The sequence below is a fragment of the Sphaerodactylus townsendi genome, linkage group LG11 (assembly GCF_021028975.2).
Source record: "Sphaerodactylus townsendi isolate TG3544 linkage group LG11, MPM_Stown_v2.3, whole genome shotgun sequence".
Classification (NCBI taxonomy): domain Eukaryota; kingdom Metazoa; phylum Chordata; class Lepidosauria; order Squamata; family Sphaerodactylidae; genus Sphaerodactylus; species Sphaerodactylus townsendi.
Genome location: NC_059435.1, coordinates 5,404,028 through 5,529,172, shown reverse-complemented (window position 1 = coordinate 5,529,172; position 125,145 = coordinate 5,404,028). Strand labels below are relative to the sequence as shown.

The window sequence follows — 125,145 nt, the reverse complement described above, 5'->3', positions numbered from 1 at the left end:
CATGTGGCTCCCAGAACCATTGAATATCACTGCTTTAAATGATCTACACGTCTTATCCTCTTTTTTGCCATCAAGGCACAGCTTACTTACGGTGACCTGTAGTATTTTCAAGGCAAGAGATGTTCAGAGGTACAATAAACTGGCCACAACTTGAAGGATTTTACACGCAGAGAATCTACTTTGAACACTATATTTTGGAAAAGCAAAGAACACTTCGGATTATGGTTGAGAGTGTGTTACATGATTTATTGCACATGTTCACCTGTACAAATCCTGCAAAGTAGAAAACTGGATATTAAGGAGACAATTGTAGCTCGGCCTTCTCATAAGCATGCTAGTTTTCCAAATGAAGACTTTTTTTAAAATGAGGAAAACATGTGTCCATTTCATGCACAAGCAGAGCCAGGCAGCGGAGTGGAGGGAGGGATGTCATCCAACCACTTTTTGAAAACATCTTTCCTCCCAATCACTTCTTTTGGATAGAACCAGATGCAAAATACTCATCTGGCTTTCCAATTTGGGTTTTCAAGTCAATAAGAGGACACTTCTTTCTTAATTCTGACCATGATTTACAATGTGGTCTCCAGTTTTTACCAGTGGAGAAGTTTCCAACTCTTTTTGTCCAGCTGCTGGTATGATTTAGGAGGGAACAGATAAACTGTAAAACTATATTCCTTTTTATCTCTCATAGCCTCAACTTTCCTGGCCCAGCTGTCTTAACTTAACCTTCAGTGTTAGGATAACATCAAACAATGAAAACTTAGTATCTATATATTATTCATTTGAGACTCACTTACCAGTGGTGGCGAACCTATGGCACGGCCAGAGGTGGCACTCAGAGCCCTGTCTGTGGGCACGTGCAAACAGAGTGCCCCCCCCCCCCACACAATTAGGCTGGCCTGGGCCGCTGGGCTTGATTATTAGCATTAAACCTAAGACCTAGGCCCCTTCCGCACATGCAAAATAATGCGTTTTCAAACCACTCTCACAACTGTTTGCAAGTGGTTTTTGTCATTCTGCACAGCTTCAAAGAGCACTGAAAGCAGTTTGAAAGTGCATTATTCTGCATGTGCGGAAAGAGCCCTAGTTTTTGGGAAGCAGTGTAGGTAACCCTGTTAAGCGCTGTTAAACCCCCACTGATTTTCATGCCAAGAACTAAAGCGCGATCCTTTACCTGGGAGTAAGCTCGGTTGCTGGCAATGGGGCTTGCTTCTGAGTAAACCTTCCTAGGGTCGCGATTCACCCGTTGGAAGAGTTGTGCGGTTGCTTCAAAGCCAAGCCGCCGACTACCACCAAGCTTACTCCCGAGTAACGCACGCCTCGAAGCCAACCGCTTTTTCTAAACTAAAACATCAGTATTCAGGTTAAATTGCCCTGTTGGCACTTTGCGATAAATAAGCGGGTTTTGGGTTGCAATTTGGGCACTCGGTCTCAAAAAGGTTTGCCATCACTGTACTAGACAGTTAAGGATGACTTTTCTAGTAGGTGCAGCTTGGGAGAATCGATTCCCTAGGTTTAAAGTACCAAAAGAGCACAACTTTTTTTATTCAGCATGTATAACTTTTCGACTAACAGGGCCACATATGAAATGCAATTTTTTTTCAGAAAGCAATAAAGATCGACTAACCTTTTGAGCAATAGATTCAAGGACCCGACAGGGTTCAGTGATGCTTACAGTTAGTATCTTTTCATAAGTACAAGTGTACATCAGGGCCAACCAAGATAGAATCAGCTGTTCCTTCCCAGGCCTGAGTGATATTTTTCTCTTGAGCAATCTTGTATACGTGACCATAGGCTTCTGGGGAGTGCAGTAACAGTATCTATATATTATTCATTTTAATGAAAACATAAATGCCAGCAGTTATTTAACTGGAGATGCTGGGGACCAGCCCAGGGCCTAAATTCCTGGATATATGAGGGCAGAGCCAGGAGAGGGTAGGGTTTGGGGAAGGACTTCAGCCAGGTATATTGCGAGATGTCTTGTTGGGAAGCCACCAGAGTTCTAAACAGTCACGCAAGGGGGCGAGAACTTGGGGCAAGGGTCTTCAAACTATGCCCCTCCAGCTGTTCATAGACTACAATTCCCATGAGCCCTACCACTTGGCCATGCTGGTAGGGGCTGATGGGAATTGTAGTCCATGAACATCTGGAGGGCCACAGTTTGAAGACCCCTGACTTGGGGAATGGGGATGTGCCCAAGGCCCTGTAAATTGTGCAGCCTTGAGAACACACCTGCTAGATCTTAAATGACGTACAACAAGGACGGAGCCTCACAGTGCCTCTACAAGCAGTAGTAGCCAGTAACCATCATTAGCAATGTGTTTTTATTCTTATGTTCTTGTTACCATCAGGGTAACGTGTTTAATAAAATTAGCTAATAAGCTTGAGCCAACAAGGAATAGAATTAAATAAATAATTTTTATTCCAACCCAACAAGAGGGTCTATTTAGAATCAGAGGAGTCGCGCTGATTATACAAATGTCACAGTTCTTATAGGATAAAAACAGCTGATGCACCATAAATGTTGCAAAGCCAAATCCTGTCAGTTCATGACGTTTCAATATTTTCATCATTGTTAATCATGGTGATACACTGTTAAATAGCATTCTTAAGAATATGGTTTCTCACACGGCTTTGCTTTAATTCTGCTGACCAGTTCTTTACACACACTTTTTTTTAGCTAGTTGCTAAGTGAAAGTATCTTTTCTTTGGAATGTGGGAAGAAACAATAAGGGCTGTTTAGAAAGTAAAGTGCCTTTGCTATATTTTTAAGCAAGAATTTTTACTACTAAAAATGTTTTCAAAAAGACTTGCTTAAATTACATATAAGTATACTTTAGCTGAATGTTTAAACGCTTTATTTCTATTTTCCAATTTCTGGGTCTGTGCTTACATTCTGATTTTTATTCTTTTGTTCTTATTTTTTGCAGACTCATTTACTGTCAATAAAAACTGCACACGTGGATCACTGCATATGTGAACCTGTTCAAATTTTATATAAAACGTCTGAAACGAAATGCAATGACAAAAATGTGCGTTTAATATCTGGTCATGTCTCAATGCTCTCGAACATCTGAAGTTTTATTCCATGTGGCTCTTTTTAGGCTCCTTCTGCACATGCAGAATAATGCACTTCCAAACTGCTTTCAGTGCTCTTTGAAGCTGTGCGGAATGGCACAATCCACTTGCAAACAGTTGTGGAAGCGGTTTGGAAACGCATCATTTTGCGTGTGCGGAAGGGGCCTAATAAGTTTAAGCAAGTTTGGCCACCCGTGGACTAAACTGAAGGGGGAAAAAAGCGGTCGGGTAGGAACAGCCCGGCTGCCGCAGGAGGGAAGACGGAAACCACCCCAGAGCGCGCCGGTTGGCCGGCGGCCTCTCAGCATCCTGAGGTAACCAAGCAACCCGGGAGGCACGCCGGGCGGCTGGGGACTACGTTTCCCGGCACGCCCCGCGCGCGGCCTTCCCCACTCGAGGCCTGCCTCGGCCGGCTGAGGGAGGCGAAGCGGGCATGGCCGAGAGCGGGGCCGGCGGCGGGGGCTCCCCTGCGGGGCCGGGGCCGCTGCCGCTGCCTCGCCTGGAGAAGCCGCTGCGGCAGGCCTTCTACAACACCGGGGCGCTGGTGCTGGCGGGCCTGTGCTGCGGGGCGGCCGTGCTGGTCTACTTCATCCTGGAGGCCTTCCTGCGGCCGCTGCTGTGGGCCGTGCTGTGCGGCACCTTCCTGCACCCCTTCAAGAGCTCGCTCACCGCGCTGGGCCGCCGCTGGCTCCGCCGCCTGCGCCGCTCCGGCGCGCCCGTCCTGCCCGCCGCCCTCCTGCTGCCCTTCTGCTTCGCCAACGCCGCCGCCGAGGCCCTGGGCCGCCAGCTCCTCCGCCGGCGCCGCCTCCTCCTGCTCCTCGGCGCCGGCGCCCCCGCCGCCTACGGCCTCTTCGCCCTCGCCGCCTCCCTCGGCGCCCGGGCCGCCCTCGCCCAGGCCGCCCGCCTCATCTGCCGCGGCCTCGACTGCTTCAGCGGCCTCTGGGTGAGCCTCTGCGCGCGTGCAGAGCGCCCCGGAGGGTAGGCGGCGGCGGCGGCGGCGGGGAGGGGCTCTGCTGGGGCGGGGGCAGAGGCCGCCCGGGGAGGGCAGGTGCCCCTGTAGAGACGAGCAGTCACGACTGCATCAGTGGCTCAAGACTCAGGTGTCATGTAGTGCCAGGTGTTGTTCCTAACTGATAAATATTTTGCCAGGTAACTGTCTCTGCCTGTTAGGTAACCATTCCTTTAAAAAAATCAACAGCTTTGCTCAAGACTTAGTTATAATATATTATTATTATGGGGTGCTGTGGGGTTTCCGGGGCTGTCTGGCCGTGTTCTAGCAGCATTCTCTCCTGACGTTTCGCCTGCATCTGTGGCCGGCAGCTTCAGAGGATCCTCTGAAGATGCCAGCCACAGATGCAGGCGAAACATCTGATGATCCTCTGAAGATGCCAATGCACGGATGCGGCAAATGAGACATCTGATCCTCTGACAGAGATGTAGCCACGGATGCAAAGGCCGAGCATCCCCAGTGATCATCTGAAGATGGTAAATACAGATGCGAAGTGAGAACATCTGATGATCCTCTGAAGATGGCCTGCCACAGATGCCGGAAGTGAGAGCATCTGATGATCACTCTGAAGATTATACCAGCCACGGAATTAGGGCGAAACATCTGATGATCCTCTGAAGATGCCAGCCACAGATGCAGGCGAAACATCTGATGATCCTCTGAAGATGCCAGCCACAGATGCAGGCGAAACATCTGATGATCCTCTGAAGATGCCAGCCACAGATGCAGGCGAAACGTCAGGAGAGAATGCTGCTAGAACACGGCCAGACAGCCCGGAAACCACACAGCACCCCAGTGATTCCGGCCGTGAAAGCCTTCGACAATATATTATTATTATATTGTAATAATATGTTATTCCTAGTTGATAAATATTTTGCCGGTCTGCGTATCATTTAACCTTTAGTTTTTTAAAAGGAATGGTTAAATGACACGAAGAGGCTGCTGTCTGGCAAAGTATTAAGAATATTACGTGGTGTTGGTTTTTTAAGTGAATTGTTGAATGATACGCAGTACCAATTCCCCAAATTAAACAGGTAGTAAATCAACATGCGTGACAGAGTGAATCTTTCTCTGATATGTTAGTTTAGTGTGGTGTAGTGGTTAGAATTGGTATCTGAGAGACCCAAATTGGAATCCCCAATCTACCATGGATGCTTGCTGGGTGTATCTTACAGTATTGTGGGTGTAAAAAGGAAACAATATAAGCAGCTTTGAACCCCCCCTTGGGCAGACCTATCATAACTAATACGATAGGTCAGGAGCATTCCAAGTAGAGGAGCAATTCAAAAGTGCTTCTTTGGCTCTCTGAACTAGACGAGTGCAGCGTTCTGCCGTCTCAGCCTGTGTGGAGCACATCTTAGTGCTATGGCTGCTTAAGTGTGTGATGATCAAACTGGCCTGTTATCCCCTTAATTCTGCCTTACAATCAAAGTTGTGTGAACTCTGTTTGGACGGCATGCCTGTTGGCTGTGCCCATTCCAGTCTCCCTACTTCTCATTGGATAGTATTGTATTGTCAGCTACGAATGCCAACGGTTTGTTTACTGCAGTAACGTTCCCTCAAGTCTTGTGATTAAAGATGCTTTTGAAGATGTAAGGTCATGGGACATGTGATGCAGACATTGAAGCCTCTACTTCAAAGAGAAAAATCCCTTTTTCGTATTTATAGCTGGCAGTATTCTTGCCTGGAAGGACATTTGGAGGGCCTCATTGGCATTCCTGGCGACAGTTCCCCCAGGGACGGGTGGGCTGAATCAAACAGCTGTACCTCACGCTTGGCTCTCTTAACAAGCTTTTGGTGTTGCGGTTTTCCAGGGATGTGTTGTACTCTTGTCTTTCTCCTTGCTAATCAAGATGCACATTTGCAATTGTTACATGAGCTATTGTGGGACTTCCTGGACCTGCCAGCATATTGACTGCACTTTATTATGTGTCTCCACTTGTATTTGCCTTGAAAATGAGGGGTTGTGACTTTAAACCACACACCAGCGATATCTTCAGAAAATAGCCATGTAGAGAAAAAGAGAGGAGTAGAAATAGTAGTAGTAAAGCCTTTATTGGCATTGTAAATTACAGTAAAACATTTATCAATTTTAAAAACTAGAATGCATCAAATATATACACATACAAGTTGTTCCCATGAGTTATGTTTGTAATTCCAGCTCTTATCAATATAAAGTCCAAACGTGATCACCAAAAGCTACAGTCCACAAGTGCTTACTTTTTTACAGTTCATATAAAAAGTGACACCTGATAATGAGACTGCAACATCTTTTTAGAAGTCCTCCGCACTTGCTTGGGTTTGGTTATCAGGAGTCTTAGGTTGGTTTCTAAAAGAACTGTTTCCCGACATATTAAGAAGTGGGCTGATTGTAAAGTGTTATAGATTTCCAAATCTAGCGTGGGATAAATGATACTACCAGTTAGGAAAAAATACACAGTGAGCTGAAAGGAATAGAGCGTCCTCTGAATTCAAACTACACATGCATTATTAATATTGTTAGGTAAATGTAATTCCCTATGCAAGCCCTGAGTCATTAATGGCCCATGGGGTGGTTTGCCGTTGCCTTCCCCCGTCATCGAGGCTTTCCCTCCAGCAACTGGATGCTCATTTTGCCAACCTTGGAAGGACGGAAGGCTTAGTCAGCCTTCAACTGGCTACCGGAAACCGACTTCTGTCAGGATCAAACTCAGGTCATGAGCAGAGCTTTTTGACTGGGGTGCTGCCGTGATGCTACTCTGTGCCATGGAGCTCTTATGAATATTGGTACACTTTTTTTTTGCTACTCCTGCTATATGAGGAGTATCCGTATAGGGAAGGATGCTAGCACAAAAATGACATTTAGCTTTAAGGCCATCATTGTGAGTACAAGCTTTTGAACACCGCCATGCTACCACATGCTGAATAAAAAAAAAAAATCTTCTGTTTGTATTGTCCACCAAATTTTTGCCAAACCTTTGATCATCAGTGCGGTATGGTAGAATTATTTGATCTGCATTCAGCTTGTGGGTTGCCAATTGATCAAATTGACTTCTGTTGACTTGGTTCTGCCAGGAATGAGTATTGTGTGTGTTTTGTTTCCTTTCTCCCAAGATATGGACCCTGGTTGTGGGCTACCTGTTGACTGTATTATTCAAGTGGAATACAGACACCAAATATTACTTGAGAACAATATCTGTTCCTGTCTGGATTTTATTGCTCTTCCATTTGGGTGAGTTGATGCATCACGGTATCTACACGTATAGAATATTTCCACAGGGTGTTGAAAGAAATAGTATATTGGTTAAATACGTGTTTCTGCTTATTCAAGTAAACCAGTGCCTGAGGAACCCTGGTAAGGCTGCCTCTGAGCAAGTACACAGGACAGAGCTTCCAATTACCTTAGTGAAGTGCACAGATACAGGGTGACACCTGACTTGACAATATTACATATGAACAGGATCTGGGAGTCAAACTAAACATGAGTCAGCAGTGTGATGCAGCAGCCAAGAACGCCAATGCGATTTTGGGCTGTATCAATAGGAATATAGTGTCAAGATCGAGGGATGTAATTGTACCTCTCTATTCTGCATTGGTTAGGCCTCACCTGGAATATTGTGTGCAGTTCTGGGCACCGCAGTTCAAGAAGGATATTGACAAGCTGGAACGGGTCCAGAAGGGCAACCAAAATGGTAAAAGATCTGGAATCCATGCCCTACCATGAGAGACTTAGGGAGCTGGGGATGTTTAGTCTGGTGAAGAGAAGGTTAAGAGGTGACATGATAGCCATGTTTAGATATTTGAAGGGATGTCATGTTGGTGAAGGAGCAAGCTTGTTTTCTGCCGCTCCAGAGACTAGGACAGTGATGGCAAACCTTTTCGAGACCGAGTGCCCAAACTGCAACCCAAAACCCACTTATTTATCGCAAAGTGCCAACACGGCAATTTAACCTGAATACTGAGGTTTTAGTTGAGGAAAAACAGTTGGATCTGAGGCACGCGTTACTCGGGAGTAAGCTTGGTAGTATTCGGTGGCTTTGCTTTGAAGCAACCGTGCAATGCTTCGAATGGGTGAATCACGACCCTAGGAGGGTTTACTCAGAAGCAAGCCCCCACACGTGACAAACTCTGTGCGCGTGTGCCCACAGAGAGGGCTCTGAGTGCCACCTCTGGCACCCGTGCCATAGGTTCGCCACCACTGGACTAGGACCATGAGTAATGGGTTCAAAGTGCAGGAAAAGAGATTCCACCTAAACATCAGGAAAAACTTCCTGTCCGTCAAGGCTGTTCGACAGTGGTATGCACGACCTTGGAGTGTGGTGGAGTCTCCTGCTTGGAGGTTTTTAAACAGAGGCTGGGTGGCCATTTGTCAGGAGTGCTTTGATTGTGTCTTCCTGCATTGCAGGGGGTTGGACTTGATGGCCCTTGGAGTCTCTTCTAACTCTAGGGCTCATTCCGCACATGCAGAATAATGCACTTTCAAACTGCTTTCAGCGCTCTTTGAAGCTGTGCGGAATGGCACAATCCACTTGCAAACAGTTGTGAAAGTGGTTTGAAAACGCATTATTTTGCGTGTGCGGAAGGGGCCTATGATTCTGGCCCCCATGTGAGTGCATGCTTTAGCATGTGATAGTAGTCTTAGCATGTGGATGGGATTTCAGGCACAGTCCCCTTTCTTAACCAGGAAAGGAGGTTCATTGCTACAGATTAAACTAGAGTACATATATGGACATAACCATCATAGTATTCAGATCTAGATTAAGAGCTACGGAAATAAAAAGGAAAACCAAAATTTGTTAGTTGCCATCTGATGGAACAAGCACGTTTCCTGTTCAACCAAGTTCCTGTTTTTCATGACTTCCCCACCTAGGAAATAATTAGTTATTTTATCTTGTTATTTTTAATGTCTAATTGAAGAGTTCTTCTTGAAGGTTAGTCAGATTATTTGTGAGACCTTTAGGTCCCTGTTTTTCTTTTTCAATTATAATTATCTTGGCTGTTTTGACCTTAAAGCAGCAGGCAATATCTACCATACTGAACCTATCTTATAGATGTTTTGGTGCTGCTCACAGCCCCCCTCCCCCCCTCAGGTCTAGAGTATTTGATTAGGGTTGAACAACAGTGAAGGGGCAATGAGAAGAGAATAGGTGGGGTGTAATCATCCTGGTTAGCATGACACAGGTCTGTATACTCAGTGACTAGTATGTATGTGGTTGTAATATGATGAATTTGACATTTAATTCAGAGGTGTGAAACTATCTGTACATTGTTGTGGTAATACAAAGTGAAAACATTTATTTCCCATGCCAGACTTTTACATCCTTGCAATCTTCAGATTTCCTGAAAAGCTTTAATGCATCTAAACCTGCATTAAAAGAGCATTCAGTGAAAATAGATGATATCTTTTTGTACTGTGAAATATCATACTCTTCAGCTCCATATGAAAGACATTTGCAGAACAAGAGAAATCCAGCAGTTCAGCATGCAGTGTCTGAGAAGTGCTTTAGAAATGCAAATAAACATTTGAATGTTCCAGATATAGTGATCGTTTCTGTTACATCCCTATGCATTTTCCTTTACGGAATATGGATTATGTTAATAGGAAAACACTATTTCCTTCCAGCTTCTGCAGCCGGCTCTTGGAGGATTCCAGTATTTCTGATTATAGTTGTCTTGATGACAGTAGGCATGGTTCATGAACAGCCACGTGGGAAAGGTGCTTCAGGTAAGAAACAAACTCCTTTTGTAATTCCATTCAAGATGTTTTGTTGAGAATCATGCATTAGTTATGTTCTGTGCTTTGGTGTGAATTGTTTAGGTGTGTAGACACCCTTGGCTTCCGTCTGAAGTGGCTTCAGAGTTCCAAAGCGCTGGGGGATAATTAAAGGAATGATAGGTGATGAGAAGCTACTGGGGTAGTTCCAGTTGCTCTTCTTCCATAAACTTTACAGTGCAATTCTATCCAGGGTTACTTCAGTCTAAGCCCATTGAAATTAATGGTCTTAGACTGGAGTAACTCTTCTTAGGAGTGCACTTTTAGCCTTAGGTTGCTTTCACATGTGCAGAATAATGCACTTTCAATTCACTTCTAGCACATTTTGCATCTGGAATTTTCTGTGAAATGGCAAAATCTATTCACAATCACTCAAGTGGATTGAAAGTGCATTATTCACAAAAATGAAGAGACAATAAAATACCAACAAAAGAGGACTGGATTTGGAAAGTGACAAAATATGCAGGAATGGCAAAACTGATATCTCTAATAAGGGACTATAAGAAAACTAGAAACCTTTTATTGAATATCTTTTGAAAATCTATTTAAACAGAAAAACAATAGCAGGATTTGAAACCTAAAAGAAAACAGCAGAAATGTATTAGAATATTAGAAAAGCAAAAAAACACTCTACTTTAAAAAAAAATTGTATGGATGAATCTAGTTAACTTTCAAAATGAGACAGCTAGAAGTCATTGTAGGATGTGTTGTACTTTGTCATGTATTATAACCTGAGCCCTTCGGGGATAGGGCGGTATATCAAATCAAATAATAAATAAATAAAATAATAGAAACCTGTTTTTTTCCTTTTTGTTGCTGATGTTGTTGGTGTCTGTGTATTGTGTGTGCATGTTATTTATGTGAGAAAAAATAAAGAATTATCGATGTGGAGAAATAGCTTCTCTCCCCCCCCCCCCCGTTTTTTTCCTTTTTTCCTCCCCTCCTCCCATCAAGTATCATAGATTTGGAGGACTTAAACAATGCCAGAGGGACATCAGCAAGATCTACCTGACCTAGGGGGAAAGATATCTTGACCCAGCCTGACTAGGTCAAAAGAGGGTGGGATCTAGGATCTGAAAAATTGCTGAGATGAGAGGGGTGAGATCTCTCTTTCTCAGGCTTTTCTGCTGGGACACTATGTTATGCATGTAATTGCACAGTCCTGTTCTGTCGCAGTTGAATTGGTGTAGAGTGTCATAAGGAAAACAAGCAACGCAAATCAGCTATTAAAATGTGACTGAACTTCTCCCAGGCTTTTTATTTACAATAGATTGTCACTTTTTTTTTAAGGGCCAGAACTTCCAGGCCAGATGCTTTCCATTGCCGCGACGACGATCGCCATGGCGATATCAGTTACAGGCTATGACTCAAGTAATGAAGATACTTCCTCGCAGCCCTCAGGTGACTGAACCCTCTGTAAGAAGACGAGACGTTTTCCCAGGCTGGTTTGCATGCTTTTGTTTGCTCTTGGAATTCACCCTGGTGGATTATTGGTGGGCGCTGGGTCATTCTTGGCTCTTGAACTAGTTCCTGGCTGCTCTTTTTGCAGTCTGGTTGTGCTGAGACTTTTCCCCTTCGTTGGATTCATTTAAGCTGTTTTTCTTTCTAATGAGAGAGAGGTTCTAATGAGAGAGAGGTTCAAGAATGGGTAAAGGCAGAATGGAGTAAATGGGGCCAGTGATAAATTTCAAAGAGATAGAACCTCTGCTGTACATGGAAAGGTCCTAGGTTCAGTCCCCAGCATCTCCACTTAGAAAGGAGCAGGCAGTGAGGAGTGGGAAAGACCTCTGCCTGAGACCCCAGAGGGCCTTTGCCAGGCTGAGTAGACCATAGGTGTCAAATTCGTGGCCCTCCAGATGTTATGGACTATAGTTCCCATCATCCCCTGCCAGCATCATGCTGCCAGGGATGATGGGAACTGTAGTCCATAACATCTGGAGGGCCGCGAGCTTGACACCTGTGGAGTAGACAGTACTGATCTCGACAGGCCAACAGCCTGAGTCAGTATAAGGCAGTTTGAGGTGAACTTTGTGACATTTCAGGAGTGAACACATTTATTATCACAGGAGCTTTGGTGAGCCAGAGCCTCCATCCGAGGAGCTTGATGCCCAGAGCTAGAAACACACCGTGGGTGGGAATCATTACAGAAAGGAGCCAGAAGGCCCATTTTTATAGAACAGGGAGCAAAAGCTTTTATAGGACAACAGATTGCAGAGCGCAGAGAAAACCAAGACCCAGCCAAGAGAGTTAAACGAATACTGAAAGTGGGCAAGGGCTACTTCCAGCTCGGGGTGAATTGACTGGATCTCATTTTCAGCTGTGCTCTGCCGTATGTTGTAAAATACCTTGTCCTGGGAACTGGGGCTTCTGGACTGTGTGAAACAGCTCCCCTCCTTTCCCATCCCTCTGGGTTTTATAGCTTTGGGTGTAAACCTCTCTGCTCACAAAAGCTTGTGCCATAATGGATGTGTGAGGATGCCCCAAGACTCTTTTCTTATTGTATCAATTATAATGTCTGTAAGTCCCATTCTAAGCTGCCATGCCAAGTGAGAAATCAGTTTAGGTGGTAATGGAGCATGATGAAAAAATATGTTCCAAGTCAGTTCAGCCTCACTTAAAATGACTGACTGCCAGATTGAAAGAATAACATTTTAGTTACATTTCTGTTCATCATCTAGATGGGTAATTATTCACTGAAACTGGGGAGCTAGGAGAGCTTCCATACCAGTACTCCTTCAAGTGTGTTGGTAAGCTGCCGTGTTTCCCCGAATATAAGACAGTGTCTTATATTAAATTTTGCTCCCAAAGATGTGCTGTCTTATTTTCAGGGGATGTCTTATTTTTCTGTGTTCTGTTCGTCGGGCATACTTCCAAACAAAAACTTTGCTATGTCTTACTTTTGGGGGATGCCTTATATTTTGCACTTCAGCAAAACCTCTACTATGTCTTATTTTTTGGGGATGTCTTATATTTGGGGAAACAGGGTATTTTGAATTCTGAGACGGGTGGTATTGTTCCTTATTTCAAGGTGCTGGATTCTGTCGGTTACCTCTGTTTAATGCAGCCTTTTGCAGTTAATAAAGGGTATTGTGTATTATTCTCACTGTTTCCTAGAATGCCATTGAATCCGTGAAATCTCAGAAACATTTTTCTTTCTGAGTTGCCCAATTTAAAAAAAACATAATTTTTCATGGTGGAACTTTGTGGTATACTTTATAAATTATTACCAGGAGGAGTAACAGTGGCTTTGTATTATAACTAAAATATGATTCAGACATCACACAAAGTCCTGATTTGCATGAACCACAGTTAAATCCTGCTCCATTGCTTGAGCTTCCAAATCTACTTTAATGTAAAGATTATTGTCTGTCTTAATTTTCTGTCTTCATACTGTAGTCTGGGGTCCCCAACATTGTGCCTATAGGTGCTGTGGTGCCCACCACCACTTTTCTAGATGTCCACCAAGTGTTTTTAAAAAGTGTCTGACTGGGTATGGCTCTCTGACACTGGTGTTGTGCAACGCCAGGTGCATCAATAATAGAACCACAAATCTAAAGGAGGTGATAGTTTGACCACTCCTACCATCTTTGGATCCTGTAGATCCACCCAACTACCGCCCAGTTTCGAATCTGCCATTTCTGAGTAAGGTGGTTGAGAGTTCAGTGGCAGAGCAGCTGCAGACGTTGGCTCTGGACCCATTCCACGTCTGACTTCCACCCTGCCTCCGGGAGAGAGACTGTGCTGGTTGCCATCACGGGCAGGCTCCGCTGCCGGCTAGACCATGGTAGATCAGCACAGCTGTTGCTTTCAGATCTCACTTCAGCGTTTGACATGGTCCATTGCGACCTTTTGACCCACTGCCTTGCGGTCACTGGGATGTGGGGAACAACTTTGGATTGGCTGGTCTCATTTCTCAGGGAATGGGGACAGTGGGCACCATTAGGGGAGGGACTTGGTGGTGCCCCCCTGTTTGTAGGGTACTGCAGGGGGCAGTCCTATCCCCGATATTATTTAACATCTGCACGTGACCCCAGGTGCAGTTGGTGCAGAGCTTTGGGCTGGGTTGCCATCAATATGCAGATGACACCCAGCTTCTTCTGTTGATGGAGGGCCAGCTGGCCACCGCCTGGATGTTCTGGTTCAGTGTTTGGAGGCTGTGGCGGGATGGTAAGAACATAAGAACAAGCCAGCTGGATCAGACCAGAGTCCATCTAGTCCAGCTCTCTGCTACTCGCAGTGGCCCACCAGGTGCCTTTGGGAGCTCACATGCAGGAGGTGAAAGCAATGGCCTTCTTCTGCTGCTGCTGCTCCTGAGCACCTGGTCTGCTAAGGCATTTGCAATCTGAGATCAAGGAGGATCAAGATTGGTAGCCATAGATCGACTTCTCCTCCATAAATCTGTCCAAGCCCTTTTTAAAGCTATCCGGGTTAGTGGCCATCACCACCTCCTGTGGCAGCATATTCCAAACACCAATCACATGTTGCGTGAAGAAGTGTTTCCATTTATTAGTCCTAATTCTTCCCCCCAGCATTTTCAATGAATGCCCCCTGGTTCTAGTATTGTGAGAAAGAGAGAAAAACTTCTCTCTGTCAACATTTTCTACCCCATGCATAATTTTATAGACTTCAATCATATCCCCCCTCAGACGTCTCCTCTCCAAACTAAAGAGTCCCATGACAGAGTATGCTGAAACTGAATCCAATGAAGACGGAGGTCCCGTAGCCGGGGTGAGGCGTGCCAGAGCAGGGGCTCAAACTGCCACACTCGGATGGTCAGGCTTTAACACCTGCCTCATCTGCCAAATGCCTGGGTGTCATCCTGGGGTCCTCCTTCCCTATGGAGGCTCAAGTACCACATACAGCCAGACTGGCTTTTTTCCATCTTCGCCAGGCCAGGATGTTGGCCCCCTGCCTCTTCCGTACTGACCTTGCCACAGTGATCCATGTGATGGTCACCTCCAGGCTAGATGACTGTAACTTGCTCTATGCTGGCCTGCCCTTGAGACTGCTCTGGAAACGACAATTGGTCCAGAATGCGGCGGCAAGAATGCTCACCGGGATGCTGGTGCGGGAACGTATAACACGAATCCTCCCCCTCTTGCTCTTGTTACCAGTTGAATTCTGAATTGTCAGTTCAATTCAGTTTAACCTTTACTGGCATATAAAATTGCAAATATATGTAGAAGAAGAAGAAGAGTTTGGATTTATATCCCCCCTTTCTCTCCTGCAGGAGACTCAAAGGGGTTTACAATCTCCTTGCCCTTCCCCCCTCACAACAAACACCCTGTGAGGTGGGTGGGGCTGAGAGAGCTCCGAGAAGCTGTGACTAGCCCAAGGTCACCCAGCTGGCGTGTGTGGGAGTGTACAGGCTAATCTGAATTCCCCAGATAAGCCTCCACAGCTCAGGCGGCAGAGCGGGGAATCAAACCCGGTTCCTCCAGATTAGATACATGAGCTCTTAACCTCCTATGCCACTGCTGCTCTTAAATGTACAATTTAAAACATTTAAATGTTGGTATTTAAAATGTTTTCCAAGAACTTAGCCACTGCCAAGGTACTCGATGGACTACAATCGCTTAACAAAAAGCGAGTGGTCTGGAATTTAGAATGATTAAGCCTTGGAAGCAACAAAGGGTGGATTAAAATCATGCGCAGGTTACTATGAAGATGACATTCCAGGAGGATATGAGATATGGTTTCAGGAGATCCACATCCGCAACATCGAATTGTTGTCAAGGTTTTGATACTGACCTTTAAGGCTGAGTGGTCTAGCACTGTCGTACCTTTGAGACCACATCCCCCCTCATTGCTTACGGAGGACTTTGGGGTCCTCTGATAGCAATCTCCTAGTGTTCCCTGGTCCCAAGGACATATGACTGGTGTCCACTAGAGCCAGAGCTTTCTCTGCTCTGGCTTCTACATGGTGGAACATGTTACTGGTTAACATCATTAAAAGTACTGCGTAGTTAAATGTTTAATCTTGTTGGATTTTTAGACCAAAAGTGTAATTCCTATTTTATGAAATGCAGGCATGCCCCTATGACAGTGGTGGCGAATCTATGGCACGGGTGCCAGAGGTGGCACTCAGAGCCCTCTTTGTGGGCACGCGCAAACAGATCCCCCCCCCCCCCCCCGGCTGGCCTGGGCCGCTGGGCTCGATTATTAGCATTAAACCTAAGACCTAGGTTTGGGGAAGCTGTGCAGGTAACCCTGTTAAACCCCACTGGTTTTCATGCAAAGAACTAAAGTGTGATTCTTTACCTGGGAGTAAGCTCGGTTGCTGGCAGTGGGGCTTGCTTCTGAGTAAACCCTCCTAAGGTTGTGATTCAGCCATTCGAAGCTTTGCATGGTTGCTTCACCAAGCTCACTCCCGAGTAACGCACGCCTCAGAGCCAACCGTTTTTTCTAAACTAAAACCTCCGTATTCAGGTTCAATTGCCGTGTTGGCACTTTGCGATAAATAAGTGGGTTTGGGGTTGCAATTTGGGCACTCGGTCTCGAAAAGGTTCGCCATCACTGCCCTATGAAGTCTCATGGTAGAAAATCATACACAGTTTTAACTTTGGCTCCCTTAGGTTTGGACCTCAGATCTGCTGAATAGGTAACCGTTTGCATGAGTGGTACATGAAGGAGGTGGAAGAGGCAGGTGTGGCTTCTATGACTACCTGAGATGCAGGTCTGATGGTTGATGCTCTTCTCAGGACCAGAGTTTATCAGCTCTGATCAGTCCTTCAGGATATATTTCTTGCAGAACATATAAGAGAGAAGACGTTCTTTTCCTAGGAACCACAGACACCAGTGATCCCGCTTCATCGGCTTCATCCCCTTCTCCGTCCACCGTCGGCGGCAGACAGAGGCCTGAGATTGGATCCCTTCTTAAAAGGAAGAAGACCAGTGACATCTATTTCGTGCTGCTGATGTGGGCTGTTGTGATTGTCCAGATATGGTCGAATCTCTGGATAATTCAGTTGCTGCCAATTCCTATTGCAGGTTAGTCGTTATTTTCTACCTTTCTTATTTTCTCACGCAGGGTGGGAGACAGCGGCCTTTTGTGTCTGTGTTTTTACTGAATTATTTTATGATTTTGAATGTTTTTAGTTATTCAAATATTGTATGTTTTTGTGGGAGCCGTCTCAAGGACCCAAATTGGGTGGAAAGGCGGCATAAAAATAAAATAAATGAATAAAATAGATAACAAAGTTGCTGAAGATAACAAGATTTTTTCCCCAGTCATGTTAGGAGAGAGAAGTAACTCTTTGACTATATGGGGGAGGAGAGCCAGAACTGCTCAGAGTGCGCTTGGCTTATCGTTTGGGAATTGAAATTTACTGCTTCAAAATTCGTTTGTCAACTGTGAGGCCAGAACTCATGTCCGGCCTACGCAGCTGTTTTGAGAAAAGATAGGTTAGAAACAAACTCCCCCCAAAAGCAAAAGACATCTGACATCAGAAACAAACAGACAGTTTTTAATGAACAGAATATAGAAAAGAACATAAGATCTCTGACAGAAGGTAACCCCTTCTGGGTGCTCTCAACAGAGAGACACGCCCACCATAGGAAAGACCTTAGTCTTTATAGATACAAAGAATACATACGTCACAGTTCATCTCCTTACTCACGTACATAATCCATACCCCTTTCACGTGCTATAAGCATGAACCTTAAAATCCCATTGGATAGTTTCTGTCTCCTTGTCACATTAAGACAGCCTCTATCCTACGTGTCACAAATGCTGCATGCTCTTAGCTCATGTCCCTCTACCCATATGCAAACGGCTGCAATAAAACTAGCTTGTTTTGCTTTTCTAGTTTCCAAGAATAACCTGTTTTCTAAGTTTGCTCCTGAAGAGAGATACCTCTTCAGGGTATGCAGATTGATCTACCTACATTCTTTAGGATCATAAAACTTCCCTTTTCCCAGTTTGAAATGATTTTACTTTTAACAGATTATACAAACATTGATTCTAACAATTATACCTTCGATTCTAATACAATAGAATTATAGTAAAATACCAGTAAATGTGAATCTCTCATTATCATTTCTGTGTTCATTTAACATATATAAAAAACCACTTTTTCCATTTAACTAATCACATTCATTTCTAACCTCTGATCTCTTTTATTTCCCTTAGGCATCCCATATAGTTGGTTCTAACCAAAAACAAAGTTATAAAGTATATGGCTTCTGTCACGTTGGCCCTTTAGTGACAAGATCTTAAAGATGTTTATCTTTGCTTGCCTGCATAATCACTGACAAGCTTCTAACATGCACTTTTGACCTACTGCTAACATGCAGTCCTGCTAGTCACTTATACAGAAACCCCATTTTGATTCTTAGAAATCTTTGGTTCATACAACTTAATATTTCTTGATCAAATACAATTTATAGACATTCTACTCCGTTCCCACACTTCCACTTTGCATTCTTCTAATGAAGACTCAGTTCATCTGGTACCTGTCTTGCTTGTCCTTTTGATGGGCTGATGGTAGATTTTCTGTAGAGGTGCATTTAGCACATGTTGATTGTTCCTTGTGTGCTTCATGAGAGACTCTTTAAAAAATATGTATTTTCTACATTGAGTTTAATTCTGTCTCAGTGATCACTCTTCTTGTTTTGCAAAGCGTTCTGAAGGATTTTCTGAATTGCCTGGCATGCCCTGTCCGTTACAGCCACACAATCTGGTGTTCTTCAGTATTATTCTGAATCAGACCATCAGTCCATCAAACTCAGTATTTTCTGCTCAGGCTCCGAATCTCAGTCAAGAGTCTTTTATATAAACTAACAGGAGATGCTGGGGATTGAACCAGGGACCTTTTGCGTGACAAGCAGATTCTTAGCCAGTGAGCCATAAGCATAAGCATAAGCATTTTATTGTCATTGTGCGTGCACAACGAAATTTACAGCAGCATTCCATTCCTCGATACGCACAATTCCAGACTCATACCCCATCCTCACTTTCCCCTTCCTCCACCCATCCCTACACAGCCCCAAACACATCAACACGAAGCCGCGGAGTTCAGCATAGCCACAGCTCTAGAGTAGAAGCTGTCTCTAAGCCTCTTTGTCCTAGTTTTGAGAGACCTGTATCATCTGCCGGATGGTGACAGTTCAAAAAGAGAGTGTGCTGGATGAGACGGGTCTCTTAGAATATTTTGGGGTTTTCTTTAGGCTTTGGGAATTATAGAGTTCTTCCCAGGAGGGGAGAGGGCAGCCGATAATCCTCTGTGCAGTAGTGATCACCCTTTGGAGCACCTTCCTATCTGCCACTGTGCAACTGGAGAACCATACACAGATGCAGTAGGTTAAGACACTCTCCATAGCACAGCGGTAAAAGGACACCAGGAGTTTTCCATTCAGTTGTTGTTTCCTTAAAAGTCTCAGATAGTACAGTCTTTGCCTGGCCTTCTTAACCACCGCAGCAGTCTGTACGCCCCAGGTCAGGTCCTCTTTAATCATGACGCCCAGAAATTTGAAACTAGCCGCCCACTCTACTTGATCTCCATTTATAGTCAAGGGCTGAATTTCTGAGCTGTTCCTTCTATAGCCTGTCCCCTTGACTTGTGAGGAAAGGACCCTGTTCAGTTATACCAGGGGTCTTCAAACTATGGCCCTCCAGATGTTCATAGACTACAATTCCCATGAGCCCTACCACTTGGCCATGCTGGCAGGGGCTGATGGGAATTGTAGTCCATGAACATCTGGAGGGCCATAGTTTGAAGACCCCTGAGTTATACTTTAGAACCCAAGCATGGTTCATTACCTTAAATATATTTGACTCCTGAGGCTAAACAAACTATTTACCAAACCATATATGTCTGAAATATTTGGAATTCATATGCCCTCCCCCCCCTTTATTTTCTGTACAGATGGCTGTAATAGTTTTTTTTAAAACAAAGTTTCAGTCGTCCCATGCCAGTGCTAACTTTCTAATTAATTGTCTCGATTCTGCGTGGGAAGCCTTGACTAGTGAACATTCAGGCTTTTGAAAGGTCCTGGATGCTTAGAAGACAAGAGGTGGTTTATGGCAGTTGGGAAGGGTCGGAGAAGAGGGAAGGAGACTATGAGCCCTGAGCAAGCTCTAAAAAGCTAAAAGGATGCCTTGTCCACCACCATGCTGTGGCCGGTGGAGTGTGCAACCCAGATCTGCAGCCTTGAATGTGTGGTATTTGATGTTACCGTGTTTCCCCGAAAATAAGACAGTGTCTTATATTAATTTTTGCTATGTCTTCTTTTCAGGGGATGTCTTATTTTTCTGTGTTCTGTTCGTTGGGCATGCTTCCAAACAAAATTTTTGCTATGTCTGACTTTCAGGGGATGCCTTATATTTTGCACTTCAGCAAAACCTCTACTACGTCTCATTTTCAGGGGATGTCTTATATTCGGGGAAACAGGGTATATGCAGAGCAAGAAAAAAGCCATAGAAGGCAGTGGAGTGTGGAAATTTGTGGAAAGAAAGAGTAACAGACCAAAGAGCTTAGAAATGCCAGAAGAACCAACTTGGAGAGAAGGCACATCAGCACCAGTGAACTCCATTATCTCCCTCAGGGTGGGTGGGTATAGGTTTTTAAGTACTTGATTAGTCAGGATCCCCCCTCTTCCACATGAGTGGTGGACTCTTTTATCTGGTGAACTGGATTTGTTTCTCTGCTCCTCCACATGAAGCCTGCTTGGGGACCTTGGGCCAGTTACAGTTCTCTCAGAAGTTTCTCAGCCTCACCTACCTCACAAGATTATTTCTCTTGTTGAATAACTCTGGCTCATTCCGCACATGCAGAATAATGCACTTTCAAACTGCATTCAGTGCTCTTTGAAGCTGTGCGGAATGGCAAAATCCACTTGCAAACAGTTGTGAAAGTGGTTTGAGAACACATTATTTTGCGTGTGCGGAAGGGGCCTCTGATTCTGTTTTTTTGTGAAGAGGTTGCAAGCTTTGTTATGGAAATAATTCAGAGCCAGTAATAATATGTATCTGAGGTTAATAATATCTGAGGTTATCCTTTTTGCCTTTTAAATTTTTTATGTTTGTTGTGTTTTGTTGCTGTTGTTCTATGTATGCCAATAAAGGCTTTGCTTTGATTATTGCAAGGATTATTCTTAATAGAATCACTTCTAGGTCTTTTGGGTCCATAACAAGGAAGGGAAAGGAGTTTGTAAGCCCCTTTGAGTCTCCTTACAGGAGAGAAAGGCAAGGTAGAAATCCAAACTCTTCTTTTTAAAAACCTTCATTATTCTTGAGCTTTATTTTGGCCCAGGCAAGGTCGTAAATAGTGTACTCAGAGTATAGATTTCATCATGCAATTGGAAATACCCATGGTTATACTGGCAGCCAAAGTTCTCAGGGGTTTATGACTCTTTTGGGCCACAATAGTCCATAAAGAGCTGCATGCATCTTCTGTTGAGTCTACTGTGACTTCTGATATTTGCATGACGTCTTCATTAATTATAAAAGCAATTGCCAAATCTAATGTTTGGAAAAGTTAAATCCTCTCTGCAGCATTGCCTTTGATCAAAGTAAATGAAGTCAAAAGTATCCTAACTGAAGTGGATTTCTGTCTTAAGGGGCGAAGGGAGCCTTCTTTTCGTGCTGGTGCTCTTGTGTAAAAGTGTTCAATTTTTGCTTTGCCCTAAATTTTTTAATGCCAGGAATTAATCCTGGCCTGTCTTGAAATATATTTCCAGAAATATTGACGCCAAGAGAAAAAGCTCTGTCCTCTGAACTCTTTAATGATTTATTATCATTACAAATACATAATATAGGATATTAAACTTTGCCAAACTATACTTCAAAGTAGTTCTTAAAAATGTTGTTTAGTTTGCAAAGGAATTATGATAATCTAATGTTATAGGTTTTCATACAACACATTTCAGATAAAACTTTGTCCTTTGTTTTCACTCATTCTGAAAAGGAAAAATTCTTCCCAATTTTTTTCAGTATTTTCATTGGAAAAATTGGGTCGAGGAAGAATTCTTGCAGGGAGAAACCATTTTTCCCAAATTTCTGTCTCCCCTTTCCCCCAAAGGTCATCACATCTTTACTCTTACCATATTGCTCCTAACCATGAGCAAAGTAACAATAAAATGTTTTTACAGAAAAAGTCCTGGCAATACCATTGTTCTGCTCCCCAAGCAAACTAAAAACCAGGTGCCTTTCCCTTGGCCAGAACAGAGTGCAAGGCTCACAGACAAATAAGTAGTTCAAAAACGGTTTAATAATATTGAAAGTTTAGGACTCTGACTCCTCCCATGAAGTCTAATAAATCTAATAAAAGAATACTTGCCATGCTGGAAATGTTTGGAGATGGTTTGAAGAACTTGCAGACACCAACTCTTTCCTTAACTGCTTCTAAGGAAGTATGTTCTTCTTGTACTGCTTCTGAGATCTCCCAGTGTCCTCTACTTGGACTCTGTTTCCTTGCAATTCTGTTGAAACTGGATTACTTAAGATATCATGGATCTTTTACACCTTAAACATCTGAGATATTGCTGCCTCCAGCCTGCTCCAGACACCTGAACTAAAAACAAACTGTGACACAGGAACTGCAAACTAACCAATGTATGCTATAGTGCTTTGCCTCTAGGGCTTCTTAAAGGACCAGGGTCTAACTGAGTTCCCTCCCCCAGGACGCTGTACAAAAGGCAACTAAATCCATTCTGACTGAGGCTTAAATAAGGAAGGGTGTCTCTGGGGGTAAGACAACAATAGCTACTTTACTTGACTTCCCACTAACATAGTACATTTCAAATTAGGTAAATCATTTTAAAGAGTGTCCACCTACTCAGAATGTTGCTTGCTTGACTTCTTGCTGAGCTGTTTCCACTCATTCTAGACAAGTTAGTACATTCATGTCAATCTCTGTCTCTTTAAATTTGTTTTGTATACTCATTTCCTGCCATAATCTAAACTTCACATTGAATATCTTTGAGTTCCCATGGATTTTTGTGGGGGAGAGTTTAAGCATGTACTTAGTTAACTCTTCCACTGAAATCAGTGCGATTAATGAATTGTGCCCCTTGTATGGAAATCAGATTATTTTATAATAATTGACTATATGGTACTTTTTTTTGTATGCCAGTAAAGGCTTTGCATTGCATTGCAATTGACTATATGATGATTGTGTATTTGTGTATATATCTCTATCTATATATAATCAGAACTGTGCATTATGGAAAACCCATGTTTCAGGGTAGCAAGGCTGTTCTTGCAACCTGTGATGAGATTTGATGTGCTTGGAAAGGGCATGAGAGAATGATCACTGTTTTAGCTGACTTCATGGCCGTGAAATAGTTTCCGTTATTTTAGCTTCCTCTTTTCTTGCTTCGTTGCAGTTTGGGTTATCAAAAACCTGGTGGTCCACTTTGGAATAGTGACATTCCTGGTGACTCACTTCAGCAGCTGGTGGTACATCGTTGAAGATTTTGTGAGGGAGCGCCAAGAGGCACTTGCTCCTTGGCCAATCATGGGCCTTGGGAGAGTCATTCTTAAACTCGACAGTAAGGTATTTAAAGTTATTTTATTTAACTGCTCCAAAGAAATGCTCTTTGTCTCTCTTTCTAATTACATATGTGTGTTAAATCTATCTATCAGTATTCAATGCACTGTGAGTGGACAGCCTGCCGTGAATGTATGCATACATTAAAATCCTGATCATAATCACACTAATTGGAGTTCCAGGTTATAATGAATTTCTCTACCCATTCAGTTTTCATTGTCTTTGATAAGTAGCAGGTACTGACTGTAAATCAATCAATCAGTCAGGCTGAACCTGAACTGACCCAAACATTTACATTATGTCAACAAACTGTATTTCACCCTAAATCATTTACATAACCAGACTTTCCATTTCACTGTAACAGTTCAGGAAAAGGCAGTTCAGTTCATATTAAAATAGCTATTGTGTTTGACTCCAGTTGAAAAATGAATGGTATTAAAGTACTAACTGAGAAGAACTTCATTGGTTTTCAATCTGCGAAGGCAGCTGCACTCTGTACTTTATAAAAAGGATTTTAAAATTCGTCTATTGCCCTAAAGTGCTCTCGGTTGTCTACCATCCATTCTTCCATCAGGTACATGGGCAAGATGGGACCCTTTTGTTTGCACGATGCAGTGCACTGTAGCAAGCTGTAAAGATAACGTACCTGGCGGAAGGAAGGCAGGTTTGTCTCAAGTATTGTGGCATCTCAAATGAGATATTTTGCTTTTCTTCCTCTCCCTGGTTAAGTTCCTGAATAGCACAACATGGATTTGTGCAAAGTAGCCAGATGCAAAGCAAGTTCAGTTTATCCCCACACTGAAGGGGAGGCAGTAGAGTGTGGGATACGTGAGATTCAAATCACACAGCCTCTGTACAAGACCAACTTTCTAGATCACTAGATCCCACAATTTTGAACAACTGCTAAGTGTGTGCTCTGAAGTGCCAAATTTGATTTTGAACCAAAGCTGCCTGGTTAAAAAGGAAATGGGATCATTTGTTCACACATTTGCTCACACGTTTGCAAAACAAGACTTGATGAAAATTAACATCTTTGATTTACCCTCCACTTTGTTCCAGAACGAATGATCACATATAAAAACAGTAGCATCCATGTCTCAGGTGGTATTTCACACTTTCCACAGGGAAACACAGTGAACTTCAGAAGGAAGTTAGCTGTGGTGAATGTTTGCAGCCCCCCTGGATATTTGCAGGGGTGTCTCTTGACCTACTGCAGTGGTTTTAGGCAAGTTGGTGTTCTCTCAGCTTTGATATTGGCCTGTGTTACAAGACAGTTGAAGGAATTATTGAGGTCAGGTATGTGAATAGTTTTGGAAATAACAACAACAACAAACAGTTGTTATTATTATTATTATCGTTTAATTGATTTCTTAACTGCTCTGCCCCCAAAGGGCTCAAGAACATATTTGCAATGTAGCCTGATATTAGGAGGTGCTTCCAGTGGCCCATTAGAGAATGAAAAGTGACCCAGGAGATATCGATATCTAGGTCTATGTCTATCTAAGTCTATATCTATCCAAAAATTTTAGTAACAGGTTCCCATGGTGGTGGGATTCAAACTGTGGTGTAGCGCCAATGGGGCGGGGCACGACAGGGCCGGGGCGGGGCATTCTGGGGGCGGGGCTATGCCAAGGATGCAGCCGCTGCGCCGGTCCTTGGGCGGGAAATGAATGCACGCAGATGCAGGCTGCCACGCACGCCGGTGCACCTCCTGCTAGACTGCTTAAAGTTCTGCGCTCTACTGCTGAGAGGAGGGGCATAACTAAGGCAAAAATCACGTGGCAAAATCACCAATTAGTAACCCCCTCTCGGCACACACAAATAATTAGTAACCTACTCTCGGGAACCTGTGAGAACCTGCTGGATCCCACCTCTGATCTTGACCTATATCTCTAGGTAGGTAGGTAGGTAGGTAGGTAGGTCGGTCGGGCGGGCGGGCGGGCGGACGGACGGACGGATGGATGGATTCCAGTAGCATCTTAGAGACAAAAGGATTTTTCAGGGTATGAGCTTCAGACAAAGGGACTCTTGGAAACTCATACCGTGACAAATCTTGTTTGTCTCTGCAACTGGACTTGAATCTAGCTGTTCTCCGTTCATATATGTTGCTCTGCCTATATACCATTTAGAGGACAGTGTTCCCATTTATGGATGCTGAGCAGGGCTGAAGCACGGAAAGAAATGCCTATCCCAACGTCAGTCAGTGGCTCAGAATTCTTAAGCAAGAATCATAAAGCACTTCTAGTCATGTGTAGAGTGATTTCTCCTCAGTGCTGACCAGTGGCAATCTCCCTGCCCTCCACATACTTAAAAAGCACAGTTTACAGACTGATGGTGCAAGACACACAGATGAAAACCCCAGCATCCCTTTCAGTAGAAAGCATGGATTCCATCAGCAAACTGAAATCAGGAAACATGTATGTTCTGTGTCCCTTTAACTTCTTTTTTCCCTTCACCTCTTCTTAAAAACAAGTCTCTTTTTGTAGTTTCACCCAGTTAATTTTGTGCCAGGACCTCAAAAGCGGCTTAGCCTGCGACTTTGTTTTTTAGCAGCAGGGCTGAGAAAAGAAATGAGAAGGCCTTTCTGAGGCAGGGCTGTGTGTGCGTTTTTCCTCCCCACATGATACTTGCATGCTGGAAAACAAGCACAGCAAGAACGTTCCATTTGTCTCTGGACTTAGAACAAAATGCAGTTACTATGCAATGTTTTATGCCAGTTTTTCTTTCTGAACTTGAAGGGTGAGGGGATCAAAATCCACTGTTCTTAGATGTCTCCATCTTCAGCATGTGTCCTGTGGAAGGCTTTTATGGCTGGAATCAACTGGCTGTTGTGGGTTTTCTGGGCTGTGTGACCGTGGTCTGGTAGTTTTTGCTCCTAACGTTCCATCAGCATCTGTGGCTGGCATCTTCAGAGGCATGTGCCTTGGAAAGTCAGGTCAGTATTGTATACTAAGACTGGCAGCAGCTCTCTGGGGTCTCAGGCAGAGATCGTTCACATTACCCACTGCTTGGCTCTTTGTAACAGTAAGGAGATGTGTTCTGTTCCCCAAGTAAAATATTCTAGGTGCCAGAACAGAGTGGGATACTCAAGCGAAGGTGCAACAGTTAAAAAAGAAGAGGTTTATTGCTTAGAAGAATTAAGACCCTAGCTCCTCCCAGGGTCTGACTAAAATAAAGTACTTGCTTGACTGGAACAGCTTGAAGCTTGAGACTTTGATCCTTGCTTGACTTCTTCCAAGAAAGTCCATTTTGTCAGTTCTTTCTTTTGGTTCCTTCAGTGTCCTCCATCTGGGCCTCGCTTTCTGTAACACCTTAACTTAATGCCCTATACCAGTGGTTCTCACCCTTCTAAATGCCGCGACATTTGAATACTGTTCCTCGTGTTGTGGTGACCCCCAACCCTAACATTTATCCATTTTACAGATGGAGAACACTGATGCAGAGAGTCTTAGGCTACCCCTGTGAAAGGGTCGTTCGACCCCCAAAGGGGTCGCGACCCATAGGTTGAGAACTTCTCTACACTATACACCTTAGACTATACACCTTAGATGTAACAGGTATTACAGCCTTCCAGCTCCACTGGCACCTTAGACTATAACCAACTGAACAGGAGCACTACTGTGTAATAAAAAGAAGACTGTAAGGCTGTTGCCTCTAGGGGGCTACTTAGAGGGACAGGGTCTAACTAAAGTTCCCTCCCATAGAACACTATACAAATGAACTGAACCCATTGTAACTAAAGGAACAACTGAGACTTAATAAGAAATAGCAAGAGCTTCTCCTCCTAGAGTGCCAAATAAATGCAGATGCGCGTCTCAGATTAATCCACCCTTTATTAGTGGTGAGGAAAATTTCTAACCCTACTGTTGCCATACGTTTTCTTCTTGAAGATTACAATGCTCATACAACACGTATGGTAGCTCTGTACCTGACAACCATTTTAAAGTGCTAACTTATTCCCATTTTATCACTTTTAACTGTATTTTTTTAAAAAATACTACACCAGTACACTAAACCAAATTGGTTCATTATTATTTGGCACAGAATCAAATTTTTAAATATTAAATATGATACACAAAACAAATGTAGAACTTCTTATAAAAGATAGGTATCTTTTCCAATCTAACTGATACACACTGTCTAATATTTAGGCAGGGTAGGATACCTATTGTTGTATTTTGTTTTTAACTTGCTAATCAGATCTATTTATATTGCAATTTTATATTAGATTGTATTTTTACATTGATGTGTAGGGGTATTTACTGTCATTTGCTCTGGCTATTTCTTTTTTAAAAAAATCTGAAGTGATCTGAACCCCTTGAAGTCAACCATCAAGCTATGTGGACTATTTCCTTGCTATTGAATTATACCTGAGACTGCAGAATGTGTCTGTGTAAACTTTGATCTACCTATGCCTATTAAAGGTTAATAAAGATAAAGATAAAGAAAGCAAGAGCTTCTCTGGGGGCATGACAAGATGCCAGGGATCCAACTTGTCATCTTCTGCATACTGAGCAGATGCTCTACCACTGGTCCGTTTCCCCTCTCCTACTCGAAGGCTCCTCATACTGAATCAGATCCCTGGTCCATCAAGGCCAGTACTGTCTACTCAGACAGGCAGCAGCTCTCCGGATGCTGGGGAGCCCACTAAATAGTTGAGGAAGCATTTTGCATGGGGCGGGTGCATCTGGCAGATTCTCCGCAGGTGCATGCCCAGCAAGCATTTGACCAACATGCACCTGCCTTTCTCAATATTCAGCGCGCGCCATTCCTTTTCATGGACGGCGTGTGGCAGAAGTGTGTTTGTGTGTATGCGCACGGCAGATGTTTGAGAAAGCCGCACAAGCTGAACTTCTAGCTGAACACAGGACTCACTGGAAGTCAAGCGCAAAGCGTGAGTGCATGTTGCCTGATTTCTAAGGCTGCTTGAAAAGCGACCCTGCAGCGTACTGTGGAAGAACTCGCAGTTAGTTGCTTTCAAGGTGCTGCACACGTCTCCTTTCAAGCTCATCTCTAAAGTAGATTTCTGTGCTTTCCTGTTCAATTGCCTAGGGTTAGGGTCAATTGCCTCAGGGGATGATGGGAACTGTAGTCCATAACATCTGGAGGGCCACGAGTTTGACACCTGTGGCCTAGGCTAAGCGTAGGCAGCTTCTGCATGGCATCCAGTTGTTCCAGAAACGCTTCCTCGGTGATTCGCATGTGGCAGCGTGCTGTGTTCGTTGTGAAGGGCTGGGCGGGGCGGGGTAATCGACACTGCTCATGTACAGGCATTCTGTCCTTGCTCTGAGCTGACTGCATGTTGCATATTTCATGAGTCTTGAAGGAGACTGTTGTGCTGGAAGCTCTTTTGTAACTGTTCTCTTTCTAGACCATCCAGTCTGGTGGGATCTCTGCCTCTTCTTTTCCTACCCTTCCCAAGTCTTTACGGTGGCCTAACCATTTCCCCGTGTGAGTCAACTTCTTTTGGGCTGTATGTGTAAGTAGGCGAAGAGCTGGTTTTTATGCCCCTTTTTTGGCTCTTAACATCTGGACCCTCTTTCATCTAATGGGACTTGCCGTTCCCTCCCTCTTGGGGAGGATTTAAAATTGGGGTTTGTTGGACGCCTCTCATTATTTTTACTGCTGTTTTTTAACGTTTTAGTAATTATATTTATAACAGTATTGGGTTTTTATGCTGTACACCGCCCGGAGCCCCTCGGGGATGGGGCGGTATAAAAGTCTAAATAATAAATAAATAAAATACCCCACTTTTCTCTACCTTTAAGGAGTTTCAAAGTGACTCATAATCACTTTCCCTTCCTCTCCCCTCCACAGGTAGCTTGTGAGGTCTGTGGGGCTGAGAGAGTTCTGAGAAACTATAACTAGCCAAAGGTCACCCAGCAGGCTTCATGTGGAGGAGTGGATGAACAAACCCAGCTTTCCAGATTAGAGTCTGCCACTCGTATGGAAGAGTAGGGAATCAAACCCAGTTCTCCTGATTGAAACCAGCCTCTCTTAACTTTCCAGCAGGTCAGATAGTCTGAACTGGTGACACACAGACTATTTCTTTTCTGGCTAGAATCTTCACACTTTGGAGCCAGCATAGTTTAGTGCTTATAGTGCTGGCCTAGGACCGTGGTGGCGAACCTATGGCACTCCAGATGTTCATGGATTACAATTCCCATCAACCCCTGCCAGCATGGCCAATTGGCCATGCTGGCAGGGGCTGATGGGAATTGTAGTCCATGAACATCTGGAGTGCCATAGGTTCGCCACCACTGGCCTAGGATCTGGAAGACCCAGGTTCAAATCACCATACCATAGAAGCTCACTGAGTGGCCTTGAGCTAGCCACATACTCTCAGCCTAACCTACCTTGCAGGATAGTTGTGAGGATAAAATGAATAAGAGTGGAATTATGCAAGCCATTTTGGATCTCTGTTGGGGAGAGGCAGGGTATAAGTGAAGTAAATAAGTAAAATAAACGTGGCTCCAGCTTTTGGCATTTCAAGCACTGTTCCACATTGATGCTACTGTGGACTATTAATTAATTACTTAATTGATTGATTAATTGATTATATTTATATACCGCCCTCCCCCAAAGGCTCAGCACGGTTTCCATCAGTGATAAAATAATTTAAAACATATCATGATACATAAATTACATAAAATAATACATAAAATACTAAAACTACAGATGGCTTCAGCCCCTCCTTCCCCCTTTATGTACCCACGGGAGGCCAGATGTTCTTTATGGCGGAGTTGACATCATCCCGGCTGGCCAAACGCCTGGCGGAACAGGTCCGTTTTGCAGGCCCTGCGGAAACTTTGTAAGTCCCACAGGGCCCTGATCTCACCTGGGAGCCTGTTCCACCAGGTAGGGGCCAGAGCCGTAAAAGCCCTGGCCCTTGTAGAGGCCAGCCGGATTGTCTTGGGGCCAGGGATCACCAGTAGGTCCGCCTCCGATGAGCCTAAAAAGCCTATGTGCCTAAAAAGCTAAATTACAGAATTAATCCGATTTTTTTTCAAACTGGTGACCTTTGCCTAGATTTTGCACAATTTTTGCTAGCCATGGGAAGACAAAAGAAGTTATGCAAAATATTAAGGGCTGCTGGAAACGCTGTGCAGTTGTTAGGGATGTGATTCTCAGATTGCTGAGTTCTGTACCTGCTCTTTCATTCTTGGTTTGCAAAGGATTGCTGAGGTCCATCTTGGCTGGCTACTCTGGTCCTAATTAGTGTAGGGATTCCCTCTAGGAAAGGTGTCGCTCTGAAAGACCAGGGACAGTGCAAACTCATGGACAAGGTTTGGGTAAAGTAATAAATGCCAGGGACATTGATAGCATCGTACCTTTTATTGTTAATTGATTGGTCAGCAGTTGTGTTCTGTCCTTAAAGTCCAAATCCAAATCATTTCAAATTCAAATCATTTATTTATGGTCAACGACCAGAACACCAGTAGCAAAAATGCACAATTCAGCAGTAATGAAACACAGGTCAAAGATAATACATAGTCTATATTGCTGACAGAGAGGATGTTCACAGGAATTAAATAATTTATATAAATTTTTTTCAGTAACTTACGTTTGAGATCTCGTGTCCTTAAAGTCATGAACAAACCCTTAACAATCCATCTTTAAGCACTACAGTTTCCTTGCCTATAGTACACTTACAAGGCAAAACCTGAAAAAAAAGCCATATTGCCTTTTTTTCAGGTTTTTCATTCACCGATACCGCCCCCCCTCCCCCCGGTGTATTTGGAAAAGCCGAATACACCTGGTGTCGAAAAAGCCGAACAGCAGCTTTTGTGATCTTCCCTCTGCCGTTTCCCAGCCCCTTTGTGAGCTTGGGAGTCAAGTGGTGGTGGGAAGCAGAAAGAGAGCCCTGGGCTGCACCAGGCAAGCCCAGCGCGGCGTAGAGCTCTCTCCCCCACGGATGCTTTTCCAAGCCCTCCGAGGCTTAGGAATTGTCAGTGGGGGAGGGAATGAACTCCATGCCGCTCTGAGCAGTTCTCAACACCCCCCCCCCCTTTTACTGAAATACTTGGGTTAAAAAAATCTGAAAAAATCGACAGGGCATAAATAATACAAAGGAAAACAACAGGTTTGGCAAAACCCCCAAAATGACAGCCCAATGCAAGGAATAGTGCAAATAAATTCGTGATAGCTATATTCTAGTCACAACTATAAATATCCTTATAACTTCACAACATACAGATATACAGGTAAGTTAAGCAAGGACATTCATCTATATCAGCCGAATATAACTGGACGTCTCATTATAAGGAGAATTCGCATCAAGTCTATGTATGGTGAAGCAACCATAAGCTCACCACACCGCCAAGTTGTGACTAGAATATAGCTATCACGAATTTATTTGCACTATTCCTTGCATTGGGTTGTCATTTTTGGGTTTTTGCCAAACCTGTTGCTTTCCTTTAAAAAAATCTGAAGCTGAAATTTATGGAACACAAAAATGTTGTTCTCATTCCTGCTTGGAGGAGAGACTGTCAAAGAAGTCCAGGGTTGCTATGTAGAGGCAGGCAGTGGCAAACCACTTCTGATTGTTTCATGTTTGAAGGCCTTGTGGAGTCCCGATAAGTTGTTTGTGACTTGATGGTGTCCTTGGTCGCTTCACATTCTATTTTGGGGGCCATATGTATTCCTTGGAAACATGTCATGGTGCCATCAAGGAGAAGGAACACTGTGGACCCTTAAGCTTCGTTCGTCCTGTTGGTTAATGATGGGACCTTGGTTTTTTCCCTTTGGTTCCCCATTGTAGCCTCTCTGTGCAGTGGTTTGTCTCCCCAAACCCTGAGATTCTTATTGAGTGCAGAATCTTTCCTGTTGTGGAAGGTTGAACCCTCTAAAGCAGGGGTCCCCAGCCTTTTTGAGCTTGTGAGCATCTTTGGAATTCCAAAACAGGGGCCCCTTCCGCACATGCAAAATAATGCGTTTTCAAACCACTTTCACAACTGTTTGCAAGTGGATTTTGCCATTCCGCACAGCTTCAAAGAGCATTGAAAGCAGTTTGAAAGTGCATTATTCTGCAAGTGCAGAATGAGCCAGGGTGTTGGGTTCAACCACAAAATGGCTGCCGCAGGAGGCAAAGCAAACCGCACAGTGGATCAGGAGGGGTCATTTAAAAGTATTGGGCAAGTGCCCCATTTGGACCCATCTGGTCTCTAAAAACACCTGAGGGGGTTCTGGGAAAGATGTCAGCAGGTGCCATGGTGCCCACAGGCACTGTGTTGGGGACCCCTGCTCCAAAGAGTGACATCTGCACAGTCTTTGAGTCAGTTTGGCAACTGTAAATAATCATTTTGGCTATCAACCATGGTCAGATCTCCGCTCAAAAGACACCAGTGTCAACTAGCAATACTTTTGTTACTTGGTAGTACAGTGTGTGTGTGTGTGTGTGTGTGTGTGTGTGAACTTTCTCAGGATCATGCATTTTTTTCTGGCTGGAAACGAATATCTTTTATGATTTCTCCCACTCCCTTCCTGCTGTGATGAACCTCAGAGTCTGGAATGGATTCATTTCACTCCTTGGAAAACTTTGTGTGTGTTTTTGCCCTCTTTTGGCCCTGTTGATGACATTCTTCAATAATCCTTCACTGTCTTGTCTTTTTCTCTTCTCTCCGTTTCCCTCCTTTCCCCATCCTAGCTGTGGCATTGGCTTAATAAGAAGGTAAATGGCAGACAGACTGTGATTCCAGTTGACAGATTTTCTCAGCATGAATGGGGGTGGGTGGGGTGTTTTCGTTGTGTCTCATTTTTAGTAACATGATTTGCTCTTGATTTATTTCACAGCTGTTTTCTTGTTTCAAATTGTGACATAAGCTACTGAAGGTCATTCTTTTTGGAAGAACCATAGTGTAGTCCACGAAATGCTCCATACAGGGAGACTGGGGGACTGTCTGGCCACACTCAGTGATGAATGTTCAAATTTGGGTCCAGTTGTGAGTTTTAGTTCCGCTTAGTTTGCATTTGCATCCAACACAAACATTGATCTTAACGTCACGGGTTCCCCCCTTTTTTAGAATGACTTCCATATTGATGAAGCTGAGGAATGGATTTATAAAGCTGTGCAGAAACTCTCATAGCTCTTCAGTATGACCCCTCTGTGCAGGAGTCGCGCAGGGCAGATCTATACGCATGAATTTGATTTTTTGTATCATGCCTTTCCTTCCATGTGTGAAAGGTCAGCACAGTCCACCGCTTCCTTCCCCCCTCGGCCGCCCATTGTGCATTGTCAGTGGAAAACATGGGGTTGGAATCGTCCGCTAGCCAGTAAATGAGTCTGCGGCTTCTGGGTAGGAAGTATTCTCAAACAAGGTGGGGGTGATATCTTTCCATGTAGTGACAGCTATTTGAGAATTAGGAATGGTCCACTATCGTTCCATGGGAATGTCAACTCAATGCATGGCAGCTGTGAAAAAGGCAAACTCTATGATGGGGATAATTAGGAAAGGAATCGAGAATAAAACTGCAAGGATTGTCATGCCCTTATATAAAGCAGTGGTGCGACCGCTGGTGCGACTGTGTTCAGTTCTGGTCGCCACATCTCAAAAAGGATATCGAAGAGATAGAAAAAGTGCAGAGAACAGCAATGAGGATGATTGAGGGACTGGAGCACCTTCCTTATGAGGAGAGGCTGCAGCGTTTGGGACTCTTTAGTTTGGAGAGGAGACGTCTGAGGGGGGATATGATTGAAGTCTATAAAATTATGCATGGGGTAGAAAATGTTGACAGAGAGAAATTTTTCTCTCTTTCTCATAATACTAGAACCAGGGGGCATTCACTGAAGATGCTGGGGGGAAAAATTAGGACTAATAAAAGGAAACACTTCTTCACGCAACGTGTGATTGGTGTTTGGAATACGCTGCCACAGGAGGTGGTGATGGCCACTAACCTGGATAGCTTTAAAAAGGGCTTAGACAGATTTATAGAGGAGAAGTCGATTCATGGCTACCAATCTTGATCCTCTTTGATCTTAGATTGCAAATGCCTTAACAGACTAGGTGATCGGGAGCAACACCGCAGAAGGCCATTGCTTTCACATCCTGCATGTGAGCTCCCAAAGGCACCTGGTGGGCCACTGCGAGTAGCAGAGAGCTGGACTAGATGGACTCTGGTCTGATCCAGCAGGCTAGTTCTTATGTTCTTAATGTCTTGTTGAACCTGGGGTACTTTCGGAATCTTGAGAAAAAATAATACTCGGCAATACGAAGTTGCTGCCACGGAAGGGCGGGCAGACCTATGACAGGGGAAGCTTCTCAGACCAGCGGTTCCTGCACTTTTTAAGGCCTCTGGAGGAAGTGAAGAGTTTTCTTCTCTGAATGGCCAAGGGGAGAAGTTTCCAAGCCTAGGGTATATATTTGTGGCATTCCTGGCCAGGATGCTCTCAGGATCGGCCCTTTGGTCATTGTAGTGTAGTGGTTAAGAACGGAGGACTAATCTGGAGAACCGGGTTTGATTCTTCACTGCTCACGTGAGTGGCAGACTCTAGTCTGGTCAACCAGGTTTGTTTCCCCACTGCTCCCCAGGAAGCCTGCTGGGTGACCTGCAGCTACTCGCAGTACTCTCAGAATTCTCTCAGCCCCGCCTACCTCACAAGGTGTCTGTCATAGACAGAGGGAGGGAAGGAATTTGTAAACCACTTTGAGATAAATCTGAACTCTTCTTCTTCTTCTTCTTCTTCTTCTTCTTCTTCTTCTTCTTCTTCTTCTTCTTCTTCTTCTTCTTCTTCTTCTTCTTCTTCTTCTTCTTCTTCTTCTTCTTCTTCTTCTTCTTCTTCTTCTTCTTCTTCTTCTTCTTCTTCTTCTTCTTCTTCTTCTTCTTCTTCTTCTTCTTCTTCTTCTTCTTCTTCTTCTTCTAGTAAGCAGCCACTTAAAGCTCTCTGTTTCAGTGTTTTGTTAAATTGAAGACCCATTGGATATTGTCCTCAAGAGGCAAACGGGTCCTTTGGAGTCCCACTTCAATGCTACTGTGGTAGGGATTGTTCATCTAGAAAATGGGGGGCTGCATTTGTAGCTGGGGAATGATAGATCAGTAACTAGATATGAAGAAGTGTGATAGGGTTGGGGAAACCAGACTTTCCATGTGTGGGCCACCAGGGGTCTGCAACCTGCAGCTCTCCAGATGTCCATGGACTACAATTCCCATCAGCCCCTGCCAACATGGCCAATAGCATGGCCCCAGGGGCTGATGAGATTTGACGTCCGTGGACATCTGGAGAGCCGCAGGTTGCAGACCCCTGTATTAGACTACGGTATGTGTCAATTCAAATTCCTTTGATCACAGCCCTAGTTGATTTACACTGCCATAATATTTGGAAGGGCCAGCCTTGGTTCACTGCAGAGATAACCCTTCCGCTTGTTTTGAAGGACTGCAATAATACCAGAAGGATTATGTGCTGTGTTTTCCTCTTTTGTGGAAATTCCCCAGCTGGTAGAAATTGTGATATATTGTTGTTCTCACACTGAAAAATCGTCTGGGGGCCTCAATGTCTAAGGTGAAACTTTTGCCTGAGATATAATATAGATACAATACAGAAATCGGAGAAAGTTCTTTATCAAGAAGGCCAAACTTCGCATGAATAAATATGATGCACCTTTGAAATCCAACTTGTTAGGTTTAATTTTATGGTTTTGGCTCAGACAAGTATCTGCTTGCAGATCAGCTGTAATGTGGGCGGCCCCCTTCCCACTTCTCTAAGATCACCAGTGGTGACTCCAAATCCTGAAGCTGAGACGAATTTGAACATTCATTCTGGTGATGATGTGCTCCTGTTGTTTAGTAAGATAATCAGCTCAGACATTCATAACAGTATTTATGTTTGTGTTCTTCAGCGATCGCTAATTTGTGCATGAACCAGTATGTGTGCTTGGTTGCAGCAAAATTGCTGAGCTGGCCTCTCTGTATGCCTAAGGACCCTGTTTCATGCTGATTTCCAGTTACATAAACACTTGTTCCTGGATGGTTTGAAAATCGTAAATGAACCAATGAGAGTATATCTCTGCTAAAGTTGTAGCTTATAAACACATTTTGTATTTTTGCCGCAAATGCAAAAAGACATTCTAGAGCAGGATTTTTAAAACCTCTTCTCTCTCTCACTTTTTTTTTTTAAAAAAAGACCACTTCCATGAACTATTTTCCTTAATGAATGATCTTCTGTAGTTTACAGGGCTGATCTCTAACACTGAGCTGCAATAATGGCACCTGCTTGCTGCTGCTGCTGCTGCTACTGCTGTTAATAACCCCGGATCAGTTGCTTGAATGTGAAACTGTAGTACTAACTTCTCAGGGAAGTTCTGATGGGTGGGTATGAAAACAATGGCGAGGACAGCATGGGAAGGGAAAGCGAATACCGTGTTTTAGAAAAAGTAAAATAGTTCAGCTTACATTTTCTTCCAGCCTCTCATGTGTAAATTGCGCCAACTTAGATGCAGATATCAAGATCAACAGAAAAGGTAAAGTTTGACCACTGAGCTGCTAGGGACTCTGCTTGCAAATCTAGATTTGAGTCTAGTAGCGCTTTAGAGGCCAACAAAAAATTGGGGGGTGGGGGTGGGATGAGCTTTTGAGAGGCAGTGCTTCCTTCATCAGATGCTGAACTATTTGGAGCTTTAACTCTCAAACTAGGGAGCTTTAACTCTCAAAAGCCGATAGCCCACAAAATTGTGCTGGTCTCTGAAGTGGTCTTGGTCTTGAATCCAGTTGTTCTGATGCAGACCAAAACTCTGAAAGTGTGTGTGAAAACGAGGGTGTAAATTGGATTGTAAGAAGGGATGAGAATCAAAGGGCCCGGAGCATAAAAGTGGTCGTCTGCGGGACTGCGTGCTCCCTGCTGACTTCCGTACAGATTCTTCCCAGCAATCTTAATCACTTCGTTAATGCTAACATTTGGCCTCGGTTTGAAACCAACGTCTGAACTTTTTAATCTTCTGATTAAGGGACCTGGAACATTTCAAGCCACTGCGGTGAAATGGTTGAGAGCAGTGGATTCTCATCTGGAGAAACGGTTTGATTCCCTACTCCTCCACATGAGTGGCGGACTCTTATCTAGTGAAGTGGGTTTGTTTCCCCACTCCTTCACATGAAGCCTGCTGAGTGACCTTGGGCTAGTTGTAGTTCATTCAGAGAGGAAGAGAAAAGAGTTTATAGGCCTCCTTGAGTCTCCTTGTAGGAGATAAAGGTGGGGTGTAAATCCAAACTCCTCCTCTTCCTCCTCCTTCGCATGCCATTCTTTTGTTTTTTTCTCTGAATCTTGGTTAATCTCCCAAAGACTCTTCCACACCTGCAGAATAATGCACTTTCAATCCACTTTCAATGCACTTTGCAGCTGGATTTTACTGTGCGGAATAGCAAAATCCACTTGCAAACAATTGTGAAAGTGCATTATTTTGCATGTGCGGAAGGGGCCATGGTTGACCTGTGATCAGAGCAGCCCAGAAAGCAACTGTAGCAATCCCGTGATGAGGTTCATCTTCTTGTTCTGAGGAGTAAGGTTAATAGCGATCGCCCTTCACAACGAATGCCCCCTTTGTAGCTTTAAGTAAAAGAGCTTGCATAGGGGAACTAACCTGAATTTGACCCATTGCTCAGAAATATTTAATGCATGGAAGGGATATAAGTGGAAGAGACTCTTCCTGGATGGCATTTTGGAAGAGAGACAAGATATAAATTACTGTAGGCGTACGATCCCTTCCAGGGTTCTTCAGCAGAGCTCCTCTTAGAAGCAACGAAACAATTTCCAACCGTCATTTATCATGTGCAGAAAATAACTGGGTTCTTTAGATCTTCCCTTCGGTTTAGTGTATTTTGTCTGGCACCTGAATTCTTGATGCTCTTTGATTTTTATTTCTCTCACTGCATGTAGATCTTCCCCTTTCTTTCGAAGGAGTGAGCACATGTGAGTTATTGTCACATGACCCTGTGAGCCAAATTCAGCTAAAAGGGTGACTGCCTGGAGATCACTCGACGTTTGATCACCGAGTCGGTGTTTGATCCCCAGGTTAAGGACCACCCCCTTCATCATCTTTCTGAAGATGACACTTGAGTTGGCAGAATACATAGATAAGAACATAAGAACAAGTCTGCTGGATCAGACCAGAGTCCATCTAGTCCAGCTCTCTGCTACTTGCAGTGGCCCACCAGGTGCCTTTTGGAGCTCACATGCAGGATGTGAACGCAATGGCCTTCTGTGGCTGTTGCTCCCGAGCACCTGGTCTGCTAAGGCATTTGCAATCTCAGATCAATGAGGATCAAGATTGGTAGCCATAAATCGACTTCTCCTCCATAAATCTGTCCAAGCCCCTTTGAAAGCTATCCAGGTTAGTGGCCATCACCACCTCCTGTGGCAGCATATTCCAAACACCAATCACACGTTGCGTGAAGAAGTGTTTCCTTTTATTAGTCCTAATTCTTCCCCCCAGCATTTTCAATGAATGCCCCCTGGTTCTAGTATTGTGAGAAAGAGAGAAAAATTTCTCTCTGTCAACATTTTTTACCCCATGCATAATTTTATAGACTTCAATCATATTCCCCCCTCAGACGTCTCCTCTCTAAACTAAAGAGTCCCAAACGCTGCAGCCTCTCCTCATGAGGAAGGTGCTCCAGTCCCTCAGTCATCCTCGTTGCCCTTCTCTGCACTTTTTCTATCTCTTCAATATCCTTTTTGAGATGTGGTGACCAGAACTGAACACTGTTATAGGTATCAAAGGAGCCCTCTCTATGCAAATCTTAAGAAAACGTCAAAAGTAGCTGTTTTGAAGCAGCTTTGTTACCCTTTCAAAAAAGGCGTTCTTTCCACATCTCAGTATAGAAAGCCCGTTGCTGTGACTGTCTTAATTGAGATGAAAACGAAAGGGGATTTTAGGAAGGGTTTTTCTGCCCCTTTTCTCACAGGGAAAGTGGCTTTCTGGCGTTGGCTTCCGAAGAGTGAACACCATCCTTGTGACAGAATCAGCGCATGCTCACGTTTCAGATTTACTTTGCTTCTGCTTATAGCAATATTTAGGTTATTCAGATGCCAAATGCTATAAAAACACTTGAACTGTTGCCCAGAATAATTCAGGACCAATAAAATATAGTTATGAGTAAAGTTATTTTTAGGAGATGAAACGTGGAGATGAAGCCAGAATTGAAATTGTTTTTCGCCCATAAGGAAAGCAGAATGTAAATGCCTGTAATGCATTTGAAGCAATTGGTGACAATATTTTGATTGTTGTGTGTTTTAATAGCAGTAACATTGATTATGAAATCATTATGACCGAATTAGTAAGCCTCTCAGTTGGAACCGTTCCAGTGGTATCAAGTTTACGTGAGAACATTGCCACATTCTGATTTTTGCTATAATGAAAAATGCAGTTGTTCTCTGTACCTTTTTAGACTTCAACGTAGTTGTATTTTTAAAGGTCTTTTCCATGTTGAATTGTGGGCCCCTTCCGCACACGCAGAATAATGCATTTTCAAACTACTTTCACAACTGTTTGCAAGTGGATTTTGCTATTCTGCACAGCTTCAAAGAGCACTGAAAGCAGTTTGAAAGTGCATTATTCTGCATGTGCGGAATGAGCCATACAGAGCACTCTTGGAGATGCAAAACTTCCTGAATTGTTGAAGGCTTAGGAAGAAATTTTTCCCAAGGTGTTTGGAAAAATAATGGACACTAGAAGGAAAATTAAAGTATATGCAATGCACACTTCTGTTATCAAACCTAAACTAGGCTATAAATGATGAATGTTAAGTTGTAGAAAATGTTATCATTAAAGCAGTAAAAATGATCGTTTGTAGCCTAAACCTTTACTGTTTGGCATATTTGCGAAATTTACAGGTATAAATGCCTTTGTTTTCTGCAGATAAAAGTAGAACTTGCTTGGCATCAGAGAATGTAGATGCTATCAACTGCTGAACCTGTCGCAACCCAACCACAAGTGTCTTTTTACTATCAAAGAAGTAGGGAAAATTTTTAAAACGCTAAAAAGAGAGAACAGTCTCATTAGCCACAGTTGGGCTGGCAGCATATTAGAAGATATTGAGTTAAGTTTTATTGCATTGAAAGTGCTGGAACAGTTTGGTAGCATATCACCATCCTACCCCAAGTCTATGAGCAGTGGAAACAATTAGTCACATTTAAACAAACATAAACTTGAAAATAAGTTGTCCAAGCCTGTTATAGATACAGAAATTATTGTCTAATACTTTAGGACAGTGATGGCAAACCTTTTTGAGACCGAGTGCCCAAATTGCAACCCAAAACCCACTTATTTATCGCAAAGTGCCAACACAGCAATTTAACCTGAATACTGAGGTTTTAGTCCTGCGTGCACCCGCTGCTCTGCCCTGTGCTGCCTCCACCCCACCCCTCTGCCTCTGCCCTCCCGCTCAAGCAGGGGCCAACCTGCTCTAACCTACAGCAAATCCCACACGCAGTGCTCTGCTCCTCTTGAGCATCTCCGCCTCCTCGAGCAGCAGCCATCTGGAGCACAGGCACCAGGTCCTCCAGCTGTGTCCTCCCTGCTCTCCGCAGGGCATTGTGCCCAGTGGCCCAAGCCAGCCTAGATGTGTGTGTGTGTGTGGGGGGGCATGATGAGCCCTGTGCGTGCGTGCGTGCACACAGAGAGGGCTCTGAGTGCCACCTCTGGCACTCGTGCCATAGGTTCGCCATCACTGCCTTAGGAGATGCTTTTAAAAAATCCATACTGTAGATTTGGAGTGAGTTAAATTCACATCTGAAAGAAGTTCACTAACTCAGGAAGAAAAAAAAAATCATACAATGATTCCCCCTCCCCCAGCAATACTCCCCATAATCTCTAATTTAAAAAATCACGTTTTCCAAAAAAAGTTTCAGGTTCATTCCCCCAAACCTTAATAGTTCTACTGCAGATACAGAATCGGAGTACTCATCTGTGAAACCCTGCCTGTGATAAAGGGGACATCTTTTATTACCTAGTCAAACACGAATCTACCTCCTGCCATTTTACTCTGGGCCACAAGGTACTCTATGTGCAAAATTTGTGAGGAGGACCTTTAATGTTTTTAAAACATTGAATTAGGATGCCTAGACATCCCTTTTAAAGACTGGAGAATGGCACCTATGTGAGAGGGTATTTTAACCCTTTCCTCCTTTACCTCTTCCAAGATTATCACCCCCCCCCTCCAGCTGTTGGGAAAAGCTATTCTAGGTTTAATGTTCCCTGAACTTGTCTCTTCCCCTCAGACAGTGTTAACTGCAAGCTTGGTATGGTGAGTTAAACAGTGTAAGATGCATGAAGGGAAAGAGTTAAATATCTTGTCTTCTGGTTTTCCTTCCTCACTCTACTAAGGAGCTTTTTAAAAACCAGGGGAGGCCCTGTGAAAGATCTAACTCTGCCTTTGGGGATGGTTGCAACACTGAGCCATGGGCTCTGAACCAGAACTCCAAAAAGCCTGTATTTTAAAATTTTTATTTAAGAAAAGTTGCAAAACAAAGGTTTAAAATATAACAGTGAACACAGAAATTAAACGTACAATGCAGATACACAATAAAACAACAGAAGATAAAGTCTGTTTGCTAGAAAGAAATGCTCGCAGGCAAAAGATTTAGACGTCCTCCGTTCATGTGCAAAGTTCTTCAATCAGACTTGAGACAAAAGCTTCGGCAAGGTAAAGACAAAGGCCGACTACTAACTCTGATGTAACTCATGTATGCCTCTGTCTGACCACACCAGATGATCTTCAAATAGCCACTTGGGTTATCCATTGGTCAGAACATTCTTGAGAAAGAGCACACAATCCCCCCTCCCTCCTAAAATGAAACTTATTTAATTAGCCTTCTAAGAAACCAGTTTCATCTGGGTGAAAATAATGATGACTTGAAGCCTACTAAGCATAAGCATAAGCATTTTATTGTCATTGTGCACGCACAACAAAATTTACAGCAGCATTCCTCGATGCACACCATTTCAGACTCATACCCCATCCTCACTTTCCCCTTCCTCCACCCATCCCTACACAGCCCCAAACACATCAACAGGAAGCCGCGGAGTTTAGCATAGCCACAGCTCTAGAGTAGAAGCTGTCTCTAAGCCTCTTTGTCCTAGTTTTGATAGACCTGTATTGTCTGCCGGATGGTAACAGTTCAAAAAGAGAGTGTGCTGGATGAGACGGGTCTCTCAGAATGACACAGGGCTTTTTTTTTGGAAGCTTCGGGAATTATAGAGTTCTTCCCAGGAGGGGAGAGGGCAGCCGATAATCCTCTGTGCAGTAGTGATCACCCTTTGGAGCGCCTTCCTATCCGCCACTGTGCAACTGGAGAACCATACACAGATGCAGTAGGTTAAGACACTCTCTATAGCACAGCGGTAAAAGGACACCAGGAGTTTTCCATTCAGTTGTTGTTTCCTTAACAGTCTCAGATAGTACAGTCTTTGCTGGGCCTTCTTAACCACCGCGGCAGTCTGTACGCCCCGATGCAGGTCCTCTTTAATCCTTGACGCCTTAGAAATTTAAAACTAGCCACCCGCTCTACCTGATCTCCCTTTATAGTCAAGGGCCGAATTTCTGCGCTCTTCCTCCTATCGTCCACTATGGCTCCTTTGTCTTGTCAGTGTTAGAGAACCAGGTTATTTTTCCTGCACCATGAAGAGGCAGTCATTCCACCTCCACTCCGATAGGCAGACTCATCCCCTCCAGAGATGAGCCCCACCACCGTTGTGTCATCGGCAAATTTGATAATGGTGTTACTATGATAGACAGGAGTACAATCATATGTATAAAGGGTGAACAATAAAGGACTCAACACACAGCCCTGTGGCGTTCCCTTGGAGGAAAGTACACTCCTCTCCAATCACCGACACTTGCTGTTTGAACCTTCTGAGTTCATGAGAGAAAGGGAAGGATTTTTAGTAGGCCTCTCAGTGAACAAAATGGTTTCTCTCTCGACAGGCCCTAAGGTCATTTGTCCCAGGTCCAGGGGGCCCCTTGACATGGATTCCTTTAGGCACCTGGAATAGAATAGAATAGAATAGAATAGAATCTTTATTGGCCAAGTGTGATTGGACACACAAGGAATTTGTCTCCGGTGCATATGCTCTCAGTGTACATAAAAGAAAATACATTTGTCAAGAATCATTTGTCAAGAATCAAGAGAGTGTTGTTGTATATGTGTGTGGTTGGGCAGGGAGTGGTTCTTTTGGCCAGTGCTTGCTGGACATCAAGTAATTTAGTGCCAGACGAGGAGGCATTCAGCCATGACCTGCATCTGAAGTAGCTTGCAGTTTTGCGATTTGATGTCAAGCTTTTGACAGCTTTGCTAGGCATTCATTTTGGTGGTGTGGTGCTGAGTCACAGAATAACTCACCCTTTAACACTTCTAACCTCTCCCAGGATGCACTGGGCTCCTGGGTACATCCAGCACCCTGTCTTGCAGTCCTTCTGAACCCAAGTGAAGACAGACGGCTGCCAGAAGGGTTCCTGTGCGTGTACCAGTGGTTCTGATGTCTCAATGTTTCACGTGTCTCCTGTTTTTATTCTTGGCACAGATGATCGTTTGGCTGGAGAAAATGCTGGACAAAATCATTAGCATCCTGATAATATTTGTGCTCGTGATCGGGACCCTCCTGCTGGCCCTGTTCCTCACTGCCAAGGTATCGTGCCCAGTTATTCCTGTCTGCAAAAATTATGACTGTTTCGTTGTTGTTGCTTTTCACAGTTGCTGTTGGTGAAGGCATGCTGAGGGCAGGGAGCTTGGTTAGTGTGGTGCCTTCAAATTGCAGCTGACCTCTGGTGACCCCTGGTGGGGTTTTTAAGTTGAGAGGTGTTCAGAGGTGGTTTGCCTTTGCCTGCCTCTGCGTAACAGCCCTGAACTTCCTTAGTGGTCTCCCATCCAAGGACTAACCAGGGCCAACCCTGTTTAGCTTCCAAGATCCGATGAGACCAGGCTAGCATTGGGCCATCCAGATCACAGGTGTCAAACTCGCGGCCCTCCAGATGTTCATGAACTACAATTCCCATCAGCCCTTGCCAGTATAGCCAATGCTCATGTTGGGAGGGACTGATGGGAATTGTAGTTCATGAACATCTGGAGGGCTGCGAGTTTGACACCCCTGATCTAGATCAAGGCTTGGTCAGTGGAAATGCCGGTTAAGTGGGTTTTTTTGACATGTCGTGGAAGTGGACCTTGGAAGAACGTGTCGTCAAACTGAAACCAATTCATGGTGACTCCACGGGTTTTCAAGACAAGGCAAGCAGAGGTGGCTCCCCATTGCTTGCTTCTGTGAAGTCCCTCATGTTAATTGTTTCTCTCTTTCAAAATGTATCCAGAGCTGTTCCTCTTTTTCAAGTTTTGCTCCAAATGATTAAGTTAGGAAATGCCAATTAGCTGTGTTATTAACATGATTAGATTGTTGTCTCACCATCCGTGGGTCCCATCCGCTCTTTTGAAATAGTCAGATTATATTTTAAAAAGTCTTCAAACATTCTTTGTAGAAGGAGGATTGTTTGAACTTGTCCGGCAGATAGAGTTTCTCCTTCCCACTCTCTTTCTTTTTCCCTCCCACAATAGAATACTGATCTCTCCCCCCCTCGCCCCCCCCCCCAACTGTCTCAGGGCTGGCTTAGTCCACAATATATGCTTAGGCTTAATCAGCCAACGAGAGCCCAGAGGTGGCAGCACCATCTCTGGTGATAAACCCCTCTAGGCATCATATTTCTGTTAAGTTGCTAAAGTTAATTCTGCCGCCCTGAGCCCTACGGGGATGGGCGGGATATAAATCTAAAAATGAATGAATGAACGAATGAATGAATGAATGAATGAATGAATGAATGAAGTTAGGATGTACTGTTAAGGGTCATGCATTGATGCCTCTCTTCCCCTTTGGTTTTCCCTCGTTTCTCTTTATTCAACTTAGGTGCATCAAGAAAGCGTGCATATGATTGAAGTCACAAGCAGCTTGATCAATGAAACTGTCGCTAATCACCCAGAATGGGCCAAGTAAGAATCCGTGAAGTAACATGCCAGAATTCAAAAGGACAGTCCTGTGACTGCCATGCCCAGTCGCGTAAGGAGAAGGTTCTTTTAATCCTTGGAAGCAGTGGGCTGCAGATGTGCTCAGCAGTGGCATGTGTTTTTTTGAAAAAGCCTGTCAAGTGCTTCTGTGCTGGGCGCAAAGTGGGACGTGAGCGTAGGCTTGTTGGGGTTTGATGTAAGTTAGGGTTTAATCATGAAATCAGCCTTTACTTGCTTATGTCAAATGGATGAAACAAATGAAATTAATCTGTATCACGATAAGCTGCCCTCTTGATTAACTGGAAAGCACTTAAGGGAGCAATCCTAAGCAAGTCTACTCACAGGTAAGTCCCACTAAATATTAATATATAGATAACCAAACTAAAGAAAACTAGAAATAACTACACTAAAAACTACCATTAAAATGCCAAAACTTTTCTCTCATGCTTCTGAGTTTTGGACTGGCACAGTTGGTAGCAGTGTCTTTGTGTGTGTGTGTGTCATCTAGCGACTTTCTCCTTTTACCGGTAATCTGTCTTTCTTGGGACAGATCAAGTGTAGGCAGAACAGCTCCTGATATTCCTGGAATAAACCTTCCCCTGACTAACTTGACCAGGCTTTCTGCCTGGTTATGTTGTGGTGGTGGCTGTAGTTGTGCTGGAGTGCGGCAGCAATTCTTCCCTATTAGTTTCACAAATCGGTCTGCCATATTGTATGGAGTCCATTCTTCCATTCTGTTAAACTGGGTAGAGTTGCGTTTTGGAGAATCCGGGGATATACTCTGTTGGTTTTATTCTTCCTTGTTGACTGGATGGCAGTGAATTTCTTCAGAGAGGCTAATTCCGCTCTTGCGAACTGGGCAGTGTTCCTCAAGGAGTCCAGTGTCCTCACCTGCATTCTTTGATATTTATGTAGGACCTCTTGTCCAACCAGTTTTGCTGTTGGTTGTTGCTAATCAACCGGTGACAACTAATGATGTCTAAATGTCCTGGTGCAGCCATTGTCTCATCTGGATGTTGTTGTCAGGCAATTAAGCTGTAACTCGGGTGGCCAATGTATGATGCTCCAGATGTTCATGGACTACAATTCCCATCAGTCCCTGCCAGCATGGCCCATCAGAGGATGATGGGAATTGTAGTCCATAGAGAGAGAGGAACAAAACAGCGCGTCACACACTGAAGACAGAGAATCAATATATTCAATAAATGTATATATGTATGTTTTATAATTGTCCAGTTACTGAATCCAATAATTGTACATCCAGTTTTTTCAACAAAAGTTCATTTTTGAGATATATAATCCATATCTTCAATATATACTGAACAAAAATAGTTCATTTTTTCAATATCTTTAGGATAATTATATTCCATATAGAAAGTACTTCCCAAACGACTCGCGCGTTTATAAGTACTTTTTCACTGTAGTCTTCCTCAGGAGAAGCAATTCTTTCAGACAGTTATAAAATATACATAATTATAAAATATACATAATGGACAATTATAAAATATACATAAATACATTTATTGAATATATTGATTCTCCGTCTTCAGTGCGTGACGCGCTGTTTTGTTCCTCTGTCATATACGTTTTACACCATTTGGCTTGTTTTCACAAATTGTAGTCCATAAACATCTGGAGCACCATTCGTTGGCCACCCCTAACCTAGAACCATTAATATATAGATAACCAAACTAAAGAAAACTAGAAATAACTACACTAAAAACTACCATTAAAATGCCAAAACTTTTCTCTCATGCTTCTGAGTTTTGGACTGGCACAGTTGGTAGCAGTGTCTTTGTGTGTGTGTGTGGGGGGGGGGGGGGGGGGGGGTCGTCAAGTCAGAACTGACTTATAACGACCTCATAGGGTTTTCAAGGAAAGAGACGTTTGGAGGTGGTTTGCCATTGCCTGCCTCCATGTGTAAGGAATCAGCAAGATCCAGTCCAAAAGTAACCTTATTAGTTCTTTATTAGCTGGCTTTCATGATCAGCTCTACAGACAATGCAGATTCTAACCCCCCCCCCCCTTGTCGGGCGACCGCTTTTACGGGTCTCTCCTTCCCGCCAAGAACTGGACATAAACAATTACTCATTCCCACAAACCAGAAGCAGTTTCACACAGACAGAAAGCAAGGTTAAGTAAGTGATAACACTATGCTGGGCAATCAGCCCAACGCGGCTGAGGAATCTCCTTCAAGGCCGAACCAGCATTCTAACTAAATCACAACCTTACACATGTCACATCCCTGGTATTCCTTGGAGGTCTCCCATCCAAGCAGTTGCCAGGAAGAGGCTGAGACTGGCCCAGGGTCACCCAGCAAATTCCGTGGCAGAATTGCACGGCTCTCCCAGATTGTATTGTGGCTTCTTAACCACTATGCCACGATAGCTCTTTGGAGGGTCCTACACTGGTTAAATTCCATCCAACAGCAGCTGTATTTCATCTGAACTGACCATGTTGATCCATGCTTCTATAACCTTCATGCCTGATTACTGCAACACTTTGAATGGGGGACTACCCTTGAAAGCAACTCTGAAACTCCCTGCTGATGCAGCCTGCTTTTCAGTTGATATCGGACAACTACCTGCAGATAAGTTGACGCTACACTGGCTGCACAGTTGCCAGTTTGTTTCTGAGCTTACTTAAAGGTGGTAGATTTATCCTTCAAAACGTTCCTGACAGGTGACCACAGACTCGGAAGAGCGTGCGCACTTTCTCTCTCTCCCCCCCACTGTCCCTCTCTCCCTGCTGACCAAAGTTAGGGCCCTTCCGCACACGCAAAATAATGCGTTTCCAAACCACTTTCACAACTGTTTGCAAGTGGATTTTGCTATTCCGCACAGCTTCAAAGAGCACTGAAAGCAGTTTGAAAGTGCATTATTCTGCATGTGCGGAAGGAGCCTTAATCAGCACAACTGTTGCTGGTTGAGTTTCCATCTTTGGGGAGGTCAGTTTGGCTTCAGTGAGACATCAGTTTTCTCAGTGGGCTGGTGTTGCTCAGTGCAATGACCTTCTAGAGAAAGTGTGTGACTCTCTCCTCTCGCAGGACATCTTTAATCTGCTGTGCACTGGTTGGCTTTCATATTTGTTCCACTGGGTGCAAGTGAATGTTTTGCTTGTTTCATGGCCTGGCATGTTGGTTGTGGGGTGACAAGTTTGTGTAATTTATGCTGGGTTTTAGTGTGATAATGGTTGTGACGATGTTTTATTGAGTTTTATCATTGACCTTTAGTGATTACTGGAAGGTGTTTTGATTTAACAGTGTGGGACAAACGAGCTTGTAAAATAAATACGGGGAAAGGGTCACTGACCATTTTTTTTTAAAAAAAGAATGATATTCATGAACACATCATTTAATTAATTCTAATTCTGTGATTTAACTCTGTGTGGTGTGCAAAACCTCTGGTAATTTTGAAACCATGGGGGGGGGGCGGTTTTTTCTAGGAATAAACCCCCAAGAAATTTGGGGAAGGATTTCTTAATTAAAATGTGTGTCTCACCTTTATTTATGGCTCAGGGTGGCTTAAAATCACAATGTAAAACAAGCAAAATAAGAAAATAAAATGATCTCGCAGCACCCTGTGGAAAATTCCAGAAGCAGCGCTCCCTTCACTTTCTCAGAGAGCCCCATTCAGCAAAGGGGGAGTGGCAGGGGGCAATGTTCAGGCACTGGTTGGTGCCAAGTGGGTGGCTTTATAAGGTTGGTGGAAATAACTGCATCTCTCCTCCAGATGTTAAAGACTGCATCAGCCCCCCGCCAGCATCATTCTATGATGATGGGAGCTGTAGTCCATGACATCTGGAGGGCTGCGAGTTTGACACCTGTGCTTTAAGTGGAAGAAACAGCCAATAGGTGGCAGCTGTCATAGATCCACCTTAACTGTCAACAACCTCATCCGCCGGACTCTCCCCTCCTGCTTGGAGCTACGAACGTTCACGTTTCCAGAGCAAAAGAAAGCAAAAAAATCCTGGGAGGGAAAATGTTTTCCTCTTTTTTTCCACCATCACCCTTCTCAAGTGGGAACAGAATTATAAAACTTGGAGGAGATGAGTTTCATGAGTTCACAGTTTGGTTGAGAATTCTCTTCTTTCTCCAATGAGAGAAGAGGGGTGTTCCTTTTCTAAAGCTCCACCCACAAATCGCTTTTATAGCAGTGGTGGCGAACCTTTGGCACTCCAGATGTTATGGACTACAATTCCCATCAACCCCTTCCAGCATGGCCAATTGGCCATGCTGGAAGGGGCTGATTGGAATTGTAGTCCATAACATCTGGAGTGCCAAAGGTTCACCACCATGGTTTTATAGCATAGTGAAAGTTACTTTTCAGTGATTCTCGCAGAAATAACTATTGCTCTTTTTTGTCATCTTTTTTTTGTTTAAGGTGATCTGTATTAGCCTACCATTGTTGGAAAACATTATGCATGTATTTATGTATTGTGACAGGTGGTTTCTTTTTTTAAAAAACTAGTTGGCTCCCTGAAGCTCAGGTTATTCAGAAGGCTCTGAATTCAGCCGCCAATAACGTCTATCAGTATGGCCGAGAATGGATAACGCACAAGGTAAAGTTTTCATAATACAATATTACGTTAATTTTTTTAGAAAATTATTTTAATGGATATAAGCATAGTAGAATAGATAAGAAGAAAATAAAAGGAAAAAACTGTCCATGCAGCAATTAAGATTAAATTTTGAGACAAAGAAAAAATATTCATATACTATATTAAACAGTCATAAGCAATGAACTATAAATGTTAACAGTTATGAACAGTAAATGGATCCCCTTCGGGGATAGGGCGGGGTATAAATTGAATTACAAATACAAAATATAGTATTGGATGATAAATAATCACAAGATACTCTGAATAGTATTTAATACAACCAACACTGATGCTAAATAATATTGTAAATATAATGAAATTAGACAACAATCACTACTGTAAATTTCTTTTTATTACTTCCCAACTATTGAATTGACTTCATTTGTTAAATGTTTTGATTTAACATATCATGAATGTTACTAGAATTTCTTATGTACCCTTCTCTGTTCATTTTTAATAAATAATATACTTTTTATTTCTCTTTAAATTATTTAATTGTTCTTTTGTTCACATAATTTGTTAATGTTGCCATCTCTACATAGTCAGTTTATTTTCTCAGTCTTCCTGGGACTCTTCTGCTTTCCATTTTGTTGTGAATAATCTGAACAGTTCTTCCAAAATTTTGGAATGTTTTTTGGCAAAATGCCCAATAGCATACTCCTAGCTTCAATACTAAATATAATTTTCTAAATTTTGGCATATATTTCCAATGTTTTTGTCTTTTTGCACTTCCACCACATATGATAAAAGGTACAGCTTACTACTTTGGATTTCAAACATTTTCCTTTATGGTTCTTCGCAATATCCTTTGGAGTAATATACCACCACTAAAAGATCTTACTGCAATTTTTTCTTAATGTTTGACTGGCTATGAATTCACAAACTAGTCCTAGGTAATTCTTTTTTACTTTTATTGTTCTCTTTTGTTTTATTTTCATTGTCCTTGTGAGAAGTCGAAGATATCACAATCAACAAGCCGTGTCTTTTCAAAAATTATTTCACATCTCTCCAGTGCCTGTTGTGAAAGCATTTTTTGTTGAAGTCTAAGTTTATATTTGTCCTATATCCTCAGAATGGCATGCCTAATATGATTATTAAAGTAGTACTTTGAGGGTTAAGGGCAAAAGAGAATTATTAATTACTTCCCAGCAGCTTAGCAAGCCCAGTCATCGCAAAAGTAGTTATCACCAGGTCTGCAACGTTTCCTGAGGGAGGAAAAGAGGGGAATGGAATGCATAGAGAAATTCCTGCATCCGTTCAAGGTGACCTTTTCCGTACTTTGCAACCACAGGTCTTCTGCCCTTCTTGTCCCTCAAACCAGCTCTTCCTTTTTGTCCCTTTCAGCTCCATAAAATATTAGGAGACAAAGTGAACAATACTGCTGTGATTGAGAAGCAAGTCTTGATGCTCTGGGACAGATTGTACCAGTCTTGGTTTGTGAAGGTAAGCAACTTGGGCATATGGACAGTGTATTGATTCAAGGATGTTTAATTACAGAAACTGTTAGGAATCTAAGCATTGAGCGAATTCCTGCATTCAAGTGGGTAGTGGGGCCTCTGTGTTCCTAATTACCTTATTCCTTTTTTTTTTTGGAGTTTCAGTATTTCTTTTTATTGCATTCGTTGTCTAACAACAATACTCATTGGCAAGAAATTTATGTACACTAACGAATTAATCACAAGGTTTTTTTTTAATTTTAAAAATGATTTATAAGAATACAAAGGGTTACTGGCCTGTTGTTGTTTATTTTGAATGCCTCCAAACGTCAAGAGAGTTTTCCCCTCTTTTTTTTTTAATTAGCCATTTAGAGAAGGACAAATTAAGAAAGCACAATCATACAGACTCAAGACAGGGCAATGAGCATCTTCCATGCAGGCGATTGGACACCTAGATGTACAAACTTAAAGATATCAGAAACAACATGCAATTTGTACATTAAAAATCCGAAACAACACAATTTCCCAACCCCTCCCCTTTTGACTAACAAGCCCATTTGTATACAGTTTCTACGCAGCGGATTACAGTGCACTTCCAGGGGGGTGGTAGTATTTGAGCAGCATTGGCTTAGCAGTATGTCACACGGGGTTGCTATCAAACATTTGAATGACAACAGACGTGGGAAACCTCCACAGAAAAAGCAGGAGCCAAAGTGGAGAATCTGATGGGACATGTGCAGGACCATTAAGACTATTACCTTATTCCTGCATGGGAAAAGTGTTGGGGGGCTGGCTCACGCTCAGGAGTGGATCCACATTTCACCCCCTGTAGATTTTAGGGAGCAAACCAGTGTCTGAACAGACACCCCAAGTTGGTGGGCAAGGCGCCAGTCATATGGTCTCTTCAGTGCAGCTTGTCTTCTAAAGGCCATTTTTTCATAAAGTTTCGCATACCTGAAGGATGAAGTGCAATAATAACAACAACAAATCAGAACAAACCAGGGGTTGGAAAACCTGGATTAAAGCTTCATTCAGGAGGGTCCTGACCTGGATGGCCCAGGCTAGCCCGATCTCATCAGATCTCAGAAGCTAAGCAGGTTGGTAGTTGGGTGGGTACTTGGGTGGTACTTGGGTGGGAGACTACCATAGAAGTCCAGGGAGCAGCAGTGGTGTAGTGGCTAAGAGCTGTGGCCAAGAGCAGGTGCACTCTGATCTGGAGGACCCAGGTTTGATTCCCAGCTCTGCCGCTTGAGCTGTGGAGGCTTATCTGGGGAATTCAGATTAGCCTGTGCACTCCCACACACGCCAGCTGGGTGACCTTGGGCTAGTCACAGCTTCTCGGAGCTCTCTCAGCCCCACCCACCTCACAGGGTGTTTGTTGTGAGGGGGGAAGGGCAAGGAGATTGTAAGCCCCTTTGAGTCTCCTACAAGAGAGAAAGGGGGGATATAAATTCAAACTCCTCCTCCTCCTCCTCCTCCTCCTCTTCTTCTTCTTCTTCTTCTTCTTCTTCTTCTTCTTCTTCTTCTTCTTCTTCTTCTTCAGGGTCACTATGCAGAGTGGCAAACCACCTCTCTTCATCTCTCGTCTTTGTCAAGCCTGGGCCATTCCAGGCCTGGCAGTTTGCACGTCCACACCTCAGCTGCAGATGGCCCGGCTGTTATCATTGCTCAAGGCTACGGAGGCCTCTCCCTGCTTGCAAAGTAGCTAGTTCAAGAGAGCTTAGCCGTTCACCCTTATCTGCCTTCCTGAAGGAGTGAACTGTCTGCCCAAACAATACTGTTGTTCCCACTGTCTTTTCACATGCTGATATTATGGGAATGTGAGGGTGGGGAGATGCCAGGGGTGGGACAAAACTGTAAAGCAGGGGTGTCAAACTCGCGGCCCTCCAGATGTTCATGAACTACAATTCCCATCAGCCCCCCCAACATGAGCATTGGCTATATTGGCAAGTGCTGATGGGAATTGTACTTCATGAACATCTGGAGGGCCGTGAGTTTGACACCTGTGCTGTAAAGTATATACCAGGGGTCAGGGAGCCAAACCCCTCAGTTTCGGCTACCTGAACCTGGGATGACGCAGTGCCAATAAAGCTCTTGAGCAGCAGCAGTGGAGCTTGTGGCGTAGGAGGTTAAGAGCTCGTGTATCTAATCTGGAGGAACCGGGTTTGATTCCCCGCTCTGCCGCCTGAGCTGTGGAGGCTTATCTGGGGAATTCAGATTAGCCTGTGCACTCACTCCCACACACGCCAGCTGGGTGACCTTGGGCTAGTCACAGCTTCTCAGAGCTCTCTCAGCCCCACCTACCTCACAGGGTGTTTGTTGTGAGGGGGGAAGGGCAAGGAGATTGTCAGCCCCTTTGAGTCTCCTGCAGGAGAGAAAGGGGGGATATAAATCCAAACTCTTCTTCTTTTTCTTGAAATCTTCCTGAGTCTTGTGGATGACTGGAGTAACAGACCCTCACAGTCTTGAAAATCCTACAGGTTGCTCTAAGCTGCCTGTGATGTTACAGCATTTTCCACTACCACCAATTGCAAAAGGACAGCATTTTATCCTCAAGGAGTATGAAACCTTTAAAAAAAGTCTATTAGCCTTTCAGAAACCAAAGCAGGAGAAACAGCCTGTACGAAGAGGACCTAAACCACAAATGCATACGCAGTAGTTTGGGGTGGAGTGTCGTACATGTATTCTCACGCATGCATTCTTTAAAATTAGCCTGTGAACTGTTCTTTTGTTTGACAGAACGTGACACATTCAGGAAGACACAAAGGCCACAAGCCACATTTGGGCCGTCAGAACAGCTGGCCGGGGGAGTTGCTGGATTGGCAAGATGTCGCCTCCTTTGTTCACGAGAACATCGAGACGTTTCTTTCGGTATGTAAATGTGAAAAATAGTAATGCAGGAAAAATCACTTCCACAAAATGGCTTTCTCTGTTCACTCACTGAAGCTACACTTTCCATAATTGTTCTAGTACCATGGTGGCGAACCTTTGGCACTCCAGATGTTATGGACTACAATTCCTATCAGCCCCTGCCAGCATGGCCAATTGGTCATGCTGGCAGGGGCTGATGGGAATTGTAGTCCATAACATCTGGAGTGCCAAAGGTTCGCCACCACGGTTCTAGTACATAGGCTTTTCGCTGTAGCAGCTTTCCCTATAGTCAGTGTGGTGTAGTGGTTAAGAGCAGGTAGACTCTAATCTGGTGAACTGGATTTGTTTCCCTGCTTTTACGCACGAAGCCTGCTGGGAGACCCTGGATCAGTTATAGTTCTCTCAGAACTCTCTTAGCCCCACCTGTCTCACAAGGTGTCTGTTGCGTGGAGAGGAAGGGAAGGAGTTTGCGAGCCACTTTGAGACTCCTTACAGGAGAGAAAAGTGGGGTATAAATCCAAACTCCTCCGCTATGTGAAGTCTCCTGGATGACCTTAGATCCGTCACAGTTCTCTCAGAACTCTCTCTGCCCTACTTGCCTGACAAGATGTCTGTTGTGGGGAAAGATATTATCTGCCTTGTGCTTTTCTTGCTTTTCTTGCTTTTTAAAAATCTCCAGTGTTTTTGAACGGTGTCACACAACTTATTTTTTATTTTTATTTCATTATTAAAGCATTTATATCTTGCCTTTTCTCAAGGTTTGGGGAGTCAGTCAAAATGTTAAAAGATGCCTGCCATTCAGACCCTTTCAAAAGCTCTGGCGGACAAGCTGCCCTTGCATCACCACCTGAAGATCTCGAGGAGGGACACCCCCCCCCCCGCCACACACACAACCCTCTTTAGGGAGCCCATTCCAGAGAGTTGGAGTCACGATGGAAAGCTTAGGCAATTTTGTTCTGAAAGCAATTTGCAGTATATGAAAGACCCACCGTCTGTAAAGGCTTAGTCTATTGATCAAGTGTCCTGTGACCATTTAGTGGAAAATGCTGCAGATCCCTCTCAAATGACTGAAGTCCAGCTGCACCTTGAAAAGATCAGCACCCTGTGAGCTTTCAAGAGTCAAAGCGCCCTTTGACGGGTATTTGACAAGGAGAGCTTTGACTCTCGAAAGCTGATACTCTGGAAATCTTGTTGGTCTTTGAGACGCTACTGGACTCAAATCTTGCTCTTCTACTGCCAACCAGCACGACTATCTGCTTGAAACCAACCAAATTACTTACTCACAGAGGCATAATAAGGGGGGAAAGCACCCAGTGCACTGGGGCATCCTCTGTTCCCGCCGTGCCCCCAAACGCCCCTGCCCCAACCAGCAATGCCCCCGCCACGCCCCCGGAACACCCTCACCACACTCCCACAGGAGCATGCGCCCGGTGTGTCGTGCCCCCCCGTCCCCTTGGAGCTACGCCTCTTGTGTTGAAAAAACATGAAAGCACACTTATTTGACTATGGCTTTATATTTGCCCTGTAATATTGTTTAAGCATAACTTGGAATCTGTCAACCTGTGAAAAAACGAATGTGTTTTTCCAGGTATTCCGTACTCTTCTGTGGGTGCTGATGCTTCCAAGAATGGAAACTTGTTCTTTTCCTTTATAAGGAATGCATTCTGTACTCCTTAGGCGCTGTGTATTAAAGTCACTGAGTATGTTGACATTTTTGCCAAGCTGTTGCTTTAGAGATTCCACTTTGCTCTCTTCCAGATCCTGGAATCTCTTTGGATAGTGATGAGTCATAATGTGAACCTTCTGTTCACCACAGTTACAACTTTGGTCACCGTCCTCTTCTACAGTGGCACGGCTCTTCTTAATTTTGTGCTTTCGCTGGTAAGCGTGGTTCATTTATCTTGTTTGTGCTGTACATTTCTGTCAGGCATAATTGTTCCTGGAGTATAAATTTGGGCTCGGTCGAAATGCTTTTCTTTTTGGAAAACTGTATGTTTAAGTGGTCTTGTGCTGGCATCCATAAATCCAGTGGTTGGTGGGAGAGCACAGTGTCTGTCCCATATGTCTGCACAAAGATGCTTTTCTTGCTGGGTGTATATAGCTCAGGGATCTGCAACCTGCGGCTCTCCAGATGTTCATGGACTACAATTTCCATCAGCCCCTGCTGTCATGACCAATTGCCCATGCTGGCAGGGGCTGACGGGAATTGTAGTCCATGAACATCTGGAGAGCCGTAGGTTGCAGACCCCTGATATAGCTGTAACAGCCAAGAGAGCCACCTCCTCTGCAGTAGACAGTGATCCTCCTGCTCCCTTTTCATCCGTGTACCTCACATGAAGGAGAGGCTCTCTGTGAAGCCATTGGCCAGTGCACTTAGGACCGGGGCTTTGGGCTGTGAAATTCTGATGAGGGGGGGTGGGCACAGGCACAAAATGGCCATTGCGAGAGGCAGTGCCAGTCACACACACAGAGGAAGCCCAGGTGTGGGAAACAAGCAGTGTACGTTTTTTAAATACTGGGGAAGAGGAGCTGGAGAGAATAATACCAATGCTGTCGTTGCCGCTGTTTCTGAAATGTTATTTGAAGCTACACAATGGAAGCCCTACTTGGCAGGAGCCTACCTTCCCCCGCCCACTTTCTAAAAATAGTCAGTGACATCAGGAAAGGCGTTGGCAGGTACCATGGCACCCTGGGCATCAGGTTGGGGACCCCTGATCTCAGATCACTAATTGCATGTCTCCTGAGCCTCTTGAAAGTCTGCTCCTCTCTTAAGCCTCTCACCATGAAGGTCTGTGTCCTTTTCCAAAGTCTGCTTCTCCTCGTCTGTAGCCAACTGATTTATATTCCAGCTATTTTCACAACACAATTTACTTGCTCAGTGTACCCTGTTTCCCCTAATGTAAGACATCCCTGAAAAATAAGACATGGTAGAGGTTTTGCTGAAGTGCGAAATATAAGGCATCCCCCAAAAGTAAGACATAGCAAAGTTTTTGTTTGGAAGCATGCCTGACGAACAGAACACAGAAAAATAAGACATCCCCTGAAAATAAGACATAGCGCATCTTTGGGAGCAAAAATTAATATAAGACACTGTCTTATATTCGGGGAAACACGGTAGTAAATTACATCAATTGAAATATGCCAATATGTTTAATGAATAAAGGAATCCGGCCCGGGGTGCCTCAAGGCCCACCTGAGCCTGCCCTGAACTCTTGGGCCATCCAACCAGGTGCTGCTCTGTGGCCCTCCTTCATCAGTGGTCCTGTGGGCAGGTTATGTTGACTTTTTGTAACAGCATCAACACTATCCAGTTCCCTCTAGAGAAACAGTTCTGTCTTTGTACTCGTTAGTGCAGAGGTCTTCAAACTATGGCCCTCCAGATGTTCATAGACTACAATTCCCATGAGCCCTACCACTTGGCCATGCTGGCAGGGGCTGATGGGAATTGTAGTCCATGAACATCTGGAGGGCCATAGTTTGAAGACCCCTGCGTTAGTGGTTTGACAGCAAGCTGAAACCGTCCTATTTTCAAAGAATTGGACTTGCTAAATTCTTTTTTTTCTTTCTCCCTGATAGTTTCTGCCGTGTTTTCTTCTTTGTTCTTTAGCATTGTACTGTTTTACGACCAGTGTTGTAAGGCTTTAATTAAAAATGGGGATATGGATGTTTAAATCATTCTAATGGAGCCTTCAGTGCCGCTTCTTCGGCACAGAGCTGGGCGCTCAGATGGAAGGGCTTTTCTGTCTGCCAAGGAAGAGAGCCAGAGACCGAGACCTTGGCCTATCCTCCCCCCCCCATTGCAGACTTCCAGGATTTAGGCCAACCTATGGTACTCCAGATGTCCATGGACTACAACTCCCATCAGCCCCTGCTCTTTTTGTAACAGCACCAACACTATCCAGTTCCCTCTAGAGAAACAGTTCTGTCTTTGTACTCGTTAGTGCAGGGGTCTTCAAACTATGGCCCTCCAGATGTTCATAGACTACAATTCCCATGAGCCCTACCACTTGGCCATGCTGGCAGGGGCTGATGGGAGTTGTAGTCCATGAACATCTGGAGCGTCATAGGTTGGCCACCCCTGGTAGGATCATGTCATGACAGTTAGATCATGGTGATCATATCCTATCCAGCAGAGGTATGAGTCAGCAAGAAAGGAATGATCTGACAGCTAGAGAACCGGTTCTAACCAGATGCAAGTGACCTTTACAATGATTGGTAGAACCATGTATATAAGCAACTGTATTGTACTGTGTCTGTGTTCCTTAGGGAAACAAGTGCATGGTGAAGCACTTTGTTGGACTGCTTAATATTCCTGCTTATTCTACCTTGTATATAGTATCTTGTACATAGAGCAACTCAATGGTAAAAGCCTTCTTTTGAATGAAACAGCTATGTGGAGTTTTTCTTCATGAAGGCGGGGGTTTGCTGTACAAGACCACTTGTTCTACTCTGAGTAGCACCGCTCAATTCTGCTATCAGATCATGCCTGACAACATGATAGTCCTTTCTCAGTTATCCTAAATGACGTTTACATATTACTTTGTGGGAATTGGAGGCAATTACATCTGCTGGATATTTTTCTTTTTCTCTTCCTTCCAGGTGATTTTCCTGACCACTCTGTTCTACCTCTTAAGCTCCAGTGACGAATACTACAAGCCGGTGAAGTGGGTGATCAACCTGACCCCCTTGTCGCAGCCTGGCCCTTCGTCCAACATAGTGGGTCAGTCGGTGGAAGAGGCCATCAGGTACCCCGTTGCTTTCTGACTGCTTGTGGAAACTTGTTCTACGGGGTAGCATGAGAACGATACAATTATTGAAGGGATTTTCATTATCTCAATTGGACAACCCCAATCATTGAGTGAATATTTACTTGTGTTCATCAACTTGGCCTCTGCAGTCTTTTATGGGACTGAGCAGGTGCAGGCCAACCGAGGAGACTTCTCTGCATCTTTGCTTAGAGCCCCAGGCAACTAGTAAGTGCTCCCTTCCCCCAGTCACGTACACGAGCCACGGTTTTCCCCACTCACAGGCATATGACTGGGGTTGGGTTGTACCGTCCCTCCAGTTCACTCTTCACCACCATGGGAGTGTGATGCTTTTTGGAGCTCTCTTATCTCCAGAGAGAAAAGTTTTGGCATTTTAATGGTAGTTTTTAGTGTAGTTAGTTCTGGTTTTCCTTAGTTGGGTTATCTATATTTTAATGGTTCTAGGTTAGGGGTGGCCAAACTATGGTGCTCCAGATGTTTATGGACTACAATTCCCATCAGCCCCTGATGGGCCATGCTGGCAGGGGCTGATGGGAATTGTAGTCCATGAACATCTGGAGCACCATAGGTTGGCCACCCCTGTCTAGGTGAAGGTTCTTTTACTGTTGTGTTTTACTTTTGGCCAGGTTAGTGTAGTTTATATAAAGCTCTTTTTTAAAAATACCACACTTGTGGTGCCAAGATGGCACAAGTGGATGAGCCTGTTGGCCAGGGGCACATGGCAAGGCACATGCTCTCCTCACACCTAAAGCGTGGCAGGAACGAGCTTGCCTCCTGCTTGAAACAGGTGCTGTACAAGGAAGTGCTCCGGCCGCATAGTATTGATCAAACTGGGGGGCAACTGCCTCGCCCTCCACCAGCTTCTCAAGACCCGGTGGAGCTGCTGCCCAGACCATTCGCTGAGCTGCTGCCGAAGAAGCAAAACATAAAACCAAGCACTTGCAGAAAGTTGACTCCCCCTCTATGTTGCTTAAGGGCATGTGATCACTGCCCAGAGATCACTTGCCTTCACCTAGGCAAATGTGAGAGGTTTCGTTGTTGCCGCAACAAGCATGATGCCAGCATCAAAGGTCACAGTCGGTATCACCCCCAAGAGTATCAGCGTCGTCATCTTGGTGTTGGCAGTCAAAATCGCCCTCTCGGTGCCGCACGGAATCCAGGGGTCGCTCACCGGCATGTCGTGGCAGAGAGCAGGAGCCTTTGTCCCCGCTGCAAAAGTCCCACTTGCCTTCACCATCCCTGGCTGACCCGCTGTTGGCTTCGTCTGACAGTGAAGGATTGGAGCCACTGTTCCATCGTCCTGCCTGGGGAGTGGGGGAATGGCACCCCTCCCAGCTGCAGCACCTGATGCCATAGCAACGCCTGTGCTTTGGGTGATGATGGCTAACTGGCCTACTTGGGACCAGCTGCAGCAGTTTTCCCAACAAACCCCTGCTTCCACAGAAGGACAGTCTGCAGTCAAAGGTGCCCGTTTTGCCCTCTCTCCTAGGGGAGACCTTCGATGCCGACAGGACCTTCAAGAGCTGACATGGGGCCGGTGCTTGATGATGGAATGGACTCTGACCCAGACACAGATAGAGGCTGGGATCCAAATTCTGGCCCCAGGGGACTCCCACTGCAGTCCATCTTTCTAAGATCAGCTGAAGTACCTTGATCTAGCTCATCTGCATGGCGAAAACCCTTGGGATCTCTTATGTACCTGCAGACAATAAATCACAAGATCCAGTTATGGACATTTTCAATGACTCTGACACATCTCAGATTAAACTACCCCTCCTTAAGGGTGTCCTGGACATTGCCACAAAGATTTCAGGACACCTGGCCATAGGCCATGTTCCATGTGCTATATTGAGAATCTATACAAGATTGGATGCCACTGGGCATAGATCCTACTCTTCTAGTGCTCTGGGTCTTAGGGTGTCCAAGTGTGCCATGTTAATGGGCCGTTACAGTTCTATCCATGGCATCAGATTTAGGTGTTGTGACCCTCTGTCGCAGGAGCATATGCTGTCCGTGAGATTTTCCCAAGCAGAGGGACCTTTGGTTGGCCAAGAATCAGATGAGTGCTACTAAGCATATGGCTGACAGCAGCTGTCGGGTTGTGACCTCAGGGGTAGCCCTCCATAGTCATCCATGGCATAGAACATCAGCCTTGACCCAAGTTGTGAAAGGTCAGGTGGAAGACCTTCCATTTGACTGTAAGAACCTCTTTCATGTGTCAAAACCTGGGATCTGCAATCCAAATCAGACTCTATACCCGTGGTGGCGAACCTGTGGCATTCCAGATGTTCATGGACTACAATTTCCATCAGCCCCTGCCAGCATGGGTCGTCATTTGGTTGAACCGCTTTGTCGAGGCTTGGTTTGTTATGTGTTCTGATAGTTCAGCTCTTAAGTTAATAAAAGTTTGCCTTGATTCTTCCTCTACCCTCCATGGTTCCACATTGCTCCCCTTCACCCCTGCCTTGTGAAATTGTCACCCTCTTAGAAAAGGGTGCGATTTGCGCAGTTGACCTGTCTGAGAATCTGATGGGCTTCTATTCCCACTATTTTCTTGTTGATAAAAAACAATGGGGGCCCAAGACCCATCTTGGACTTGAGACACCTCAATAAGTTCCTCAAGGTTCAAAAATTCCGTATGCTGCTTATGGCAGAAGTGTTAACCTTCCTGGCCATAGGGAATTGGTTTTCGGTCATTGATCTTCAGGATGCTTACTTTCATGTAGCCATCCAGGAGGGCTGCAGGAAATTTTTTAGATTTGAGTGTGATTCAAAGGTGTTGGTGTTCACTGTCCTCCCCTTTGGCCTCACTACGGCTCCCAAAGTTTTTAAGAAATGTGTTGCTGTGGTGGTAGAATACCTCCCTATGCAGGGTTGTACAATATATCCCTGTTTGGATGACTTGTTGCTGGTTGCGGACTCTGCTACTGTGCCAGCATGTCTCTCTGACCTTGCAAGTGCTTCAGTTCCTGGGATTGTTGGTCAACTGGTCCAAGTCCAGGTTGAGTCCTTCCCAGTCAACTGAGTTTGTGGGGACGATTCCTGATGCTCGTCAAGGCAGGGCTTTCCTTCCGCTCCCTGGGGTACGGGCCATTCAGAAACTGGCTGCTCTTTTTCAACGCAGTAGGTTTCAGAAGGTGGTCCAGATACAGAAACTGTTGGGGTTTCTGGCTTCCACCTCATCTATGGTAGCTTTGGCACATCTTCACATGAGGACGCTGCAGAATTGGTCCTTGAGGGTTTTAAGGTTAACATCAACGCTCCAGAGATTGTAAACTGTCTGTTGCAAGATACATTCTATAATCCCTCCATAGGTGGGACGTTGAATCGAACTTATGTGCAGGCGTTCGACCACAAGAGATCCTGGTTACCACTGATGCTTCCTTGTCAGGATGGGGTGCACACTGCAAGGATACTGAAATCTAGGAGTGTGGCCTAGTTATGACAATATTAATTTGCTAGAACTTAGAGAAATTAGGTTCATTTTGCTCTCTTTTGAAGGTTTCCTTTGAGGAAAAGCTGTCCTGGTGACTATGGACAACATGGTGGCCAAATGCTCTATGAACAAACAAGGTGGAATTTAAGTTCCCTGACCCTGTGCAGGGAGGCATCCTGTATATGGGAATGGGTGGTAAGATGCAACGTCCACCTGTCGGCCATCCACGAAGCAGGAAAGTCCAACATGAGAGCAGATAACCTCAGCAGATCCTTCACTCCTCTGCACGGATAGTCCATTCTGGGCGCCTACTTCACCCCAATCTTCGATCTATGGTGGTGTCTAAGTTTCATGTCTCCCAGGATGGAATTTTACCTGTCTTCTTTCAGAACCCTCAGTCACCTGCAGATAGAGCCTTATGCTCATTGGCTGTGAAGAGAGCATTGTTTTTCTATCTGAACAGGACCCAGCCGTTCAGGTTGGATGATGCCCTATTTGTCTGTTCAAGGGCCTGCGTAAGGTTCTTTCTGATATATCCCTGACGCTATCCTGTGGGGTTACTTCGGCCATCCAATTTGCTTACGAAAAGGTCGGAGTACCATGCCTCTTAAGAATTAAAGCTCTCTCCACTGGAGCTCAGGCAGCCTCTGCAGCTGTGGGGCTAGAGTGGTGTTGTTTGATGTGTTCAGATCTGCCACTTGGTCCAGTTCTTTGACCTTTATCAAACATTATGCTGTGGATGTCGATGCTGCGGCAGAGTCAGTGCTGGGTAAAGCTGTTTTGCAATCTTTATTTCGCTCATCTCCACACCCACCGCCACAGTATAGAAAAGTTGACACTCTCCCATGTGGGACTACACAGAGACCATGTTGATGAAAAACAGTGTTCCACTTACGTGTGACTGTTTATTCATCGAGTGGTCCTCTGTGCAGGCACACACCCCTGCCTCCTTCCTTACTGTGGGCTGTCTGTTGTAATGGATACCTCCCTGCGGCGGCAAAGAGAGAATTGGAGCGAGAGTGCTACCCCACTCCCAGTCACGTGTCTCTGAGTGAGAAAAACTGTTGCTCGAGTACGTGACTGGGAGAGGGGAGTACTTATTGGTCGCCTGGGGCTCTTGAGAAAAGTTGAAGAGAAGTCTCTGTGGTTGGTCTGCACAGTCTCATATGGGACTGCACAGAGAACCACTCAATGAACAAACAGTTACAGGTAAGTGCAGCACTGTTTCTCCCTGCCCCAAGAGAAGCCTGGCCAGGACATTCTAGGTCCGTGGTGGCGAACCTATGGTACTCCAGATGTTCGTGGACTACAATTCCCATCAGCCCCTGCCAGCATGGCCAATTGCCAGCACTGTTCTAAGTGCTGGCCTCAGTCACTTTCAACATTATATTCTGCATCTCCTTTTCTTTGTCAGTTCTCATCTTGATGCATAGAATTTCCACTTGGAAATAAGTTTCCCACAAGACTAAGGAATAGGTCGTACCTCCTGCAACATGTTATGATGCCAGCCCATTTTGGTCTCGGTGCCTCCAGAGCTCGTCTGTCTGTCAGGGCGGCCAGAGCTGTCTCTGTCCCATGACCAGAGCAGATGCCACGTTGGAATGGATCCAGGAAACGAGATTCCTCCAAATAGGTCTGGAGCTGTTCAGCGACTGCTCTCTCACCTCTCCTCCGGCCCTCCTAACAAATGAGCTTAACCCCCTGCCCTGCTGTTTTTGACAGGTCGATTTATGCTGAGAGAAGAACATTCATGAGTCTGACGTGGCTCATATGAAAGAGCAGGCCGCACTGCAGAAGTTTGTGCAGATTTCCTGGTCGCCTTTCTTGAAGGCGAACACCTGTGTGAATTTCATTTTCTAGCAACCTAGCTTTGGGTAGCGTCAGTTCCAGCCCCTGTGAACTGTCTGTACCTTCTGAAAATCAGAAGTGTTCATTTCTCTGAAAGAGAAACCCACTACCTAATTATATCTAATTATATCTATGTCTTGGCATCCTTTAAAATGCATAACTGGTCCACTTCCAGGCCTTCAGGGTGGAAGTTCCACTCCTAATGTTGTTGGTGTGCTGAGCGTTTTGCTCTGATTGAATTGTGTCATGGGAGGGTGGAAAAGGGGTGGTGGTTTTAGGCCCTTACAAATTTTGCCCTCAGTCCCTCCCCCACACCGTGTGGAGATCCTCCCCCTCCCCCCACTGCCTTCTTTGTCAGGCTGATGCTCTTGTCCGCTGCTTTTGGTCTGGTCCCAGCCTCATCTCTTTTGGCCTCATCTCTGGCTGTCTGGTGTGGGATTAGCTTGGTGGGGCTTCCCTCGGGAAGGAAGCGGAGGCAAGAGAAACCCAGGCACGGAAGCAGAGTGGGATCCCCGCCTGGTCTCCTCATGATTTACCCTGTGCTTTCAGGAAGGCCTCTCAGTTTCCTGGAGCTTCTGCCTCAGCTTCAGCAAGTAGTAAAGCATTATCTGCTTTGTTTGCACCCTGCTTTTCTCCCCATGTCGCCCAAAGCCGCTTCTGCCATTCCCCTTCTTTAATTTGATCCTCACAACTACCCTATGAGGTAGGCTAGCCTGGAAGTGTGCGACTGGCCCAAGGTCGCCCAGTGGGCTTCCATGGCAGAGTGGGGGTTTGAGCCTGGGTCTTCCAGGTGCCTGCCCAACACCTTAGCCTAGAGGTGGCCCATTGGACATGCTGGCAGGGACTGGTGGGAATTGTAGTCCATGAACATCTGGAGCATCATAGGTTGGCCTTAACCCCTACACCACACTGACTTTTGAAGTCAACCCACAGCCACTCTCGTGAGCAAGTGACTCTTGTGTATTCGCACCAACCCCCTGCCGCCCTTGTGCCTACATAGGCCAATTCCATCTGCCAGACTGTTGGGTCTTGTAGAAAGTCAGGTGCTGTAAACTGAAGTGGTCCTGATGGAAGCCCAATTCAGACTTAGAGATGATTCATGGATTGGGGTGAGGGCCCTACAAAACCATTCCTGCTCTTCCGTGCCCATTTCCTTTGCTCTACTGCCCTCTGTCTGGTTTCAGCCTTTTGTGTCAATTGCCAGCAGGCCAGGTTCAAATGAAGCTAGTCATCCGTTCTAAAACGAGAGGGCTTGATCTTGTTTAAGGGGTACAGGGGCACAGGAATGGAGGGGTGTTGAGAGAAGTAGTTGTGGCGTAGGAGGTTGAGAGGAGCAGCAGTGGCGTAGGAGGTTAAGAGCTCGTGTATCTAATCTGGAGGAACCGGGTTTGATTCCCAGCTCTGCCGCCTGAGCTATGGAGGCTTATCTGGGGAATTCAGATTAGCCTGTGCACTCCCACACACACCAGCTGGGTGACCTTGGGCTAGTCACAGCTTCTCGGAGCTCTCTCAGCCCCACCCACCTCACAGGGTGTTTGTTGTGAGGGGGGAAGGGCAAGGAGATTGTGAGCCCCTTTGAGTCTCCTGCAGGAGAGAAAGGGGGGATATAAATCCAAACTCTTCTTCTTCTTCTTCTTCTTAAACTGGAGGAGTGATGGCCATTCAGAATACCAAAGCCAAATGTGGGGTAGGGGAAGGCTACAGGCAGCCCCTTGGCCTTCCCGGGTTTTCTTGCAGGCGACTTTCAGTTGTGTGTCAGTCTGAGCCCCAAAGAGATGCCGTGAATGTTGACATGAAATGTGCATGATGGTGTGATGAGCATGCCCGTTTGAAAGACTGCATGGCCCCCACTCCATGGTTTGCTCTGCCAACTTAGAATTGTGTGGAAGTATTACTTACCCAACACCGGAATGGATGTCTCTGGGGTAAAAAGAAAAAGGATGAGTGAGTTTTTGAAATAAGCACAGAGGAGTTTTAATTGAAAGGGGGAATCAGAAAGAAGTCTCAAGAACTGATCGGCTGGATCAGCAGTCTCCCGCACGGTGCCTGGGGGCGCCATCACACCAGCCAAACGCTTACCTGGTGCCTGCCAAGTGTCTTCAGAAAGAGCGTGGGACCCGGCGGGGCATTTGCCCTATAAAGCTTCTGAGAGGCCAGTGAAGATTTGATGAGTTGGTAGATTTTTAAAAAGGTTGCTTCGGCAGTAACTGCTGCTGCAGCACTAGGATTTTCACTGTGTAGCTGAAGGTCGGCTGCGGCAGCCATTTTCTGGCGGTCTCCTCCTCTGACGCAGCATTTTGAGAGTGTTTTGCTAGTTTTGCAGTTGGAAAGCAGGGAGACAGATGATCGACTACTGATGAGCTCTGGAAACCGATGGTTTGGGAGACAACCATTCTTCTACAACGCTGTCTCTATGCCTGTACAAACCCACCATATCCTAGACCAGTGGTGGCGAAACTTTGGCACTCCAGATGTTATGGGCTACAATTCCCATCAGCCCCTGCCAGCATGGCCAATTGGCCATGCTGGCAGGGTTTGATGAAGTATCCTGAGTTCAGGACCAGCCACCACCAATCCCTAGGTAATGTTGCTGTTCAAGCCCAACTGAGCGACATCTGACCAGTCTTGCTTCCTTACTCCAGGGGAACAGAGATCCTTGAGTCTGTGCCTCTCTGCCCGCTGCATGCTCCCCTTCTGCCTGATCCCCTTTTTCCCTCCCCCCGAATGGCATGTTCTTCTCTCCCCGAATGCTTCAGACCCTTCTTCCCTGAAGCTTCCATTCTGCTTGCTCTGGTGGGGATATTGCACATTACTAAGTTGCATGTTGTCACGGCCTCAGTGCAATTTAGTGTGTGCGATATTTTCACATGAGTGCATGCACACGGGTGTGGCTGGGGCTTAAAGGTACCGCAAGTTCATGGGGGGTCACTTAGTTGCAGAGGAGCCAGCACCAAGGGCGTCAAACGTTGGGACCTGGGGGCTGGATCGGGCGCCTTTAGGGGGCTTACCAGGCCCGCGAGCCGGCTGAGTCAACCCCCTTCCCCTGGCTCCAGATTGGGAGCGAGGTGAGGAGGATATCTCAGGTGACTCTAGCTCTGATAAGTCCTCCGAGGCAGCCTCCCTCCCACTGCAAGGCCTACCAGTCCAGGCATTCCCCACCCCAGTGCCATTCTGCAAGGGCAGCAGAGGCCCATCATCCCTACCCACAGGCCTGGCCCAGCCAAGTCACGTCTTTGTCATATCTGGCCTTCATAACAAATGAATTTGACACCCCTGGCCTACACCCATACCAGTATTTTGGCTTGGGACTCGTTTGCAGCCGGTGCCCTGATTCTCATGCCTGTTTTCTGACTGAGAAAATGTTATTGCTTGTTTCATTTTCTTCATCCACCAGTGTAAATCACAAAAAATTTAAGCTGAATGAACAGATAATAGAGAATCTGAATATTAACTAAAAAACACAGTCTGTGATTCATTATACTAACTTAAAGTTGCCCACAGATGTTGGAGATTTTGATGCAGACTGAACTTAAATGTTTGTCAAAGGCTTTCACAGCCAAAATCTATGGCCTGTTGTGGCCATTGTGGGTTTTTCAGGCTGTGTCTGTGGTCTGGTAGTTTTTGCTCCCAACATTTGGCCTGCACGGCTGGCTTCATAGACGCATGCTAATGGATACATGACCTGAAGTAGTGCAAGCACATGCAGCTGCTCCCCACCCCCCTCACACTGGTGAAGACCGCACAGTCACTCAACGCTGAGCTACGGAGAGAAACACATCTCACCGGGACATTCCTCTGAAGATCCCAGACATAAATGTGACTGGAACATTAGGAGAAAAAACTACCAGACCACAGCTACACATCCTGGAAAACCCACCACAGCTGTGAACTTAATTTAATTTACGAAAATCTGCTAGGATTGTTGTTCATAATTGGATCAAGTGGAACATGATGATGGTGATAGTCAGTAGAGGAAACAACATGACTTTCAGCAAATAACTGTTCAGAAGACATAATATGCTGAGGAAACAACTGTGAATGCTTGAATGCAGCTTTAACATCATTTAATTTGTTGTCTTAAATGATGCGGAGAACGTGCATGCAATTGGGTGTTCCTTCAGTGTCTCAAAATTACCTAACTAGCCAAAGGTTGGACCAGTAGCATTTCCATATTGTCTCAAGATATGTGGCTTATATGTGCGTGTGCTCATATTCATAAGCAATTCCACGATGGTATGGAAGGGGTGGGGAGTTGAAAGGTATGCGCTTTAAACTTGTTTTGTTCCTTCAATGTGTTCCTGAAATTCTGACAAGAGAACACGAGGATTTTTCTTGGCCCGCTAAATGGTCTTCCGTTTCTGATTCTTCCATGGATACCTGAGCTAAAATCTCAGATGCTTTTGTGAAAATATTGGCGTTTCCTTGAGGGAAGCAACTTTCAAATGGCATTGAAAAGTTGCTGAAGCTTAAGTGACTTCTGCCTAGTTCCTATTGAGATGCTAAATCAGTATTGATACATTATCACTTCTGACTGTGAATTTTATTTATTTATATTTATTTATATATCAAATTTATAAACCCTTACACCCGAAGAGAGAATCTGGAAGTGCTGCACTAGACCAAACATACAATGGCCAAACCAACAATACACCAATAAAATAAATTAGAGCAAGTTAAAACAGTTTACAAAATTCATAAAACTAGCAGCCTCAGTACAATATACATAACAGTAAGATTATAAAATTATTGTGTAGCCGATCCCAAGATGTAAAAGAATTCCATGAAACTGAAGGAAATAAAAAAGGCTTTTTTGGAAGTTAGCCAAAGACCGTTTATTCAGACATCCTAAGAAACTCCATTACCGCAGTGGCAGGAATAAAGATCTCCATGAAGCACAGTTATAACTCTGTCCATCCCATCCCCCTCGGTTTCCCGTAGGGGCGGGAGGTCTCATCTCCCCTCTCGCAGAGATAAAGGTCCTCCATACTTAGAAGCTACAGCCCCATGCATGGGCTGTGGAATGCAGTCAAAGGCCAGAGGCTGACTGGCCAGCTCATCAACACCTGAATCGCCCCCACCTCTGCCTCCCATAAAGACTTCTCCCCAGGTTTGTGCGGAAGGTCGCGATGGAAAGCAGAAATGAGGCTGAGAGGCGTCCAATATTCCGGAATAAACCCATTGATTATACCCAGAAGATACCCCACCAAGAGACTAAATATTGTAGCGTTTAGTGCGAGAGTCAGGATAGGCGTCAATTACCGTATGCTTGTGGCCATCAATAATGATGCGGTGGGAGTCTCTCCAGCCAGATGGAATTACCAGGCATCGAGCTTGAGCCTCCTTGAGAGCAAACTGGAATGGAAGACAGGATGGATATTACTTAGAATTAGGCAAGTCAATGGGGCAGTGACATCATTAATCACTTTAGTAATCTAGAAAGGTCCCCACCGAATCTTTGCCTAGTTTTGAAAATTTATGCCGTCTCTGAGATTTTTGGTGAACAAATACGCAGAAGCCCGCGAAATCCGGCGGTCTTATCCGCTTGAAGTTTTGAGAGTCTTTAGCCTGCTAATAAGGCAGTCTGGACCATTCCACCCCTCGGCCGAGATGAAATCCACTGCTGAAACTCCGAGGATCCAATGCTTCCGCCGTTCAGTTTATGAGGACGACCAGACCTGGTGAAGGGGTCTTTTATTGCTGCTATGAACCCGCATTATTATGAAGTATTCTGCAAAGCGGAATTGCTTCGCTATAATTGTCTTGAGTGGTAGTTGGTGCTTTCGCCAATACTGCTCAGAGGTTCTGTTCGTTCTCTCCTGACTCACGTCCGCGCACGGGCGTGGTAGAGCGTGACAGCGGTATTTAACAAACCCAGGGGAAAGCTTTCCAGAACTTTGAAATGAATTGGGGCCGATTGAACCACCTTATGGCGAGGAGTGTAGGCGATAAATATGCTGAATGAACAGGCAGCTAACTTAGGAAGCGGAGGGATGGAAGCATGGGATGAAATGGGCTTGTTTAGAAAATGAGTCCACCACCACCCTGAACCGTGTTGCCATGACTTTCTGGCAAATCGTAATAAAATCATGGAGATGACTTCCCAGGCGGGGAAGGCCACGGGAGAGAGTTTCCAACAGACCATGGGGTTTTCGGAGCATTCATAAAGCTTACAACAGAACGCCTTTAATATCGTCTCAATGTCCTTGCGCCACCAAATGACCAGTGAATTGATGCAGAGTTTTAGAGCCAAAATGTCCAGCTGGCGGGCATCATGACGAGCCTCGAGAACCGCCAACTACCCGGAGGAGACGCGTACCAACAATCCCCGCCCGTAAAACACCGATCTCCAGGCGCGGTGGGAGTCACCTTCCTCCGCCCGGTGGCTGGCGCAGCCTCCTCGAGTTCCACGTAGGAAAGGAGACCAGGCTGGAATGGGCGAAGGAGAGTGGGCGTCTGAGGCGGGTGACAGCCAGCCCCAATTGGGGAGAGGAGAGAGAACAGTGCGGAATGTCCGTAAAGACGCTCCCGCCCCTCGAATGGCCCTTGAGCGCATCAGCCAATTTATTGGTTTTCGAGGGAAAAAATGGATGATGAAAAGAAAGCGAGAAGAAATGGGCCCATGAGTTTAGCCAGCGGACATCTTGAGGGGGGGGGGTGGAAGGCGGCCAGTTCTTGTGATCGACCAAACTTGAAGGGTGTTTAGCCCCCTCAGCCAGTGAAGCCAAGTGGAGATGCTACTTTGATGGCCGCCGATCTCTTTATCCCCTACCAATCCAGTTGAGCTCAGCGCGAGGAGAATTTCTTTGATAAATAAGCACGGAACCAGCCTATCATCTTTATTTCTCTACAACAGGGCTGCTGGCGCTGTCAAGGCATCCGCGTGAACCTGGCAGGAGATCTGGATTAGGGTGCTTCAGGATGAGTTGATAGTAAAAGCAGATTTAAAAGCTGAAGGCTGTCTGACATTCTTTAGACCAGGAAAGGGGCCCGGGCTTGGCAGTCAGTGGATCTTACTGCCCTTAATTAAAGTAAGAGGAGGTCTGTGAGTAGGAGAGTCAGTTCAGCGAATTGGGGTATAAAGAATCCGCGATAGAAGTGGCAAAACCCATAGAAAAGGTGGAGTTCCTTTAGGTTGGTAGAGGCGAATACATTGGAGGACTTCCATCAATGTGCTGGGATCCATTTTTGAAGCCCTGAAGGCCGAGATCCGGTAGCAAATAGTCGATAGAGTTTGGTGAAACAGCATTCCGAAAGTTTGGCAAAGAGGAGTTGTTGAGCAAACGTTTATCAATACTTCGAACCAATGTATGCTCTTCCATGGTTTGTGAATAAATTAAAGCGTCATCTAAGTACACCACTACTCCCCTTGTACAATAAATCGCGGAGAACTTAGTTGATAAGAGACCGCCAAAAGCTCCGAGGGCCCGCCAGCGAATGGCATTATTAAAGTATTCAAACTGTCCAAACTTCGTGTTAAATGCAGTCAAATTGATTTCATAGCCTTCCGCCAATTCTGACCCACGTAGTAAGCTTCTCTCAAGTCCAACAAAGTAAGATCGTCCCTTGCCCAATCGTCTAAAGGTCCTTGATTAATGGCAAAGGGTATTTATTGGACGGGAGACTGCATTGGAGTCGGTAGTAATCTGTGCAGAGCCGTAAAGACCCATCTTTTTTTTACAAAACAATACAGGAGCAGCATGTGTGTGTTTTGGTAGCCGCCGTGAACCATGGCCCGGGTTCTTGTCTAAGAGCCGCGAAGTTCCTTCTCCTCATTGGGACTCATCGCGTGGAATTCTACCTTTGGGCGATTCGCCCCTGGCGCAGCAATACAATTTTGCGATCTAGTGTCTCTATGGGGTGGCAACTGATGGCATTGCTGCTCCTCGAAATACTCTGGCTAAATCCTGGTAAGCTTGATTGGAATGCGGTAGAATGAGAACAATTAGAAGCGTGCATGCGGCTGATGTGAAGCGGGTATGTCAGGAGAAGCTGAGTTTTCCCAATTCATGTGTTCTCCGCGGAGGGTCAGTGGTCTAAGATCCTTTCTTTCCAAATGAATTGCGGTTCATGCAGCAACAATATGGCATGCCCAGAACTATGGAGTGTTTGGCCACTGGTAGCCAGAATAAAACTAATTTTCTCCCAATGGGGTGGTGGCGGAGGGAGAACGATTTAGTTTTAGTGGGCGGTCAGCCCATCGAGAGGACTGCCGTCCATTTTGGAGTGAATGGTATGGGCTTAGCCAGGGGACTTGGTCTAGACCTAGTTCCTCCGCCACCTGGGGAGCCGCATTAAGCAATGGGAGCACTTAGAATCTACAGGGCTGAGGCTATATCACGAGTATGCTGGCGGGGTTGGCCAGGCGGCGGATGCGTAATGGGGGGCGCTGCCTTCACTCACCGTCTGGAGTGAACCCATATCCATGGGGGGGGGCTGAAAGAAAGGTGAAGTAGCTGCTTCCCCCCTCCTCTGGGTAAGCCTTTGGTAACTGCCTTGCGACGAGCCTGTTGGGGCGGCCAGTTCTGCGTGGTGGCAGCAGATGAAGTGCGTCGCGGCGGGCGGTTAGCTTCTGTTTTCGGGCAGTTGGCGGCTGGGCGATGACCGGTCCTCCATGATAAAGACACAATCCCCGGTCGGCGGCGGCTCGGAAGTGAATGCCATTGGCTGGGCTTAGCTTGGTGGTAGTGCTTGGCCGGTAATTAGAAGTGGCGGGTTTTGGGCGTGATGGCGGCCCCGACGCAGCGTACTCCCAAGCGAGGAAGGCGCTACCTAGGATCCCAATTGATCAATCAGCTTAATAGTCGCGGGGGATCGAATTAAAACACCGTTTCAACGCCCAGCTTGCCGTCGACAGCATCGAAGTATTCACATTTCATGCGCTCAGGCCACTCAGGAGAGGTCGGGCAGCACGCGCCGCCGAGAATTCCGCGAGGCCAAATTCTGCACCATGGCGGTTGCCTTTGCTGAATAGATTTGATAGATGCGGATAGCTTCATTTTCCAACACCGGATCTTGGAAGCGAGCCCGCCAAGGCTTGGAGGAGCACTTGAGCACCGTCTCGCGAGTATCTTCATCTTACGAGTTCAAAAGAGTCACAAACCAATTCGGCTGCCATGCCCATCCAGGGCCAGGAGCCGATGTCGATATTTTTTAGCGTTCAGGCCGGTTATAAATACGTCATAGTCACTCCATGTGGGCATCGAGTTGCAGGATGAAGTAAAGGAAGTTTGGAAGCGGTCCCCATCCCGAAGCAGACGGGTATTGGAGGTCTGCTTAATATCCTCTCTCCCGCGGCCCTTGAAGCCCGGCTTCAGGCTGGCGGTTTCGCATAAAAGTTGAGCAGCCCGGCGCGAAGGGCGAGAATGCGGTGGAAGGTGGAGAATTACCAAGCGCCCGGTGCGGCTGGTGTTCCTGAGTAGGAGCGGTCCATGGAAGGTGGCAGGACCCGGCAGGCGATGCGCCCTCTGAAACGGCTGTACCAGTGACAGCGTAGAGCTCCAGCTTGAGATTGTCCTGTTCTGCTGCTTCTTCAGTTCCCTCTCCAAGGCGGTAGCTCTCTCTCCTTAGCAGTCAATGCATCCCTGAATGCATGCTAAAAGCTGCTTTCTCGTTCCGAAGTTTGGCCCAGTTCATCTCGTTGAACAGCTGCGAGGTTGGATTCACTTTGCGTGCATAAGACCTGAGCAGCTTCGGCGTTGGCAGCTGTAGAATCCCAGTTGGAGGTGTTCCAGGACTTTATCATGGACTGATAGGTTCTGCACATATATTACGTTCTACAGCGTCTTTGTACCAGTCAATTCCGAGTTGGATTTCTTTTCTGGCTGCTGTTCCCGGTCTCTTTTGCCCAGGTTTCGCGCTCTTGCTGCAGCGTTCTCGCCGTTCCTCTTCCCATAGCTGGCGATTCACGGGCTCCATGCTTCTTGGGCATCTTCGCCAGGTCCGGCCCACTTCCTCATCCCAGCTCTCTTTTCGGATGGGAGAGGGAATAGATCCGGATGGGAATGCAAGGCTTTCTTCGGATTCCTCTCTTCATCTGAAGCGCCAGGGCGTCAGGAATTGCCCACCGGGTGGCTCCACAGGGCATCTCAGCGGTGTTGCAACTGCTGGTCCGGGATCTGGGGGTTCCGATCGGAAGCTGAATACGGATACCCCTCCCAATCCCGGTATAGTCCCAGATTTCAACGGGTGGTCTTCGGACGGGCCCCAGTGCTAATGCGCCGCGGTGGATTCTTGGGAACATCACCAAAATACTGAGTCAGGAATCGATTTCAATGGACTCCTGTGTTTACGCGCAAAGAAAGGTGGCTGTCAGAGCCCGCTCTCCTCCGCGTGACAGGTTGCATCTGAGGTTTGTAATCCCATACCTAAACAACGGGCAGATATCCGATCCACAGGCTACCGATCCGCATAGACAAGCGCCCCAAGCGACTCATGTCCATGAAGTCCCCATGGTCGAATCTTCTGCGTCCCTCGTCCCAGCGGAGTAAGGGAAGACTGCGTGTTGATCTGAGGAATGGTGGACGTGAAAGAGTCACGCATGCCCGAGACCAGTTCTCCGCCCGGTTCCTCCAAATCCAGAAGGGAAAGCGCCGGAGCCCTGCTTTGGGGGCTACGAACCTTCCACAGGAATAGTTCAACCTCTCCATGCCGAAAGGACACCAGAGGTCCACTGCACTAGGAAGATAGATGAAGCGATAGATTCCTGCCACAATGTAAGGAATTCCATAGCGAAGCAGAAATAAAAGGCTTTTTTTTGGGTGTAAAAGACCGTTTATTCCCAGACATCCTAGAAAGCTCGCGTACAACGCCGCGTGGCAGGAATAATATCTCCCGCCAGAAGCACAGGTTATAACTCTGTCCATCCCATCCCCCTCCCAGTTTCCCATGGGAGCGTGGTTATCATCTCCCTCAAGCCAGAGATGGGTCTCCGCCCGCCCAGAAGCTGTTATCGCCGGGTTGTGGAGATATCGAATGTAAGTCAAGGCCAGGCTGCCGACCCTCGGCTCATCAACACCACTGAATCCTTTACACCAAGGCCATTTCACTCCCATTTTTTAAAAAATCTCTTCACGTAGAAATCTAAGCTATAAGCTTTTTTTCTCCCATGACCTGTTATCTTTCTGCGTGAATTGCTTTTTTATATGGAGCATTCAGCCATTTCTGGCCCTTTGTGGCCCATTCTCCGTGAGGCCACCTTTGAGACGGCTCTGCTGAATTCATGTTTTTAAAAGGCAAAATTATGTCTGGGAATGTTTGGGATTACTGCCACCATCTCACCATTCTTTTGAGCTGTGATTACTGTGAGCACTACAGGCTTATCTTTGTTACACCAAGGCGTAATGAGAAAATTCATATCAGCAAAAGCTGTTTTTTAAAAACCCATCTGAATGGTTATGTGAGCACAGCCATCAGTGATACAACGTCCCTAACAAACATCCAGCAGGCTTCCTTGAACATTTTTGCTGAAATTGTAAAACCTGTAGGTGCTGCACTTAGCTGGTGTCCTAGTTTTTCATTTTTTCCTCAAAAATATGCCAGGGGGAAGCTTTTAAATTTCTTTGTCTTGTAAGTAATGGGAATAGCTTCAGGTGTAACACAAATTCTAGATGATGCTGATGATACACAAAGCTGTAGAAATCCTGATGGTGGAGCTCTTTGTAGGATTCTAGTTACCTGAAAATGTAAGAAGTGTTATGGATAGGATCAGAGGAGGAGGAGGAGCCTCTGGAGTTGTTCCGCCGGGCCTTTGGAGGAACCGGCCGCTAATAGTGCCCCCTTTCTGTGGCCCCTGACATCTGGGCCACTTGTCACCTAACAAGACTCGCCATGCCTCCCTTTTTTTGGGGGGAGGTACTTTTTATTACTGGAATGCTGGACACCACTCTATTTTGTTGAGATTTTTATATAATTCTTGGAACAAAAATTTGTAATTTTTTATTGCTGCTTTTAAATGTTTACTTATTTTATACTGTATCCCTATATGCTGTACACCGCCCAGAGCCCTCCGGGGATGGGGCGGTATAAAAGCCTAATAAAATAAAATAAAATAGGTGCAGCAAACAGGAAATGAATTTGAGGACATATTGAATAGGGAGGTGTCCTTGTAATGACAAAATGTTGGAATACCAGATGTGACAGCACATGATACTTTGTTGGAAAGCATGTTCCGGTAGTGTGTCTGTGCTCAGTCAGCAAACACCTTTCTTTTCATTTGTTAAACTATCTATGCATTTGAATTCAACAAAGCGATTATTAATCTCTGCATTTTGGCCATTCATGTTTTCTTCTACTACATTAGGAATCTCAGGTTCTTTTGTCCAGAAAGCAAATCGCCTCAAGAAGAATTATTAGCCCTGTGCTTGGATCCTTAAGGAACTGGTGTAGTTGCTTATTTATAACTCCTTTGAAGCCACCCATGAAATCAGCCTGTAGATTTTACTGGGGTCTTTTTTTTTTTTTATCCTTTTAGAGGTGTATTTGATGCATCACTCAAAATGGCTGGGTTCTATGGACTGTACACCTGGCTGACTCATACCATCTTTGGAATTAACATTGTCTTCATACCCTCAGGTGAGGACTGGTGGCACAGTAACCGCTTTTAGTAGTGTATATATTTAGTACAGAATTTTATATACATACTTAAAGGAAGGGGGTAGATCTTATACTGAAAATGTTCTGAAAATGCACTTGCGTCATGCTCAGTACACTAAATATGTTTCTAGAGACGAATCTCTGTATTCTACAGGTAAGTGGTATAAAATGAAGAAGCAAAAGAAAGAGGAGGTCTAGGATTATATTTTGCTAAGAAATAGAAGATTTCTTGATCTAGAAGGATATGATTTGAGATATATATAACATGCCTACGGTATGATAAAGTTAATAAAGACTTTAATAATCATTTTATTGGGTGTGCCATTCTGAGAATATCGGACAAGTTTAAACCTATCCCAAATTAAAACTACTAACTAGACCAGGGGTAGGGAACCTGCGGCTCTCCAGATGTTCAGGAACTACAATTCCCATCAGCCCCTGCCAGCATGGCCAATTGGCCATGCTGACAGAGGCTGATGGGAATTGTAGTTCCTGAACATCTGGAGAGCCGCAGGTTCCCTACCCCTGAACTAGACTATTTCAAAAATGCCAAGGTGGGTCTTCCCTCAAGAAGAATTATTTAGACGTGAAAGGAGAATTGAGTATTGGTGAATAACATATAGTAACATTTTATACTTTTTACAGGGGAAATGTAAAATGAAATCAAGAGATCAATTCCTAGTAGTCAGAAATACGTGTAAATTGTTTTTATGCGTAATTTACTAGGAAAGTTTAAAATAGGAAAAAGATGTTATGTTTTTGAAGACTTAAGTGAATTTGAAGTGGAACTGTGTAAGAATGATAATCATGTTATTCCTAATACATATAAGCTTTTGTTGAGATTTGACACAAAAGGGCGAAGGAGTGTGATGAAATTGGCTGTCAACTTTGGGCGCAATATACAAATGGAACAATAGGAGAATATGTGAATAAAAGTACTTACATTTGCATTAAGTTTCAGTCTTGAAGAGAATTTCTATAAAGTGGGGTGTTGGGGTTTGTCGCTGGAAAAATTGGTGAAGATGTATAATAATGTTTAGAATGTGTATTGGAAATGTGATCATCATGAAGGGCTGTTTATGTTTATTTATTTCTTTAAATTGATAGGCCATCCTTCTTTATATGAACTTAGGGCCACTTGCAATATTGGTTCTAACCATAAGATCAATAAAGTATAACCATCATTTGGTATCATTAACCTCCTTAGACGGTAGACCCTTCCGCACACGCAAAATGATGTGTTTTCAAACCACTTTCACAACTGTTTGCAAGTGGATTTTGCTATTCCGCACAGCTTCAAAGAGCACTGAAAGCAGTTTGAAAGTGCATTATTCTGCATGTGCGGAATGAGCCAGACTAAGATTGTAATATCCACATTCACATATACTTTGGGGAAGGGAAAGCACAGGAAGAAAGGGAGGCCAACTGGATGGATAAATACTATAGGCCCGGTGGAGCACCTCCATCTTGCAGACAGTGCAAGTTCTCAGGGCGCAGTTCTCACTTGTCAGAACATTCCACTAGTCTGGGTCCAGAGCCAAGAAAGCTCTGATTGAGGCCAGCTGGACAACTTTGGGCCAGGGTCCGCCAGTAAGTTGTTATTTGCTGAGCATAAAGCACCGGGGGCTGGGGACGGCCCCGCAGATATGAAGACTCCAGACTGCTTAGGGCTTTGAAGGTTAGCACCAGAACCTTGAATCCACCTGGAGCCAGTGCAATTGGTGGAGCACTGGCTGGATATGTACCCACCGTGGGCTCCCAGTCAGGACCTGGGCTGCTGCATTTTGTACCAGCTGGAATTTCTGAAACAGCCTCATCGGCAATCTTGCGTAGAGCAAGTTCCAGACCAGCTAGGCAAGAAGGCCCATGTAGATGTTAAATAACATTGGATAGAAAATTGCCCTTTACAGGATCCCACACATGAATGAATGGCATGCCGAGGTTCTCTCCCCAGTCGCTACCCTCTATCCCTGACCCTGGAGATCTGACCACCGTCCTTGCAAGATTGTTCCATGTGTCCCAGCACTGGCGAGTCAAGAGATCATGATCGACTTAAGTTGAACGCTGCTGTCAGGTTGATGCTGCTGTTATTGATCGATCTGGTCAATAACAGCAGTGTCAACCTGGCTCGGTCCAGTTACAGTGGACTTGTAGCAAAACTAAAACTTTTTGGATACAAATATATTCAACGTTTCAGAAGATTTTTACAGACTCATATACAAATGCAAACAGAGACCTTTCTTTTTGGTCTTATGGACAAGAGAGTTTGAAAAAACCCATGCAACTTTGTTTTTATGTAATGACATCAGCACAAACATGGAAAACCTCATTTATACCTACAACAGAAGAGTGGCTTGTGAAGTTATTGGAACTGAAGGAAATGGCTAAACTTACTTCTTTGATTAGAGAAGAACTTATTTCAAATCATTGATAATTGGAAATCCTTGGCAGACTTTCTGCATTTAAAAAAATGAATTGATGTGTGGATTTGAGGAACAGAGGAATAAGAAAACAGATATTTTTAACAACCTGTTTTTAACAACTTCTGTTGTTTTAATCTGTATTTATTTCTCGTAACTGCTGCTTAAGTTTTTAATGGGTTTAAGTTATATTTTTGTATTGATTTGCTGTCTTAGAGAACAGCCATATTGTGAGCCGCCTCGAGCCCTTTGGGGGTGAGGCGGCTTATAAATCCAATAAATAAATAAATAAATAAATAAATAATATAATAGAGAAAATGTGAAGTTTATTAGTGATAATAATACTAATAAAGAATTAATTTTGCAATTGTAACTAGACAGCAAATAGACAGCAAATATTTGGTGCAGATGAAATTGGGAGCCCTTCCCTTTCCCCTCGTTGTGCGTACTTTTTCTCTCTCTTTGTCCTTTGTATGTCTTTTAAGCCTTGATTTTTTAAAAGTCTTGATTTTAACATTCTGAAAGGCAAGGTGTTAGAAAACTTTCTAGAAAGCACCTTTCAAACGATTCCACAGGTTTGAACGCAACAGTGTGCTTAGAAAGGAGTGTAAATTCTTGTAGGAATTCATTTCTAGTGGAGCAGCTGTTCCATAACATTCTGATTTTTAACTATATGTCTTCTTCATCCTCAGCGCTGGCAGCACTCCTCGGAGTGGTCCCCTTTCTGGGAACATACTGGGCAGCTGTCCCTGCAGTTCTGGACCTCTGGCTTGTACAAGGAGAAGGATGTAAAGCTCTGCTCCTCTTGGTGTGCCATCTGTTGCCAACATATTTTGTGGACACAGCAATTTATTCTGATATATCGGGGTAAACATTTCAATATAGCTTTCTATCTGTATTGTGAAAGGCCCTGCTGAAATATTAACAACACCTGTAAGGCTAACACCTGTAAGGCTAACACTTGTAAGGCTAACCTCTCCTCCAATTACAAACTTGGATTGTTTGGAAAGGTGGGATCCTGAAAACTAATCATACCTTTTTAACCATCAGGGCAAAAAGCTCAGCCCGTCTGGTGAAGTTGGCCATGCATTTTATTATATTGTCATACAGCTGTGCGCATAAGCCCTGCGAAAGTGTGATGCCCGTTGTGTGAATATCTGCTGAGTCCAGAGATTGAATAAGAATGCCTGCTGGGCTTGTCATCCTTTTCACATGGGCTCATTCCGCACATGCAGAATAATGCAGTTTCAAACTGCTTTCATTGCTCTTTGAAGCTGTGCGGAATGGCAAAATCCACTTGCAAACAGTTGTGAAAGTGGTTTGAAAATGCATTATTTTGCGTGTGCGGAAGGGGCCATGTATGAGTTGCACATTTAGCCAGTGAGCTGATACTGGTTAATGTAGGTTACATTCAACACTATTATTTTGAGATGATGCTTTTCTAGTTTGTAATATATACCTAGCTTGATCCTTGTCAGAACTCAGAAGCTGTGCAGAGTCAAGCCCGGTAAGTAATTGGATGGGGGACTTCCAAGGAAAACCAGGATTGTGACGTGACAAACCATCTCGGAATGTCTTTTGCCTTGAAAACCACACTAGGGGTTGTCATATGTCAGATGTGACTTGATGACATCTGATTTAGGACAACCTCTCTTTAGTCCGTGTCTCTTACAGGCAAAGGCATTCTAAAAATATTTTAATAAAAATACTGTTACGTGCAGACTTCCCTCTGAACTGGCCTATTATACAAGATAAACAAATTTTCCCACCGGAGCATGCAAATGTTGAAGTTACAAGAAGACATTGACATACGAAGGATAACAAGAACAGCGTAGATATAACTAATGATGTAACCCTGAATAATGGAAGAGTTGTCGAAGGCTTTCACGGCCGGAATCACTGGGATGCTGTGTGGTTTTTCCAGCCACAGATGCAGGCGAAACCTCAGGAGAGAACACGGCCATTCAGCCCGGAAACCACACAGCACCCCAATGGAAGAGTTCTTTATATATTTTCTTTGCTAATCCAGTTAAAGTTATTATTATTTAACTGTTGAGTCCCTAACAATCTGTTTGTAGAAACTTTAAGAATAGATTATGGAAGGGTACTAGTTAGTTGGGGGGGAGTCATTATAATTGTATGTTTATAGCTTATGTATCATTGCTGTATTTGATCTTTTAATTGATTAATTTTTTGGGTTGTTTCTCTCTTTGGCTTCTCTTTCTATCTCCTACTCTTTCCTTCCTTCCTTCCTTCCTTCCTTCCTTCCTTCCTTCCTTCCTTCCTTCCTTCCTTCCTTCCTTCCTTCCTTCCTTCCTTCCTTCCTTCCTTCCTTCCTTCCTTCCTTCCTTCCTTCCTTCCTTCCTTCCTTCCTTCCTTCCTTCCTTCCTTCCTTCCTTCCTTCCTTCCTTCCTTCCTTCCTTCCTTCCTTCCTTCCTTCCTTCCTTCCTTCCTTCCTTCCTTCCTTCCTTCCTTCCTTTGTTTCATTTACTCGTTTAAATTGTTGTAATTGTAAGTGCATAACTGAATAAATAAATTATTCGAAAAGATAACAAGAACAGCTTTTTCGATCGAACGCTCTTGAAAATACACTGTAAACAAATGCTAAATTTTATATTATGAATAGTTTGCAAGAACGACAGTGTGCTCAGCTGGGATGCGAGAACTGTAGCATTTTAATGTGGCGTGTTGCAATTACAGAGGCGGACATCCGTATCTGACTGGTCTTGCTGTAGCTGGTGGGGCGTATTACCTTGGGCTCGAAGGAGCCATCATTGGACCCATCCTTCTCTGCATTCTGGTGGGTGCCTCCAACATCTACAGTGCTATGCTTGTCAGCCCAACAAGCTCATTGCCCACCCCGTCACAGATGGCTTGGCCTTTGCACATATACAGGTAAGCTTCATCCCTTGTTGTCACAAATCACCATCCCCTTGAAATTATGTATTGTTCGTTTGTAGCAGTTCTTGTACTGTGGGAGGGCCCTTTGGCACTCTGAGGGAAGGGGTTATGCACCAGGCAGAGCCTGAGACAGTTTTGTTACCTGAAGTGGTGGGAAGTATCTCCCTTTTCGTGTGGGGAAATTAGCTGGAGCAGACTCTTGGCATTGGAAAAGCCGGGGGTAACACGGGGTCTTGATTGCCTGTGTATACAGGAGTCATCTTTTGTATAGAAACACGCAGGAGAGTGGATAAAAGCTGAACAATTTTTGTGAAGGGATAAAAATGGGGGTACATAAGCATACAATAAAACAGCAGAACACACATACAGCCCTAGGATCTAGAATATATAAGGAATGGATGGCTGAGTTGACCATGAGCCAGCTGCCAGGATAACTGACTCCCAGGGGGCTCAAACTCCTGACCGTGTGAGTGGCAGTGCGAGCACTTAACCACTACGCCACGCATCTCCTAAGGCAGTGATGGCGAACCTTTTCAAGACCGAGTGCCCAAACTGCAACCCAAAACCCACATATTTGTCGCAAAGTGCCAATACGGCAATTTAACCCGAAAACTGAGGTTTTAGTTTAGAAAAATGGTTGGCTCCGAGGCATGCGTTACTCGGGAGTAAGCTTGGTGGTAGTCGGTGGCTTTGCTTTGAAGCAACCGTGCAACTCTTCCAACAGGTGAATCACGACCCTAAGAGGGTTTACTCAGAAGCAAGCCACATTGCCAGCAACTGAGCTTACTCCAAGGTAAGCTTTAGTTCTTCGCATGAAAATCAGTGAGGTTTAACAGCACTTAACAGGGTTACCAACACTGCCTCCCCAAAACTAGGTCTTAGGTTTAATGCTAATAATCGAGCTCAGCGGCCCAGGCCAGCCTAGATGTGTTTGCGCATGCCCACAGAAAGGGCTCTGAGTGCCATCTCTGGCACCAGTGCCATAGGTTCGCCATCACTGTCCTAAGGAATATAGAGAGGAGCAAAAAATTATAATCATCTGATCCTGGAGTGGAATGTCTAAGGAACAGAACTGAGCAACCCATACTTAGCTCTGTGGAACAGTATCACAGATAGAGTTGTCCAGAGATACTGAATTGGGAGAGTGGGCTTCTTGTGTCCTGTTTCCCCCCAAAATAAGACAGGGTATATTAATTTTTGCTCCAAAAGATGCATTTGGGGCTTATTTTCAGTGGATATGTTTTGCGCCCCCCACATGACCAGATCAGCTGCGCCGGGGAATCTGTAACTAGGGCATATTTTTGGAGTAGGGCTTATATTTCAAGCATCCTCCAAAAATCCCAAAAAATCATGCTAGGGCTTATTTTGGGGGTAGGTCTTTTTTCGGGGAAATGATAGGGAAAAATGGCCTCGGCCGGCCCTTCCCCCAGGGCCAGAGTGAAGCCTATCGCCTGTCCTTTAATTTCCTGGGACACATAAAAGTGTTTCTCACCTCGTTATTCTGTATCGTGGGAAGAACGGGAGGGGAGAGTGTGGGCATTGGGTTGTTTGGAAAGAAAGAGGCCAAGCAGAAGCCATGATCTCAGATCTGGCTTCTTACTACATGAGTGCCTGACACAGTTCAATAAATGACTACTGATTCAATCTAGAGTCTCAGTCATTGACTGTTGTACAAGACCCTTTCACACAGTAAGGAGGGAGGGCCTCCTTGTGTGCAAAGAGAGAAATGCGAGGAGAGCCCTCTGCAAGCCCATTGCGCAGAGAAGAGTCCCCAGGTAAACGTTCCATGTGTAAGGGGCAATCATTGTCCTAGCAAGAGGGAGAGTTTACTTTTCTTGCATCTTCTGCTAGAGACAAGTCTGCAGTGATAATTATTTTCCTTGCTTTGTTTATGTTCATTGCCCATTCTTTCTTGCTTCTGTGATAAAGGGCACCCTCCTTTCTTTGCTTCAGGCATCCATGCTGTTTGTCAGGATGCTATATCCTGGGTGGGAGAGGACTGAGTTTTTAGGGGGATCGAACTTCATTTTGATTAATGGTTATTTGGTTATGTGCAAATATAGTGGCCTCTATTAAAGAGTTTCTATAATAGCCTAAACTGCGCTTTGTATCTTTGCAACTGCTGTGAATTTCTTGGAGTATCACGTGCTTGTCTTGATTAATCAATACAAGGAATAGGGTTTTTTTGGAATAAAGCCTTTCAGCCCAGTCCAGCCCGGGGGGTGGGGTGGGGTTGCGGAGCGGCCTGGGATGGTGCCACCCCACTGCCTCAAAAGAGGCATTCGGCAGCAGAGTTGGCAGGGAAACCCAGGAAAGCCCCCGCTGGCCGCAAAAAGTCCCATTCAGGGGAACAGCTTACAGCCCCCTTTTTGGTGGTGTAAGTCTGTGCTGGGAAAAGGGGGGCAGTACTGGTTCCCAAAGAGTTGAGGAAGTCAGCTAAATTTCCCTGTCAAGTTTGAGATGAAATATAGTCTGGAGATAAAATAGTCTTATGTCCCTTTATTTTTGTCAGTGGAGAGTTTTGTTGTCTCATTTACCTGCGTTTCTTTCAGGCAACCAAGAGAGACTCCCGAAGAACTGAAAACTGCTACAGAGTGACAGACGCAGCATTTCTTCTGCTCCTGTGTCCTCTATGAACTCTGAGCTCAGGAGAGCCGTGGCTTTTAGCCCCCTCTCCAGCTGGCCCACTGACAGCACTGAAGCCGCACCCGCTTATAAGCATATCCACTGAAACAATAATGTTGCCTCGGTTTGCTGATTGTGCAAACCGGCCTCGGAGTTGGGGGCTTAATTTGCCAAACTGGTTTTTTCCATACAAAACCTTTGAGTCAAGTTTTGTTGCCTGGTGACATTTTTTGATTTGGCATTTTATATTTTTGGTTCTATAGATTAATAGATTTTGAAAGTGAAAATCCCACCTCTTTTGCCTTTGGAACACTCACTTTGTCACAAAGAGACGTGCTTTTGTACAGCTGTTACACCGTTTCAACCTAGCGCCTGTCCCAGTCAAGTATAGTTTTGAGCTGGGCCTTGAAGAAGTTCTTAATGGTCGCTTTGTTTGAACCACTGACACTTCCTGTTTGTGTGCCAGCAGTACCGACGTCATGAGCATGCCGTGTAGCCAGGGACCGCATGACAGGTATAATGAATTATGTTCAGCGTGATACGGGGGGGCTGTTTGCACGTATAATGAGTTACGTTCGGTATGATATGGGAGGATGCTTGTTCAGAACAACTTTGTTACCTTTCCATACAATTCTAGTTTTGGCAGATGGCTACATGGTTATATTTGGAAGAGTATGTATAGGGAGGGAGGCGGACGGATGGCTCCTGGTGGGCCAGCAGAGATCCCTTGGGGGGTTATGCCTGCAAGAGGGCATGCTGCGTGAAATAGTCTGAGACCTTCATGGTGAAGGGATCCTTCCTGGTAGACTCAAGAAGATGCAGAGATCCAGATCAGTTACATGGGTGAAGATCCTGCTCTGGACCATTCTTGGACCAGTGTGCTTGTTGGATAGCCAGCATCCTCCTTGGTCCTCTGTGGCCCCTGCTTGTGTGCTTCCCTTATAAGTACTTCTCTTTAGTTGAATTCTTCTAGTTGGTTTATTTGTTGTTCTCATGAAGTTTGTTCCTCATGGTCCCTTAATTGCCCAACGTCTGAACCTTTCTGCTGCTGTTCCTGGGCCACCCATCCCTACAAGGCTGGTCCTGGAACCTTTTTGGCGTTTTTGCACATACTTTCAAAGCCCGGCTTGTCCAAAGATACAATCCAAAGCTCCGCTGGCTCGCAGCCCAGCATCCTGCTAACCAAACTAGAGCTGCCAAGAGATCTGGAGAAAACTACCTTCTCCCTTTGGTAGAGACACAATCAGATGTTATTGTCGGGTGATGTTTTACTTCTGTTCCATGAAAAGATTCACCTGCACGTTCCCACAGGATGAGCAACTATTAAAGGGGCTGGGCATTTTTCTCCAGGCCTGTTGGCAGCCAATACAGGACATTTTGAGAACATACTACCTGTTCCTTCAGAAAATGTTATGTGTTCTCTGTTTTCAGTTCGACAATATTTGTTTAAATTGTAGTTGTGGTTCATTTTTTAAGCTGCTTTTGGTCTCTGTTAAAACTTTTCAACTAAATAAAGTATTTTTAAATCAGACCACAATGCAACAAAGTCAAAATGGACAGTGTGTTTTAAAAATTGGGCAGATTTGCCAGGGCATTTAAGTGCCCCTCAGAGCAGTTTCCTCCTGTGAAAACTCTTGAGGAGGGAGGCCGAAACCTTTTTTCACCCCATGGTGGAATTCCAAGCCCATTTGGACTCTGCCATTCGCCAGAGCTGCAGGGAACCCCGGATCCAACTTATGAAAACCCAAATGCGTAGCTTGACCATCTGGTACATAATTAAACCACGTGGCTGCCTGCATGAGGCCGAAATCCCTTTTTTAGGCTCAAGCATCGAGTGGAGATATGCAGGCGTTGCTGCCTGCAGGCACTAGAAATTAAGCTATCTTGGTAGGCCTCACCAATAAAAAAAAAGACCAAGAAATCTGAAGGAGGCTGAGGCTGGGGAAGGCAGCGATGAAGGAGATAGAAAAGATTCTTACGTGTAAGGATGAGTCACTGGCAACCACGATCAAGTTAATTGATTCTATAGTATTCTGGATTACTATGTATGGATGTGAAAGCTGGACATTGAAGAATGCTATCAGGAAGAAAGCAGATTCCTTTGAAATGTGGTGTTGGATTAGAATGTTACAGATACTGGGGGCTGCCAACACACACACCCCACACACAAACTGTCCCTGGAAGTGAAAACAGGTAAACTGAGGCTGTTGTACTTTGGCCACATAATGAGAAGGCAAGAGTCATTGAAAAAGAGATTAAAGCTAGAAAAGGTTGAAGGCAGCAGGGAAAGAGGAAGGCCCAACACGAGACGATTGACTCTAACAAGAAAGCCACAACGGCCCTCAGTTTTCAAGACCAGAGCAAGGCTTGTAAATGATAGGCCTTTTTGGAGGTTGCTGAGTCTTTGGGTCGCCGGGAGTCAGAAACCACTTGACAGTACTTGGCCTACAAACAGCTTTACGTTTAAATGTTGACAAGTGGCAAAACTAAACTCACTGGGAGGTGTTTGTTTAGGGAATGAGCTTTAAGGCAAAAATGTCAGGCCCTATATCCAACTCAGGGAGCTTTGACCCTTAGCAGCTTATACTCTGAGCTGCTGGACTCGAATCAAGTTGTCCTACAGCATGTGAGAGTCCTAATGCCCACCTCTGTCCTCAGTGGGTACGGACGGACACAAGGAATGGGAGGTCTGGGCATGCCCGTTTGCTCTGTCAAGGAATGCAAACCCAAAGCTCATGGTTCATGGACTGTGAGAGGGGAAGGGCATTTGGGAGGCACACTAAGACTGTCTTGTCTCAGTGCTTTGCTGGTACAGCAGGTGAATGTATACCAAGGTGGGAGGGAATGCCCTTTGTAGGTAGGTGTTGCACCTTCAGTAGACTAGATAGAGCCGTAGGTGTCTAAGGGGCAAAAGGAACGAATGTACCAGTACCCTGATGTGTTAGGATATACATTTGGGAAACCAAATCCAGGAGCAGCAGTGGCGTAGGAGGTTAAGAGCTCATGTATTGAATCTGGAGGAACTGGGTTTGATTCCCAGCTCTGCCGCCTGAGCTGTGGAGGCTTATCTGGGGAATTCAGATTAGCCTGTACACTCCCACACATGCCAGCTGGGTGACCCTGGGCTAGTCACAGCTTCTCCGAGCTCTCTCAGCCCCACCCACCTCACAGGGTGTTTGTTGTGTGGGGGGAAGGGCAAGGAGATTGTAAGCCCCTTTGAGTCTCCTACAGGAGAGAAAGGGGGGATATAAATCCAAACTCTTCTTCTTCTTCTTATATCCATGACTTTCACCAAGAGACAGTATGATGTCGTGGTTAAGAGCAGCAGACTCTTATCTGGTGAGCTGAATTTGTTTCTCCACTCCTCCACAGGAAGCCTGCTGGGTGTACTTGGGCCAGTCAGAATTCTCTCTGAACTCTCTCCGCCCCACCTGCCTCACAAGGTGTCTGCTGGGAGGGGAAGGGAAAGGAGTTTATAAGCTTCTTTGAGACTTCTTACAGGAGAGAAAACTGAGGTATAAATCCAAACTCCTCTTCTTCATTATCCCAATTTGCTTAAGCCACAAATTGTTCTCACGATAATGTAGACATATTTAGCCTTTAAAACACTGAATTGGTACAAGCAGTTACCTAGTGCATTAACCACATGCACCAAAAATTCCCCCTTGTGTCCATTTTTGCAAGAAGGAGGACGTGAGTTGCTGTTCTGGAGAAACATCACCACATGGGGGAAAGGGTGTGTGCACTGGACAGCGTAATTTCCACTTCTAGAACATTTCCACTTCTAGAACATTTATGGTGAGCTTTTATCACGTTGAATTTTCACTCCTTTATAAATATGCTCGATATTTTTCTAAATAAAGTTCTGGGTCCACAAACGTGTTTCCTTTTTTAAAAACAAAAGTGTACATTTGTCTTTGTATATGGTGAGTTCCACTTGAAAGACTTAGAGATGACTGTCAACAATTTGTCTTTTTTTTCCATTGACTGCAGTCTTTTTACCTAATTGTTACTACGGGGTAACTGTTTAAATAATAAAAGCTCAAAGAAGCTCAAGTCGAAATGAAATAAAGTTTTGAAAAACTTTATTTAGCCAACTTCGGGCAGAGACAGGATCAGGGGAGCCACACAAAATGGCAATGTGTTCTCACTTTTATAGTATTAATGATGAGTTGCGTCAAAATGGCAGCAAAGAATACACCCCAAAGTTCCTACATCATCAATCAATCATGCAAAAGGTGGAGATTTTCCCTGTTCCCACAGTATTTTGGGGTTGTCCAAAATCCCCATTGGAAGATGTCAGCATTTCACCCTTTGACGTAAAGTGAACTAAAAACGTTTGTTTCCTCTTATCATTAATGTTTCTTGTTGCCCTGTTCCTTAAACAAGGAGTTTGAACATTCCCATAGGCCTTTCTATTGTTTTAGGAAGAGGGCAACTTTAAAGTATCTTCTGGGTACAATAGGATCTCAAAAACAGTATGGTTGGCACTTTTGTATAACTGTGAACAAAGAGGCATCTTTGGAGTTATTTGGCTGAGTTAGCATTATTAGTGAAAGAATAGGTTTGAGGCCTGCATGATTTCTTTGGTCAGCAGCTTTTATGGTTGCCAGCTCTGCGTTATAAGGAAAAATAATGGAGGGAAAGAAAAGTTTATCTTTCCTTTATGAATCCAAAATCCTTTTCCCTTTCTCTTTCTTATATTTTCTTTATTGCTCTCACTTTCTATCACTTGCTGTTTCTTTCTTTCACTCTTTTCCTTCTGCGCTTACATAATTGTTTTCTTTTTTTTCATGTGGTCGAGTGCTTGTATGCACTGCACCTCTACACAGCATACCCACACGCCCCAGTTCTTCGTTGCATGCTTGTCCTCGTTACAATTGCAATTTTAATATTCCTCATGAAATTATTTTAAAATTCCTCTTAAGATTCATGTAAAACAGCCTTTCTGCAATGCATGATAGGCCAAGGCCGTCCATATTAGGAGCTCAACCACTTTGGCACCAGCAATCAAGTTTAATTGAATCTTAAAAATGAAAGGAATATGCTAAAATCTGAAAGGGAAGAAGATTTTTTGAGAAGTGTAAAATGCGGTGTGGTCCAAGGACAGCAAGTACTTACAGTATTTTGCCAGGGTTTAGGCAGTCTGCAAATCCAAACGTCCCAAACGTTTCAGTCAGCTTTATGGAAAGTGGGATTTGCCCGCTTTTCAATTGAATAAATACGATTTGTGGTTGAAAATGACTCCTGAAGAACTGGCAGGCTCCCCTGGCAAACCAGTTTCTATGTAAACGTGGCTGAGCATGAAAGAAGGTCTGAAGGACTGGGGAACTGGACCAGGAGCATTACTTCTTGCTGATTCTTCATCTAATCTTTGCTTTCCATCCAAGCAAGCCTCAACGGACAAGTCCATAAAAACTCTTGTTGCAATGGCTGGCATCCAAAGGGACCCCTGATACATGATACATGCACCTGCCGTATGCTGAGTCAGACCACTGGTCCATCAAGGTCAATGTTGTCTACTCAGACTTTCAGAGCTCCCATGGTCTCAGGGAGGGGTTGTCCACATTGTCTACTGCCTGGTATTTTTCATTGGGGGGGGGGGTTAGTGCTTACAGAGATGGGGAAAGCTCCCCATTTTCACAGGCATGATTATTACTCCTCCCTTGCTAAAGCAAGGATCCATGTTTGCAAATGGGGGGGGTGCCTGTGGAGATGGGGAGACTTCCCAAACACTCCCCCCCCCCCGCTAAAGCTGGGATTCAGTTCTGGAAGGGAGAGCAGTGGTTCTCAACCTGGGGGTCGGGACCCCTTTGGGGGTCGAACGACCCTTTCACAGGGGTTGCCTAAGACTCTGCATCAGTGTCCTCCATCTGTAAAATGGATAAATGCTAGGGTTGGGATCACCACAACGTGAGGAACTGTATTAAAGGGTCGCAGCATTAGGAAGGTTGAGAACCACTGCTGTAGAGGATGGCAGGATGTAGAGTGGCAGGCAAAGAAAAAGGGGGAGAACAGCTGAAAAAAAGGCCAAGGGAGCAGGAAAGGCAGAAGGGTTCGACCCCCTTGGTGGGTGCCTTTAGTCAACCAACAGCTGTCTAGAGCCCACTGTATTATTCAGCACAATGGGCTTTACTGCTAGTTCCTCATAACCCTTAAAACAATCTCATTTAAGTTGACATCTTTGCTCCCAGACTTGGTAAACAGGATCCATGTGGCTGTTGGTTTCCATAGCAATGCATCAGCCATAACAGAACCACCACATTCTGTGGTGGAAGGAGATGGACCCCAGCTGTTTCCAGTAGTGAGGACACCTGTTCTCCAGAGGCCAGGTCTACGTCCATTGTCATATGAGTCATTTGCTAGTGATACTATGCTAGAACAAGAGGCAAAGCCAAGATGCCTTCCGCTCTCTATTAAGAAGCATTGACGTAGAAGTTGGGAGTGAGATAAAGCCAATTAATATGGGGGTGTTGTTAGGATGATTCTGTTGGTTAATAGCACTGTGGGTAAATCCCTGTGTCTGCAAATGGCGGCACCAACTCATAAGTGTATGCTACTGAGCCCTTTGGGGAATGGGCGGCCTAGAAGCCCAAAAATAAATAAATAAACAAATCTGTAAGAACCACTTCAAATGTTTAAAAGGTCAGGCATGTAACAGGTGGGTTGGACCAGCAAAAAGATTTTGGCACAATGGTTGTATGGTTGGCAGAGATAAATAGACTGTTTTGCCCAATTCCTTTATACCTTTCAGAAAAACAACCTTAATGTTTGAAGATAATTTGCTAGGTAAATGGCAGAAACGTTCAGAAATTCTTCAAGGAAGGCAAAAGATGAATGATGTCAGCTGAAATATTAATTAAAAAAAAATCTTCCCCAACCTTCATGCTTAACTGTTTAGTATCTGAAATGTCAGCTATGACTGAGTGAATTAAAAGGAAAGAATTTAATGCATAGAATATGAACAAAAAGTATGCCCTTAATATATCTATGGGATAATGAATATGGAGGAAGACAGAACAGGGTAGATAATAGCGTTATAAAATTAGTATCGCGGTTATGTAGCCCAAAGGTCTTCTTGTGAGAAATTTACTATACTGATCATTTAGAAAAGTATGCTGGAAACGTTGTAAGTGGCAAAAGATTGTTGAATGGGGAATGAATTACAACACGTCTGTGGAATTATTACTGAAGAATGATGGCATTCATCCCATTTTCCAAGTCCTGAAAACTGTAAGGAGTAACAATAAGAAACGCCTCTCTGAGACAGAGAACACAATTTGAAAGTATCGTTCAGTAATGGAAAAGGAGTGGGATGACAAACTATCACATGGACTCAAATAGTAACACAATTCACAACCAGTACTGTTTGCAGCCATATTTCCCGCGGTTTGTACCACGAGCTGTTCACTGGCTTAGAGCATCAGCTTCCCCAGTGAATTCTTACCTGACTGGGCTGGAAACAGTGCAACTCTGCTTTCAGAGAGAGCTGCTTTCAGGGGTAGATCAAAGAAAGCTACAGTTGGGGTCCGCCATCAGAGCAGCCAGCTCCTGGCTGTGGAAGGCACAGGGCCTTTCCCCACTTACCTTAAGCCCCGCACTATTCTCCGAAAGTAGCGCGGGGTCCCCCAGCACTCCCCACGATAGGGGCGGCGACAGCACAGCCGCCCCGCTGCTGCCGCTGTTGTGCCCCCTCAGCACGTGGCATCCCTGGCGCTCTTTTAAATGGCACCTTGTGATGACCCCGTGCAGAGCATGGGGTTGTGGGGACGCCCAGGTGCGCGGCATAGGGCGATTAAGGTAAGTGGGGAAAGGCCCACAGGAAAGGATGAGGGAAACCCAAAATGTGAGCAGTAAACAGCCGAGAGGAGCTACGTGTGATCGCTGAAGCCAGGGGACTCCCCCAGGCCGGGGAGAAGAGAAGAAAGATCTAGGCCTGTCCAAAAATGAGGGGAGCAAGGCATTCTGCTATCCCTAACTACAGGATTTCATTTGGAAAACACTAGGTGCCACACCCCAGTTCTTGGCTCCTTTCAATGGATGGAGATGGAGTGGGGTACCCAGCAGGGCTTCTGATTGGCTGTGTAGATTAAAAACATTTTGGCAGCAGCTGCCGCCACAACACAAAATATTTACTGTATGGCTGATGGTGAGCGGTAGCAGCTATTTTGCAGTTGAATTCTCCTCTCGTGGCAACCATTTTGTGGCTGCACCTTCATCTCTCAATTTACATTACATATCCTAAGATATAACTGCGCAAGGCTTGGAATGTTGCGATGACGCACTCCTAGCCAATCGCCACGCAAGACTCAGTTTTAGCCAAGCCATGTGTGTAACTGAGTTCTGCATGTCGATTGGCCCACTGCGAATCCCTTGCCACCTTCCCCCCACCCCAAACACCAAGGTGGACCTGGCGGGGCAGCAGTGGCTTGTCACCCACTGCCCTGCCAGGCCTGACACCAGCCTTCCCATCCCCCACCCCACCCTCCCTCCACCACTGCTCCAGCTCATGTACTTGAGGTATTTTCAATAATCATCTACAACACAGGTGTCAAATTCACAGCCCTCCAGATGTTATGGACTACAGTTCCCATCATCCCCTGCCAGCATGATGCTGGCAGGGGATGATAGGAACTGTAGTCCATAACATCTGGAGGGCCGCGAGTTTGACACCTATGATCTACAACGTCACAGAACAAGTCTTTCAAATAATTCAAGTGGGACCACGTTTGACTCTGTGCTGCTAATCTCTGAAAGCAAAGCCAAGGAAAATACCACAAGCGCACAAGCCTTTGAAGATATCGAAACCAGATTTACACCGGATTCTGGCCGCTCATCTGTGGGTTTTCAGGTTAGCCTGGAGAAGCTTGTGCACATGATGCAATATTGAATTGTTTTAATATGTCACATGTATGGTATGTGGGCATGGTATGTTAGATAGCCCTGGTGTAGATTCTATTCATTGTTGATTCAACAAAGTGTTAAAAATATCCAGTCTTTTGACTTCTGGCCACTTTTTTTGTGCAAATGGTTCTGATTTCTTGACTTTTGTTGCACAACCCCTCCCCCTTTTCTCTCTCTCTCTCTCTCTCTCTTCTGTGTACAGTATAGGCCAAGACCCTACAGTCTTGCTCCTTCAGGTGAATGACGCATCCCTCCAGAACAGGGCAACTCCACAAGTCTCAAATGGTTTTATTATTGACTTCCAGCTTCACAAAATCGAGGAAGGAGGGGAGAATTAGAAGCTCTGCGTGAGAAAGCAGAAATTCCAAAGAACAGCAATGTGAATGAACATGGTTCCCTCCCCCCACCCCCCAGACTGTAGGGAGGGTTAGGAGGACAGTGAGGGGTAATAGAGAAAGTGGAAGTGACCAATCCTGAGATCCTGCAGAGAATCTAATGCTCAAGAAGGGCATTTGATCCATTTGACCATAATGGATCAAGTCATGGATCTAGACACGGCCAGACCTGGGTATGTCACAAGATTTCCATGGTAGTGGAATTTATTCTGTCCCCATATTTCCTTCATAGTGTCATCTCTCCCCTTTCTGGGGAAATCTATTCATTTGCATTCCAAACTGCAATGAACACTTAGGTCCTTGTGTGATGAACAGCCGTACTCCAAAGAGTTGACCTGGTCATCAAACATCGTGATTGACAGAGTTCAAATAGGATTCCGAGAGTGGCAGATAGAACTCAGTTAAGAGCTGACAGCTGACTGAGGAAGTAGTTAACAGACAGAACTTGGAAACAGCTGTGAAAACTGTAAAGTCTCTGGTGGAAGATTTCTTGGGTTTTTGGATCAGGACAGGATCCATAACCAGGAAAGTAATTCTAATGTTTATAGAGTGATTCCCACACACGCAGTGTTATATATATATATAACATTGGAGCAGGAGAGGTACCCCAGTATAATGCAATTTTCTCCAAGGGAACGAATCTCTGTAGTGCTTGTAATTCCAACTGAAGAGGTACTAGTTGCTTGAGAAAGGATAGTTTTGCTAACAGAAGTTAAGCTGTTTAGTAGTTATTGGAGGAAGGGAATGGTTGCAGCCCTGCTCTGGTGCCATGGGCAGGGACGTAGGTATAGATTTTTTATGGGGGGGGGTTCGGGGGTGGGGCCATACCCCCCCACCCCTAGGGCATGGCCACGCCTCCCCAAGCCCCGCCCCTGGCCTAGCGCTTATAAAAGCAGCTCTCCGAGGTCGGGGATGGCAGACTCCCCTGTCAGGTGTGCAATGGTTAAGCTAGAAGCATCAAACTTTCAGGGTATCTTTAGGAGTCTCTCCTAATGATACCACCCAGGTTTGGTGAAGTTTGATTCAGGGGGTCCAAAGTTATGGACCCTCAAAGGTGTAGCCTTCATCTTCTATTAGCTCCCATTGAAAACAATGGAGGATGGGGTACTCCCTTTGGGAGTCCATAGCTTTGGACCCCCTGGACCAAACTTCACAAAACCTGGGGGGTATCAATAAGAGACTTTCCTGATAATACATCCCAGGTTTGGTGAAGTTTGGTTCAGGGGGCCCAAAGTTATGGACCCTCAAAGGTGTAGCCCCCATCTTCTATTAGCTTCCATTGGAAACAGTGGAGGATGGGGGCACCCACTTTGGGAGTCCATAACATTGGACCCCCTGAATCAAACCTCACCAAACCTGGGTAGTATCATCAGGAGAGTCCCCCAAACTTGGTGCTGCTAGCCCAAACAATGCGCCCCCTGCAGGCCAAAAACCGAAAAATCACTAAAATGTTTTAAAAACCCACGAACGGGTGGGCGGAGCTTCGAACATGAATGGGGGGGTTCAAACCCGAGAACCCCCCTTACCTACGTCCATGGCCCATGGGTCACCCTGCTTAGCATCTTCAGGGGAGGAGGGCAGCTTGCCCTCAAGTCAATATTAGGCTGCAGATAGTGTGGGATCGATTTGGCTCCAGTCTCCTGTTGGTCCTACTAGTTGCTTAATTCTTGCTTAATTCTTGGAACCTTTCTACCTGACATTGGGCTGCTTTTGGACGGTGACTCTGGGTTGAACTGGTGGACCCTTGGCTTTGATTTTGGACTGGAACCCGAGATCCCTTTACCCTATTCCAGCCAAGGGCAGTTTAGTCAGATGCCTCTGGGGACTGACTGACTTAGAAGGTTTAGAAAATACCAATCAAATAGTTGTCTTACTCTTCCTCCTATCGAGGCCAACCTCGAAACAAGAGTGGGACAGCCCGTGGTATTTCACTGCTGGGAGATCTACATGTTACATGTGAGACACGCCAGAGAGAAATGGAATTACAACTCATCTCCAGATGACAGGATATCAGTCAGAATTCAAAGTGACCTGGACACATTAGACAGCTGGGCCAAAACAAACAAAATGAGTTTCAACAGAGATAAATGTGAGATACTACACTTAGGCAGAAAAAATAAAATGCACAGATATAGGATAGGTGACACCTGGCTTGAAAACACTACCTGTGAAAGGGATCTGGGAGTCTTAGTAGACCACAAACTAGACATCAGTCAGCAGTGTGATGCGACGGCCAAGAAAGCCAATGTGATTCCAGGCTGTATCAATAGGAGTCTAGTGTCTTGATCGAGGGTAGTAATTTTACCTCTCTATTATGCATTATGAGGAGCCGCGTGGCGCAGCGGTTAAGTGCTTGCACTGCCACTCACACAATCAGGAGTTTGAGCCCCCTATGGGTCAGATTGTCAGGACCAAGCCTGTCAGTGCTTAGATGTCTTGCTGTGTGGGAATTGCAAATGTTTCCTGTAAATGCTTTCCTGTTTCCCTCTCCCCTCCCTGGCAATTCCCTGGTGCCAGCCCTCCTGCGGGAAGGTGCGAACGTTCCCAGGTTTCTTGAAGCTCTGTAAGTGCAAAATCTTATACGCATTGTGCAACACACTTCGTGGGAATCAAATGAGCGGGAGGGATTGCACGCTATAATCGCCGAATCTAAAGGCGGTGAGAGCCTTAGATTCAGCTTTCTGCCTATGTTACTTCACAGCGTTGTAGAAATAAACTGCTTTAGGACTTTCCTACGGTCTCTGTTATTTCCACGTTCGAGAGCCTGACACAGATATCCTGGCAGCTGGTTCATGGTCAACTCAGCCATCCATCCATTTCTTGGTTGGTAAATGAGTACCTAGCTCATACCTAGGGGGTAAAGAATAGCTGGGGAAAGCAATGGCAAACTACCCCTACAAAAACGGCTTGCCTATGAAATCACTGCTTGCAGTGGTACCTCAGTGTTGGACACGACTGAAGGGGAAACTTTACCTTTATTCTGCATTGGTTCGACCTCATCTAGAATATTGTGTACAATTCTGGGCACCACAATTCAAGAAAGATATTGACAAGCTGGAATGGGTCCAGAGGAGGGCAACCAAAATGGTAAAGGGTTTGCATGCCCTACGAAGAGAGGCTTAGGGAGCTGGGGATGTTTAGTCTGGAGAAGGGGGGACATGATAGCCATGTTTAAATATTTGAAGGGATGCCATGTCGAAGAGGGAGCAAGCTTGTTTTCTGCTGCCTCAGAGGCTAGGACATGGAGTAGTGGATTCAAGGTGCAGGAAAAGGGATTCCACCCAAACATTAGGAAGAACTTCCTGACCGTCAGGGCTGTTCAACAGTGGAACTCACTGCCTCGGAGAGTGGTAGAGTCTCCTTCTTTGGAGGTTTTTAAACAGAGGCAGGATGAACATATGTCGGGAGTGCTTCGATTGCGTGTTCCTGCATGGCAAGGGGTTGGACTTGATGGCCCTTGGGGTCTCTTCCAACTCTATGATTCTATGATGCATATTCTCCTTATGAGATGAGGTTCCAAGAAGTGATAACTGAATGTATCATTTGTTAGATGATGACTGCAGGTTGGACTCAAATAGAAATTGTCGTCTTGTCTATGATGCCTGTGATTTTAAGGACTAAACTAACCTTGAAGTTCAGATTTTCTTCCCCCTTTCTGCTCAGCTTGTTTGATTGTGCATCAGCATTGGTGCCAACAGAGGGCACTGTTGCATTAGCATGGAGGATCATCTGTTCCATATTATCACTCCGTCAACCAGCTCTTTTTGCTTACTGCAAAGTGGTTTTGAGCCTTCCTTAAATGGAAAGGAATGAAGGAGGAGGCATTGACTAAATCATCACAGTAGGCCCCAAATCTGACCTGTCCTGCTTAATCAGTGGTGGCGAACCTTTGGCACTCCAGATGTTGCCACTCATTGAAGCCCTTAGTTTTTCACAGATGTGACAAAGCCGACAGCCACATTAATTCTGCATCTTTCACCCCAGAAAGATGTTTTCCTCAACCATCCTTTGCATTCAAGTGAAGACACCCAGAAGAAGAAGAAGAGTTTGGATTTATATCCCTTTCTCTCCTGCAGGAGACTCAAAGGGGCTGACAATCTCCTTGCCCTTCCCCCCTCACAACAGACACCCTGTGAGGTGGGTGGGGCTGAGAGAGCTCCGAGAAGCTGTGACTAGCCCAAGGTCACCCAGCTGGCATGTGTGGGAGTGTACAGGCTAATCTGAATTCCCCAGAGAAGCCTGCACAGCTCAGGCGGCAGAGCTGGGAATCAAACCCGGTTCCTCCAGATTAGATACACGAGCTCTTAACCTCCTATGCCACTGCTGCTCCTGGCAAATGCCCAGACTGTATATCAACTGTATACCCAGACTGTATATCAACTGCTTACACTGGAAAACGAAGAAAAGGAGGAAGAAGAGTTTGGATGTATAACCCAACTATAAGTGGCTTACAAACTTCTTTTCCACTTCTTCTCCCCACAACATACACTGTGAGATAGGTGGGGCTGTGTGAGTTCTGAGAGAACTGTGACTAGTCCAGGGTCACCCAGCAGGCTGCATGTGCAGGAGTGAGGAATTGAACCTGGTTCTCCGGATTAGAGTTTACCACTCATATGAAGCAGCGGGGAATCAAACTTGGTTCTCTGATGCTCTTAACCACTACACCACGCTGGCTCTGTCCATGGAGAAAATGGGACTTAACTGGCATCCTCTGAAGCCTGCACATGTTAAGTTCATTATGTCAGAATTACTTATACCACTGAGCAGAAGGCTCCTGCCAGACATAGACAGCTTGAATTGGGGGCTTTCTGCAGCACCGTGGTTCAAAAACCACAAAACGGTGAGATGTGAAGTTCTTTAGGAGGAGATGACAACATCCAGGCCTTGAACTTGGTGACCACCAATTAAAGGTGGCTTGGAGACTCAGGGTAGGGTTTGGTCAGGGGTGGCCAACCTAGGGTGCTCCAGATGTTCATGGACTACAACTCCCATCAGCCCCTGCCAGCATGGCCAATTGGTGCCATAGGCACCCACAGACACCTCTCCTGGTATCCACCAAGTGTCTTTAGAAAGAGGATGTGGTCGTGTGGGGTTTTCTGATTGGCCATTTGGGACTGGGCAGGTTTTCATGGTACAGCCACCCCTATACCCACACCCAGAGGTGGGAAACATCAGATTTTCACAGGTTCCCGAGAGTAGGTTACTAATTAGTTGTGTGTGCCGAGAGGAGGTTACTGATTTTTGCCTTAGTTACGCCCCTCCTCTCAGCAGCAGCGCGCAGAACTTGAAGCAGTCTAGCAGGAGGTGCACCGGTGTGTGTGGCAACCTGCATTCGTTTCCCGCCCAAGGACCGGTGCAGCAGCTGCGTCCTTGCCACAGCCCCGCCCAGAAATGCCCCGCCCCAGAATGCCTGCCCCCGCCGTGCCCTGCCCAGCCCCATTGGCGCCACGCCACAGTTTGAATCCCACCACCATGGGAACCTGTTACTAAAATTTTTGGATCCCACCACTGCCCACACCCCAAATTGCCATCCAAAGTGCTATATGGGGACAATCACAGCTGGCGGGGCTTGCTGTAAACTTGGTAGTGCTATAGCCGTGGTGGTGAACCTTTGGCACTCCAGATGTTATGGACTACAATTCCCATCAGCCCCTGCCAGCATGGCCAATTGGCCATGCTGGCAGGGGTTGATGGGAATTGTAGTCCATAACATCTGGAGTGCCAAAGGTTCGCCACCACTGTGCTATAGACTGCCATGTACTACAGCTGCAATACAGATGCTCAGCACCCAGGCAGTGACCAAACACTGCTGGCAGTGAAAGGCAAAGTGGAGACAAAATTCACACTTTGACATGTTTCTTTAAAATTTGTATCGTTCAGAAGTCCGGTAAAATCTGGCATTACGAAACCGTCATTCTAAATTTCAAATCTGACAAGTGGCTGTTTGGGGTTTTCTCCTCATTGAAGGCATGACTCCTGATTGGTTAAAAAAAGAGAGAGATGGATTTAGTAAAAAATACATAATGTGCTGCTGCTGTCAATCTCCCTTCAAGGGAGTGCCCAGCAAGGATTATCACTGGAGATGAGACTCGGAGGTATATGGGTTTTTTTTTCTTGTGCTGCATCAGTTGTATGATGAGTTGCATCCAGTGATGGGATTCGGCCAGTTTGCACCACTTCGGCAGAACCGGTTGTTAAAATGGTGCTTGTAAACAACCAGTTGTTAATTATTTGAATCCCACCACTGGAGCAGCAGTGGTGTAGGAGGTTAAGAGCTCGTGTGTCTAATCTGGAGGAACCGAGTTTGATTCTCCACTCTGCCACCTGAGCTGTGGAGGCTTATCTGGGGAATTCAGATTAGCCTGTGCACTCCCACACACGCCAGCTGGGTGACCTTGGGCTAGTCACAGCTTCTCGGAGCTCTCCCAGCCCCACCTACCTCACAGGGTGTTTGTTGTGAGGCGGGAAGGGAAAGGAGATTGTCAGCCCCTTTGAGTCTCCTGCAGGAGAGAAAGGGGGGATATAAATCCAAACTCTTCTTCTTCTTCTTCTTCTGGTTGGATCCCCTTGAAAAAATCTGTGCATGGAAGGAGCTGATCCTCCTGTCTGTGGCAGCTGTCCAACTCCTTCCCCAAGCTTCTCCTGAGGGGCCCCTTGCCCTGCAGGAGATGCATTTCAGCAGTGGCGTAGTGCCAACGGGGCAGGGGGCATGATGCCCTGGGCAGAGCTGTGGCGGAGATGTGGTCGGGCCATGGAGGGGGTTAGGGGCATCCGGGGGCAGGGAGCTCTGCAGCAGGGACGTAGAGCATGTGTGCACCGGGGCACAGTTTCCCCTCGTTCCGCCTCTGCACTTCAGGCATTTTGGCGCAGGAGGGAGAGGGTGAGGAAGCTATGCTGCCATGCACGGAAGCTTTTCTTTACAAATATCTTTTTCACAGGAATTCATCAGCTATTTTTTTATTATTTAGTGGGAAATATTATTTAGTGGGAAATAGGTTTTTTTTAAAACCCTCATATAAAAATGTTCATTGCTGTCTGCAATATAATATGAATTGCTCTTATACATCCGAAGTCAGCAATTGGCAAGTTTTGAATGCTCCTTAAGGAGCAGTCACTATTGTAGAGCACTGAATATTCCTTGATCTATCAGTAACACTCACTAAAAATGTGCAAAAGAAATGCAGGGAGCAAATCCATTTCTGCTTTAGCACCGGCTGAGCCAAGAAGCTTTAACAATGGATAATAGCTGGGAGACTGCCCCTTCCTGATGAATCAGAACTCCAGGGTTCAAAGGTTACCTCTGCCATGAATTTATTAGTTTATTTATATATATATATTTATCTTGTCCTACAGTTGCCCAGTGAGGGCCTCATCTGATGGTTTAGTTTAAAGGACTGTGACAAAATAATGGAAGAAAAACTCATTGGAAATCTCTAAAGCACTATCTAAATGCTAACAGTTATTATTAACAAACAAGCTAGTCTATCGTTTGGGGCAATTCATACACTGTTTAAGTACATTTATCTAATTATGTAGCTAACTAGCATTACAATAGTACAGTACAGTATTACAGTATTAGGCATAAATAATTCTGCATACAGTATGTTTGTATGATAAACAACAATACAACGAGGAATCCAGTACACAAAGTTAGGATGAATTATACACAAACTTTCTGGAGACCTATTGTGATATCCATATGTTAATTAAAACCGATTGGAATGACTTTTCATGTTTATTACAATGACTTGAGCCTCAGACATTAAATCAATGAAATTTAGATGATTTGATACATCGAGGGACACACTTTAGTACCGTCTGTGAGATATTACTTCTGCTAGATATGTAGTGACCCTAAAGGTTATCTCAGAAGATAGCATTACAATGTGTTTAGTAATACTCATGTTAGATCTCTGACTGCTGAAAGAATATGATGGGATGCCAAATATAATGACCTACCCAGTCACATATGATAATTTTTTGAAGCCACAAGCCTTGTTAATATCCAACTTTTCTTGGATGAGTTCCAGTTGTTAACACTAACCACTTGCTTGGAAAGGGACAGCCTGCTATCTCTGGGCTTCTTTTGGCCCATCTTAAGTCATTTCCACCCTGACCTGAATGGTCCTGTCTAGCCTGACTGCATCTGATCTCAGAAGCTAAGCAGAGGACAACGTTTTGACTTCTTCAAGGAAGATGGAATTCAGGTTTCTCCTGAAGAAGACCTCAGAGGATCCAAACGAGGAGCCTTCCGCTGGTCTTAAATATTCTGTTTTTTTGAACCAGTTGCTTAAAAGGCAGGTGATTGTGCAACTCCAGACTTTCTGAGATGAAAAGGATGATCTAGGCCAGTGACGGCGAACCTTTTTGAGACCGAGTGCCCAAACTGCAACCCAAAACCAACGTATTTATCGCAAAGTGCCAACACGGCAATTTAACCTTGGTGGTAGAAGGTGGCTTTGCTTTGAAGCAACCATGCAACTCTTCGAACGGGTGAATCACGACCCTAGGAGGGTTTACTCGGAAGCAAGCCACATTGCCAGCAACCGAGCTTACTCCCAGGTAAAGGATCACGCTTTAGTTCTTTGCATGAAAATCAGTGGGGTTCAACAGTGCTTAACAGGGTTACCTATACGGCTTCCCCAAAACTAGGTCTTAGGTTTAATGCTAATAATCGAGCCCAGTGGCCCAGGCCAGCCTAGATGTGTGTGTGTGTGTGTGGGGGGGCAATTTCCCCCCCACACACACATGATGTTTGTGCATGCCCACAGAGAGGGCTCTGAGTGCCACCTCTGGCACCCATGCCATAGGTTCGCCACCACTGATCTAGGCTCACTTCAATCCAGCTTCCAAACCAGTTTTGGAACTGAAATTGCTCTAAGTTCCCTATTTCACAGACAGTGAGCAAAGATGACGACTTGACTTCTTGGCATTTTTGCTATAGTGGTCTGCGGGTTTGAGCTTTTCTCCCCCTATTGTTTAAATTGTACATCAGTGGTACTCATGGCACTGCTCACAAAGAGCCAGATTCTTTTGTTTCCATAAACCAAAGAGCCAACTGTGGTTTCTGAGCCACTGAGTGAGAATCAGCAATTTACATGAAACCACCGAGGAAGTACTTCAGAGTGGATAACGAGTCATCAGTATGTTGATGACATGCAGTTATGTTTCTCCTTTTAGCAACCTAGGGGTGAGGTCAGAGTTGTCTTGAACAGTGTTTCGAGTTGGTTGATAACATGATTTGCCAAGGAGTGAAGAGCTACACTATTCTAGATAGGATTTCACTCCATTTATAGGAGCTATTTGAAGCTCATGGGTGCTGTATTTCTGTAGCTGGGAACTTAGGTAAGGGGTATGTGCTAAGAATTGTTTTTAAAATTGTAATTGTAGACCTGGGCTGAGGGAGAGGGTTACTGTAATTGCTTACTTTGTGGTAGGGTATTACTGGTTTGCAGTGGCTGACAATAAAATTTGCTTATCTTTCCACTAACAGCTGTGCATTTGCCATTTGTCCTTACAGTAATCTGTTTCTTTTCACACAGTGAAAGTGGTCCCCCCCCCCATCTCACTCTGTTGGTCTGCCATTATTTTCTAGGGGGGATTGGGGGCAGGGTGTGGAATGGCAATTTTCAACCAAATGATGCCAAATTTGCAGCAGAGTGACTGCTGCCTGCCTTGCATAGAACTGTCAAGTGGTGTAGTGGTTAAGACCAGGTGCACTCTAATCTGGAGAACTAGGTTTGATTCCCTGCTCTGCTACTTGAGTTGTGGAAACTTATCTGGTGAACTAGATTAGCTTGTGCACTCCAGCACACGCCAGCTGGGTGACCTTGGGCTAGTCACATTCTTTGGAGCTCTCTCAGCCCCACCTACCTCACAGGGTCTTTGTTGGGAGGGGGGAAGGGAAAGGAGTTTGTAAGTCCCTTTGAGTCTCCTTACAGGAGAGAAAGAGAGGATATAAATCCACCTCTTCTTTTTCAAGTTTCAAGCAAATTGAGCCAAGGGAATGAATTCTATGAGCCTCTGAATAAGGTTCTCTATTTTTTCAGCCAAATGAAATTGCGAAGAAAAAAGGGTTCCATCTCCACCCCACTGAAAGGAGGGAAAAAGAGAAAACTGTGGTTTGCAATGGCTTGTCTCCAAAGCTGATTGGAAGGAAGCAATCTGTGTTCCAGTCTTACAAGAATCTGTTTGGAAGGGAGAAATATTGTTGCATGGGGAATCAGTAGAATCAAAGAAAAACACAAGCAAATGGTGTAGCCAGCTAGCAGCAGCAAAAATGAAAAATGACACATGTAGTTTTGGAAAGGAGTTTAGAGAATCTACAAATCTTGGATTTGTGTTACCATTACAGAAATACCATTAGGCAATAATGATCCAAATAAGTAATTTCTGTGTATATCTGTGTATATCTTCAGATCAGGAATTTCCTTCCTTCCTTCCTTCCTTCCTTCCTTCCTTCCTTCCTTCCTTCCTTCCTTCCTTCCTTCCTTCCTTCCTTCCTTCCTTCCTTCCTTCCTTCCTTCCTTCCTTCCTTCCTTCCTTCCTTCCTTCCTTCCTTCCTTCCTTCCTTCCTTCCTTCCTTCCTTCCTTCCTTCCTTCCTTCCTTCCTTCCTCCCTCCCTCCCTCCCTCCCTCCCTCCCTCCCTCCCTCCCTCCCTCCCTTCCTTGTCCACCTTTCTCATTTGGACTCAAGGTGGATTACAAAGCGTCAGTCAATACAATTGACCAGATGGGACATTCAACAAGCAGTACAATGGGAATAGGGCTGTATAACCAAGCAGAAGTCTAAAAACAGAACTGAAGCAAAGCATAAGTATTAGTATCATACGTTACATTATGCCAAATTCCACGAGAGGATCCTACTTTCCCCAAAGTATACATGGTAGTATAGATTACAAGTCTCTAATAATTTTCTAGCTAACTTTGTGAATCATTTAGTGCTGGGGAAGTTTATTGCCTGTACAGAAAAGCCCTCTTGAATAATTCAGTTTTGCAGAGTTAGCAGAAAGTGATGAGCGCGGGGGGCTTCCTGGCCTGCTCAGGCAGGCTGTTCCACAAGGCAGGGCTGCAAAGGAGAAGGCTGATATGTGGGCAGCTATTGATTTTTCCCCCCCCCCCCCCCCCCCCCCCCCCCCCCCCCCCCCCCCCCCTCCCCCCCCCCCCCCCCCCCCCCCCCCCTCACCCCCCCCCCCCCCCCCCCCCCCCCCCCCCCCCCCCCCCCCCCCCCCCCCCCCCCCCCCCCCCCCCCACCCCCCCCCCCCCCCCCCCCCCCCCCCCCCCACCCCCCCCCCCCACAATCCCCCCCCCCCCCCCCCCCCCCCCCCCCACCCCCCCCCCCCCCCCCCCCCCCCCACCCACCCAACCCCCCCCCACCACCCCCCCCCCCACCCCCTCCCCCCCCCCACCCCACCCCCCCCCCCCCCCCCCCCCCCCCCCCTCCCCCCCCCCCCTCCCCCCCCCCCCCCCCCACCCCCCCCCCCCCCCACCCCCCCCCCCCCCCACCCCCCCCCCCCCCCACCCCCCCCCCCCCCCACCCCCCCCCCCCCCCACCCCCCCCCCCCCCCCCCCCCCCCCCCCCCCACCCCCCCCCCCCCCCACCCCCCCCCCCCCCCACCCCCCCCCCCCCCCACCCCCCCCCCCCCCCACCCCCCCCCCCCCCCACCCCCCCCCCCCCCCACCCCCCCCCCCCCCCACCCCCCCCCCCCCCCACCCCCCCCCCCCCCCACCCCCCCCCCCCCCCACCCCCCCCCCCCCCCACCCCCCCCCCCCCCCACCCCCCCCCCCCCCCACCCCCCCCCCCCCCCACCCCCCCCCCCCCCCACCCCCCCCCCCCCCCACCCCCCCCCCCCCCCACCCCCCCCCCCCCCCACCCCCCCCCCCCCCCACCCCCCCCCCCCCCCACCCCCCCCCCCCCCCACCCCCCCCCCCCCCCACCCCCCCCCCCCCCCACCCCCCCCCCCCCCCACCCCCCCCCCCCCCCACCCCCCCCCCCCCCCACCCCCCCCCCCCCCCACCCCCCCCCCCCCCCACCCCCCCCCCCCCCCACCCCCCCCCCCCCCCACCCCCCCCCCCCCCCACCCCCCCCCCCCCCCACCCCCCCCCCCCCCCACCCCCCCCCCCCCCCACCCCCCCCCCCCCCCACCCCCCCCCCCCCCCACCCCCCCCCCCCCCCACCCCCCCCCCCCCCCACCCCCCCCCCCCCCCACCCCCCCCCCCCCCCACCCCCCCCCCCCCCCACCCCCCCCCCCCCCCACCCCCCCCCCCCCCCACCCCCCCCCCCCCCCACCCCCCCCCCCCCCCACCCCCCCCCCCCCCCACCCCCCCCCCCCCCCACCCCCCCCCCCCCCCACCCCCCCCCCCCCCCACCCCCCCCCCCCCCCACCCCCCCCCCCCCCCACCCCCCCCCCCCCCCACCCCCCCCCCCCCCCACCCCCCCCCCCCCCCACCCCCCCCCCCCCCCACCCCCCCCCCCCCCCACCCCCCCCCCCCCCCACCCCCCCCCCCCCCCACCCCCCCCCCCCCCCACCCCCCCCCCCCCCCACCCCCCCCCCCCCCCACCCCCCCCCCCCCCCACCCCCCCCCCCCCCCACCCCCCCCCCCCCCCACCCCCCCCCCCCCCCACCCCCCCCCCCCCCCACCCCCCCCCCCCCCCACCCCCCCCCCCCCCCACCCCCCCCCCCCCCCACCCCCCCCCCCCCCCACCCCCCCCCCCCCCCACCCCCCCCCCCCCCCACCCCCCCCCCCCCCCACCCCCCCCCCCCCCCACCCCCCCCCCCCCCCACCCCCCCCCCCCCCCACCCCCCCCCCCCCCCACCCCCCCCCCCCCCCACCCCCCCCCCCCCCCACCCCCCCCCCCCCCCACCCCCCCCCCCCCCCACCCCCCCCCCCCCCCACCCCCCCCCCCCCCCACCCCCCCCCCCCCCCACCCCCCCCCCCCCCCACCCCCCCCCCCCCCCACCCCCCCCCCCCCCCACCCCCCCCCCCCCCCACCCCCCCCCCCCCCCACCCCCCCCCCCCCCCACCCCCCCCCCCCCCCACCCCCCCCCCCCCCCACCCCCCCCCCCCCCCACCCCCCCCCCCCCCCACCCCCCCCCCCCCCCACCCCCCCCCCCCCCCACCCCCCCCCCCCCCCACCCCCCCCCCCCCCCACCCCCCCCCCCCCCCACCCCCCCCCCCCCCCACCCCCCCCCCCCCCCACCCCCCCCCCCCCCCACCCCCCCCCCCCCCCACCCCCCCCCCCCCCCACCCCCCCCCCCCCCCACCCCCCCCCCCCCCCACCCCCCCCCCCCCCCACCCCCCCCCCCCCCCACCCCCCCCCCCCCCCACCCCCCCCCCCCCCCACCCCCCCCCCCCCCCACCCCCCCCCCCCCCCACCCCCCCCCCCCCCCACCCCCCCCCCCCCCCACCCCCCCCCCCCCCCACCCCCCCCCCCCCCCACCCCCCCCCCCCCCCACCCCCCCCCCCCCCCACCCCCCCCCCCCCCCACCCCCCCCCCCCCCCACCCCCCCCCCCCCCCACCCCCCCCCCCCCCCACCCCCCCCCCCCCCCACCCCCCCCCCCCCCCACCCCCCCCCCCCCCCACCCCCCCCCCCCCCCACCCCCCCCCCCCCCCACCCCCCCCCCCCCCCACCCCCCCCCCCCCCCACCCCCCCCCCCCCCCACCCCCCCCCCCCCCCACCCCCCCCCCCCCCCACCCCCCCCCCCCCCCACCCCCCCCCCCCCCCACCCCCCCCCCCCCCCACCCCCCCCCCCCCCCACCCCCCCCCCCCCCCACCCCCCCCCCCCCCCACCCCCCCCCCCCCCCACCCCCCCCCCCCCCCACCCCCCCCCCCCCCCACCCCCCCCCCCCCCCACCCCCCCCCCCCCCCACCCCCCCCCCCCCCCACCCCCCCCCCCCCCCACCCCCCCCCCCCCCCACCCCCCCCCCCCCCCACCCCCCCCCCCCCCCACCCCCCCCCCCCCCCACCCCCCCCCCCCCCCACCCCCCCCCCCCCCCACCCCCCCCCCCCCCCACCCCCCCCCCCCCCCACCCCCCCCCCCCCCCACCCCCCCCCCCCCCCACCCCCCCCCCCCCCCACCCCCCCCCCCCCCCACCCCCCCCCCCCCCCACCCCCCCCCCCCCCCACCCCCCCCCCCCCCCACCCCCCCCCCCCCCCACCCCCCCCCCCCCCCACCCCCCCCCCCCCCCACCCCCCCCCCCCCCCACCCCCCCCCCCCCCCACCCCCCCCCCCCCCCACCCCCCCCCCCCCCCACCCCCCCCCCCCCCCACCCCCCCCCCCCCCCACCCCCCCCCCCCCCCACCCCCCCCCCCCCCCACCCCCCCCCCCCCCCACCCCCCCCCCCCCCCACCCCCCCCCCCCCCCACCCCCCCCCCCCCCCACCCCCCCCCCCCCCCACCCCCCCCCCCCCCCACCCCCCCCCCCCCCCACCCCCCCCCCCCCCCACCCCCCCCCCCCCCCACCCCCCCCCCCCCCCACCCCCCCCCCCCCCCACCCCCCCCCCCCCCCACCCCCCCCCCCCCCCACCCCCCCCCCCCCCCACCCCCCCCCCCCCCCACCCCCCCCCCCCCCCACCCCCCCCCCCCCCCACCCCCCCCCCCCCCCACCCCCCCCCCCCCCCACCCCCCCCCCCCCCCACCCCCCCCCCCCCCCACCCCCCCCCCCCCCCACCCCCCCCCCCCCCCACCCCCCCCCCCCCCCACCCCCCCCCCCCCCCACCCCCCCCCCCCCCCACCCCCCCCCCCCCCCACCCCCCCCCCCCCCCACCCCCCCCCCCCCCCACCCCCCCCCCCCCCCACCCCCCCCCCCCCCCACCCCCCCCCCCCCCCACCCCCCCCCCCCCCCACCCCCCCCCCCCCCCACCCCCCCCCCCCCCCACCCCCCCCCCCCCCCACCCCCCCCCCCCCCCACCCCCCCCCCCCCCCACCCCCCCCCCCCCCCACCCCCCCCCCCCCCCACCCCCCCCCCCCCCCACCCCCCCCCCCCCCCACCCCCCCCCCCCCCCACCCCCCCCCCCCCCCACCCCCCCCCCCCCCCACCCCCCCCCCCCCCCACCCCCCCCCCCCCCCACCCCCCCCCCCCCCCACCCCCCCCCCCCCCCACCCCCCCCCCCCCCCACCCCCCCCCCCCCCCACCCCCCCCCCCCCCCACCCCCCCCCCCCCCCACCCCCCCCCCCCCCCACCCCCCCCCCCCCCCACCCCCCCCCCCCCCCACCCCCCCCCCCCCCCACCCCCCCCCCCCCCCACCCCCCCCCCCCCCCACCCCCCCCCCCCCCCACCCCCCCCCCCCCCCACCCCCCCCCCCCCCCACCCCCCCCCCCCCCCACCCCCCCCCCCCCCCACCCCCCCCCCCCCCCACCCCCCCCCCCCCCCACCCCCCCCCCCCCCCACCCCCCCCCCCCCCCACCCCCCCCCCCCCCCACCCCCCCCCCCCCCCACCCCCCCCCCCCCCCACCCCCCCCCCCCCCCACCCCCCCCCCCCCCCACCCCCCCCCCCCCCCACCCCCCCCCCCCCCCACCCCCCCCCCCCCCCACCCCCCCCCCCCCCCACCCCCCCCCCCCCCCACCCCCCCCCCCCCCCACCCCCCCCCCCCCCCACCCCCCCCCCCCCCCACCCCCCCCCCCCCCCACCCCCCCCCCCCCCCACCCCCCCCCCCCCCCACCCCCCCCCCCCCCCACCCCCCCCCCCCCCCACCCCCCCCCCCCCCCACCCCCCCCCCCCCCCACCCCCCCCCCCCCCCACCCCCCCCCCCCCCCACCCCCCCCCCCCCCCACCCCCCCCCCCCCCCACCCCCCCCCCCCCCCACCCCCCCCCCCCCCCACCCCCCCCCCCCCCCACCCCCCCCCCCCCCCACCCCCCCCCCCCCCCACCCCCCCCCCCCCCCACCCCCCCCCCCCCCCACCCCCCCCCCCCCCCACCCCCCCCCCCCCCCACCCCCCCCCCCCCCCACCCCCCCCCCCCCCCACCCCCCCCCCCCCCCACCCCCCCCCCCCCCCACCCCCCCCCCCCCCCACCCCCCCCCCCCCCCACCCCCCCCCCCCCCCACCCCCCCCCCCCCCCACCCCCCCCCCCCCCCACCCCCCCCCCCCCCCACCCCCCCCCCCCCCCACCCCCCCCCCCCCCCACCCCCCCCCCCCCCCACCCCCCCCCCCCCCCACCCCCCCCCCCCCCCACCCCCCCCCCCCCCCACCCCCCCCCCCCCCCACCCCCCCCCCCCCCCACCCCCCCCCCCCCCCACCCCCCCCCCCCCCCACCCCCCCCCCCCCCCACCCCCCCCCCCCCCCACCCCCCCCCCCCCCCACCCCCCCCCCCCCCCACCCCCCCCCCCCCCCACCCCCCCCCCCCCCCACCCCCCCCCCCCCCCACCCCCCCCCCCCCCCACCCCCCCCCCCCCCCACCCCCCCCCCCCCCCACCCCCCCCCCCCCCCACCCCCCCCCCCCCCCACCCCCCCCCCCCCCCACCCCCCCCCCCCCCCACCCCCCCCCCCCCCCACCCCCCCCCCCCCCCACCCCCCCCCCCCCCCACCCCCCCCCCCCCCCACCCCCCCCCCCCCCCACCCCCCCCCCCCCCCACCCCCCCCCCCCCCCACCCCCCCCCCCCCCCACCCCCCCCCCCCCCCACCCCCCCCCCCCCCCACCCCCCCCCCCCCCCACCCCCCCCCCCCCCCACCCCCCCCCCCCCCCACCCCCCCCCCCCCCCACCCCCCCCCCCCCCCACCCCCCCCCCCCCCCACCCCCCCCCCCCCCCACCCCCCCCCCCCCCCACCCCCCCCCCCCCCCACCCCCCCCCCCCCCCACCCCCCCCCCCCCCCACCCCCCCCCCCCCCCACCCCCCCCCCCCCCCACCCCCCCCCCCCCCCACCCCCCCCCCCCCCCACCCCCCCCCCCCCCCACCCCCCCCCCCCCCCACCCCCCCCCCCCCCCACCCCCCCCCCCCCCCACCCCCCCCCCCCCCCACCCCCCCCCCCCCCCACCCCCCCCCCCCCCCACCCCCCCCCCCCCCCACCCCCCCCCCCCCCCACCCCCCCCCCCCCCCACCCCCCCCCCCCCCCACCCCCCCCCCCCCCCACCCCCCCCCCCCCCCACCCCCCCCCCCCCCCACCCCCCCCCCCCCCCACCCCCCCCCCCCCCCACCCCCCCCCCCCCCCACCCCCCCCCCCCCCCACCCCCCCCCCCCCCCACCCCCCCCCCCCCCCACCCCCCCCCCCCCCCACCCCCCCCCCCCCCCACCCCCCCCCCCCCCCACCCCCCCCCCCCCCCACCCCCCCCCCCCCCCACCCCCCCCCCCCCCCACCCCCCCCCCCCCCCACCCCCCCCCCCCCCCACCCCCCCCCCCCCCCACCCCCCCCCCCCCCCACCCCCCCCCCCCCCCACCCCCCCCCCCCCCCACCCCCCCCCCCCCCCACCCCCCCCCCCCCCCACCCCCCCCCCCCCCCACCCCCCCCCCCCCCCACCCCCCCCCCCCCCCACCCCCCCCCCCCCCCACCCCCCCCCCCCCCCACCCCCCCCCCCCCCCACCCCCCCCCCCCCCCACCCCCCCCCCCCCCCACCCCCCCCCCCCCCCACCCCCCCCCCCCCCCACCCCCCCCCCCCCCCACCCCCCCCCCCCCCCACCCCCCCCCCCCCCCACCCCCCCCCCCCCCCACCCCCCCCCCCCCCCACCCCCCCCCCCCCCCACCCCCCCCCCCCCCCACCCCCCCCCCCCCCCACCCCCCCCCCCCCCCACCCCCCCCCCCCCCCACCCCCCCCCCCCCCCACCCCCCCCCCCCCCCACCCCCCCCCCCCCCCACCCCCCCCCCCCCCCACCCCCCCCCCCCCCCACCCCCCCCCCCCCCCACCCCCCCCCCCCCCCACCCCCCCCCCCCCCCACCCCCCCCCCCCCCCACCCCCCCCCCCCCCCACCCCCCCCCCCCCCCACCCCCCCCCCCCCCCACCCCCCCCCCCCCCCACCCCCCCCCCCCCCCACCCCCCCCCCCCCCCACCCCCCCCCCCCCCCACCCCCCCCCCCCCCCACCCCCCCCCCCCCCCACCCCCCCCCCCCCCCACCCCCCCCCCCCCCCACCCCCCCCCCCCCCCACCCCCCCCCCCCCCCACCCCCCCCCCCCCCCACCCCCCCCCCCCCCCACCCCCCCCCCCCCCCACCCCCCCCCCCCCCCACCCCCCCCCCCCCCCACCCCCCCCCCCCCCCACCCCCCCCCCCCCCCACCCCCCCCCCCCCCCACCCCCCCCCCCCCCCACCCCCCCCCCCCCCCACCCCCCCCCCCCCCCACCCCCCCCCCCCCCCACCCCCCCCCCCCCCCACCCCCCCCCCCCCCCACCCCCCCCCCCCCCCACCCCCCCCCCCCCCCACCCCCCCCCCCCCCCACCCCCCCCCCCCCCCACCCCCCCCCCCCCCCACCCCCCCCCCCCCCCACCCCCCCCCCCCCCCACCCCCCCCCCCCCCCACCCCCCCCCCCCCCCACCCCCCCCCCCCCCCACCCCCCCCCCCCCCCACCCCCCCCCCCCCCCACCCCCCCCCCCCCCCACCCCCCCCCCCCCCCACCCCCCCCCCCCCCCACCCCCCCCCCCCCCCACCCCCCCCCCCCCCCACCCCCCCCCCCCCCCACCCCCCCCCCCCCCCACCCCCCCCCCCCCCCACCCCCCCCCCCCCCCACCCCCCCCCCCCCCCACCCCCCCCCCCCCCCACCCCCCCCCCCCCCCACCCCCCCCCCCCCCCACCCCCCCCCCCCCCCACCCCCCCCCCCCCCCACCCCCCCCCCCCCCCACCCCCCCCCCCCCCCACCCCCCCCCCCCCCCACCCCCCCCCCCCCCCACCCCCCCCCCCCCCCACCCCCCCCCCCCCCCACCCCCCCCCCCCCCCACCCCCCCCCCCCCCCACCCCCCCCCCCCCCCACCCCCCCCCCCCCCCACCCCCCCCCCCCCCCACCCCCCCCCCCCCCCACCCCCCCCCCCCCCCACCCCCCCCCCCCCCCACCCCCCCCCCCCCCCACCCCCCCCCCCCCCCACCCCCCCCCCCCCCCACCCCCCCCCCCCCCCACCCCCCCCCCCCCCCACCCCCCCCCCCCCCCACCCCCCCCCCCCCCCACCCCCCCCCCCCCCCACCCCCCCCCCCCCCCACCCCCCCCCCCCCCCACCCCCCCCCCCCCCCACCCCCCCCCCCCCCCACCCCCCCCCCCCCCCACCCCCCCCCCCCCCCACCCCCCCCCCCCCCCACCCCCCCCCCCCCCCACCCCCCCCCCCCCCCACCCCCCCCCCCCCCCACCCCCCCCCCCCCCCACCCCCCCCCCCCCCCACCCCCCCCCCCCCCCACCCCCCCCCCCCCCCACCCCCCCCCCCCCCCACCCCCCCCCCCCCCCACCCCCCCCCCCCCCCACCCCCCCCCCCCCCCACCCCCCCCCCCCCCCACCCCCCCCCCCCCCCACCCCCCCCCCCCCCCACCCCCCCCCCCCCCCACCCCCCCCCCCCCCCACCCCCCCCCCCCCCCACCCCCCCCCCCCCCCACCCCCCCCCCCCCCCACCCCCCCCCCCCCCCACCCCCCCCCCCCCCCACCCCCCCCCCCCCCCACCCCCCCCCCCCCCCACCCCCCCCCCCCCCCACCCCCCCCCCCCCCCACCCCCCCCCCCCCCCACCCCCCCCCCCCCCCACCCCCCCCCCCCCCCACCCCCCCCCCCCCCCACCCCCCCCCCCCCCCACCCCCCCCCCCCCCCACCCCCCCCCCCCCCCACCCCCCCCCCCCCCCACCCCCCCCCCCCCCCACCCCCCCCCCCCCCCACCCCCCCCCCCCCCCACCCCCCCCCCCCCCCACCCCCCCCCCCCCCCACCCCCCCCCCCCCCCACCCCCCCCCCCCCCCACCCCCCCCCCCCCCCACCCCCCCCCCCCCCCACCCCCCCCCCCCCCCACCCCCCCCCCCCCCCACCCCCCCCCCCCCCCACCCCCCCCCCCCCCCACCCCCCCCCCCCCCCACCCCCCCCCCCCCCCACCCCCCCCCCCCCCCACCCCCCCCCCCCCCCACCCCCCCCCCCCCCCACCCCCCCCCCCCCCCACCCCCCCCCCCCCCCACCCCCCCCCCCCCCCACCCCCCCCCCCCCCCACCCCCCCCCCCCCCCACCCCCCCCCCCCCCCACCCCCCCCCCCCCCCACCCCCCCCCCCCCCCACCCCCCCCCCCCCCCACCCCCCCCCCCCCCCACCCCCCCCCCCCCCCACCCCCCCCCCCCCCCACCCCCCCCCCCCCCCACCCCCCCCCCCCCCCACCCCCCCCCCCCCCCACCCCCCCCCCCCCCCACCCCCCCCCCCCCCCACCCCCCCCCCCCCCCACCCCCCCCCCCCCCCACCCCCCCCCCCCCCCACCCCCCCCCCCCCCCACCCCCCCCCCCCCCCACCCCCCCCCCCCCCCACCCCCCCCCCCCCCCACCCCCCCCCCCCCCCACCCCCCCCCCCCCCCACCCCCCCCCCCCCCCACCCCCCCCCCCCCCCACCCCCCCCCCCCCCCACCCCCCCCCCCCCCCACCCCCCCCCCCCCCCACCCCCCCCCCCCCCCACCCCCCCCCCCCCCCACCCCCCCCCCCCCCCACCCCCCCCCCCCCCCACCCCCCCCCCCCCCCACCCCCCCCCCCCCCCACCCCCCCCCCCCCCCACCCCCCCCCCCCCCCACCCCCCCCCCCCCCCACCCCCCCCCCCCCCCACCCCCCCCCCCCCCCACCCCCCCCCCCCCCCACCCCCCCCCCCCCCCACCCCCCCCCCCCCCCACCCCCCCCCCCCCCCACCCCCCCCCCCCCCCACCCCCCCCCCCCCCCACCCCCCCCCCCCCCCACCCCCCCCCCCCCCCACCCCCCCCCCCCCCCACCCCCCCCCCCCCCCACCCCCCCCCCCCCCCACCCCCCCCCCCCCCCCCCCCCCCCCCCCCCCACCCCCCCCCCCCCCCACCCCCCCCCCCCCCCACCCCCCCCCCGCCCCCCCCCCCCCCCCCCCCACCCCCCCCCCCCCCCCCCCACCCCTCTCCAACCCCCCCCCCCCCCCGCCCCCCCCGCACCCACCCCTCCCCCCCCCCCACCCCCCCCCCCCCCCCCCCGCCCCCCCCCCCCACCCCCCCCCCCCCACACCCAAATATATAATGATGTTACCTTGCCAGTTGTATATTTTTCAATTAGATATTGTAGTGTTGGGTGGTAGTGGACCTTTTCTCAAAGCAGGCCCACTTCATCCCTTGCAGGGGACCCCCCTCGGCCCAGAAGCTGGCCCGCCTATTCCTGACCCACATCTACCGACTCCACAGGCCCCCCCCCGCAAGATAATTTCCGACCGGGGGCCTCAATTCGTCTCCTGCTTTTGGCATGCGTTCATGGGACTTTTGGGAGTGGAGTTGGGGCTCTCTTCTGTCTACCACGCAGTGACCAATGGCCAGACAGAACGGGTCAACGGGATCCTCGAACAGTATCTCCATTGCTATGTCAACTGGCATAACAATGATTGGGCGGCCTTTCTCCTGTTCGCTGAGTATGCGTACAACAACGCTGTGCACTCGAGCACGGGTCACAGCCCATTTAAGGTGATCTATGGACATGACAATGCACCTTTCCCCCTGGAGGGGGAGCCACCAGAGGGACGAACAGATCTAGGCGAGTGGATTGCTTCTCTACGCGACTCTTGGAGCATCGCTCAGGAAGCTCTTACCAAAGCCAAGGCAGACTACAAACATTTTGCCGATCGTAAACATAGACCGGTGGAGTACAAAGTGGGAGACAGGGCATATCTCTCTACGAAAAACCTGCGGGGCCTCCCAGGGACGCGTAAGCTAGGCGCACGATTTATTGGCCCTTTCCGCGTTTCTCGAGTGATCAACCTGGTTGCAGTCGAGCTCGAACTCCCGAAGTCACTAGCCCGCACCTGCCCGGTGTTTCATGTCTGCCTCCTAAAGAAGGCGGCCCCCAACGATGCCTGGCACCCGGCCGCTCCTTCCCCTGAGGTGTTTGTAGTCAACGGGGAGATACATCAGGAGGTAGCTGCCATTGTGGACTCTCGTTTGCATCGGGGAGCCCTGCAGTATCTGGTTGAGTGGAAGGACCTCCCTCCCGGGTACAGTGAGTGGGTGGCGGTTCAGCACATCGCCGCCCCATGCCTTCTCCGTGCTTTTCACTGAACGTATCCAGACAAACTGGGTGGGAGGGGGGTCTTAAGGGGAGCGGGATGTCAGGACCGAGTTTCATTTCCTGTGATCCCCTGTAAGTTTCATTTCTCTGAATCCCCTAGTTCCCACCACAGCTAAGAACCGCCCACCGACACACCCTTTATATACTGGGACTGAGGGCAAGAACCCTCAGTTCCAGCACCCTGTAGTCAGGGCAACACAAATCAATACAGTTCGTTCCTTTTTTATAAAGTCGACTTCATTTGAGTGTGTTCAGCCTTACAGGTATAAGACACAGAGTGACAGCAATATTTGATGAGGCCACCGAGTTTTATGTTTTCCTCGAAACGAAGATATATTATGATTCCATCTCCATATCTTATGCCTTTAGATGTCCATCCCCTTAGGAGAGCCTTCATCCTAGGCAAGCTTGCCGTCTACTATTCTGGAAGACAGAAATAAGAAGATGCAAGAAGTTCTGAAAAATTATGCCCTTGTATGACAGAAGTTTAGACTATGGGTCTTGGATGTTTTAAGCTACCTTTTTTGTAAGGAGTTACGAGCAAAGATTGTTCTCCCCCTCCTTGACAAATTTCCAGCTTGTTCAGATAAGGCTTGTGAGATTTATTTATTTATTTATATTTATTTATACTTAAACCTTTTATACCTCCCTGTCCCCGGGGGGCTCTGGGCGGTGTACAAAATGTAAACGTGGTACAATCATAAAATAACTAAAACCTTTAAAAGCAGCGATAAGAACAGTAGAACTAAGTATACTAATATAGTGAATACAAATGATGATGAAAACCTTAATCGCTCGAGGCATGTGGCAAATTTGGTCATTTAAAGTTTTATTATTACGGAAGAAATGTTTTTGAATAATCTCTCCCTCAAGTTTTAGTTGATAATTTTACTGTTTTGTTTTACTTTATACACATTTTAAACTGAATAATCTTAGACATTTCTTTGGATGGTCCTTTTTTATTCTGGAATTTGTGTTTTACTTCGTGCTGTATTGTTTTGTTCCATGTTTTATTATTGGACTATGACTGCAAATCAGTCAATCAAACTTCCACAGGCTGAACATTTGGCTTTCAAAGCCAAGGACCGCCCCACATTCTAAATCTGTGGCACTCAGCCAGTCTGGATGCAACCCATTTCCCTGCCCAGTGCGAAAAGCCACCCTGATGTCATTAATTCATAGGGTTGCCATAAGTTTATTTATTTATTTATACTTTGGGCTTCTAGACCGCCCCATCCCCGAGTTGGAAGTTACTTGACTGCTCGTAATGTATACACACAGAAAGACCCAGGCAGAGCCATAGCGAGGAGGAACTAGACCCTTGCCATACCCCCACCTGCCCCCGCCATGCCCCGGAACGCCCCCGGAATGCCATGTCACGCCCCTGCCATTTCCCTGCACCCGCTGACTCCTTTGGTGCTATGCCACTGGACCCAGGCTTACCTGTCCCTCTTACCTGCTGGCTTGCTCCCTCCCTCCCTCCCTCCCTCCCTCCCTCCCACACCAGGTGTGCCTTCTCCTCTGGCTCCAAGAATGCCTCCCCGCAACCCCTACTCTATGCCAGGGAGGAGGGACCCAATTCTGCCCCCAACAGAAGAGCAAGGAATCAACATGCCTCCCTCTTCTTCTTGCCCAGGGGATCATATGACCTGAAGGCAGCCTTGGAGGACTGCCACATGGCCAGATGCTCCTTGCTTCGGTGTGTGGAATTCTGGGAGGGGGGGCTGGCACTACAAGACTGCCCTGGCCCGTCTTGGCATCACAGACACCCTCATTGTGCTGGCATACTCAGGCAGCACCTTGCATGCTCCAAGCTGCTGAGGATGATGAGGGACACCCATCATGTGCTCAGCCCAGGCAGAGCAGAGCATGGCGATTCTCTTGCACACGCAAGGGTTTTAGGCAGAAGAGGGTGGAGGATGGCTATTCTCTCGCACACACGGGGTTTTAGACAGGAGGGGCTGAGGGTGCCGAGACTCAGCACCTGTTTTGGGTTCACAGTCATTGAAAACTAAAATAGTGAAAGTAAGTGGAGGGGGGAATAGGGGGAGATTCAGCCAATCAGAATACGGGAAATGGAGGTTGTCCGTGCATGTGTGGAAGCCACTGCCGAAGAGCTCGCTGTGCAAATGGAAAAGCACTGGGCTCATGAAGAAACAACTGGGACATAACGTGCTGGCCCTGCCTCTAATCCCAGGAAGAACCTGGGAGTCATGAGAAGTCAGAAGCAGGGCAAAAAGAACCACGGCAGCTAAGCTCCCGGATCTACCACAGGGCATTTTGACTGTGAAAAATCAGCCCTAGTCCCAGGAAGCAACGGTAGGGGAAGACCTTGGCCTCTATGCCTTGCAGTTTGGATCTCTAGAGGAACTGGCTGCTCCCTGTGTGAGACAGGATGCTGGACTAGATGGAACACTGGTCTGATGCAGAAGGACTTCTTGGTATGCTCTTAGGTTAAGATTACACCCAGAAAATCTTGCTGGTCTCTCAGGTGCTACTGGAATAAAATCTAGCTGTTCCACTGGACACCAGTATGGCAACCCTCTGAAACCATCTTCCTCCAAGGCTACTTCAGTATTTCTTGCTATGGCTTCATAGTTAAACCAACTTATTTTCATCTAGGCCAAAATGTGTGGATACATCTTCTATAAATATTTGTGAAATAGGGTTACCAGTTTCACGTTGAGAAATTCCTGGAGATTCGGGGGTGAAGTCTGGGGAGGACACAGTTATTAGTGAAGTACAATGTTATAAAATGTCGCCCTCCAAAGCATCCATGTTCTCCAGGGGATCTGATTTCTGTAGTTCAGAGATGAACTGTAATGTCGAGAGATCCCCAGATCTCACCTGAAAGCTGGCATCACTAGGCTGAAATGATTATAACATAAACCTTTCCACAATGTCTGCTTGTGACACTAAAAATTAAAAAGAGGGGGGAATAGTTTTCTGTGCCCACAAGTTTAACTAGCAAGTTCAGAAGTGCTGCCAAGGTTATACCCTTTTATATTTGTCCAACCCTTTACAGGAAACCTAGGGCTGAGTAAATAAATAAATAAAGATTTTAATTGAAGAAAAAATTGCCTCTATTGGACTGTCAGTGGATTCACTTTGCCCTTTGTCCTATTTAGAAGCTCATAGGAAATTAAAAGGCCAACTATTGGATAGAGAGTTCTCTACCCTAATCACCGCAGCCAAGAAAACGTGCTCCCCCCTGTATTTTTTCTCTCCCATTTGAACGTAAAATACCTTGGCACACCACCTGTATTGCTTGACAAACCCTGTTCTGTGGAGAGCCATAATGCTCGCCAGGTTTAATGTTATGCCTTCTGCCTTGTTACATGGCAGATTTAATAAGCAAGAAAAGGCTAAAAGATTGTGCCCATGTAACGATGGCTCAGTTGAATCTCTGGCCCACCAATTACTTCACTGTCTCAGATTCAAGGAAATCAGATCCAAGTATGTGAATCTCACTCCTTTACATTTACCCAATCTCCCCGATTTATTTAGATTACGCTACTTGTTGGACAACCCTGATCCTTCTCTTGGTAAGATAGTGGCAGACTTTCTCCTGGAAATTACTAAATGCCAGTAGATTTCCTTCGTCCTAACATGAAATTTATATGTCTCTACCAGTTTACGTGACACCCTTTCACAATGAGAGAAAGGACCTTAAACATCTCTAGGGTAATTATCTCCACATTGTAACACAACCGCTAACAAAGGCTACAGTAAATTAATGTTAATGAGAAGCAGGAGGTTACATTTACATGACCCATCTTCAAAGGTCTCTAAACAGCTTGAGCACCTCAAGCAATTAACACGAGCCAATAAATAGCCCGAGTCTTTTACAAACCGTGCTTTAATTTTTTTAAAAAAGAAAAGACCATTATTGTCAGAGGCGGCCTCGTCTGGCAGAGAACACGGACGGAGGGAGACGCCTAATCAGACATATGGCTGTTTGAAGAGACAGATTTAGCAGGACATGGATGCTTGTTAAGTGAGTGGAGAAATTAAGGATTTCCATACAGACCTAAGGAAGAGACTGACTGTCAGGATGGGTACCACGGGGGATGGGAGGCTGCTGGGATATTGCTGGTGCTTTGCTGTCTGTACTGTTGCTTCCCACAGGTGTCTTATCTTGCTCAGCCTGCCTATATAACCTTGGCAGCTAGTTACAGAGAATGTTTTGCTTTGGAACTTCTCACGTGGGGGGGGGGGGATGACGACATTGAAGTATATTGTCTACTGTTCTGAGGCTGATCCTCAGAACAGACTTTTGCCTTCTTTCTGCTTGTAGCAATAAAACTCTTTGAACGGTCAAATGTTTCGTTGTCTATGCAGAGGTGTTCTGACACTGACAAAGGGTGGCAGTTTTACTTTTTTGGTAAGATCTGCGGTAGTGGTGGTGGTGCAAAGTGCCATCAAGGCCATTTCCCCACTGAGAAATTACAGCCAGATACAAACAGGTTTTAAAAAACACACCATCTTTTCATCGCAGTTTCTCCCTCCCCACTGCAGCATGTGTCTAGTGAAGACCTCGATGTCTATTGTGGATTCAAGCAATGCAGCGCTCCCCACGAACACGTTTCTGCGTAGCCATGTTTCAACGTAGCCACCACTGGCACGAAACAAAAAAAAAGCGCCGCACACACTTCACACACAGCTTACTGTGCTCTGATTTGCTGGAAGGCTCCGCGTCACTCCCTACGGCGGGAAAATAAATCTAGATCTGTCCACTGAACCTCCCCACCGATCCGTCTTCAGTGTATGTTTTTTTAAAAAGGTGCACTTCCATGCAGGTTTATAAAAAACATGTGATAAGGGGGAGAGCGCGCGCCAGAACCGGGATGAATCCGTGTTCAGCAGTTAAGCAGTGGGGAGTTCTTGCTGAAACCTGGATATTTCACTTATAATGCGGTTAATTGACTGTGGGGGAATCGGCCCATCACAGTCAACAAATGGTGATCCCATAAGATTTTCAAGGCAAGAGACAAACAGAGCTGGTATCATGGCCTTGGAATATTCAATAACAAGACTCTGTGTTCAGATGATTTTTTAAAAATTATGAAACAGCACCAGGAATAAGCATTTATTCATGCATAAGAAACAGAAAATATTGTGGAGGGCCGGGCCAAAAGGCAGGGGGGTGAGGCGCTTTTGAAAGCCCCGCAGAAGCCGGCAGCCAAGGCAACCGGCTTCTGCGGGGCTTTCAAAGGCGCCTCGCTCCCCAGCACGGCAGGGGGGCCAGTCAGGGTCATCCGGTGGGCTGGATGGGGCCCGCGGGCCGTATAATTCCCAGGTCTGGCCTGGCCAGTTCCTGCTTTATACGGCAGGCTCCAAGTCCACAGTTTAAAGCTGTACCCAGCCAGGCTGAGCCCAGTGTTGCCCTGAGCACCCCTGGTTGCCGGTTGTGCAGGAAACCTGCCTCAGGAACTTTACCTTGGCAGTGAGGCCTACAGAAAAATGTCTTCCCTTTTCAAATAAAATTTCATTATTAATTAATTATTAATTATTAAATTTAGTATACTGTCTACCCCCGAAGGGCTCTGGGCTAGCACCAAACTTGAACCGAGGTTGCTGACTTCAATTTTATTTAGAATAGGCAAGATAATAGTTTGCTTCGAAAAGTAGCTAATATAAAGTGATGGAAGAGAAGATGATCTTTCGGGAAGCTCTCCAGCTTCACGTGGAATGGGAGGAATGGGAATGATCATTCGTTTAGTCCCCTAGTGAGAGTTTGCTGGGTATTTCCATTGCTGGGGTCCATTTTACTTCAGTGATTAAACCAAACTTTTTCTGTAAGCAAGACATCCTTAGAGAAAGTGTGTGTGCGTATGTGTGCGTGTTGCGAGGAGGGGTTGTTCTCAGTGACATTAATGTAATACAGGAAAATGTAAATTGTAAGCACTTAACTGTCAAAGTATGAAAATGTATACCATATGACACCCTTTAGATTCATGAATACTTTAAGACATAGTCATTTGAAGGAGCAAAGCAAAGAGCAGACTGGGAGAAGACATCACCCCTCCATTATTTATGTCTCTGTAAAACTGTAAAAGAGCAGTTGTTATACATACGCCTTCTTCCCACTAGAATGTCGCATAAACGCCATGCCAGCAAAGTGATCCCTCTTGCTTTTTTAGTTTAAATATGAAACACACCCTCCAGTAATCTTTTGGTTGACTTGAGGGTGAGCCATTAAGGGGGGAAAAAGCACAGATCTATGCCAACGGGAGGGATTCTGTTCTAGATGGCAGTCTTCAGAAACCGAACATTTATTCAGACTTCTTACGCTTCAAGGCAAGTGTCCATTATCGTGAAGGTGACTTCAAGGGATTTTTTTTTCAACCAAGAATTCTATGGGATTGGACTCTGGGGCTTTCCGCACTACAGAAGGAAGCTAAGGTCGACTCGGTTCCTTTCAGTGGGGGGCGATTCCAGGCTGTCCGCACAGCAACTTACTTGGCCCCCTGGAACCGAGCTAAGTGGGCGGGATCATCTTGGTGCCTGTGTCGCTCCTCGATCGTGATTGGAGCTTGTGTTACCATGGGAAATGGGAGCGTTCTTTTTTTTACAGTTTACAGTTTACAGTTCCATGCCCGTTCTGCGCATGCCACAAAAGCGGCTCCTGATTGGTTGAACGGATGAGGTGTCGTTTCGATGCGTCCGCACTTCGAAGTGGTATCGACCTAGTTCCAGCAGAAAGGTGCAGTTCATAACTCCGACAGGGATGTCATGAGTTCTGAGGGAAGCTGTGAGATTGAAAACAACGTTGAAGGCTCTCAGTTGTAAAGCAGTCTTGCGGATACTGCCTGAGAGGTGAACCTAGATAGAAACCAGTACAACTCTGTCAGTGCGGAAAGCCCCTCTGTGGGCCTGTGGTGCTGCTGGTGGGTTTTCCTTGGCAAAGATCCCTCTCTCTTTCAATTAACTAATTTATAGCGATGGCTCAGAGTGATTAGGACATGATGAACAGGGCCTGGACTTGAAGAAGCAGGGAAGGAGATTGTTTTAAAAACTGCAGGACTGGGCAGGAGGATAGGAGCTGGAAAGAGTGAGGATTAATCTGGTTTCCATAACAACCCAGTTGACAAGACACTTGACCAGTCAAAACACACAAAACACCATTCATTTTATTTGTATGTATTTATTCAGAAACGTCACCTGGTACAGAATGCTGCAGCTAGGATGCTGGCTGGAGAATAGGGATGCCAGTCTCCAGGTGGGACGTGGGGATCCCGCAGAAAGAATTACAGCTTATCTCCAGACTACAGAGATCAGTTCTCTGAACATGGAGACTCTGGAAGATGGCCTCAATCTCCATCTCCAAATCTCCAGGGACTTCCCAACCTGGATCTGACAACTCTACTCGCCTATCTCCCTCCAGTGGCTAGGAGGAACCTGGCAACCCTACAGCGGGTTGTAGGGATCATAAAACTTCAATCTTGCCCAGGGGCGTAATGCCCATTGGGCAAGGTGGGCAGCTGCCCAGGGCACCACCTTGTGGGGGGCATCAAAATGCAGGGTTCATTTTGGGGTATTTTTAGTGGCTTTCCATTTGTGGCCTGCAGGGGGCGCAGTTTTTAGGCTAGCAGCACCAACATTTCAGCATATCATCAGGTGACTGACCTTATGCTACCCCCCAAGTTTGCTGAGGTTTGGTTCAGATTCCCCAAAGTTATGGACTCCCAAAGGGGGTGCCCCCATCCCCATTAATAGGAGCTAATAGGAGATGGGGGCTACAGTTTTGAGGGTCCATAACTTTGGCCCCCTTGAACCAAACTGCACCAAACCTGGAGGGTATCATTAGGGAAGTCTCCTGATGAAAGACTTTCATCGAAAGTTTTGAGACTGTGCCTTCAGAAATGTGCCTCCCCGCCTGCAACCCCCATTGACAGCAATGCAGAAAACTCAATGCAGAACAAAGGTTCTTGGGCAAATTTCTGGGATGTTCCTGCAGGGGGTGCATTGTTGGACGTATCAGCACCAAAATTTCAGGATATCATCTGGAGACTGTCATGATGTCACCCCCCCAAGTTTGGTGCAGTTTGGTTCAGGGGGACCAAAGTTCTGGACCCTCAAAAGGGTAGCCCCATCTCATTAGCAAAGAATGGGGGATGGGGCACGCCTTTCCAGGGAGTCCCATAGCACAGACCCCAGGCACCAAACTGCACCAACTCAGGTTTTGCCCAGGGCTACAGTTTGCCTCGTTACGCCCCTGATCTTGGCCCACTGACATTTGTTCCCAGTTTGTTTCTGAGCTCAATTCAAAGTGTTGGTTGTGACCTTCAAAGCCCTTTATAATTTGAGGCCAACATACCTGAAGAACTTCCTACTCCTTTATGAACCCAAAGCTTATGACAGGGTGAAACATTACAATATAAACAAACAAAATATCAAGAGATATTCTTGTGTGCCTTGGGCTACAGCCTAACAGTCCTTTGTCTCGTACCTCTAGCCATGTTCAGGCTTTACACCTAGAAAACAAACGCTCAAGGCTTCAATGATACAAAATAAAATTAAAGCACTCTAAGAAAGGTGCTACAAAGGCACCAAAATACAAAACAGAGAAATGAAGAAAAGTGAGAAAATAGGAATTGTATGCATAAATACTGAATGAACTTGGGCTGCCATTCCTCAGGAAAGGATGTGGCCGTCAGGGGAGAGATGAACCCTGATGCACATCAAAGACGGGCACTGAAAATTAAATCTGTAAAATAAGATTCAAGCAGCATGAAAATCAGAGCAAATCATGAAAACAGTTCGACCCAAACCGCTCTAGCTTCTAATAGCTGTCGCCTGCCTAACACAGACAGAGAGACGGAATTAGATTCTGTTTGTATATGGGAGGACAACACTGGGTCAGAGATTCCACTGGAAAGAGGAGGAAGAAGAAGAAG

The 125,145-nt window shown here is 49.1% G+C and overlaps 1 protein-coding gene across 2 annotated transcripts; it reads left to right on the top strand.

The window, feature by feature from the left end:
• Positions 1–3,453: 3,453 nt before the first annotated feature.
• On the top strand, positions 3,454–86,945 carry TMEM245 (transmembrane protein 245). Of its 2 annotated transcripts, XM_048510911.1 has the most exons (18): positions 3,454–4,021; positions 7,181–7,298; positions 9,690–9,791; positions 11,130–11,240; positions 16,623–16,829; positions 23,166–23,335; positions 32,976–32,999; positions 43,837–43,941; positions 45,205–45,287; positions 49,772–49,862; positions 51,246–51,344; positions 54,077–54,208; positions 55,967–56,089; positions 58,808–58,953; positions 76,728–76,828; positions 79,962–80,136; positions 81,970–82,164; positions 84,723–86,945. In XM_048510911.1, exons 1-18 carry the CDS (start codon positions 3,512–3,514, stop codon positions 84,766–84,768), a joined length of 2,538 nt encoding a protein of 845 aa, XP_048366868.1. In that variant the 5' UTR covers positions 3,454–3,511; the 3' UTR covers positions 84,769–86,945. The 2 variants fall into 2 exon arrangements, with proteins under 2 accessions (XP_048366868.1, XP_048366869.1); XM_048510912.1 differs by lacking the exon at positions 32,976–32,999.
• Positions 86,946–125,145: the final 38,200 nt, after the last annotated feature.

Bases quoted from the DNA above. Each gene is read 5' to 3' on its own strand.
- TMEM245 (XM_048510911.1), top strand. From the start codon at position 3,512: ATGGCCGAGAGCGGGGCCGGCGGCGGGGGCTCCCCTGCGGGGCCGGGG. The intron at 51,345-54,076 runs GTAAGCAACTTG...TTTGTTTGACAG, and splicing joins ACCAGTCTTGGTTTGTGAAG to AACGTGACACATTCAGGAAG. The intron at 56,090-58,807 runs GTAAGCGTGGTT...TCTTCCTTCCAG, and splicing joins TTAATTTTGTGCTTTCGCTG to GTGATTTTCCTGACCACTCT.